The 121,896-nt window shown below is 41.6% G+C and overlaps 3 protein-coding genes across 6 annotated transcripts in view; 2 read left to right on the top strand and 1 right to left on the bottom strand.

Annotated features, from left to right (window-relative positions):
- Positions 1 to 484: 484 nt before the first annotated feature.
- On the bottom strand, positions 485 to 34,847 carry itgb3b (integrin beta 3b). Of its 2 annotated transcripts, XR_011516903.1 has the most exons (16): positions 34,678 to 34,847; positions 33,890 to 33,975; positions 33,294 to 33,486; positions 32,947 to 33,199; positions 22,310 to 22,472; positions 21,997 to 22,158; positions 21,812 to 21,907; positions 16,991 to 17,080; positions 16,520 to 16,654; positions 15,334 to 15,778; positions 6,876 to 7,098; positions 6,672 to 6,772; positions 4,881 to 5,000; positions 2,353 to 2,519; positions 1,651 to 1,832; positions 485 to 601 (listed from the first exon to the last, which is right to left on the bottom strand). XR_011516903.1 is itself a non-coding variant. In XM_015963119.3 (15 exons), the coding sequence occupies exons 1-15, from the start codon at positions 34,748 to 34,750 to the stop codon at positions 1,764 to 1,766; spliced, it is 2,376 nt and encodes a 791-aa protein (XP_015818605.1). In that variant the 5' UTR covers positions 34,751 to 34,847; the 3' UTR covers positions 1,389 to 1,763. The 2 variants fall into 2 exon arrangements, 1 of the variants encoding a protein (XP_015818605.1); XM_015963119.3 differs by lacking the exon at positions 485 to 601 and having other exon boundaries at positions 1,389 to 1,832.
- A 2,982-nt stretch (positions 34,848 to 37,829) lies between these two features.
- Positions 37,830 to 60,784, top strand: cpn1 (carboxypeptidase N, polypeptide 1). The gene is made up of 9 exons (XM_015963120.3): positions 37,830 to 38,216; positions 41,535 to 41,731; positions 44,999 to 45,154; positions 52,974 to 53,150; positions 53,270 to 53,381; positions 56,874 to 57,013; positions 59,712 to 59,811; positions 60,228 to 60,346; positions 60,554 to 60,784. The coding sequence occupies exons 1-9, from the start codon at positions 37,982 to 37,984 to the stop codon at positions 60,662 to 60,664; spliced, it is 1,347 nt and encodes a 448-aa protein (XP_015818606.1). The 5' UTR covers positions 37,830 to 37,981; the 3' UTR covers positions 60,665 to 60,784.
- Positions 60,785 to 71,409: 10,625 nt separating this feature from the next.
- The window catches only part of dnmbp (dynamin binding protein), a 62,284-nt gene continuing 11,797 nt past the window's right edge, over positions 71,410 to 121,896 (top strand). For 2 of the 3 annotated variants that reach the window (XM_015963117.3, XM_015963115.3), the window contains exons 1-4: positions 71,410 to 71,615; positions 90,759 to 90,913; positions 99,433 to 99,555; positions 103,593 to 105,791. In XM_015963117.3, the coding sequence (XP_015818603.3) occupies positions 90,769 to 90,913; positions 99,433 to 99,555; positions 103,593 to 105,791 (2,467 nt within the window). In that variant the 5' untranslated portion in view covers positions 71,410 to 71,615; positions 90,759 to 90,768. Of the gene's footprint in view, positions 71,616 to 90,758; positions 90,914 to 99,432; positions 99,556 to 103,592; positions 105,792 to 112,605; positions 114,500 to 121,896 lie in introns of those variants that run through there. The other variant, XM_015963118.3, reaches the window with a different exon arrangement.

Here is a 121,896-nt window from a genome sequence, read left to right as displayed (position 1 = left end):
GGAGATGGGAGCATCAAGGCTCTAAGCCCCTTCTTGTTTGCTTTGGTGAGGGACAAACTGATAGATGATAGAGAAAAGTCTCCGAGAACTATGATGTTTTCAGATGACAGAGATCTGCTGTGTGAGCACAGGAGGAAAAGCCAGAGAAGTGGAGATATGTACTGGAAAAGAGGAACTAAGGCAGAATATGTGTGTGTAAATGAGAGGGATACAAGTGGAACGGTGATGGAGAGGACATTATGGACTTGGGGTCTGCGGTACAAAGAGACCTAAATAGAGGGAGGAAAAGTGTGAAGCAGGTTGGAGTTGGTGGAGAACCGTGTTTCAGGTGTAGAAGACACTAGTAAGACTTGCCATGTTGTCTGGTTTAGAGACCTTGTTCATGAGGACAGAAGTGGAGGTTGTAGCTCAAGAGGTTGAGGTTCTCTTTAGGAGTGACAAGGATGGATAGGATCAGGAATGAGTCTATCAGAGGGACAGCTCATGCTAGATGTTCTGGAGACAAAAGTCAGAGGCAACAGACTGAGATGTTTGGATGTGTCCAGAGGAGAAACAGTGACAACGTAGAAGGCTGCTGAGGTTGATGCCACCAGGCAGAAGGCTGAAAGGAAGACCAACAAGGAGATTTAGGGATGTGGTATTTTTAAATAAAAATCCCTAAAGTATTAGATGGTGAATGTCTGTCTTATTCGAACAGTGTTTTTTCAAAGGAGTATTTCATTTGTTTAGGTGCAGCAGAAGACGTCATCAGTACTGAGCCCACTAGCTGCCTTGTTCTCTAAAGTTAAACGGATGCTCCAGCAGAGGTCGCTGTTTGTGTGAGTTTGCACAAAACAGCTGAACTGAAAGCATTTCTGTACACAGGCATTAGGAATAGAATAGGATCCTCAATCCAAATTAGAATGATTAGATGTTATTTTTTGACCAATGAGGACGTCTCTGGACATTTAAAATGGAATAAACTTTTTTTTTTGCTTGTGCTTTTATTCTGAGATGATTTTCCCCCCTCCTAAAGGCAAATCTAAACACCAAAGAGGGGAAAATACAGAATTTCTCAAAATTCCAGTAAACTAATTATTACATCAGAATGAAATGACATAAAACAGAAATATTTTGTTGGGACAATGAATGAAAATCCAAAGTGCCTCTTATGGTTGTCTGACTGGACGAAAATGCTCTTGCTGCTTGCATTTGTGAAGAGAATCATAATAGAATCATAAAAATCAAATCAAATAAGATAAAAAAATGGAAAAAAAATTTTTGCAAAAAAGTATTCCAAAAAATTTAAATAAATACATTTGAACAGGAAAAAACTTTGAAATGAATTGATCTTTCTGCACTTTGTCTAAAATTCATAAACCATAAATCCCACAAAGAAAGTAACCAAGTTTTGTGTCTGCTCCTCATCATTATTTATTTTACCTATTTTATACGTTCACATAGGTAATTTCTGTAAAAATGTCATTCTCTAAAACAGAGTTGCAAATCTTACAGTGATGTATTCATCATGTTTAGACAAAACAAGTTTTTATTCTGGCTGGATCAACACAACAAATCTTTACAAATCACACAAACCAATAACCTTTTTAAGTGTAGTACGGGTGAGTGACCCTGATATTCATGGGAAAACATTTCTACATATTTACACACCATTCATATTGTTTTGACAGTAGAAGCCTGCACATGATTTGTGGCATTCTCCCAAAGGACGGTAAGTTCCTTATTTCCTGCTCTGCTCGTCGTCTTGGTTTAGTAGCATAGCATCAGTCTTTTCCTCTGTAGGTAATGTTTGTGAAGGTAGACGTGGCTCCCTTGTAAAGAGGGTTGTGTCCCTGTTATTAAAACGTAAATTAAGACGTGTCAATGTGAGGTTCAAAAACACGACAAGGGTTTGAAAAAGGGAAAGAATAAAACAACAAAAAGCATGGTACAAATATAAATAATATATTTTCTGACCTGTGAATAACACCACATTGTTTCTAGAACATATTCTTGAGGTTTGAGACCAACAGGTTTTGTGTGTTTTTGAAGCTCAAAAGTTAGCGTTGGCTAATTTAAACCCAACCCTTCCTCTGGTTGCCTTTTGTTCTCCTGGGAGTAACAGCATGTGACTAAATGATAATAAAACAATCCTGAAAAAACTGTAAGCTAAAGCTGCATGTGTGGCCTTTTACACTTGTGTGTGTGTGTGTGTGTGTGTGTGTGTGTGTGTGTGTGTGTGTGTGTGTGTGTGTGTGTGTGTGTATGTAAAGAGGGAGGCTTTGAAGGTAGAAATGTGTAAAACTGACTCAATCATTATTAAATTGACCCAATTTCACACACAGCAGCTACATTTGTGCTTAATTCACCCACCGTGTCCCACTTGGCCCGAGCTCGCTCTTCCTCAAATTTGGCGAATTCCCGTCTGTCGTGAATGGTGACCAGCAGTTTCCAGATCAGGAGAGCAGCCAGGCCAAGGAACAGGACAGCTCCTGCCACTGAAAGAAGCACCACTAAAATGTCTGGCCCCTTCGGACAGTCTGGACGGGGGGTGGAAGAGATAAAAGCATGAGTAGAAAGTTTGTTTCCTGCCTGTGCCACCAAAACAAGCAGACGTAAAGCCTGTGGGTGAACTAAACGTGCCCTTTAGACAGGTGGTTATAGGCTCTGTTTAATGATGATCCATAATGTAAGCTACAGATCAAACATAGAGGAAGGACTACAGTGGAAATAACTGGCATCTTACAGCCAACCCACAAATCTCCCCTTCACTCATTATGGTCTGGAAAAAAATGCACTAGGAATCTGATTCGCAGAGTTTCAAAACTGGCCCGCATTGACATGAAAACATTCCTTCATCAGAACCGAGGAACACATGACTTGTTGCACTACCCTCTGTTTTTCCTATCACTAGATGTTCCACAGAACTTGTTCTAAAGTTATCTGCAGAATACGTCGCTGCGTCTTCAAGTGGGAAGTCAAAAGTGCTGCTGAATCGTTTTTGTATGTCATGCCTACATTCACGTTTGGGGCAGCAGCAGCTCAGGAGGTAGCACGGGTTGTCCAGTAATTGGAAAGTTGCAGGTTTGATTCCGGCTCCCACCAGAGAATGCTGCTGTTGTGTCTTTGGGCAAGACACTTAACCCTCCCTGCCTGCTGGTGGTGGTCGCATGGACCAGTGGCGCCTGTTCTTGGAAAGCCTTGCCTCTGTCAGTGAGCCCTAGGGCAGCTGTGTCTACAATGTAGCTCATCACCACCAGGGTGTAAATGTGTGAATGAGTCACTCTAGTGCAGCGGTACTCCGTAGGTGGCCCTGAACCACGCGCGCAACGATTGTGAAAGTTGTCCCTTTCTGTATAAAAGACACCTTTCCACACCTTCAACCACTCCAGCCTCCACCATGGCCAAGACCGGAGAGCTTTCTAAGGGCAGTGTTGCACACCTGCACAAGACTGGGATGAGCCAATCAGCAGTGAACAAGCAGTTTCTGCCTCGACCGATGGCCTCGACCTGGGGCTCCATGCAAGATCTCACCCACAGAAAACCTTGTACAGACCATTTACTGCTGCAGCTTGAATCACATTTTTGCTAATTTTATGACAATTTTTGTTCTTCTAAGCAGACACGAGTTAATTTACATATAAAATATATTTGCCAACTCTTTTAGAGACGTACCAAAAACTCTTCTGGTGAATGAAATCAGCCGGTATCAACCCTGATGGGCTGATCTCAAACTCCGGGAGCACAGCATTGTCAAGCAGCAATGAAAATCCTGACATCTTTGTGTCTGAACTCACCATCCATCATTCAGCACTAGTTCACGTTAGGAACAACAGGTGGACCTTTTTACTTCCAGAATCACGATTAACAAGTCAATGCAATTTAAAATAATTTGGTTAATTATATTTGATTATTACAATTAGCAGGTGTACAAGTATCAGCCCTAAAAACTACAATCATTGCATCTCTAGCCTTTAGTTTTTTATCATTTGTTTTTTCTGGTGAACTTGGAGTTATGTTAACGCATTTCACCGCTGATGGTCTTTGAGCACGTGGCCTCATGTGCTGTCTGCATTTCTACAGCAAAGTCAAGAGACAACAGGAGTGAACTTTTACAACCAACATCAAAGCCCCTTCCCTCTTCCGCTCTCCCTCATGTAACTCAGCTTTATTTCACGTTTTTAGCCAATTGTCTTTGACCCCTGAGCCGCCACATTTCTGTTTTATACAGAAATCATGCTATATTCATACTTAAAGACCATTTTTAATTAAGGTTCCCCTTGCTTTCCTTCAGCTGTTGCTGTCCTGACGTTCTCCTGAGGATATGTAGCATCAGCACGTTCCAGCACTGATGTTTACAGCCCTCTTTGACACAGCGGGGTGTACCTATGTTCAAGGCTAATTGTGAAGGTGCTTCTCTGTGTAAATTAAACACACACGCTCAGTAAAGCTGTAGTTTAAAGGGCAGACTTTCTCTGCAGGCTGCAGTGGTCGTTAAAAGCTTTTTTACCGCACGCGTTCTCTGTATGGCCGAGTAAATTAAGAGCAGGCATCAAGGAAGGGATGGCTGGAAAGAAACTGAAATCTGCTAAAACCTTGATGATAATATTCATAATAATAACGCTGTACAGCGGTTCTCTTCATCTCTCATATAAAGCATTCAAAAGCAACAGATCAAGCGTAAATGCGTATTGACTTGAAACATTTTAGCTTCATGTAAACAAAGATGTTAGCCACAAAATAGAACTGACTGCAAATTAGTCACAAGATTAAGAAAAGAGAAAAACAACACAGGAAAATAAACATTTCTAAATGATGTATAAAAGCACTCTCAATACCACTGGTTTACGTCTAGACTACAATCTGCACAGAAAACTTCCGTCAGTGTGTGTTGTTCTTACCCGGCTCTTTGATAACAAAAAGGATGGATTTGCCACTGGCGTCCTCATAGTACTGGAAACGCACCACACAGTCATTTTCATCCTTGTAAGAGCAGTTCACTGCGTTTGTGTCATGGAGTACTGTGTGAAAAATAATTCAAAAAATGTTTTTAGTAAGTTTTAGTTTGTACTGTGGACAAGACCACAAGTTGCTCCCACAAGTTGTCTTTGTATCTTTTTGGGATACGTGAGCAAATGTATCAACTATTGCAGCATTGCTGCACCATTTTCTCTTAATCGTAGACCATGCATCATTTTGTGAGAGTCCTGTGAAATGTCATGTTCCATGTCCCTAGTGTGTTCCCATGCACATTTCTTAGTGTTTTTTTCCCCTGTGCGTCTTAGTTTGCATTTTTCCCACAGCCCTTTAATTATTCTAGCTTATTTTCCCAGTTTGCTTTAATCTCCTTGTATTTCTGTTTTATTCTCCTTATCATCTCCCAGTTACTCAGGCTACATTCACACTGCAGCCAAAAGCACATCAAACCCAAGTTGCAATCTCTGCAGGTGGTAATACAGAGTAGGCCACTTCAGTTGTCAGGACACCGGGAGCTCCCGATGGCAAGTCCACCACTGGTGAGAACGTAGCCTTAATTTTGTGTTTCAATTTCTCTTCATTGGACTGACCCATTCTTTCTACTGGATGTGAAAGGGGTGCGAAATGGCTGCGGAACGTACTACATGGCAATTAGCCATTACAATGGACAGGGGCAGGACAGTGTAAAACATCCGGAAACTTTCAAAATAAAAGTTTCGTGCAGCGTGTCATTTCCTGTGAAACACCCGTAGGCGATGTAAACAGAACAGACATATCGTCTTCGTCAGATGATGTATCGGGTGCTGTACCTCGTTGTATGATGGGATAACTGAGTGTATAATCACTGTGTGTCGTGAGCTCATAAACCATGCTACACTCGTGTTGTATTAAGGGCTGCCATGCCAGGTCATACTAGTACAAGAAGCAAAAAACTTGATAACGACGTAAGATTTTTTTGGTTTCCTGCTTGGATGAGAGCTTCTGGACAGAAAATAGGAAAACTAACAAAGAGATGCCTATGTCGCAGCTGTCTGAAGGAAGGACATAAACTTTCGAAACTGCACCTCCCCACATGTGTGATTGCTTGCAGCATTTTCATAAAGGAAGGTAAAACAGTTGTTTTGTGTAAGCCATCTAACTGACTGTCCGTTTTTGGGCCATTTAAAGTTGGTATCTCCCAAACATGAGGGGTAGCTGAACACAGAGGTGGGTAGTAATTTACTCAGAAAATCCTTTCTTCTGCTTAAAATGTATTATGTTATTTATTTATATATATACATATATATTTTTTGTAATTAAAATGCCATTATTTGTACACGATGTTACTCAGTACTACTCATGGCCAGTTTTTACTTTTAATTGATAAGTATGCTTACTCAAGAGATATGTTTTTGGCAGTAATGAACGTTTGAGCTCCATTTGTGTCATTTGAGGTCGTAGGGATCTACGTTGCCAATTGTAGACAGTTTCTGAAAATACCGATCCCTAGGACTTCTGAAATCACGTGTGGTGTTGCAGTTATCCCGTGATTTTGTGACCTCATGGGATCAGCTGTGTGGAACGCTTTTGCTCCCATTTTGCGTCAGAATTCATTATCAACAGTAAACATGTACAAGTAACATGTACAAAATAGTAAAAGTCACAGTAGGTGTTATTTAAACTTTAATATAAGCTCTAACATTTAAAGTTTTTCCCAGCTGCAGCTTGTGTCTCACCTAGTTCATCCACAAGCAGAATCTCATCCTTACAGATCCGACCGCAGATGTTCTCGCTATACAGCTTGCCCCTCTTGAAGTGTTTACACTCCACGCACTCCCTACCAGAACAATAAATGATAACACACAATCACTTTATCTTAAATAAAACAACAACTTGATCCAACAATTTTGCATGGATGTTTGTGCTTTTTGCAGCCTCACTTCTTCATGGTGCAGGCATCCGGACAGGTGGGGCACTTGTCACATGTGGCTCCATAGGCCCCCAGCTGAGTGCACTCACACACCCCACAAACACACTGGCCTCTGCCGCTGCACAGGAGGCCCAGGCTGGACATGCAGGTGTCGGTCCGTTTGGAGCAGTTACAGTTCTCACCCTGCCAGTCTGGTGCACACTGACAGAAGCCACAGTTACAAACACCGTGACCTGAGAGGGAAGAAGTTTAGATTAACACTCGGATGAACAGGCTTTGCTTCAGCTCCCACATTTGGCATGTCGAGGTTAAATAAAGAGGGAAAATATGACCGTATACGTTCTCCAGACTGTGGTTAAATGTGGCAACAAGGAATTGTAATGATGAGGAATGTGATCTAAATGACTAAATGTTTGTTTTAAACAGTTTAACCAAGAGTGTTTGACTCACTTCACAAATTAAACCTTATTGCAGACTCTGTTGAGTAGCATCCTGTCTGTCTTTGTCTGATCAATGCATCATAACTACGTTTGCTGCAGTCCAGTCTAACTAACTATGGAGCTCTTCATTCAGGTACAAGTGCTTTTGATCTCAACTTAATTAATAGAAAACATTCTTTAAGTTGAACGTAATTGATTGTAATTATTTGTTCTCACTTTAAATACAACTATACCTATAAATCATTTGTTAATATTATATAAATAGATTGTTGACTAGTTAGCAAATAACATAAAATTATTGCAACAGTCCTAAGAAACTGAAGAAGGCTCATTATTTGGCAAGAATCAAAACTTTATTAATCTTTTCATTAAATTCTTTATTACTATTTATCTTTAGTTTATAATACATTTAAAACTTCATTCAAAAATGAATATCAATGGATTATTTGAAAAGATAGTTTTATTGTAAAATGGTGCCTATTATTCTTAGGATTTTGTGTGTTTAAGGCAAAAATTTCAGTCTAACACAAGTAAAAAAAAAGTAATCGGTTGTGGTCAAATACAAGAAAAAGTACTGCTTGGGTGTGAGCACTTAGAAAATACAGAACTAAAGAAGAAAGGTTCATACCACTCTGAAAAAGCAACATCCAGCTAACTCCTCTTAGCATCAACTGTGTCAAGAAAATCACAATTAATGTGAATTTAAAGTCACAAAACAGCACCATTTCACAACTTGAAACGTAAATGATTAAATATAGCTTTTACACAATAGTAGGTCATGAGCCTCTAATGGTTAGGTGGGGCTGAAGTAACCATGTCTGTGTTCGTTTTTACACCAACTAAAATCATGCTAAAATCAAAAAAGGGAGGGCTCTCATCCACCTGAACACTCAACACAGGCACCCCACAGGGACATGTGCTCAGCACCCTCCTCTACATCTTCTACATCAGTGTTTGCCAACCCTGGTCCTCAAGGCACACTGTTCTGTATGTTTTGCATGTTTCTCTTTTAAACACGAGTGTTTCCCTGCTGCCACACAGCTTACTTAAATGAATGAGTGATGAACGGGCATCTGCAGCACTTGGTGTCCTTCTGAGGAGGCAATGCAAATCTGGTGAGCTGAAGCAGAGACATGGAAAACATGAAGGTCAGTGTGCCCTGAGGACCAGGGTTGGGAAACACTATTCTACACCCCCGAATGCAGACCAGCCCACAGCAGCAAATCATGAATAACATGACAGTAGTAGTAGGGATCCTGCAGGTCTCTGCATGGTGCTCTAACAAGCCAAGTCTGACAAAGGAGATCTTCCTGGACTTCATAAAACACAGAGGAGAACAATTACCCATCTCCTTCCAGAACAATATCTACTCATCCTGCAACCTCAGCCAAACACAGACCATCATCAGAGACAACACCCATCCTGCCCACCTCCTGTTTGACCTGCTGCCCTCTGGCAGGCACTAAAGGCACATTAGAAAAAGGTAAAGTTTCGGGTGGTGGTCTGAGGGACTGGTGGCGCATGTGCTCGGCAGCCTCACTTCTGTCAGTGAGCCCCAGGGCAGCTGTGGCTACATTGTAACTCATCACCATCAGTGTGTGAATGTGTGTTTGTGTGAATGGATGAATGATACACTGTTGTGTAAAGTGCTTTGGAGTCCTCTGACTCTGAAAGGCGCTTTACAAGTGCGGGTCACATTATCATTTCTTCCCCAAGCTGCACTAAACACTCCATATGTAATTCAATTAAATTCAATAATACTTTATTAATCCCAGAGGGAAACTAGAGTTTCAGTACACACAATTCTGAGATCAGACATACCTACATACACACACATGACAAGAATTGGTGACTGTGGTCATTCGCAACCCGAGTCGCGCTACCATGATAGATCAAGAGGGTTTATATGAGGACAGAGTCAGGGGGAAGGGAAAAAAAAGGCACTTCAGAGTTACCCTCAACAGAGAGGGCAGCTTTGCTATGCAAAAAAACACCTCAGACAGAAATGTTCACAGACTTCAGACATTACACAACATAAGTGTCCACTAGGTGGGGAGGTGGGGTTGGGACTCTCCTCACTTCAGTGCGTGCAGCCGCAAAGCAGCGCGTTTCACCTCCGTTTGGACAGGGGAGGGAGACAATGGGTTAGAGAGCACAGTGACTCCTAGATACGGTTCCACGGCCTTCACCTGTCACAGTCCCGCCCAGGCTGGGATAAGGAGAAAAGTTACCATAGTGACAGCCGCATTCCACATTTCTTCTGAGGGGGGAGTTTTTACTTCAGCCTCACAGGCTCCAAGGGCACCAGATTCAGATAAGAACTTGTTTTGGGACAGACAGAGATAATTTCCTCTCTGCCTTGAAGTTCTGTTGGTCATCAACCCCTCTAGATCCAATAATGGCGTAGTTAATCTATCCCAATCCATGCTGATCCGTCCACAACTCTGTCCTTTATGGAATCCACCTTCTGGGTTAGAGCCTGAATCTCAGCCAAAGTTCCAAGCTTACGACTCATCTCGACAATTATATGAGTTTGTGCGTTCACAGCGCGATGCATTCCATCCCTGAGCTCCAGGATTGAGCCAATATTCCTTGAAAGCTCGTTAATTTTCCGGTAAGCCAGGTAACCGCTCAGGCCAAACAGCAGGAATCCTGACACCAAAACCATGAATATCCAGACATCTTCAGAATCCTCTACAGACAGTTGAGAGAGGCATACCAGGTTCCACTGTTTCCAGGAGTCCATGATATACCCAGCTGGCTCTGTCCCAGAGGGACATCCGGGAGCCCCTTCTCCCGTTCTCATTGCTGAAAAAATTTTGTCAATCGCGTTGAGAGACCAACTGACCAGGTCCTTTCAAAAAATTTCCAGTTTCCAGAAAAAAAATGCAGAAAGCACAGAGCACAAGACAGGACAAAGAGCCTTGGGATAAAAGAGGGAGGATGAGGAGAAAAAAGCGTCTGTACTCTCCAGAACCGGAAGAAGAGAATTATAGAGTAATAATGTAAGCACAATGCCTTCCCTTTCAGAGGCCAGCAGCGTTTAATGTTGTGTTTTTTTATTCTACATTTCTTATCAATTTTACTTACATATTAGGACCATCACCTCTAAGTACCACCTTGCACTTTCATTGTGCCAACAGCATGTCCTGTTGTACTAAAACAGGGCAGCTTTCTAACTTCTAAGCTCATGTTATGACTAAAACACTTAGTGGTTTTATATTTGTGACTCTCTAGACTTGTGGTTAAAAACAGTGGAAATCAGAAGCGCTGACTAATGTTCCTGAAACTGCTGACCGTTAAAACCTGCTCTGAGGTGCTTCTTTTTTAGCTGCATGATTAAGGTAAAGCTGTGCACATCACTGGCTTGTTGTTACTCAGTACAACCATGAGTGACAGTGCAGAAAACTTGAGGTCTAGAGCCAGAGAAGATAATGCTCAGACCAACAATGACACAGGAAGCTGTTGGACGGACCAACTGGAGGAAAGATGTCATTACCATCTGACCTCAGGCTTTTAATTACACCAGTCTGTGGCAGGAAAAGAATGGCCATGGGTGACATGAGTATTTGAGGACCAAAGAAAGGCGGGTTCTGCTCAAATTCCCAGAACATTTTCAATCTCTTCTCTGACCAAACATGGATTTATTTTTAGCCTCAATACACCACATTCACCAGTGAGTAAGCTGAGAGGTATTTTCATGTTACTCCGTGGACTTTGGGGAGTACGGCTAAACATTTCTGAGTGAAAGGGGGAATGGAGAGGCACGGTGCATGAGATCCGATGATGTAATGATGCATTAGACAAAAGTGTGAGCCAAATCTTTGCATCATACATTTAAGCTTTGTTCATCTGTCTTTGTCTCCTGTTCTATATTTAATCTTAACCAAAGATTGTTGGCATTTAGGAAAACAGTCATGTTAGATCACTCTCATGTCTGTTCTTTAAATACAGAATGAATCTGGAGTTGATTAGTTTAACCCACATAACAAATTAAAGCTAAGGAAAAACAACAAAACTAAATACATTACAAATTATAACTAGGAGCTAAAGATTTAACTTGACTATTTCCATAGGTTGCTAAAACTTCTTCCTGTTATATAGCATCATTTCCAAATGGATGATGTCAATTTTGATCTTATTTCATTACTGAACCAAAGCAAGAACCATTATTATTACAGCAAATGACACTTATAAGCAAAAAACCTTAATTTTAGGTTTTCAAATCTAAAGCAAACACAATCAACCCAAAGTGAAGCGTGTATATGGGGCCAATATGTGAATGGAAAATTCCAACTTTACTATGTCTGTTGTGCTAACAGGCTCAGCTGATTGTTACATTACATCACATCTGTGACCGTGGTGAAGGATTTTAAAAACCTGAGTCTATTCAGTGGATGAGCTATTTGGAAATGTGCTGAAAAACAAGGATCAAAGAGAGAACAAGTAAATGATCATAGCACGTTTGACTAAGTTTGGCTTAGTGTGATGTAGAGGGGCGGAGACAACTAGCCTGGCCTGCCAGACTCGTGCTTTAATTCTACACAGAGAACAATGCTTCCCATGAGGCAGCATGGGGCTAGCTGGTCAGGCTATGGAGACAAGAACACACATTTATGTAAAAAAATTCTTGATGCTCTGCTCCATAAGAATTGGTGATTTTCAAGTACAACACACCAAAAGGTTTTAAACTTGCTCTAATTTTGTTGTATTTTGTTTCAAGGAAGCCAGATTTTCTCATACTATTTAAAAAGTTGTAATCATCTACAGATTGATGATCTTTCAAAGTCTTTTCCTTTTGACTTTAGATTGTTTTTGGCAGTTCTGTTAACAGAATTAAAACAAAGGTTAAAAATAAGAGGTCAGGTGACAGATTTGAAGAAATAATGAATTATGCATGAAAGTCCTGAAACGGGACCTGAGATCCTCTATGGCTGGTTTTCAGTTAACTCTTTGGGAATGTTAGTGCCTAAAATACTATGATGTGTAATGTGATTATGACTAAGTTATATTTGGGGCACAACTTGTGTCTTTGTGAATTTATCAAATTCAAAGATGACTTTTCGCTTCAGTGTCTGTTGTGTTGAACCAAGACCAGCTCATCTCTTTAGTTTAGGAGCCCCTTTTATGCCTGGATTTCTGATAAAGCAAGAGTTAAATGACTGAAGTAAGAGAAGAATACCAACAATAGCCACTACTAGTTGGAAAACCAGCAATTAGGAACCTTTTTGAATATTAGTTTATTTTGCTGGCTCATCTTGTCTTTAGGTTTTTTTTACTCTTTACTCTTAGGTCATGTTAGTTTCCTCCCTGATTAGTTAATTGCTTTCACCTGGTTCTCTCTCCACACACCTGCAGCCTTCTGCCTCCCATTATGCCCCAGTGTATTTAAGCCCTGTCTGTGTCTCATTGTCTTGTCGGTCCATTGTTTTGTGTCAGTGTTGTTTTGTGCTCTAGGTGAGCTTTCGTTCTCCTGATGATCAGGACTTGGTTTTTTTGACTTCCTGCCCTTTTGGATTTTTGGTTCATCATCCTAATAAAAATGATTTTACTTTTAAACTGCTCCTGCCTCGTGTCATCTGGTGTTGTCTGCATCTTGGGTCCTAACCTCCTCCGAACCTGCAACGTGACAATGACGGAGTTTGTCCGACGGCCAACATTGATTGTTCCAGAGTGTTGGAGCCGTCACTAAGTAGGTCCAATCACCCCTTGTTTTACATTTAGTGCGTGGAACAGTAAGTCTTTTCCAGCTGATCAAAGTCCCCATGATGGGGCATTTCTATTTCGCAAAGCAGCAAAGTAGGGAGGAGCACTGCCATGCAAGACTTTAAAAGCATAAATGAGGATTTTGAAATTGGCCTGCTAATGCACCTGATGCCAGTGCAAAGTCGCCAGGACAGGTGTGATGTGTGTTAAAAACCTTGCCACAGAGTTCTGAACAATTTGCTGCCTCGCAACATAGGTCTGGGTCACTCCAGCGTACAGCGAATTACAAAAATCCAGTCTCTGTCATGTGCGCTCAAGACAACAGTGATTTAATCCTAGAAAGTCGACGTAACTGGAAGAAACGCAATCTTCAAACAGTGTTTATTTGCTCATCCATTTGAAGAACTGAATCCAATTTTACCCCAAGGTCAGTGACAACTGTCTTCTCATTCGGGGCTAACAATGCAAGGTCATAGTAGTGGTTCATCAAACTCTTCTCACTAGGTTTAAAAACTAATTAGGGTTCAGGAAATGTAAAGACATCCAGGAACTGACATCTACCAAAAACTCTAAATGCATTTGGATTGATTACATTGAACGCAGCTGCAGCGGGAAATAGACCTGGCAGTCATATGCATAAAGTTAAAATTTTATGCCGTGTTTGTGGAAAACTTACTCTAATGACTGTAGGTACACAGCCAACAAGATTGGGCCAAGAATGGAGCCTTGTGGTACCCCCATTTAAGGTTCCTGCTGGAGGTTGAACACTATCCCACAATGACCCTAAAACTCCTGTCGATAGGATCCTACCCACGGCGAGGCTGACTCTGTGAGGCCAACCCACTGCTCCAGCTGATTTAGTAAGGGAGAAAGCCAGAAGTGTTATATATGACATCATCAACTCCTGGCAGAAAAATAATCAGTTTTTGCTCAGTGATGTCAATCTCCCAAAAACCTGATCTTTCATTTCTAACTGTACTTAAAATTTCAGAAGAAACAACCTGATTTTCTCTCTCACACACAAACATGTGGTGAACACACAATGGCATATGTTTCTTGTGAAAGGAGCCCATGTCCTGTGCAAATGAAGAGTTGTTATTACATGTAATTCTTTCCAGATGAGGAGGGTGGTAAGTCAGCACAGTTTAAAGGTCCGAAAGCCTCAACGTTACCATAAACACGTTGTCTGGATCCACCAGGTTTATAAACAATATTCACCATGGTCAGTGGGTATGATGGAAATGTTTGTGTTGCACTAATAGAAAGCATAGAAGTTAGAAGGTGCAGAACATGTGATAAACAATGGGTGTTGCTGAAAGACACAAACATTTGTTTACATCCTGTGATTTCATCAAAGCGGAGGATAAAGATGCTTGTCTGGTTGGTTCCTGCTCTTTGGAGCAGATCAGACCTAGCATCAGGAGGAGGGCCTCATCTGTACCGGGTTTTCTCGCAATGTGACTGAAATAACTTCAGATTCAAAGACAACCAGGGACATTCTCACTGGCATGTGGAAAATTTTTCCAACATAGTGGATCATTTCTATCATCAAAGAAGTGCACTCATATAAGCAGGTCAATATTAAGTAATGTAATGGTCTGAAAAAAAAGTGTCATTTGACTTAAATGTAGATTTTTAAAAAGCAATAAGTAGAAATTTATTTCACTACATAAAGCTGGGAATTGATTTCCCCCTTTTTTTTTAAAGATGTTTCGAATTTTGAGGATTTTTATTCATTCAAAATTTCAGCTTATGAATATTCAAAATTTCATTACATTTATTTTTAATGGTGACCCAAGCCATTTATTATTTAAGAAACCTTTAAAGTAGGTAGTTTTTTTAAAGCACGTTTCAAGACAAAAAAACATCAAAGTGTTAAACTCTAAAACAAGTTAAACAAGAGCAAAGAAGGCCAAACTAACTAATTCTATTATGAAAATATAGTTTTGAGTTTTGAGCTGTTATTTAGGGATGTTGCTCACCATGGGGGTGTTGAGAGCTGGCGACTTCTCGGATTTTAACAGTGAATTTAAAACTGACAGTTTTACATTTGACCTCAAACCTTCACTCAGATTTTCTGTCTTTTTGGACAAGACAAAGAAAATGAATCCCAACAGAATTATCCATTTTTAGCTTCATGAGCGTAACACTGGCTGCATAGTGGTGCAGGTGCACCAAATAAAGTGATTTTAATTAGACCATGATGCCTAAACTTTCTTCTTTTGTGGTTTAAACAGAAGCAGATTCATATTTTAGTATTTCTGAAGACTAAATAGATAAAAATACATTTTGTTCAAGTTTAAGGAAATGTGCAGCTCATACCTGAGCACAGTTCTCCTTTGTAGTGCAGGCAATTGAAGTCATCACACTCACACAGCTTGCCCCACACCTTTCCAAAGTCACTGCTGTGACACACACACTGGCCACACACACAGTCCCCACGGCCGCTGCAGATGGCAGACTGGGATCCTCCAGCTCCTGCGGGTCCACTGCAGCGGTCCTGCTCGGTGGGATTATAGTCACCCTCTGCACACTCGCAGTACGGGCCCAACCGATCCGGGTGGCACAGACAGATCCCACACTCATAGGTGCCGTTGCCATGGCTACATTTGGGACTGTTCAGCTGGGTTTTGGTCTGACACTTGCAGTCACACTCAAATGTGACAGTAATAGAGAGAGAGTCTTTGAAGCCAACTGGTTTTATGACGAAGGTTTTCTTCTTTTGTTTGGGGCAACCACGAGCACGCGCCTCCACACTGAAGGAGACCTGCAGGAGAGGAATCCAGATGAAAACGTTCAGATCCTGCTTTAAGACTGAAGTTTGCTTAATTGCTACTTATTTGTCCTTCTTATCAAGTTATTATCAGAGGAAGCATTCCTCTGCCTCCAAGTGCACTCGATGGGATTGTTCAGTCAGCATTGCACCCATTTCTGGAAAATGTCCAAAAGTGGGCAGGTACTAGCATGGAGAGAGACCCAAATATGGAAATAATAAGAGGAGCCTAGCCAGAGAGGGGGAAATGTGCAGAGGTTAGACAATATCACCTAGACTGGAGAAAACCAGCAGAGAGACGCTGAGATACAAAAACAACACAAAAGGAAAACTTTCACAATAAGAAAATGGAAAATAACCCATCTTTTTGACACCACGTGGAAAAGGAAAAAATAAAACTTTTAGACATTTAAATAGCAACAATGAGGGAAACGGAAAAATCAAGCAGACCATGCTTCCTAAACTTAAAGCAAAAATAGAAAACGGAACATGTTTATCTTTGCTCATACGGACAGGATTATAGCTCACAAGTGTGTACAGATTATTAAAGTAAAATCTGTGAAGTGAATTATGCAGCTGGACACTTTTTAGAAGCAAATAGACTTTGTCTTACAAATAAAAGTAGGAACACGATTTGAAATCACCAGGAGATTCTGACATACTGACCACTCGAGATACAAATCCAGTACATTAAATTGGCCTTGTAAATGCGCAGAGAAGTCCATGTTAACAAACCGTGTCCCCTATTTTGAGCCCAGAGCAGGATTTGAGGCCTGGGATGAGCTCGCCATTCAGGCAGGTGGCGTTAAAGGACAAAGACAGCTCCTCAGGGACACCGAGAAGCTCCAGCTCCACCTTCGACCGGATTTTCTAAAAGCACAAACACCACACTGATACAGCTATAACAGGTGACTTTACAACACCACATTTCTATGAGATATAAATGCTTCAATCTTAAATTTAGGTTTAGGTGTCTCTCAGCAGGAGAAACACCACATGTGTGTGTGATGTCCCTAATTTGATTATATATCAAAAGAAAAGCATACTTTTGGACAGCTTCACTCTTCAGACATTTTGGTGTTTCTGCAAACACTCTGGCTGAACGCGCGTGACTCAGACACTCTGGGAGTATGTGTCAACAAACATCGTCTAGCCAGAGATGAATGTGTGTGTAAAAGTGTGCGCGCGAGTGTGTGTTGTGCTTACAGCGTAGGCTTTTAGGATAAGTTGAATAACATTTCCAGAGTCGTTGGACAGCCGCCCCACTGTGGTGCCAGGTATCAGCTCACTGTAGTTCTACAGAACACAAACACAGTCAAACATCAACACATTTGTCTTCAAACACAGGGTTATGGAACACCCGCCAGGTATAAAACACGTTAAAATAGCACTAAATCATAATTTAAATTGTGTTCAGTTTTTTTATTGCAGCACAAACGTGACATGTTTTTGTTAGGATGCTTTCTTGCCAAAACATTTTTGTTGTGTTTGAAATAAATTAACACTCAGTGTTCAGTCACATGATGTAAAAGAGGAAATCCTGTTGGTTATAATAACTTTTATGGTTTGTCAAAACCTCATGTTCACGTGAAAACGTGCACATACTTTGCACAGTTTTGTTCAGTTTGCACTGCCCAAATGGACAGGAAATGAGAAATGTGTTTTACATTTATTGTCGTCGTCGTCTTTCTCCGCTTATCCGGGTCCGGGTCGCGGGGGCAGCATCTCAACTAGGGAGCTCCAGACCGTCCTCTCCCCGGCCACCTCCACCAGCTCCTCCGGCAGGACCCCAAGGCGTTCCCGGACCAGATTGGAGATGTGACCTCTCCAACGTGTCCTGGGATGACCCTGGGGCCTCCTGCCGGCAGGACATGCCCGAAACACCTCCCCAGGGAGGCGTCCAGGACGCATCCTGACCAGATGCCCAAACCACCTCAACTGACTCCTTTCGATCCAGAGGAGCAGCGGTTCTACTCCGAGTCCCTCCCGAATGTCCAAGCTCCTCACCCTCTCTCTAAAGCTGAGCCCGGCCACCCTACAGAGGAAACTCATTTCGGCCGCTTTCTTTCGGTCAATACATCACAAATAATTATACATGCACTAAAAATGGCCTACTGTTATATTTTTAGCTAATAAACGCATTTAGATATTTTGCTTTTCAGCTGCAGAGTTACTTACTGTGAGACTGAGCCATCATTACTGAGGAAGACCAGAGCCATCCTCAGAATCACGCTCCTTCTCATAAACCAAGAGCAAAATCATGCACACCCCACAAAGGAGGATATTTACGTCTTCATTGGTAATCCTCTCCAGAAAAATCCAGACATTTTTCTCTTGTTATAATTGGCACACATAAACTGTCCAAGCTCACACACTTTAGTTTTAATTGTTAGAAGAGTAGTAAAGATATTTTGAGACGCATGTGTGGAGTTGAATGAGAGCACGACATAAGTGTTTGTGGTCTTTGGAGGCAGAAAGCTCAAAATTTTAAATTCTTTTTAAGGGTTTGTTAAAAAGTTGTCATCCCATGTTGTAGTAGTACCAGAAACAGGTAAACAGGTGAAAAATCAACCCAGCGCCCAAGACTGCACAAATCCTGACACGTCTGCCAATCCTAAACCTGCATGTGACCAAAACACAGATGGGCTTAAACATCTTAGCTTGACAAAACAGAAAAACATCTCACAAAACGAGAGGAATCCCACTGCTGCCACCATTTGTTAAGATAAAACCTGACAGAAAAACTTTAAAGAAGCTTCAGAAATGCTGTAGTTTATAGGAAATAACAAGCGAAACACTTTAGCTTTTTTTCTGAAATATTCAGACTGTTGAGGAGTTAATAATTTTTTTTATTTTCTGCATTATTTTACTGACTTGTTGCCACTTTAACAGGTTGGGAAATGTTCTTCAAACTGGTTTTCTTTGGCCTTGAACGACCTTTTATATTCATTTTTACCCTAAGTTTAAACATTTGCTTTATCAACTTTGCACACTTTTCTATCGAACAGATATTTTAAATATTCATTTTAGCTGTTAGTGTTTTATCCAATCACTCAAAGGGATGTAAGAATACACTGATACAGTGAAAAATCGTGATATTTTGTGTTATGATACTGAATCAATATTTAAAGGCAGGCGATTGAACTTTTAATTGAAAATGTACATTCAAACGTTTATTGTATTGCTTCATGCAGTGCAACTCAAACTCTGACTGCTGGGTGGTGGCCCATTTTACTGCCTTCATACTGACTGAACGAGATCTCCCAATAACACTGGATGTGTCTCGGAAGTGTCTGGCCCGGGAAGTACATTTAAATTTACCAATTTCACACAGGTGGTCCTGCAAGGTCACCAAATGACCGGAGAACTGCAGAACTACACGTGATTTCTGTATTTCACGCAATAGCAAGCATAAAGAAACACGGCAGCATGAATCTAAAAAAGTCTGTGGTTTATTCTCTGCCCTGTTTACCTGTAGAGGTTTCACAAGTAATGACGTGCTTTTTTAAAAATGCTATTTTAGTAGCTGAAAATCCACATGGGACTTTTAAATAGAAAGCTTCCAGATGTTTTACAGTACTTTTATGTTTGACTTCCTGTCCGGCCTGATCTGAACTGCTGAGCCTGATGCATTTTGGAAGCGTAGTAAAAAATAGACTCGGATAATCACAAATGTCGTGTACCTACGTTTCTGACAAGACTCCAAAACGCAACACTTCACGGCCAGTGGAAACGCATCCATCTACTATAATGGCAGCTAATTGCTGCGTACTGCGTTTTACAGACATTAGTTGATGCTTAAGCATCAGGTGGACAAGCCTGGTCAGGCTTAAAAATCACAAATTTCATCTGGCTTTCAGTATCGCAATATAAGCTTTTGTGTGGTTACCCCTTTATTCTGATTTCCATAATGTTGCAATATTTTTGCCCAAACTTTGACTGATTCTACAAAACAAGCTAGGCTTTGAACACAAACATGGTCACAGAACACTCACCCCTCCCCTCATGTAACTTTCCTGGTTCCACATGCGCCGGAACCGCAAGCCCACATTGCCAGGGGAAATGAGATAGAGCCGTTTTCTAGGTCTAAATGTCTCTTGTTGTCTGTGACTTCAAATTAAGTTTATCTTTTTGGGACTCTGGTAGTTTGCCCTGAAGTTGAAGTGGTAGCAGCCAGCTATTTCTCCTTTTCTGATATTGTTCAGCGGAGAATAAGTCTCACTCTGGTTTCACATTGAAAGCATCAGCAGAGCGGAATAGCAGCGGAACGTCACAACTTAAAAAATAATCCATTATAGTTTATGGACTGTTTCAAACCAGCAGCAATGCAGCGATTTCCAGGCGTGTCCCAGAAGCTGCTCGCCGTGCTGTGCCGCTAAAGGTAGGATTGGGTTCTACGTATATTTGCAACGAGCCGCTTCAGGGATGCGCTAAAGTCTCTTTCCGGAGTATTTCTCTTATCCGATGGCACCATCTAGTGGCTGACAAGCATATCACACAAAAAGTCAGTCGCTCCATTTTTTTAAGATGGAAACTTCACGTTTCTTGTTTATAAATGTGCTTCTGTAGCCGACTAACAGAGCTAAAACACGTTGTTTTACAAGTATTGTTCTCATGTCATGCTGTGTTCTCATATATTTATATTTTAAAGACTTACTTGTCCATGAAAAGTTCATCAACTCTGCATCAGCCGAGGTATTCCTTAAATTTGAAGCATGTAAGCGGCAGTCTAACGTTATTGGTTAGTTCTGGTTAGCGCTCAGTTTCCTATTGCACGGAGCTCTGCGGGACAGGGGGTGTGCTTAGTATTGCTTACATTATATCACAGTACATGATAAGATAATCACTTTTACGGATTTCTGAAAAATCATACATCATTTCTGAAAAGAGAAAACTCCGGAAAGCCACTTTTACATCAACAGTTAACATAGGGCTAGACAGGAAATCACACATTGTTACAGTGTAAAATCCCAGGTAATTTTCAAAATAACAGTACTGTAGCAATGCAATTCCTTATACATGATGCTTACGTGTGACCCAACGGCTCATTTACTCCCAGCATTGTTCCAGAAGTGCAGCTGTGTGTTTTTATGGCTTTAATCCTGGCAGTGGAGAGGAACAACATCATATTTGACATCAAACAGCGATATCAAACGTGATTTCCTTCTTTTTGGTTTAACTGGCAGTTGGCATAAACAAACCTTGATCTGAAGTCTCGAGGGACCATGTGATCTTGTGAGTTCAGCAATGAACACAACGAGGAAGCCATGCCGCTGCCAAGACTCTCCCGGTGTCAAAAAGACCACGTTGAAGTTCACGAGTTCCCTGCCGCTGTTCGCCGCCGATGCTTCCGTGAAACCGAGGTCACGCCACTGGTGTTCTGTTGCTAAATACGTGAGTGTGTAACGAGTGGAGGACCCAGGGAAGTGCAGAGGTTCTGTGAGACAATCGATGGTCCAATAGTTGCTTTCGGTCCGAAACGTGTTATTGGTGGAGGTTTTAAGACAAATGCAAGATAACCACTTCATTAAAAAAAATCTTTTAAATCTCCACACTGTGTTTTTAACTATCCTACGTTAGAACGTTGTTAATAGGTAGGAAAATAAGTTTTCTTTTCCAAATTTGCCATTGTAGCTTTAAAGGTGTGTATTTTGAGAGAACCAAGTCAATAACTTTCAGTTGTTGAACTGTGTTCAAAAAGAGGGATGTTTGAGTTTCTGTTTAACCTCCAGAACAACAGCCAAGAGTTTCTATTTTTAACCCAAAAGGTTTGTTTGTTAAACCAAACTCTGTTTCGGGGTGGCCAATCCTGGTCCTGGAGGGCCGGTGTCCAGCAGGTTTTAATTTTTAACCCTGCCAAAAGTGAACCTGACAACCTGACTTCAACACCTGAATTCACAGGTGACTCAACCACTGACTCAAGTGTGTTGGAGCAGAAAAACCACAAAACCTGCTGGATACTGGCCCTCCAGGACCAGGATTGGGCACCCCTGCTCTATACGTAAATGAGAAAATCATTGAACTGACCTGGTAGAGGGGAACCACAGAGTTGGTGACAGCAAAGATCAGGTTGATGTTGTTCTCCGACATCTTCTCTGTGATCAGAGCCAGAGATGGGTAGTCCTGAGGGTCAAATTGGACCATGTGGTACAGTCAAAAGAAAATAAAACGCCCTTTGTAGACGTGCATGTTCAGATAAGGGTCACACTGACCATGGTGGTGGACATTCTGTACATATTTTCTGAGTTGAGGTGGCACTGGCCGTCATTGGGCTGAACAATTCCAGCCAGTCGACCGTCCAGAGCCATGTGAGTTTTGGCATCAGAGGTGAAAATCAGGAGGTGGGATGCTCCGGGACGCCAGCCGATCTGCTCCTGATTTATGTAAAAAAACAAATCAAACAAAAGTTACATTCATTCTTTCATGTCTTTTTATGTAACCACAAAGCATTTATGGGTATGACACAAGCAGAGAAGAATGCAATATAAAGCCAAGTGTTGGGTGAGACAATAGCCATCTCTCCACCTTGCACACAGCAGCCTGGATGATGGCGTCAAAACCCCCCTCTGGGGCGTCTCGGTTCCTGGACACCATCTGCTTCTTCACCTCCTCTGTGAAGCGACCCACTTCCTCCGTCAGAGACAGAACGTGTTTGTAGCCAAACTGAGGCAGACAGGTGGTGTTAATGCTGTCAAGTAAAGAGAAATTAGCCGCTTAATTCAGATCAGCGTTACCCCAGGGCCTTTAAAAGTGATGTCCTGTTCTATTGCTATCTCCAAGCTGAGCTGGTCTGTTGGATTCATTGGTGTCGGTGGAGAGCTTTACCGACCAGAGTTTTACTTCCTGTTTCATTTTGTAGAGTTGCTTCCCTTTAGTGATGCTCTAAGAACTTCTATACTCTGATTAAGACTCTTGTTATTCATATGTGATTTCTGTATTTATTACCAGAATCTTGTCATCTTCCTTTGTTCTCCTGGACTTAGTTCAGCTCTAAATCAGCTTCATTATGAAATTCAATTTATTGTCCCCGGGGAGCAGAGTGTACAACACACACACACACACACGCGCGCGCACACACACACACACACACACACACACACACACACACACACACACACACACACACACACACATGTGTCTTTCCATCATAATGAGGACCCTCCATTGACTTCCATTCATTTTTGTGATTTCACCAAGCCTAACCCATACCCCAACCCTAAATATAACCAACGCTGATCTATTCCTAACCTTAATCTTAACTAAAACTTAATTCACACTTTACCTCTAACACGTATAGTAAGCTTCTGGTATGCTTCTAAAAAAGTGATGACCAAAAAAATTTCCTCACTTTGTAGAGAAAATGGTCCAAATGGTCCTCAGTATGTAGTATGTACAAGAACACACACACACACACACACACACACACACACACACACACACACACACACACACACACACACACACACACACACACACACACACACACACACACACACCAATAAACTCTTAAAAGAACAACAAAGAAAGACAACAGTGTTTTCAAAACTAAAAGAGGAATGTGGTCTAGATATTCTTCATGATCTTTAGACTCTTAAAGGCCTGGAACTTTCCTATCTCCAACCTTTAAACATTTAAAACTCTTGTAAAGACCCACTCTGACTCGCTAGGATTCAACCAGATTAGATTAGACTATTTGATACTATTCTTTATGTTAAATTGTCCAATGATAGAATGTCTCTTGCTTTGAAGGTCCATGCTTTACTAACATGACCCCTCATATTGTGTGGTATATTTTTACCATTTGTTTCACTGTTTTTACTTTTCAGACACTGAACAAACACCATTGCAGGGCAAATAAATAAATAAAAAATAACAACCCAGTAATTTGTGAAATCCAACACTGAGATAGTACTTTAGTTTTATTTTAAACTTTATTTGTAATTCCAAACACATTGTTTAAGACAATAAAAAGTGAGGACCATGGTGAGGACAGCCTCACCCAGCCCGATCCTGACAGACAAAATCACTTCCTGTTGATTGTTGTGGTCACATTCTGCCCACATGCTAGGCCATATATGATCACCAGTTGAGAATAAGCTGCACTTGTTCTTCACCAGACGTTTGTCTCGCAAGAACAAAGTGGAAGAGATAAAAACTGAGACATTTGTTGTAAGAATTAGCTACAATTTGCCAAAAGAAGAGCAGAATCCACTGGCAGAAGTTTAACTGATGAAACTCAATGGCTTCTGCAAGGCGACTAAAGTCACTGTAGTATATAATCGCAGCTGCAGTGGTCTATTTTACGGGCATATTAGATATGTGTTTGCTTTAATAAAGGTTGTTTAAAGGCACACTTGGAAGTCTTGCTTGCTTTATTTTCCTCTAGTGTCAGTTTGTAGAACCAAAAGTGAAACTTATTTCCTCGCTGTGCATTTGTCTTTTTAACACCTTAATCTAACAGCTGAAATGCCTTCCCAGTCTTCATTAGTTTCTACAGGAATGGTTCATCACTAAATCTAACATATGAGCTGTGTTCATAAGCAATGCAGGAAATGTGCTCCACCAGGTCAGCTTTATTTTTTCTAAGTCCAACAGGTGGCAGCCTGCCACTCTGAAGTTGCAAGTGTGGTATTCTGGCCACAGAGGGCGGTGGGGGTTTGAGTGGCATTTCGTTAACCTGGTAAAGGGTTATTTTAGCATATACTAGCTCAAGAAAATGATTAAAAAATATGAAAAATTTGGGTAGTATGCCTTTAAGAGGGGCTTCTGCACTGACTTAACCTCTTCCTCTTCATACTTTACATGGCCAAACTGAAATTCTTCACTTGCGTTATCTTTAATTCAAGCATTCCTCTTTTGTCTGACTCTGTTTATACAGAATGTAAATGTCCCCTGAGACATTTAGCCAAACATAACAACTCAAAGCCCGGGTGATATACGGTGCAGCAGCTTGTTTTTAGACTCCTACTCTAGAGAATGATTCACAGCAGCTGACCGCGCACTTGTTGGAGCCGCCGTGAGCCTTTAACAACCGCTCTGCCTCCGTCTGTGCTGCTTCCAAGCTATATTGTGATTAAAGATGTCCTTACAGAGTAACGTCACCTGCAAGGTGAAGCTACTTTCCACACGCAGACATAAACAGCTACTGAAGACAATCCTGATGGGGACAAATCAGTCTGGATTCTGTTTAGGTACATGTGTAGAAACAGTTCACATGGATACTTCTGTTTTTCTTTAGTATTTCACTTTCAGCATTCTTCATATGAATTTTTTTAGCCTAAATTATTTTTGCTAGTAAGGAATCAGATTCTAACGGTTCAGGTCACATGACAGACTGTTTAAAGACAAGTCAAACAACAAGTCACAAAGAGTTGTTCCTATTTCCTTTGTTAAATCTATGAAAAACACCATAATATTTTTGTTTGGTTATAAAATTGTGTTTTGCAGTATTCATACCCCATTGAACACAGCTTGACACCTTGCAACCCCATACTTGTTTTTATTGAGATTTTCTGTGATAGACCAACACAAAGTAGCACATAACTGCTAAGTGGAACAGAACTGATGCATGGTTTTAGAAATTTGATCCGGCAAATAAAATCTGAAGTGTGGCGTGTTTTTATTAAGCCCCCTGTGCTTTGTGGAGCTACCTGCTGCAAGTCTTTTAGGGTATGTCTCTACCAGCTTTGCACTTTTGAGACAGAAAATGTTGCCCGATTGTTGCTGCAAACTAGCTCAAGCTCATCCAGACTGGATGGAGATAGTCTGTGAACAGTAATTTTCTAGTCTTGCCACAGATGCTCAGTGGGATTAGGTCTAGACTTTGACTGGGCCTTTGTAACACGAGTATTCTTTGATCCTGTGTTAGATGGCGCCCCTGGGTGTGGCAGCCTCGTTACAGCAGCTCTGCTCATTCTGAGCTTCTTTTTCCCTTTTCTTCTCTCCCGTATCTTTTTTTTTATGTTTTATTATTAATATTAGATTCGATAATCATGCTATTCCATCTGGAGCCGGCTCTGGTGGTTTTTTTGAGCTTTTCTTTACTTTTTTTATCTGTGCTGGGGGAAGAGGAGCAGAGATCCCTTGTCTACAGCAGGGATCAGCTGTTAGCGTTGCGTTCAACAGCGGCACTGCCAGTGGATAGACTCGAAATCCCCGGCGAGCTGAGGAGGAAGAGACGAGGATGTCGTGCTGGGAAGGAGCGCCGTCGCCCGAGAAGGAGACGTTATCGATCATCTCTTCCTTCTGTAATTATTGGAAATGTAAGATCTCTGCCCAATAAGATGGATGAGCTCTCATCGCTAACCCGATCACAGAGGGAGTACCGGCAGTGCAGCATTATGATGCTAACGGAGTCGTGGCTAACACCGCTAATCCCGGATGCGTGCGTGACACTACAGGGATTTCAGATGCTGCGTGCGGACAGAACAAGTGAAAGTGGTAAGAGGAAAGGTGGGGGACTAACGGTGTTTGTGAATGACAGCTGGTGTAATCCTGGGCATATCACAGTGAAAGAACATCATTGCAGCAGAGACATTGAGGTGCTAGCAGTTAGCATGCGTCCGTACTATCTGCCCCGGGAATTCTCGCATGTTATCGCGATAACAGTGTATGTCCCCCCCTCAGCTAATGCCGAGGCAGCCTGTGAGTCTCTTCACTCTGTGGTTAGCAGACTGCAAACGCAATCCCCGAGAGCCTTCTTTATAATATCTGGGGACTTTAATCATGCCTCACTGGACTCTACGTTGCCCACCTTCACCCAGTATGTGACCTGCCCGACCAGGGAAAATAAAACACTGGACCTACTGTATGCCAATGCTGAAAAGGCATATAGTTCATCACCTTTCCCTCCTCTGGGCAGATCTGATCACAACTTGGTGTATCTTGCTCCTGTGTATGAGCCCTTGGTGCGAAGGGAGCCACCAGCTACCCGTACAATACAGAGATGTTCGGAGGAGAGTGAGGGGGTCCTTAAGGATTGTTTTGATACAACTGTATGGGGGGTGTTCTGTGAAGATCATGGAGATGACATCGACAGCCTCACTGCATGCATTACAGATTATATTAATTTCTGTGTGGATAGCATTATCCCTATCAGGACTGTACGGTGTTTCTCTAATAACAAACCCTGGATTACTCCTGAAATAAAAAAAGCCCTCAAGCAGAAGAAGCGGGCCTTCAAACTCAGGGACAAGGAGGAGTTGAAAAGAGTGCAGAGAGAACTGAGGAGACTGATTAGGAATGGGAAAGACACCTACAGGCAGAGGATGGAGAACCAGCTTCAGCAAAGCAATGTGAGTGAAGTCTGGAGAGGCCTTAGAACCATCTCAGGTCATAAACATCAGAACTCTCTGCCTGTGAGGGATGTGAGGTGGGCAAATGAACTGAATCAATTCTTTAATAGATTTGACTCGGCTACGAGGCAGACCTCAACGTCGGCTGCTGACTCTCCCACCCTCTCTACCACTGTTTTACCTCTGACCTCTCACCCCTCCTCACCTTCAGTAACAGTATCTAGTACACACTTTACGCAAGGTCCTGGCTGGTCCCTCTCTACCACACAGGTGAGGGGGGAAATGAGGAGGATAAATGGCAGGAAGGCAGCGGGTCCAGATGGTATCAGCGCATGGGTGGTCAGGTCCTGCGCGGACCAACTGTGTGAGGTAATCGGGCACATTTTCAACCTGAGCCTGAGGCTGGGAAGAGTCCCAAAGCTCTGGAAAACATCTTGTGTAGTTCCGGTGCCAAAAACTTCACGCCCCAAGGATTTTAACAGCTACAGGCCGGTGGCTCTAACATCCCATCTTATGAAGACTCTGGAGCGGTTGGTTCTGGTTTGGCTTCGGCGCCTAGTGGGCTCTTCACTGGACCCGCTCCAGTTTGCCTATCAAACTGGCATTGGTGCTGATGATGCGGTCATCCACCTCCTGCATCGCTCGCTCGCTCACCTGGAGACTGTTGGGAGTACTGTGAGGATCATGTTTTTTGATTTCTCCAGTGCCTTCAATACCATTCTTCCCTCGGTTCTGAAGGACAAACTGGTGAACGTTGGAGTGGATCATCACTTCGCTACCTGGATTCTGGACTACCTTTCTGACCGACCACAGTATGTGAGGGCTCAGGGCTGTGTGTCGGAGAGTGTCATCTGCAGCACGGGGGCCCCCCAGGGAACGGTTCTGGCTCCGTTCCTTTTTACCATCTATACTGCGGACTTCTCCTATAACTCAAATCAGTGCTTCTTGCAGAAGTTCTCGGATGACTCTGCGATTGTGGGTCTCATCAAGGATGGGGATGACAAGGAGTACAGGAGACTGACTCAGGACTTTGTGGACTGGTGCCAGCTGAACTATCTACAGATTAATGCCAGCAAAACTAAGGAGCTGGTGATAGACTTTCGTAGGCATACGCATTCCTCGCTTCAACCACTGAGCATACAGGGCATGGACATTGAGACTGTGGACAGTTACAGGTACCTTGGGGTCCATCTGAACAATAAACTGGACTGGACTCATAATTCAGATGCCCTGTATAGAAAAGGGCAGAGTAGGCTGTACCTATTACGGAGACTGAGGTCATTTGGAGTAGTGGGCCCTCTCCTGAAGACCTTTTATGACTCTGTTGTGGCCTCGGCCATCTTTTATGGTGTGGTCTGCTGGGGCAGCAGCATCTCTGCGGGGGATAGGAAGAGGCTGAACAGACTGATCCGCAGGGCCAGTTCTGTTCTAGGATGCCCCCTGGGCCCTGTGGAGGTGGTGAGTGACAGGAGAATGACAGCTAAACTGTCATCCATGTTGGATAATATCTCTCATCCCATGCAGGTGACTTTGACAGCTATGAGCAGCTCTTTTAGTGGGAGACTGCGGCACCCAAGGTGTGGGACAGAGAGATTCCGTAGGTCTTTCCTCCCCACTGCTGTCAGACTTTACAACAAATCTGTCGGTTGAAGTGTACTCTGTATTTCTAGCTGTATCTAGTATGGTTATTATTTATTACTTTTTAACCCATTCTTAAGGTATAAACTGTCTATTGTATTGAATTTATTTTATCTCATTGCGGTCGGTTTTATTGTATTGTATTTTAATGTTTTTCTCCCTCTTCAGCATAACTTTAACTTTTACTTTGCTTGGCTGTAAACGAAACAAATTTCCCACTTGTGGGACTAATAAAGGTCATCTTATCTTATTTCCATTGTAGCTCTTGAAGTAGTTTTAGGTCATTGTCTAGTTGGAAGGGGAATCTCCTTCCCAGTCTCAAATCCTTTGCAGCAAACAGGTTGTCTTCCAGGATTGCCCTAATTGATTCATCTTCCCATTAATTCTGACCAGCTTCCTTGTTCCTGCTGAAGTAAAGTATGCCCACACCATGATGCTGCCACCACCGTGTTGCACAGATGGTGTGTTCAGGGTGAAGAGCTGTGTAACTTCTCCAGCCACACGTGGAGCTTCGGTCTAGTCCAGGGGTCGGCAACCTGTTCCCATCAAAGAGCAATTATTACCCGTTTCCCACAGTAAAGAAAACACTGGGAGCCACAGCAGCCGCGGCGTTGTGGGCGGGGCCTACCCTCAGACAGCAGAGAGCTGCTCACAACAGGTGACAGCAGCCAGTACCGGTCGCTCGTGTACGTCAAAGTTATCTTTCATAAGATGATAATCAATAAAACGATTTATATAAAGTGGATCCAGAAGTTGTAGCCCGTCTCTGTCTACAATATTTTGATAATTTTCACCCTGTTGGTGGTTTTACTGAGCAGGTGCCACTTTTGTCATACGTTTCTTTTTAAAACATGTTTAGACTGTTCAGAATACAAATCCAGGCTCTGTCACATTTGATTGTTGTAATTAAACTTTGCAGGTGGGGAAGGTCAGAAAAGGATCCGATCAATTTGTTTTCCCCTCATTTACAGTGACGGAGATAACGGCGCAGTGCGCCTGGCTCTGGTGTTAATCAAGTTAAATTATATCTCTTTGCAACAATTTTCACAAGAAAACAAAACAGTTAAAAGCAGGGCTTGTGTTGTGTTGACCGGACAGTTCCCATATTTGACCGTTTATTTTGACGGAGAAAGAATAGAAAGAATGACCCCGACGCATGCAGACGAACTGACACTTTATTCGTTACGCACATCGCAGATGTAGCTAAATCACTCAAGAAATGATTCCCATTTGAATATCTGAGCTGGACACTGCTCAGCGCAGCTCACTGTCAGCGTGTACTACATAAGGTCCACAGCGAGCTGAAGATGTGGAGAGGGGCTTGGAGCACGTCGCAGAACCAGAGCGCATGCGGGAAGATTCCTCCGACTGAAGCGAGACTTGTCACTTGGAAAATGTTCCCTGATTATGAAACTTTGGCTGAATAGCGTTTGTTCCTGTCTCCAATGTGGCGACACATCCAGGAGCCGTCTGAGGAGAATCCCAGAATCTCACATCCTCTTCAGCTCAGAAAGTGCCTATGATTACGCACAAGCCTGACCCGTCAACCCGGGTTGGAACTGTTCAGGTTTACGCAGACAATCTTTACATTTAGAATTGGCATACAGATGTAAAATTAATGCAGTAAAATATAAAGCATCCATTTGTTATTTTACAAGCACAGAGAGCCTCATCAGATGGATGGAAGAGCCGCGGGTTGCCGACCCCCGGTCTAGTCTGACCAGAGCACCTTCTTGCAGATGTCTGCTGTGTCCCCCACACAGCTCCTAAACAGGACTTTTTATGTCTTTCTGTCAAAAGTAGTTTTCTGCTCCCCACTCTTCAATGTAGGCCAGATTGCCCCGTGGACAGATTATCACACCTGAGCTGTGGATATGTGCAGCTCCTCCAGAGTGACCAAGGGTCCTTGGAAGCTTCTCTGACCAGAGCTCTCGTGGCTCGGTCTGTCAGTAAAGGTGGGCGGCCATGTCTTTGTAGGTTTGCAGTTGTAGCATATTATAACCTAGCCCTGCTTTAATCTGATCTAAAACTTCATCCCTGACCTGTCTGGTGAGTCTTTATGATGCTGTGTGTTCAATATTGTTCTCTAACAAACCACTGAGGCCTTTACACAATAGGTGTGAATACAAATGAACACCACACTTTCAGATTTGTATTTGCTTGAATTTTTGAAAACCATGCATCAGTTTCTATGAACTTCATAATGATGTGCTACATTGTGTTGGTCTATCTGTGATAATCTCAGTAAAGACATTTAAGTTTGTGGTTGTAGGGTGTCGAAATGTAAGAAAGGCTATGATTACTTTAGCACTAACAGTGTGGTTGACACAGAGATGAGGACATGAGGTATTCAGTCCTGTTTCTTAAAGAGCAAGTCACCCCCAAATCAACATTTTTTGGCTGATAAACGATATAAATGAGTGTTGAATCGTGCTGTAGACATGTGTAGTCAATAATTTTGCACTTTAGAGCATTTTAGTTAAAATAAAAATTTTCTGCCTAAAACTGTCAGTGTTGTGCCGTCGTCAGGTTAAAAACTCTACACTGCATTTGAATTTAAACCCACCATCGCTATCGGCTAAGAGGTACACTATGACGTTGGCTGGAACATTATGATGTCACAATGTCATTGTGAACCTGTGTGTGTGTGTGTGTGTGTGTGTGTGTATTTGTTAGCGGCTCCGCCCTCTCGGTCTGCGAGGCAACAGCATTATTTGCATTTTTCAAACAGGAAGTGGGAGTGGGGTAAGACTCTGGTAGGGGGTGACTTGCTCTTTAAAGACACAACTTTCAGATATATATCATCTGCTTTAGAGGTCGTGTTTTAGTTCTGAACATGTCTTCTGTTGCCCTCCTCTTGTCCAGCCTAAGCACGCACTGCTGCATAAAGCACTGATAGGCTCAAGTCAAAGACCTGAACAGGAAGAGTGAAAATGCAGCCAATTTCTAAGAATAACCCTTGAAATGTCTACAGAAAACCTGAAGAACTTTCGATCAAGGCTTAGACACACAGGGTCTGCCTGCTTATGGTTAAAGGGATACTACGCAACTTTTTCATATTTTTAAATCACTTTCTTGATCCATTGGGTGCTAAAATGACCTTTTACTGGGTTAATGAAAGGCCACCTAGCATCAATGTGGATTTGGGTGAAGGTTTTTTCCCACAATCCATTGCTGCTTGAGAATATTGAGAAGGCGGAGCAAAAGCTCAAGTGCCTTTTTTGAAAATATGTATTTTCAAATGAAAGAAGTTTATTTTAGAAAAATTAATAATATTTATTCATGCTCTGAATGTTTTAGATGAAGATTTAATGTGGACAGCAATTAATGTAAATCAAATCAAATAATTGTTTGTTTGTTTGTTTGTTTGTTTGTTTGTTTGAAAGTTGTTAATAAAGATTTTTTGTAAAAAGTAAAATCTCGACCAGAATCCTGGCATGAGACGCGTTCCATGACGCAATGCTCTCTGTACCAATTCGGCTAATTTTTGCACACCTGTGTGCCACGCACTCGAAGCCTTACTGCACACCTCCTCCAAGTACACGTCACAGAAGATCGTAGGGCACAGTGCGAGTGTTGAGATTGGGTCTTGGGAAAAAATGGAGCTGCAAATGCTGAAATGTCACTCAGACCCCATCACCCCTGTGGCCAGAATACCACACTTGCAAATTCAGAGTGGCGGGCCACCACCTGTTGGACTTTGAAAAAATTGAACTGACATGGTGGACCGGACTCTGCTTCCAGCATGTTTTAGATCATGAACACAGCTGATTTGTTTAATTTAGTGATGAATCGCTCCTGTAGACACTCATGAAGGCTGGGGAGACATGTCAGCTGTTAGATTAAGGCGTTAAAAAGACAAACGTACAAGGAGGAGATAAAGTTTGCTTTCGGTTCTACAAACGGACGCTAAAAGCAAGCCAAAACCACCTTGTCTCCCTTTAACATAAAAGCATTACATGCGGTGAAAAAATTACATATTTTTTTTATATTTGAGGAAATGTATAAACTCTAAATTGTAAATAAAGTTTAAAGCAGCTTTTAATGTTAGAACGTTTTCCTGCTATGTTCTACTTGATTGTGAATGAATTGTGAAATCAAAATGATGTCACTGAAGACCCACCTGACAGATTTGAACAAAGCTCAAAAGTAAACATTTAATCTTATATTTTCTATTTTGGATGTTGAGGTTATGTTGTGGCTGAGGACAGCACATGCACAGCTTTGTACCTGTAGCAGGGGTTCCTCACAGCCTCCTTAGGTGAGATGTACATGTAAGGGGAGAGCGGCTTGTCCACAAAGGCACCGAAGCCCATGCGTAGGTTGCTGGTTGTGCGGCTCATGGCCTCAGCCAGGCCTCTGCCCAGCGTCCTTAGTCGGAACAAGTCATCGTTCATGGAGTAGGAAAGATCCATGAGGTAGTACAGGTCAACGGGGTAGTCTTCCACCTGGCGCACCTTCACCGTGAAGCGCTTGGCATCATCTGGAACATGTCATTTTCTTAGCTTTATTGATTCAAATGTCTTCTGAATTAGTTGCAGCAAACTTGCTGGTTTATGTTTTATTCATGGACCCACCTGGCCTGAGAGTGATGTGCAGCTTTTGGGGTTTTATCTGGGTAACATCTTGTGTGGCGCCTGCTGCCTTGTTGCTAAGCGGCCGGTCCTCTATCACCTGTAGTTTGCTGGTCGGAGACTCCAGAGATGGCGAAGCACAACCGGCTGCCAGCAGGTTTTTCTTTAGATCACAGCGAGATGAGCCAGAGAAGTCCTGACAGGGGTGGAAAAGGTTTCACAGAAAAACAAGTCCAGCTTGTAGATTCATCAAAACCTTTAATGGTTTAAATCTGAATTACAAAATACTGAGGAACAAATCAGACATTGAGCTTAACACTTTAATCTCTCGGGTTGGTTTTCCTGAGTTTAACAACATTACATCATTGCTTTTATAGGTTTGAATCAAAAAACATGACTTTATCCTCAGGAAATCAGTCACAGGATGTGATTTACGTAGCAGCTAATCTAAATCTGGAAAACTTTTTTAACTGTAGAAAAGAAGTTAAACTTTAAACACTTAGAATAGATCGTTTCTGGCTGATAAGATGGTCTGTGTCAGTTTGGCCAGAAAAAAAGTTCATTACTTATAAAGTGAAGCAATAAAAACGAACACTCACCTCTTGGACGCACCAGGCACAGCTGGGGTGCACGGCCAGACACTGTTTACACGTGCTGGCTCCTCTGGAGGTGCACACGTTGGAGCCTGAAACAATGAAAAGAAGAAGAATCAATCCTCCAGATCAGTTGTCTTTGAGAGAGGAAAGCCTGTTAGTGTCTTTTACTAATGTAGCGGTGTCCTTTAACTATCATTACAAATGTTTAAAATAATGCTATGCTGTCAAATGACAACAGATCCTTTTTTTCTTAAAAAAAGAGAAAAAGTTGTGCAAAATTAGCTCTTCAACTCTAATTTCACTGTTTGACACAGATCTGTAAAGGATACTCTAATGCATATAAGCTGTTTATTATATAAATACCTATATTTCTGATTGAAATTAGGTATATTTTTTTAAATTAGGATTGCACTTCTCCTGTAAAGCACACCAGCATATGTTTTAGTTAGAGGTAGTGTGTTGAATAAACCAAATCATTAGAAGTGGTGAAACAGCGGAGTTGAACGTGTAAGAAAAGGAAAAATAAAATCAGACAGCTGTCAAAAGATACTATCCTGCTTCTGAGAAGGTTAGTTTTAATATTGGGTTGATGCAAAGGAAAAATGAAATTAAATATGTGACTGAAACATCTTCAAGCGAGCATCTACCTCATTCTTCAAAAACAAGAACTCTGCAAAATGACTAAAAAGACCCCCCCCCCACACACACACACACACACATTAAAGGTAAAACCATCCCAGTGTGAGGTGTTTAGTTTAGTCACAAACTCTTGACATAAGTTAAAGACTCACCGCTTGCTGCTGCTGTCCCTGCAAGAATCAAACTGCACATGCATAACAGTCTCTGTGCCTGGAAAGCTCCCATCCTGCTGAGAGGATGCAGCCTGCCACTGAGCTGCTGTGGTGTGAGCAACACAAGGAAGGAATAACAGGAGGAAAAAAAGCATCTGTAATTCAAAAAGTCCAAATAGAGTCAAATGTCTAAAAGCCGCCCATCTACTCTCCGCCTGCAGCTGCATATTCATCCAGTTAATCGGTGGGTGGAGGAAGTTCTGTGTTTAACCCTGTGGAGATGGAGAGCAGCAGGGCGGAGCACCGTCATATAAAATAGTGAACAAAATAAAATAGTGCTTGATGCTCATTCCTTTTTAAAGTAAGTATTTCGAGTCATAAAAAAAATTCAGGTATGTAAAAAAAGTTAAAAAGGAGTAACATAAACCATGATGAAAAACTTATGAAGGTTTTTAGAAGAACTACACTGACCTCTAGTGGGCAGCAGCTGTAATGACATTATAATGACCAAATCTATTAAAGCGGCAGGGTTTACTCCTAAAGTTTTATATCAATGTTAAAACTCTCCAAAGGAAATAAACAAATCTATAAATAAATTCAGATTATGAAAATAAACAAACATTAACAGTTTACCTATTAATACAGTTGATCACCCTCTTGATAAAGTTTTCTTGCACTAATTGGATAAATGTCAGCAGGATTCCTCACTATTAGTTTATCAATAAACAGTAAGAACCACTGACTTGGTATGTTAAATAACAATATATATGGTTTTTTTTATTAGTGAAACAATGGAGGCTTCATTTTCTTCAAGACTGTAGAACAATTTGTAAATTTTCAAACTGTACTACGGAAGAGGATTAGGGCCACTAAAAAGACAAGAAAAGAAAGAAAATCTGACTTTAATCTCCGAATTCTAACTTTTTCTCTGGATTCTGATTTTATTTATAAAATTCTGATATGTTTTTTTGTAAATTGGACATGTTTCTAAGAATTCTGACTTTAATCTCAGAATTCTGACTTTTTTTAGGATTATCCTGAAAGTTTGTTTTCTGAGAAAAAAGTCAGAATTCTGAAAAATAAGTCACAATTTTTAGACTAAAGTCAGAACTCTAAGAAAAAAACCAAAATTCTTTCTTTGCTTTTTCTTTTCCAGTGGCCCTAATCCTCTTTCGTACACCTAACTGGCACCCACATGTTTTTTCCTTTTAATTTCTGATAAAATGCATATTTATGAAACAATCGGATTTTCTTGAACAAATAACAGAATGCATTCATTGCAAAATATCAGCTAACCCTGACTGACCTTTAGTCAGAAGCACATTGATCTGACAAATGTAATTTACAGATAATCTGAGGTTTGTGGAGGATGCAGTGAAATGCTTCTTTGTCCTCAGTTACACTACCATTTACAGCCACTAGAAGGCGTTTTGTAAAGGCTTGAGAGAACTCGTGAAAATAGCTGTATCATATGTATTCCTTCCCAGGTCTTGAAGTAATTTTTATTAGTATGAAGTATTATTAACTTAAACCAGAGTGAAGATGAATTAGTGAATTAGTGAATGTCTGATTGTGTGGGGTGGAAGTGGTGAAGTAAAAATGAGTGCTCCAGAGTTCTAGGAGGGAAACGGTTATCTCCCATCTCACCACCAGATCCCTCCACAGAGTTTCTGTCTGTCAGACCGCTGGAGCACAGCTGCCTTCTCTCTAGTGAACCACCACAACCCCCAGAACATTTTTCTAGGTAGATGAATCCATCTTCCCCTGTTGTGTTGACTAAAAAATAAAGAGATTGTTGGCAAACAGTGCAACTATTCAAGACTGACTAAATCAGAAAACCAGACCCGTGACCCTAACTCATCTACCTCTGACAGTGAAAAATGCCTGAGCTATTATCTGCTCAATAAAATGCTGCAGAAAACCTGATTTAACTGCAGGCTTGTGTGCTTCATCCAGTAGAGCTGGCAATGCAGCGAGATGTGAGTGGAACCAATGATTGGAGCAGAGTGCTGAATCAAACCATATGGACACAACAAAAACAGACAGACACAATGCAGCGAGAGCTGGACCCAATTTATTTAGCCTTGTTTATCAGAAAAAATGTGCAAATGGGACGGAGCGGTTTAGCCTTAGAAATGGGAGACAGGAGAGTTTATAAATGTATCTCTTTTGACTAAACTTGAACACAACATTATTTTTCAAGTCTTTATTCTATCTCCTTTCTTCACATTCATTGTATTTTATCTTCTGTACAATTTTTCTGGCCAAGTTTCAGTTTTCCTCTTGGAACACATGTCCCTGTTTCTCCAGTTTTCCTTGTAAACCCCTACATGCAGTTGCACAACATTTTCTGAGGTAAAACTCTCTTTGTCTCCAACAAGTTAGACTGAAAGCACCCTTTGCACACTCACTTTATCGTTCTGTGCGTGCATGTGTGTATGTGCTGCATATGAATTTGCATCAACCTACAACCTGTAGAAGTTTAACTGCAGCATTTTTGTCCTCAAAAGATATAGGCGCATGTGTGTGGATAATTTACCTGACTGTGTGTGTGTGTGTGTGTGTGTGTGCATGCATTTTGCAGAAACTGATCTCCAAAACCAGTCCAAAGGTGGAGAAAGAGCTTTTTTGCATTGATTCATCTGAAGCGAGTGCGCACACACACACACACACACACACACACACACACACACACACACACACACACACACACACACACACACACACACACACACACACAGCAGACACAGGGGCAGTGTGTTGACTCAAGAGTTAATGAATGGATGATTGAGGGCTGCAGGAGTTGAGGGAGGGGGGCGGCGCTGTGGAAACAGCCCCTCTTTCCCAGGAAAGCAGCATATAACTTGAGTTAGAAACAAAGAACTTGGTAGAAAACCAGAGTCTCACAGGCAGAATTAAAATTTAGATTGTGTGTGCAGAGCCTGGAGGTATTTTTTTAAATGATGAGGGGGTGATTACTTAAAGGAGAAGCATTTGAAAAGCTATTAAAGCAAATAGCATGTACTTGTCAAAGACTCAAAGGGAAAGAAAGCGAGAGAGAAGCAGCTGTTGGAGGAGGAGAGTGAAACAAAGACGGAGCAGGGGGCTGTCCTTACTTGCTCTTCACTGCTAGAACTGTATGTGCGAAGAGGCAGTGGGAGAACAGGAGCTGGAGTGGGAACAAGGGAGGAAAAGAGCAGTGAGCAGCATGTTTGGCATGTAAAGGGACGTCTGACATTGTCTCTGAGTGAGTTCTTGGTCTGTTTGTTTGTTTCCTGTGCTGCACACTCTTGGTTGTGGGGCGATGCTGCAGAGGTGGACTCTTCTCTGGCTCTTTGCTCTCCTGCTCGGGGTGATGGGACTCCCAGTGTCAGGCTCCGACTTCCAGCATCACCGATACGAGGACATGGTGCAAGCCCTGCTGGCAGTGCAAAACGAGTGCCCGTACATCACTCGCATCTACAGCATCGGGCGTAGCGTGAACGGCAGACACCTCTACGTGCTGGAGTTCAGTGATAACCCGGGTATCCACGAAGCATGTGAGTACCACCTGATTCCTCGTCTGGCTCTGCAACATGAAAGCATTTTTTCCCCATCTTAATGAGAAGTGTTATAAATAAATGTGCATACCATCAGTGATGGGGATTAGTGAGATAAACATCAAAAGGATTTCCCAAGCACAGGCTGTTTGTTTGGTCTTAGGGGTGAGAACATAGCTGGCAGGAGATTGATCAATCTGCGGGGATCCTGGTTTGGTACCAAAAAGATGGAATTCAAGCTTTCACATTCGTCCTCATGAAGCCAACTGAGAACACTGAAGAGAAAAACAGGGAGTCATTCCAACACCTCTCTGAAAAACACCAGTAAGCTGTGGAGAACCCCAAGTGAAAAAGAAAATGCAAGAAGTGAAAGAATTGTTAAAACATCTGTGTTTCATCTTCATTTTCTTTTGCCATCCAACCACTAACAACACACTGGTTGTAATTCAAAGCTGAGCAGATGACTAATAGGTTCACTTTGAGTCACTAGCACTTTAACCCTACAGCCTTGCTTGTTTTTCCTCCCTCTCCTCACCACTGAATCAGCTTCTCCTGGGTTCATTCTGACAATTGGTTGCAAATTGAGAACCATCACCTCATTATGCCTCATTTTGCTGTGGGTAATTGGTCGTATCGTATGAGATCTAGGAGATTTGATCCCTTCTGGGACCTTCTTCAGCAGCTGGCTGAAAAATAACCTGACAACTGCAAAGAATGTTTTTTTGGCTGCAGCTGAGCTTGCATTTTTTCTTCATTCTGTTAGCACACGTACGGGCTTCCTTAAGTAGAATACGAGGATGTGTGCCTGTTCTGTTGCAAGGTGACAAGGGTGAAAAACAGGAACTGTAGACTTCATGGAGGGAAGTTACCCAGGGTCTTGTGCAGGTCAAGCCTCTTTGCACCCATATGGAAATTCATATCACTGTGTGTGTGTGTGTGTGTGTGTGTGTGTGTGTGTGTGTGTGTGTGTGTGTGTGTGTGTGTGTGTGTGTGTGTGTGTGTCTGTTTGAGCTCCATGTTCAAGCCAGCACTGTTTTCTTAACTTGAGATCATTTAGCCCTGCAGGTAAAGAGAAAGAGGTGCCTATGGAGCCTGATGCAATCAAAGAAAGGGGTTAATGGATTTGGACACTCGTTTTTTCCATTCCCTTTTATCCCAGGAGCACCTCCACTCCTACCCCCTCTTTAAAAACCCAAACAACTCCAAAAATGATGTTCCACCACAAAACCACTGTCAGTAGGTAATCTGTCTTCTAGTTCCAGAGCTTGGAGGTCTCAGTCCCAGCAGCACTGCAGCAATGATTAATAAAGGGGCTCTTGGGAAGGAGGAGGGGTGGACTCTAACTAGAGGGTAAAGTTTCCAGATATTAACAAGAGGACCGAATTACCTTGTCCTAAAACAATCATTTACTCCCCTTTGTCAGAACCTTGAGTGTCGTTATCGAGACATCCTGTGTAGCATGTGTAAACATTAAACAATCACACTCTTGCAGCTAAACACTCACAATGGTCGCTGGTTTCACCTCAGACACAATGACATGTTTAAAACACTGTAAGATGTGTCAAATGTTTGAGAAATTCCCTTGAATCGCTTGAAGCAGAATAACTTAAGGTTGTGAACATTGTATGAAAAATTGATGCAGCATCAATATTACAACAGTGGCTAATGCTAAATCATTAAATATATGTCATCTTAATAAGTCAGTTGCTGTTCATGCATTTTCTGACTGAACGGCCTCACTCATTTTGTCTTTGGGCATCACAGCTCTTGTTCAAAGAGCCAGGTGAATGCCTTTAACGGTAACAACTCAGCAGTGTAGCTAGACGACGGATCAAATTTAAACTGATCAGCAACTAAAGAACTCAGAAAATGTGCACAAATCTGTTGTTTAAAGGAGCCATATTATGGCTTTTTTCTTAAGTTCAATAGTTGAAACACATTCAATACAAAACACATTCATGAAGTTCTTTGCACTAAATCCATTTCAGTACCTTCCAGAATGAGCCGTTTCAGGGCTCTGCCACTTTAAAAACACAAACTGTTGCTGGCCACGCCCACCCATACCCCACTTGGGCTGCTTTACATTGAGAAGCACTGATATCCACAAAGGGTCAGAGAATGTGCGTAGTGGTTCTATTTTAGTTTCCCCATTTGTGACATCACAACCGGGGATGTCTCATTTTAGGCATTTAATTCCTAAAACTAAACACTGACAGCAAATGGATGAACAGGGTTTTCCGGAATACATTTTTGCGTAATATGTTCCCTCTAAAGGGATAGTACTTTCAAGTGGGTTTCTTTGAAAAGGGTCTGAACAATGAAAAGTCTACCCATAGAATGTGCTTAGAAAGTTTGAAAAGAGATTCAACCACCTTAAAACCAACTCAAATCTGGAAAATTAAATGCCAGCTTGTGCAAACATGTACCCCAAGTGAATTTATCACTACATGTTTTTTTTTACATGGAATTTATGTGTGTGTGTTTTTTTAACAGTAGAAATAAGTTTATTGGCTATTGCACAATAAGCAGTAGCACTGATGACTTCCGTAAAAGCAAAGCTTCCTAAAAAGATTGAACTTTCCACCTCATAAGGTTCTTTAGAATATATTATCACATGTTCACACACTCTTTGTGACTTCCTGTTAATCTCCACATAAGGAGGGATAGTTTAAGAGTTTTTTTTTTAAATATTCACTCGGCCAGTTTGGCCCGTAACTCTCTGTTGTCCAAAAGAAGGCTCCATCCCATTTTTAAAGGGTTTTATTGTGCAAGTCACCTTAGGGCAGGGGTAGGGAACCCTGTTCCTGGACAGCCACTATCCACCACGTTTTAGAGGTTTCTCTGCATCAACACGTATGATTTTAATAATCAGGTGATTAGCCGGCTTCTGCAGAGCGTGATGAGCTGCTGAACAGGTGAATGTACTCTGTTGAAGCAGGGAAACAACTAAAACATGCTGGATAGTGGCTTTCCAGAACCAGCATTCCCTACCCTTGCTTTTGGGAACTGCTGCCTGTTTCTGTCAGGAATTTTTAAAAATGTTGCCAGAAAAAAACAAAAAATGTGAAGAATGCAAAATAGCATTTGCACAGCTGTCAGTTTTCTTGTGATTAGAGTTGTTTTCAAACACTGACAGTGGAATCGCTCTGACTATGACAAGTTGTTAGCTTGTTGATCCAATCAGAACGTTTCCCCAAACTGAGGCCACTCAAAAGGGAATGAAAAACACAACGTTTTAGAAGTGTGTGAGTTTAAGGAGTGCAGGGATTATTTTGGCTGCTTTTAAACTTTCATCCTTCCTTTCACTTCTACCTCCAGTGGAGCCTGAGTTCAAGTATGTGGGCAACATGCACGGCAACGAGGTGCTTGGCCGTGAACTCCTCATTAAGTTCTCCCAGTTCCTCTGTGAAGAGTATCGGGCCGGAAACCAGCGAATCATGAGGCTGATCCATGATACACGCATTCACATCCTGCCCTCCATGAACCCTGATGGCTACGAAGTGGCAGCCAGACAGGTAACGTAAACTCCTGACATTCTTGTGAGCTTTTTCTTTTTTTTTTTTTTTTTTTACAAGCGCCAACAGCGAATCTGAGAAGGTCTCCCTCAGGGACACTACTGACTGCTTTTCTTCTGCAATCAACCTAGCAAAAAAAAAAAAAAAAAAAGAAAGAAAATCCAGATTTCCTTGTTATTGCCAGCAGAATACGGTATGATTGTTCAAGTTCCCATGTGAAACTAAACACCTGCATGTAAGATCAGAGCAGAACATAGCTTATTTGACTCCACGGAGAAACATGTTTAGATTTGAATAGTTAGAACAAAACAGCTTCAAAATAGTTTGTGTCTGAATCAAATCCTGATTTGAGCTGTGAAGCCACAAATCAAATGCATTCTACTGTAACACAAACACACACACACACACACACACACACACACACACACACACACACACACACACACACACACACACACACACACACACACACACACACACACACACACACACACACACACACACACACACACACACACACACTTTCAGTGCATTTGAGACTGATTATACGTCCTGAAGCCAACCGCCAGTAGCACAAACACACGCAGTCCCTGTCCTCGCCACTCAGGGATGAATCCTGCACTGTAATTTGCTGCTCGACAGATGTTTTGGAGCTGCAGCATCTGGACAACAATGGCATTGCTGTTTTGTTTTCCAGCAGCTTGGATGGCATGGTGTTGGTTCAGTCTTATAATTTTGCTTTTGAGGAAAGGAACAAAACAAGCAAAACAGTCTTCGCACAAAAGTGGCCATATATTCTATGAGGTCAGTCCATTTCAGTGGATTTACACAGCTCTATGGAGCTTAAGTTGGTTTCTGTTACGGCCAGAGGGTAATTCATCATGTTTCACTACCTTACACATCTCTAATCTACCCTTCAAACATGGATTAGATTATTCTATATTAATAGCTGTATCCTTAAAACTCAGATTATTATTAGTGAAACCTTTACTTACTTTTGCGAATGTTCAATAAAGGCCCATTTCAACACTTTGAATAACCCAGAGCACCAGGACCTGAGTACTAGATGAGAGGCATTCAACATCAACTGAGCAGACATTGCTGTCATGTGGAAGGCCTCGAAAGGACAGGAACTTTAAAAAGTTTTTCAAAGTTGGGCAACATAAGAACAGTAAACTACTTTTGAACTTTAAAGCTGGAGTTTGTAGCAGAGGATCTTCAAGGAGAGGAGGCTCCCATCCTGCGAACCCCTCCCCTTCTGGTTGGAACTTAAAGCCACGCCTCCTAAAATGCACACAAATAGTCTTGTAGCGCTAACGAACAAACAATGTTGTTGATATCTTCCTGCATTGACACACCTGATTCAAACCAACACATTCTCACACCTGAAGCGGATAAAACTGACGATGGGTGACCAAGCATTTGTTTCCGACGCATTGGGACACGACGCGCGGTGCCAGAGCGTCGGTTTCCGAAGCACGCGGGAAAACGCATATTTCACCGACATTTAATCAATGACCTCTTGCTACTTAACCTTCCCCTCACCCCCATCCTAACCTTAACCCTGTTTCTCATTCTAAACTTCTCGTTAACCGTGTTTGAGATGGACGATACAACTAGAAACAATCACCAGAATGATGTCATTGAATCAGACATGGAGAAAAACAAAGGGAAAATGGCTGCAAGTTCAGCAAACTACAAATCTTCCTTCAGGAGGAAAGAACCACCATAAAGCTGGCCGGTAGCAGCTACGCTACGCTACGAGAGAGGGGATTATGTGTTGACGTCATATACGCGACATGCCCACGTCTGATTTGCAGTCATGCTAATTACAAACTCTTACAAGCTCAAAAATCTCAAATTACGTGACTGGCGTAGTCAAAACTGGGCTGCATGGTGGCGCAGTGGTTAGCACTGTTGCCTCGCAGCACGAAGGTTGCAGGTTCGAAACTCGGCTCGGCTGCGGCCTTTCTGCGTGGAGTTGCGTGTTCTCCCCATGCATGCGTGGGTTTCCTCCGGGTACTCCGGTTTCCCCCACAGATCACAACATGCCCTATAGGTTATAATTGTAAGTCGCTTTGGGTAAAAGCGTCTCCCAAATAAATAAACATAAACATAAAACACACTTCATTACTTTTAATTTAAATATGAGTACAACATATGTGCGATCCAGGGCGTAAGGCAAAGCAGATTAGAAAATAGCTGTTTTAGTCACGTAGACACATTCATTTGTTCGTTCTTCCGGGGACCCATGAGCCGACTGGAAAGGGAAGAGACTTAGGCTCCCTATTGTGTTTATGTATTGCAGAGATTTTTTAGGACAGACACTTCTTCATGCAGTCACCACCTCCACCCACTTCTCTCGTAGTTTTCACAATTAAAAGGTTTTCTGCATATCTTTCCCTCAGTCACATTTTTTTATGTTTGTATCATTGAACTCTTTCCGCGAGACGTTCAATCTGCTCTGTGTCTGACGCTCGATTTGTTCGGCATTTTTTAAATTTTTCTGAGGGGGAATTGCAGTGCTTTTGACGAAGCTTAAGGAAGTGGCATCCTGACCAGTCACAGGCTCGAGGTTGCTTTTGACGGAAAGCTAGAAAAGTGGGCTCTACTCCATCCATCCAGCCTGTTGGAGAGCCCTTTCAACAACGGATAACGGCGATGTGTGTCTCCACACCTCCGCAGATGGAGAAGAATAAACTGGGCTTTAGGGGAAATACAAACTATGAAAGATTACCAACTTTTTATTGTAGAACAAGGTCAGATGGTCACCTGTAAGCTGTTTTTAAATTACTTCAAACTTTTTAAACTACATTCCCAAGCTTTAAAAAACATTCCAGTAATATGTCCTGCTAAAGTAAAATTAGGGACCTTCACGATCAATTGGCTTTGTGTGGAGATCCAGCTATACTAACAGCTCACAATAAAACCAAATGCCTTGCTCAGAGTTCCTCAAGGGCCACGTCCAACATGTTTTAGTTGCTTCACTGCTCCAACAATTACACTTTCTTAGAAAGAATAAGGTCGGTAGGATGCTTTTAAAGATTAAAACAAAGATCCAAACATTCTATCTGATGTAGTAAAAAAGAATGAGAAGAAACAACTGACTGCAGTTGACCTCTGCAGGTTTGGGACATCATCCAATTGTTTTTTCCTCTTCTGCTTCCAAGCAAAACGAAGCCTACAAATTCCTTCCCTTCCAAGCCAAAATTCAATCATTCATGGAATATCTTGGGATAGACTACTCAGCATTTTGTATGTCAACAGGGTCCAGAGCTGAATGGCTATCTGGTTGGACGAGGGAATGCCAGGGAGATTGATCTGAACCGGAACTTTCCAGACCTGAATGCACTCATGTACTACTACGAGAAAAACAACGGACGTAACCACCACCTTCCTCTGCCGGACAACTGGGAACATCAGGTCAGTTCTCCTGCAAGGAGTCCTGCTAAACTCTGCTTCTGTATCTGTGAGTCTCTGTGCAATTATATAAATAAATTAAATGTTACAAATATGGAAGAATTTCAGTAAGATGGATGAGTGTTCTTGTGTAAGTGTGCAGAGTAACGAGTGACTTGATGATTAATCTTGGCCTCGGCTTTGCTAACGTAAAACAAGTTTGTGAGATTTGCCCGGGATCAGAGTCCCCTCCCAGCACTTTAATCTGAACAAAGGGAATCTGTCCAGAAATGTAAACACTATAGGATATCTGTTACATGTTGTGAGCTTTCATGATAAATCCTTTTGTTTGCTTGTCTTACTATAAAATCTGTAAATGCACAATGCAGGAAAAAACTGCTGACTCACTATTTTCAGCCCAGAAAACTGTCACCCACCCAAACAATGCAAAAATGCCTGTCTGCGCCTGTGTGTGTGTGTGCAGAATAAGGATAGAAAGTATTCACTGGATGAATATAGCAGAAAAAGCTTTAAAGCCACCTCTTTCATGTCGTTACATATAAAGCTCATATTAAATGTTTCACTTCAGCTAAACATTTTTGTCTTTCTGTCAGTCGTATGAGAAGCCGAGCTGACCTAACGTCTGTGTCGGAGCATCCGAGCTGTTTGCAGACGCCTCATATCTGCAGTGATTTACTACATACTCCAACAAGATCACATTTTTAATTTTTCAGCGGTGATAAACCACAGCCTTTTCTTACCATGAGGTTTTCTAAAACCCTCTCAGGGTATAAACTGACTTTTCACAAGAAACTACAGTTCAAGTTTGGAGACAAACGGCTTTGTTCTGAGTGATTAAATGGCCTTTAAAGTTTGCTTGCTTGCATATTTTAGGTCACTGAGGTGTAAAATGAACAAAAAGGGAATTTTAAAAGCATGTGCTGTCAAACGTATGCCAGAAATCTGCCAAAAGGCACATTTCAAGTATTAAGGTCAGATCCTTGGAGATATATTGACTTTATCTTTACCAGGCATGGAAAGAGCTGCTTTTCAGTATTAACTCTGTTCAGCGTTTTTCCAAATTTGCCTACATAGATGAATGTGTTTGCAAATTTAAGGTAACATACAATAAAACTCCACAAATGAGTGTCCAAATTAGTTATTTAAATCGCTGCAATGAAAAGTAGCTGCTCAGAAGTATGCAAGAACCAACAATGTCTCCAGGTTTGACCGTCTTACATTTTGATTCTGAACAGGACAAAGAGTGGTTCTGTTAGGGAAAACATACATAAATCTACATTTTCAAACTGCGGCTGAACCCATTGAACTGAGATCTAAGTTAGCCTGGCTTCACCAGACAGAAAAAGCTAAACTATGTCTGGAACTTGTCAGTTCATTTCCATTTTGAAAGGCCAAGACATGTCGAGTACACCTAAAACCAGCCAACAGGATACGTGAACATTCAGAAAATAATTGCACATGTGGACAGAATCAAACTACAGTTGGTAAAAAAAAAAAAACAAGTAAAGGGATTGGTTGATTATCTGGCCACCACTTATACCGGTACATGTTTTTTCAAAGTGGCAGTGTGCAGTTTCCTGCCTGCAGGGGGCAGTACATACATTTAAGGGTAGTTTCACACCATATCGCCATGATGACTGTCACTAGTTTAAAAAATAACATTATAGTAAATGTTACCTGTGAAGCAGAAAAATGCAAGATTGGCGTGACTCCTCAGACTTTGATGGTCCTTCAGTTAATTCCATCGAGAGAATGCAATGCCGATGCTAGTATTCTGGCGCTGTAGTTTCCGTTTCTGCTCGGCGTCCTGTGCCTGCCAGTGACGTCACCAAACTACAGCAATACCACTCATCCAAAATATATTACATCTCTTTTTTGAATCTGTTTGTTCACATATGTTTTGGAAAGAGACAGCAGTTTTGTTTTAAATTCTTGTTTTTTAATGCCTAAATGTTTTTCAACATCGTAACGTAACTTCCGTAAGTTGTACGTTCAGCCAATCATCTAGTGTGACGTCATCGACAGGCGCAGGACTCCAAGCCGGCCAGATGGAAACATGGCATCCCGCGAAGACGCTAGACCTGCGCCCTATGTACATTAGACCTTTTTCAAGGGTAATTGGTACAAAGCCGCCTATATTTCTCAACAGCTAGACATCATTTTATTCATGTTCAACAATGTTTCAATGGATATTTCCAGAGATTAAAGGTAGGGTTGGGCATCGAGCATTGATTGGAACCGAGACTAACTGTCAGTTTTTCCCTAGTCAGATCCTAGTTTTGATTCCCAAGCTGTCGACCAGAAGAGGAATCCTCGGCAAATCTCTGTGAAAAAAAAACAACGTGATCTGCAAAGTCTGATCAACGCTTTTCAGAACCGATCACACCAGCGAGTGTCAGTGAGTGTTAGGGCTGGGCAATAAATCAAAAATGTATCATTATCAAAATTTCTGACTCTCATCGAGATGTCAATAAATTTGATGATAAAAAATGAAAAGATGTTTGCAGCTTGGCAACGTTCATGTCCCTTTAAGAAACTGTACCTCTCCCGGATGACCGAGCTTCTCACCCAATATCAAAAGGAGAGCCCAACCACCCTGCAGAGAAAACTCATTTCAGCCGCTTGTATCTGCAATCTCATTCTTTCAGTCACTACCAAAAGCTTGTGACCACAGGTGAGGGTAGGAACGTAGATCAACCAGTAAATTGAGAGCTTCACCTTTTGGCTCAGCTCTCTCTTCACCACGACAGATTGGTACAATGCCTCCATCACTGCAGATGCAGCATCAATCCGCCTGTCCCTCACTCGTGAACAAGTCCCCGAGACACTTAAACTCCTCCACTTGAGGCAGGACCTCATCCCTGACCTGGAGAAGGCATTCTACCCTTTTCCAACTCAAGACCCTGGTCTCGGATTTAGAGGAGCTGATTCTCATCCCAGCTGCTTCACACTCAGCTGAGAAGTGTTTCAATGAGAGCCGGAGATCACGTTCTGATGAAGCCAACAGGATCACATCATCTGCAAAAAGCAGAGACTCAATCATTAGGCCACCAAAATAGATCCCTTCAACACCTTGGCTGCACCTAGAAATACTGTCCAAAGGCATTTTAAAGAACATTAAAGATGCACTTTAAGGAACTCTGGGCGGATCTCGTCCACCCCCGGAGCCTTGCCACCAAGGAGCTTTTTGACCACCTCAGTGACCTCGGCACCAGAGATTGGAGATCCCAACCCAAAGTCCTTGAACTCTGCTTCCTCACTGGAAGTGGTGGGATTGGGGAGGTCTTCGAAGTATTCCAACCTTCTGATCCACAACGTCTCGAGTAGAGGTCAGCAGCACACCATCCCTACTATAAACAGTGTTGGTAGCACACTGCTTTCCCCTCCTGAGGTGCAGGATGGTGGACCAGAATCTCCTCAAAGTGGTATGGAAGACCTACTCTATGGTTTCATCAAACTCCTCCCACGCCCGGGTTTTTGCGTCTGTGAGCACCACATTCCACTTGGCCTGCCAGTATCAGCTGCCTCCGCAGTCCCACAGGCCAAATAGACCTGATAGGACTCTTTCTTCAGTTTGAGGCATCCCTTGCCGTTGGTGTCCACCATCAGGTTTGGTGACTGTCACCACAACAGGCACCGACTACCCTGCGGCCACAGCTCTGACACTGGACGCTTGGAACATGGTCCACTTGGACTTAATGTCCACTGCCTTTTGGAAGTTCTGTCGGAGGTGGGAATTGAAACTTCTTCTGACAGGAGAATCTGACAGACGTTCCCAGCAGATGTTAAAGCAAAAGTGGAATTTATAAGCAAACATATTTGCATTTACATGTATGTGATCCACCCACTTTTTTTATTAGGCACAGCTGAAAACTCCGCTGCTGCAGTTAATATTTAGTTTTTATCATCTTTTGTTTGGAAAAGTTAAAAAATTACATCTTTACTTCGAGAGACACGACTGTGATGCTATTTATTCATGCAGGTCGGGACTCGACTCTCAGCCCCTGATAACATGAAGACTCATGATCCTCTATGTTACATTTAGTGATATAGGCTCATTCTCTAGAGTGTGTTTGATGGAAAAGGATTCACTTTGGACACTTTTACAAAAACAACAAAGACCCTTTTATTTAAATCTGCTTTTACCAAAAAATTTTATTATCTTATTTTTAACTCAAAATTGCTTCATTTGTTTTATGGTATTTTATAATTTTATGACTTAGTTTTTATCAGTATGATTTTAAAACATTATTATTATTATTATTATTATTATTATTATTATTACTTTATCTATGTGAAGCACTTTTTGATTATCTGTCTGTGATGAGTGCTATATAAATAACATTTACTTACTTACCTACTTTTTCTTCACCAAAATACTGATTTCTGCTCTAAAAATGGTACAAAAAGAGCAATTTAATGAATATTCAGTCAGGTCAGTTAATTTAAGTTTTGAAATTAGTTATTCAATTTAAAGAGACAATGTGTAATTTTTACCATTAATCTCTGGAAATATCCATCAATATGTAGTTGAATATTTATGAAACGATGCCCAGTTGTTGAAAAATATTGGTGGCTTCGTAACATATCAGTGGTGGGCAGTCAGGGCCAGCAAAGCCTTCTCTGCTGGCCTAAACGTACTCAAAAACGTAAATGTATTTTTTTTCCTTTGGTAAATATTTTTAAATAAAAAAAATGTTCACTGGTCTATTTTCTTTATATCCTATTATACCCACTTGGCTGCGCTGCTTCCAGTGTTAAAATACCAAGGCTGGGTGTTATCCAATCAGATTTAAGCTAGCTTGTGTTTTCAGGCAGATTAAGTCTGCCCTAGGCCTTCAGAATCAATCGAGAAGCCCACTGTCCGCTGTAAGTGAACAGAGACGAGCCAGTTGCGATAGCCAATCAGCTCACGAGTCAGCTTGGCCCGGGCCAGCTAGCTGGCCTCACGCAAAAGTTGACATGAACGCATCCTGTGATTGGATAAGCAGTAGTTAGAACTTTTCTAGCGGCATGAAGCAAAATATCTAAACTAAACACAGAGATTTGTATCTATAGGCAGCTATCGGTGTATTTTTGAACACATGATGGCTGAAAGAGGAGAAGGGACGGACTTGGTTGCAGATTAACTTGCCACACCATTTTCCAGACGGACCTTTCAAGAAAAAATGGATCTTGTGAGAACAGGTTGTCCGACTCCAATGCTAGCTGGCTTGTCCCAGCAGGGGAAAGGATTTGTTCGTCATTTTCAGGCAAGCAACTATGAACGGCACCCATGGCAAACAGCTTCAGAGAACCGCTGCAGGTTATTCTGCTGGGAACGCCTGTTGCTCGCATCAGATGGATTTGGTAGCATTAAAGCGCGTTAAAACGTACGCCAGAAACATGACCGGACAGACACGTCTTTCAGCCTTAGCCTCCATGTCCATAGAAAAGGATCCACTCATGGACCTGAAGCGCACAGATGAACTGTACAGAGCCATTGAGGTTTTCCTGAGGAAGGAAAGAAGGATGGATTTTATTTTCAAATGAGCTTGAGAGGAGGAGATCCATGCTCGACATTTATGTTGGTGAGTAGAAAGTATTTTTTAATGTTTTGTCATTTCATTTTGTTAATAATAAATGGTAACGAAATAAAATGTCTAAATGAAATTATTCTATGTGTTCTGTTTCTATGCAATTTATATTGTGTATGACGTGGTGTGTGCAGCTGCGCCAACATGTTCAATTGTTTCGCGGTGCAATTTTCTCCAAAACAAATGCAAATAATGTGTTTGCTTTACTTATTTATTTTTTTGTCTCATCTCTTAAACCCGTCTTTCATTTTTGAGATTTGACAGTATCCGTGGTCTTAGCTTCCTACTCTCAATTGGGAATGCGAGTTTGATTTTAAAGGCTCCGGAAATGACGTCTTGCCCAGCCACTGGTGTGTGTGTGTGTGTGTGTGTGTGTGTGTGTGTGTGTGTGTGTGTGTGTGTGTGTGTGTGTGAGAGAGGTTTCTCCAGCTGTGATGTCCTATTGATGGTATTTTAAGGTGTGTTAATTTAGATTGGACTGAATAGGAAATCACTGAAGGCCCAGGGGTGGAATGCACCGCCCGCCACTGTAACATATAACCATAAAAATTGTGTCTAAAACATATGCAAGTGGGTCTAAGGGTGTTTCTCAATGTCAAGAACCTCGCCTTGATGCCATTGGTCCCACTGTAGTTGCCTAGGAGATACGTGATCATGAATCGCCAAGGCGTGTTCCAGTCAGTTCCAATGTTCATGTGCTACTGAGGTATCAGTTATTTGTTTATCAATCGTTTAGCTAATTAATCAAGGATACATGCAAGGTGCCTTGCTGCTCTCTCTTGGTCAAACATTTCCCAGATTGCAGCACAGTATTTTCAAAAGGATGGATGAGGTGTCTGATGAGGTTTTTATCAAAAACTAACTCAATACAACAAATTCTTTTACACCCAGATTTCACAATTTCTCTCAGATACAAAGAACAGTTTTTACAACATCTAGCTTCCATCACAACATCTCACATCCACCACACCACATCTCATCATTCATATCTTGTCATGTATAAAATTTTAGTTTAGGGAAAATAATTTAATTCATTTTAAAACTGGTACACCTGACTCTGTCTGAATTAATACGAAGTGTGTTTATGGTCCCAAAAGAAGCAAAGAACCCTAGAATCTGCTGATTAAACATTCAAAGATCAATCCGATTGATATTTCATATTTAAATGGAATCATTAATATGTATTAAATGCTACAGACTATGAATCCCTGTAGCATGTTGATAGTTTTTAATTCAGCAGTTATTTCCAGTGTAATTCACAGACATCTTAAGTCCTGCTTGGTTACAGCTGCTGTGTTCAGGGTCAATGAGCTCTGATCAGCAGACTGTGTTTATTGTCCTACATACTTTTCTCAAGGAGACGCAGAACGTCTCGTCTCCAAACACAAGGTAGGATTCAGACGTGCGTGGATTGTTAGCGCTGACAGTGAAAATAAATAGCAGCCCAGCGTGGAATTTCAAGGCTTAAGACTTACGTGCTCTAGAGAGACCATCTGGTAAAAGCTGAAGCTGTGCAGAATTACATGAATAAATTAACAAAAATGGCAGTTTTGTGTTGCTTTAATTTGCATGCTGCATATTTTCTGTAGAGATGGCAACTGTGTATTCATCATGGAGAAATATTTGCTCAATTTTAAACACTAGATATGAATAGAATCTCTTACAGGAGAAACATATAATGTTCTTTTGAAATCGGATCGATCACTCTTAGTTTCACATGCAGGCTGAGCATGTTGAGGTGTTGTCTCTTAAACCAATTTCCTGCATCAGGTGCCAAAAGAAACTAGACGGGGAAACTCTCGAGTTAGAAAAAGCCACACAGATGTATATCACACTGTAAATTAGCATTCGTGAACTCACCCTTTTTGTCCCATGATGGGGAAGGCTGTTGTTGGTTTACTGTCCAGGAGAGAGCAGAGCACGTCTCGCCTAGTAGAAGCATTACTGTTAGCCAATTAGAGGTGAGGTGTCCAAATATCAGGAATAATTATGGGTAAGACTCTGAATGCTGAAGTTTGCTGACCCTCTTCTCAGGCTAACTTCTACTTCCTGAAACAGGAGTATCAGAGTTTTTTTCCACAGAAGGACTCACAAGGTGTTCACTTATTCTATCACAGCAGATGTATTGAAATAACAAGTGTATGCCCAATTTAAATACAGCTAAGTATTTCAGTAAATGCCAATAAGAGGATTGAGAGTGTGATTAAACCTTAATTTTATTTTCTTTCTAACTAAATACTCTGCAGGTTGAACCAGAGACTTTAGCGGTCATCAAATGGATGCAAAACTACAACTTTGTCCTGTCTGCCAACCTCCATGGTGGAGCCGTAGTGGCCAATTATCCCTTCGACAAGTCGCGAGACCCCCGCATCCGAGGACGGACCATGTATTCAGCAACTCCAGACGACAAGATCTTCAGGCAGGTGTGGGGCCCATTAAAAATTCCTTCCAGATGGCTAACATCTGATGTCATGGCTATCTGTGGTGTGTTTATGTAAACATGTGGATGAGTGGACCCATATGCATCTGTGTGTGATGACAGTTGGCAAGGACGTACTCATACGCTCACGGCTGGATGCACAAAGGCTGGAACTGTGGAGACTACTTTAATGAGGGGATCACCAATGGGGCCAGCTGGTACTCCTTGTCTAGAGGTATGCAAAACTCCCTCATAGTTGTCTTTACTTTGGTTTTGTTTAGGCCAGTTATAGGACATCGCTTTAATAGAAACTAAAGCACCTGATCTGACCCTTAAATAGTGTAATAGTAGAGATGCGTGTTGGCAAGAATCTGGAGATGATATATAGTTTAGCCTGTGGCGATGTATTGCACTGCTCCTTTCTTCGTTTTTATTATATATATATATAAAAAAGTATGTATCCTAAATATTTAACTTAAATTTTACAAACGCAAACATTTCAGAAAAATACATTTCAGTTACTTAAAATGTTACTTCAAATTTTATTTTAAAATGTTTTTTTTGTTTAATTCACCTGTTGATGTGTTCACAAAAAACTATATGGAGATAAAAACGTTTTTAAAATGGTGAACAGTAGAAACATATGTATTTTTTATTCTGATTATTTCTTTACTCATTAATTGTGTTACTTTCATTTTGTTTTACAATTATGTCTTCAATAAATAAGATCAATTGGGGGCGCCATTGGGGTGCGGAAAGTGTTCAAAACCCTGTCAATTTTTCACTCTTTGTTATATTGCAGCCATTTGCTGAAATAAAAAAAATATTCAAATTTTCCTCAACACAGCACCACATGTTGACAGAAACACAGAATTTTTTTAATTTCTGCAGAGTTATTAAAAAGACAAACTGAACTATCACATGCTTCTAAGTATTCAGACCATTTGCTGTGACGCTCATATTTAACTCAGGTGCTTTCCATTTCTTCTGATACTCTTTGAGATGGTCCTACCTACACCTTCATTGTAGTCCAGCTGTGTTTGATTATACTGATTGGACTTGATTAGGAAAGCTACACACCTGTCTATATAAGACCTTACAGCTCACAATCCATGTTGGAGGTCATGTTATATTACAATGCCAGAAATATCAGGCGGAAAGGAGGACGATGGTTCACACTCTTGGTCAGCTGAACGTGAGACTGGATCTTGTTCATTTATTGAGACAAAATTCAAGGAGTGACTGTTTTCAGATTTTATTTCGGTTTTTGAGAGATAAGGGTGTTTGGGAGACTTTGAGGTTTTTTTTTTTTCTCTTTCCCTGTTTGGGTTTGTTTTGAGGCTGCTGTTCCAGACCATACTCCACACTAGTTGGTGGCGGTAATGCACCATTGGTTGTTTGCCAACCGCCATTAAACCTCCAAAAGAAGAAGAAGAATCCATGTTGGAGCAAATGAGAATCATGAGGTCAAAGGACCTGCCTGAAGAGTTCAGAGACAGTCAGTATTTCTCCCTTCAGAAAAATAAAAAATTACCCAGAGGGATGTAGTTACTGTTTACAATTTGTGAGCCTATAAAGTTGCAGAGTCTGCTATGAGCTAACGCTGCAGCGCAGGCATTAGTAATTCGACACTGGCATGCAAAAAGCTCCAGAGTCGCTCAAGGAATCAAACCCTGTAAACAGGAGCAACCAAGAAGCCATGACATGTTTTTGTTTTACTCCAATATCAGAGCTCTCAAGTTGAAAGATAAGTTGAGGGAGATTTCTGAAGGAACAAAATATTGTCTTTGCTTCGGCCGCTAAAGCCCCTCTACCTCGCTCTCTTTTCCCAACTGTTTATGTTTATATTTTATTTACATCTGCCTTGCTACAAATAACCACAAATAATAACTACCTAATCCAGGGGTCGGCAACATTTTCCCATCAAAGAGCCATTATTACCTGTTCCCCACAGTAAAGAAAACACTGGGAGCCACAGCAGAGAGCTGCTTTAACCAACAGGTGGCAGCAGCCATACTGGTCGCTCGTGTACGTCAAATTTATCTTTCAGCAGAAGATAATCAATAAAACAATTTGTATACAAAGGATCCAGAAGTTGTAGCCCGTCTCTGCCTACAATATTTTGATACTGTTCACCCTGTTAGTGGTTTTACTAAGCAGGTGCCACTTTTGTCACACTTGTTTCTTTTTAAAACAAGTTTAAACTGTTCAGAATACAAATCCAGGCTCTGTCTCGTTTGATTGTTGTAATTAAACTTTGTAGGTGGAGAAAAGGATCCGACCAGTTTGTTTTTCCCTCGTTTGATAAAGGCACGGTGCTGGTGTTAATCAAGTTTAATTTTATCCCTTTGCAACAATTTTCACAAGAAAACAAAACAGTTAAATGGCAGGTTTTGTATTGACCAGAAAGTTCCAGTATTTGACCGTTTATTTTGATGGAGAAAAAATAGAAAGATTTACCCCGACGCATGCAGATGAACTGACATTTTATTTTTTAGGCACATCGCAGATGTAGCTAAATCACTCAAGAAAAGATTCCCATCTGAACATCTAAGCTGGACACTGCTCAGCACGTTCATAAGGTGCACAGCGAGCTGAAGATGTGAAGAGGGGCTTGGAGCGCGTCGCAGAACCAGAACCATGCAGGAAGATTCCTCCCATTGAAGCGAGTGTTTTCCAAACCCTGTCCCCCAGAGAGACTTGTCACTTAGAAAATGTTCCCTGATAATGAAACTTCGGTTGAATAGCGCTTGGTCATGTCTCCAATGTGGCAACACATCCATGAGCCTGTCTGAGGAAAAAGTCCAGAATCTCACATCCTCTTCAGCTCAGAAAGCGCCTATAGAGACATTTGATAACGCACAAGCGGGTGACCTGTCAACCCGGGATATCCTCACTGCTTTGTTAAGTCACAGTATGTTCCCTAACAAATCTAGAACTGAAGTTATGCTTGAATCAACAAAAAGTCACCAGTAAATAATTAAAATCTTTGTTTCCATCATTTCTTGCACTGTTGTCTTTCTTGAAGTTGTTTTGGGTATAAAATTCCTTCAGCTTCAGCAAGAAAGTTAAACTTCTCATTTTCTCATGTCTGGTTTGAATAAAGAGAAAATATTTTCATATTTTCCTGAATATTGAAAGTGATGTTTTGCCTAAGAATAAAAAAAAATGTCAAAAATCATCAAACTGTCAGGGCTTAAATGCAATTTGAGCCAGGATAACTCATAGCTGAAACAATACCCTCTTCTTTCATGTGTTAGTTGAGGTCTTGGATGTTTTTCTTCCAATGTTAAAACGTAAAGCTGCAGAGCTTTTCGTTTGAGTCATACAAGCTTTTGAATTCTTTGAAATGGATGCAAACAGCCATGGTCTCATTTAGCAGGAGCCCGTTGTGTTTATTTTAACAAGTGGTCTTGCTCCAAGAGTGGTGTTACGGTCTGTGAGGTCACATTTGAGCCGACCCTCCAAACGCTGCCTTTGTGCGTACTAGCCTTGATGAAAAATAGAACCTATTTGCAAAGGTAGAATGGCTTCATTTGGATAATAAAATCAAAGATTTGGATCAATTATAAAGATTTGCCAGTCAAAATAAAAACAAATAATGAAAATATACTCTCAAAGCAAAAAAGGGAGCCACTTAAACCGTTTTTTAGATATTCTTACTGAAATTCAACATTACAGTATACAAATAAAGACTATTATGTGTTTATCTCTGTGCACATTGTAGGCATGCAAGACTTCAACTACCTGTACACCAACTGCTTTGAGATCACTCTGGAGCTGAGCTGTGATAAGTTTCCTCCTGAATCATCGCTGCCCCGAGAATGGCTCGGCAACCGAGAAGCACTGGTTTCATACCTGGAACAGGTCAGAACACACAACTAACGCATTTTATGATCTGGATTTCGTAACAAAGTTGGTTTTCATTTGAATAAAAAATGCTTTTAACTACAATAGGCATAAAAAAATGGCCTTTTATAAACATTAAATGTGCTTTCACTGTATTAAAATTCAAAAAATTTAAACTAAAAGTCTCTAAACATGAAGTAGAAATGCATATATTTCCCACAGAGCTGTTAATATGAACTGAAGTACGAAATCCCTGCAGTCTAAAAGTAATTAATAAGGTTTCATGCTTTGGAAAGTTGGGCCCGAAATGTAATTCATGACCTGCTGTCAGGGCCAGATTAACACTTTGTTGTACCCTGGGCAACAATATTAAAGGGCCCCATCATCATGACCCCAGGATCACCATAACATGGTCACAGAATATTGTACTGTAACATGCAGTAAATATACTCAATACTTGAATGCCTGACATCACGTAACCCGCTCAGGGTAACCTTTGACCCACCTCGTGTGGACTGACCAATGAGGAGAGGGTCTTAACTTGAGGCTCTCTCTTCATTGGTCAGTCTGCATGAGACTGACTCTCAACGCTCTCAACTGACATTCAAAGTCATAGGCAGCAAAGCGTCTCTGTGCAGCGCAAAAGCCCGGGTGGACAGTTTGTTTAATATGGGGTGACCATAAAAGCAGCTGAAAACTCACTTGTTCAAGCTGGCTTTTGTACGATCTTCTTCATCACTCTCTCTTTATTCTGCTCTCCCCACCTATTACACCTTACTCAGGATCCACTGATTTCCCTCTTTCCTAGTCACTCTCTCTTTCTTAACATTTTTTAAAATCACAATTGTCAATTTTTTGCTCATTTTAAATATATTTTAACCATTTTCTAATTTTTTTAAATATTTTTACATTTTTTGTTTTTGTGAAGCGCCTCGTGATTTGAGAGGCGCTACAGAAATGATATTTTCTTCTTCTTCTTCTTCTTTTTCTTCTTCTTCTTTTTCTTCTTCTTCTTCTTCTTCTTCTTCTTCTTCTTCTTCTTCTTCTTCTTCTTCTTCTTCTTCTTCTTCTTCTTTCCATTTTCAAAAAAGAGGACAGGGGATCTGTGCCTATGACGTCACACTATGGCAACGCCACACAAACCATGTTGGGACCCATTTTTTTGTAAGAACTAAATTAATATCAGATTCTGCCAATAAAAGGGCTCTAAAACAATTCATATTTAAATATTTTGCAAATTAATTGCAAAATCTCATTGTTCTGCTTTAGTGCTGCAACAAGGTTATATTAATAAGAAATTATTTTACCTTTTGTTTGACTACAGCATTGGTAAGCTTCCTGTGCACGATTATTAAGGATGCTTGTTTCAGCTGTGAGATTAGACGATAGGATCAATGAGAAAAATAAGTTGTCAGACACTCCATGGAAACTTTCAGAGAATCCACAAATAGAGGCTTTCAAATAGTTTTGTTACTTTTTGCAAGTTTAGAAAAAAAGCAGATGAGACAGCATGTCTGATAATTTAGTTTTTCATCTGATAATATGACAACATGTCAGTAATGTCTGAGTTTTTTTTTTAAAACACTGTATGACTAATACTCCTGGAGAGGGTATGAATTACACAGAGGCTTCTGGGGAGCCCATTTTTTGGGGGGGGGGGGGGGGGGGGGTTCTGTTTTGCCTTGGCCCCCAAAATGCCTTGAAATGGCCCTGGGTGTGTGACTGAGTGTTGAAGGTGATCTGAATTGTATCAGGTGTATAAATATGACATGTGTATAACTTATTGTTTTTTACAGGTAGAAACACATAGTGGAGATAAATCTACCTACATTTTACTTTTCAACACTTTGTTTTGTTTTCTTGTTTTTATTTAACTATTTCCTGTCCTGTCTGTCTCTCATCTTCCTGCATCTCCTCTAAACTCTCCAGAAAATCTGCTGCCTGGATTCTTACTTTTTCACCTCATCAGTTACTTTTGAGCAGATCAAAGGGATCTCCTGACCGCAAAGCGGAGAGCGCGTTTCGATGCTGCGTCTGTGAGGTGAAATCACCGCAGCACAGGTGATGAGCTCCGCAGTAGCAGAGCGCTTCAAGCACAAATAAGACAGAAAATAGAGAACATGCGGACATGAACGATCGTGTGTTAATTATAGTTTTTTGGTTGGGCCACTTTGAGAATGGACCGTGCGCTGGACGCAGCTGCCTGGAGCGCTGCGCACCAACGATCATCGCTCTGCCACTCTCTGCTCAAAAGAGTCCATGAATGATGTAATATAGGAAGAAAACTTTTTTCCGGCTCCCCTGGATGTGTAGGATATCCAGCTCCCCCATAATTCGATCCCTGCTCCTGGATGAAAAACCGGACATTTTCATCAAAAGACGAACCCCCCCAGACGCCCGGACAGAGAGTGAAAAGTGGGCATGTCCTGGGAAAATAGGACGTATGATCACCCTACAGTATTTTGCTCGTGCCCTTGCTGCCCTGGGCCTAGGCCCTTTAGAGTTCATGGACCCCTGGGCTATTGCCTAGTTGCCCATTTTGTTAATCCGGCCTTGTCTGCTATGTTGATTTTATTGGAGCACATCAATAAACAGCAATATCTGCTATTTAATCTATCAACACAAATATGTTTGCCCCTTCAAACTCTGGTCATTTGTTAAAGCACACTATTGTGTAGAGTAATAGTTTGAATACTTATAGAATCATTTTTTTCAGGTGCATCACGGGTTAAAAGGCATGGTGTATGATGAGAACAACAACCCCATCAGTAAAGCTGAGATCTCGGTGGCTGGGATCAACCATGATGTCACCAGTGGTAAGACCTGCCTCTACGTTTCCTGCTGTTTATGATTTACTCAATGAAAAAAGCTGATTAAATTTGTAGTAAATAATGATATGAATGCATTATGGTTGCAATAGAAGTGCCTTTGATCCATGCTCTCTACTGTCCCCTATTGGTGAAAATGTGTAAGTACGCTTTAAAAGGAAATTGAACACTTGAGATCAATTTGGAGACACCGGGAGACATTTACTGAAATATTAGTGCAGCTCTACTGTTCACCTAATGATAAAACAACAATAGCATGTAAATGTGTTGATCCAAGGCTCATTTCCTTATGTTTAACTTCTGATGAGCTGATGATTTTTGAAGATAAATGCACTGTTTTGCACCAGAAAGAGATCTAAAAAAGTGAAATTATAATACAAATTAATTTTATAATTTACCTCCAGGAAATGATGGTGACTATTTCAGACTCCTGCTCCCAGGCACGTACACAGTGAAAGCCTCGGCTCCAGGTTACCACCCATCCACCAGCACCGTGACGGTGGGACCAGCTGAGGCCATACAGGTTTGTCTTCTGTTGTTGTTCAGGCTGAGACAAGAGCATAAAACAGCAATTATAATGAATTAGTTTTATTTTTAACACAAAAGAAGATTTTAACTGAAGTAAAGACGCTTTTGGATCAAAACCTGAGGTGTGAAATTAATGTTTGTGTGCATGGGTAAAACCTCCAATAGGTTTTCATACATTTATTTGTAATTTGTTTCCTGGCAGCTTCACTTTTACCTGAAAAAAGCTCCTAAACAAAGCCACAAAATGAAGCCTCACCACGGCAAGAAGAACCTTTCCTCTCACAAGAATCCACTCAAACTGGGCCCAAGATGAGACATCTCTCTCTCTCTCTCTCTCTCTCTCACACACACACACACACACACACACACACACACACACACACACACACACACACACACACACACACACACACACACACACACACACACACACTCTGAAGGTCTAGTAAACACACTCCTACAACTGATCCGTATAAATGATGTATGTTTATCATGTACCTCTGTAGTTTTGGGGTAATGTGTGTTAAAAACTGTTGATTATGAGTTGTGTGACTGTAATAAGGATTTTTGCCAGCCTTGTGTATTTATGTAGCAGTGTTGATATGTATGGTATGAACACAAATGACCTATATGTGTACAAAGACCTTCTCGTTTGTTTTGATTTCAACAATTTGATGAGAAATGTAAAAGGAATTAAAAGGACATTTTTACAATTTTTACTATTCGTTTTTCCTTTCTTTTCATGTATTTTAGGAACTCAAGATGACAAAGTTTTACTAATCAGTCAATCAATCAATCAAGTTTATTCAGAGTGCTTTACACAGTCAAAGAGGCAACCAAAGTGCTTCACAGTAAGAAATAAAATCACTAAAATCAAATTTCCAAAATAGCAATAATATACCTATATAAACAGAATAAAACAAAAGACCTCAATAAGAGCATAAATCAAAAGTGTGGGGACCCCTAGAGATAAACCCGATGGCAAAGAAACGTCTTGTTTTAAAGAGTGACTGGTCTGTGGTGTTATGTAAGTCAGGAGGTAGATTGTTCCACAGCTTTGGGGCTGCTACAGCAAAAGAGCGATTCTCCCGCTGTTTGAATCTTGACTTGGGTACATCCAGGAACAGCTTGTTATTCTACTGTGTGTACATAATGATAAAATGTCAAAGATGTGGGAGGGAACAGTGCCGTGAAAGTACATGGATGTTTTATCCAAGGTAACGGCAGTCGAGGAATGGTTTGACCCGAGCTCATAGTCTTATTTGGAAGAAGTCGGCTTTGACGATCTGTTTATCAAACTTCCTTCCACTGTCAAAGATGGCACCTGTTCCTCACCTGCTGTCTGAAATTAGTGGCAAGAACTAAAGTTTCACAGGGGGTGCTTGGCAGATTAGCAGTAGGAAACAAAATACACCCAGCCTTTTTGTTCTTAATGAGACATATAATAAAACAGACAGGCAGATTGGGGCAGCGTCTACAGTGATGCGGACACAGAACCCGTCTGTTGTGGCGAAGAAGGAGTTGAGCCAGAAAGCAAGGCTCTCGATTTACCAGTCGATCTACCGCCCAGTCCTCACCTATTGTCATGAGCTTAGGGTAATGACTGAAAGAGCAAGATCGCAGATACAAGCGGCCAAAATGAATTTACTCCGTGGAGTGGCTGGGCTCAGCCTTAGGGATAGGGTGAGGAGCCTGGACCTGTATGTTTTACTAACGAAAACACACATCTTACCGTCACGTTTCGAGAGAATGACATTCAGCTGCTGTTGGAGACAAATAAATATGGCACTTTTCTGTATTCTGTTTATTTCCTTAAGTCTCAGCCTGGCTGGTCACCACTGGAGAGGAGTATCTTCCCAGACTCACACTAAACATTTTACCTCAGGGCCTCCTGATCTAACAGAAAAACCTGTAGCTCCATCCTCACTCTGCTCTCCACATTTCTCATCATCTCTGGAAGCCACCTCCCACAACACTGTGATGTTACATATAATTTGTTTTTCAGGCTAAATGAAACCAAGTCATCTGCCATCAGACTGATTGTTGCAGCTACAAATGACTAACATGAAGCCTTGCAGGTCTGGTAAAGGTCAGTTGTTTTTAATCATCATGTAATCTTCATTACAGCCTTTGAGTTTTAACATCATCTATGTTTTTGTTTCATAGCTTATTGCTACACCTCACTGTTAAAAGCTTGTTTTCAATTCAAGCGCGTTTAAATATTTATGGGCATGAACAAAAACAGGAAATATATCAATTGAGATTTAATTAATATAACAACTAACTGTTTAGAGCAGGAAGGAGCCATTCAAAGGCACATTCTTCTGGGAGTTCCTGATCCTGACGACACTACCAGAGGAGACCCAGCTGTTGACACCAGAGGATCACCTACGACCAAGAGAACAGCTGGTAGCAGTAAATAATAAAATCAGGGCAGTTTTAGTGGGATGTTTGATTGTAACATAAATTAACACATTACAGAATTTTCTCATGGGGTATTTTTATAACTTTCTCTACAGCAGACAGTAACTTTAGCCCAGGGTAGGTGGCCGTGTCCTAGAAAGCTGCTATCCAGCACGGTTCAGTGGTTTTCCTGCTTTAACAGGTTAGATTAGCTGTTAAGCAGCTCAGCTACTTGCTGCTGATTAAAATCAGGTGTGTTGAAGCAGATAAACCTCTAAATCATGCTGGATAATAGCTCTCTAAGGCCGTGGGGCCGAACCATCAACATACATATATGGACAATGGGTTTCCATAGGCTCCAATAACACGTTTTGGAAGAGAAATGGGAGGTGGCTACTGTGTCAGGTTCCGTCAAGCCCAGACAATTCCACAGAAGGGAAGAGAGGTGGAGCTGAGGGTGGGGCTGTAAGGCTGGGATCAACTGACGACACCCGGTCGAACTAGCTACAAGCTAACCTGAAGCTAATGCGGAGGTGGGAGCTAAGCTAAAGGAGGTAGCAACCTAGCTACAACCGGAATTAACTGTGCACAGCACCAGAGCTTCTGAGTCAGAGATACGCCGGGCTGACCGCTGGGTAAAACCGGGTGGAACACAGAGGTCTCCCGAGAGCTCCACAAGCCGGCAGCCGCACAGCAGACAAGCGCCGCTGTGATCTGAGATGCGCAGAGCTGCCGCTGGGGAGAACTGGGTGGAAAGGTTTCAATCCCAGAGCTCCACAAGCCGGCAGCCCGCACAGCATACAGAAGCCGCGATCAGACAGAGATGCGCCGAGCTGCGGGGAGGGGAGAAACGGGTGGAAAACATCGGTCTCCCGAGAGCTCCACAAGCCGACAGTCGGAACCCAGCTCCACCAACATGTTTTATTTAACCCATTTTCTAAAGTGCAGCATTATGTTAAATGCACTGGGTTTTACCCTATTACATTTAAGTTTCATGGTTAAACAGTACATGTTAAAATCTAAGCTCAGCTCGGCAGTGACCTAAAATACATAAATATAATTTTACTTATCGAAAAAAATGGAGTGTAGACTCCTTGGACGCTCTATTAGTGTAATTAATGCCACAGCAAGTAATTTTGTCCAACAATTGCACAAAAAATATCCAAAAAAGAATACACAAACGTTACAAGTAATGGTCTAAGTTGAGAGACTGAAAATGACTGAACAGTTTTAAGGTGAGGCCGAGGCTCAGACTGAGGCCTTTCTCCGGAGCTAGTTCTGTGGTCATGTGGGTCTGATGCTCATTAATTATACAGAATTTTAGGCTTTTAATACACTTAAACAGAAGAGTGAGAAAAAAATTCACCCCCCTCAGAGTTGTCATGATTCATGACACTAGATAATTTAAACAAAAAACATGTTTTGGTACCAGGCTGTAAACATGTTTATTTCTGCTGTGAAACTGGTATTTTTAACATGGGAGTCAATGAGGATTTGCTCGCTTCTGATGCCAGCCCCCAACGGATGAGGGTGGAACTGCAATTTATTTCATTTCTGCGTTTGCTTCAATTTTTGACCCGCATTGTGGGGGCTTTGGCCGAACCCTGCAGCTAATCTAATGCTATGCCTAACGGCTACCTGCCATTCAGAGCTGGTTCTGTTGGGTCAGCTCCAGTAGTTTCAGGAAACTCAAAAGCTCAAAACAATAAGCCTCAGGCCTGCTTGGTCCCGTTCTTCTCGAGTGTCTGGGTAAGGATGGGGAGAAACTTCCTCCACTTCTAATGACTGCTCAGAGTGAAAAAAGCTAGCTTTGTCTCGTTACCCATCCGTCTTTGTCACTGCTGCGGCTCCGCCCTCTCAGTCCACCAGGCAACGCCTACTAATGTTGCATTTTTCAAAATTGATATGTGGTTGGAAAAGGACTCTGACCCCGGCTTTCCACAGGAGCCGTCAGCAGCACGTTACTGCAGCAGCACGTTATAGCTGCTGATAGGAACCGCTGTGGTCAACAGAACCTTTTCCACTGGAGCCGTCAGCAGCCGTCAGCAGCGTGAGTCGTCCGCGTCTCAGGAGCAGCATGTCGCGGCCTTTACGCGCCGGTTCTATTTTCTACGCGCGACGCCTCTGAAACGGGTCAAGTTCGACATTTTTGGGGAAGGAAAGACAGGAAATCGGACGAGGAAATGGAGAGAAGCTCCCGAGATTTTCAGAATAAAGAACGTACTGCCTTCCGGTTGCTTTACTTTAAAAAACAGTTACTAAATGTGCGGCCCCGTGAGAAGTTATCACCTAACTAGCGGTCTCCTTTGTTTTTCAGGTCCGTATTGGCGATTATAAAATGGACAGAACATAAAACACAAACCATGTTGTAGTTTTCCCCTGCTTGTTGTTGTGTTTACTGACGAAGTCACTCGTGTGACTTCGTGCTCTATCGGTGACAGCTGCTCCCCTGCTGCTTCGCGTCTCGTGGGAAGGGCCAAGCAGCAGCTTACGCGAGCAAGACGTGCTGCTGCAGTAACGTGCTGCTGACGGCTCCCGTGGAAACCCGGGGTGAGGCAGGCTTGACCAGCCCTTTAAAAATTTTCAAACAGAAGTAGGCCTGTCATTAAACAATGTTGGATTTGGACCCTGGTCTTTATTTGAGCTTGCAAACAGTCAACGTTGCATGGTTGAGCAGATCATGTCTATTTTGCAGAGATGGGAATTGTGGCTTCAATAAGTCATCTCCATGTCATGTTTTTGTTCTGTTCAGCAACTGAACCAGGTTCATTCACTGTGCTGATTGAAATCACCTGGTTTTTTGGCTGAACCGAACGAAAAGCCGACATGGAGATGACTTGTTGCCACAATTCCCCATCTCTATTTTGGGTCCAGACCACATGTGACCTGTTACATATTACCTTCTTCAGGAAGGGGAAACCAGGGAGACAAGAAGGAACTTGTGTAAAGAAAAACAAATGTATTAAAACATTAGAAGATAAAAACCAAGGACTGAAAATCCTAACAGCAATACAACCAACACAGCCCATGAAACTCAAGAGAGTCCAATGTTAGTACAGAATAAAGCAAGAGGCTAAGGCTCTGATCTTTTAACTGGCACCAACAAAAGAAAACATATCAGACCTAAGTGTCCAACAGGATGGTACAAAAGAAAGAAAGATGTGGGATGGATTAACTAAAAGACTCAGGGTTATTTCCAAAACCTAAAGAAGCTTTCACCTTCCACAAAAGACTCTCAAACTCAAACAGTGGCCACTGTTGTCCTTTCACTATGAGTAATTACTAAACCCAATAAGAGACTTATTAAAAGCTAAGGAATTCTTTTCTTTCAAGATGTTTAAACTTCTAAACCCTGAAACCAGCCCAAAGGGAGTCTACTTGGTTACAAGTAGCTCCTAGAGCGAAAGTTCCTCCAGACTTTTATCCTTTCCAGATCCAGAGAAAATGATTAGTCCAGTTGCTTCCACCTGAAGAACCGTGGAGGGATCCAGTAGTGATGAGGCTGCCAGTGCTCATTGTGGTTTCCATGGTTACTGAACAACAGCATGGAGGCAGCCATGTTGTACCTGGGTCCGGTGTTGTCACTCCAAAAGAAAACAATGCAATGGGAAGAAAACTACCAAAACAGGGGGCAAAACGCAGAGTAAACAGTAATAATAATACGACCAACCATGGTAAAACCCAGGGGTCGTAACATGACCCCCTAATAGGTCCTTGCACAGTGGGCATAAATGTAGACAAGTGAATAAAAAATGTCATTTATTTTCACTTTGAGGCAGGCATGTCCAAAGTGCCGCCCTCAGTGATTTTGTGAGGCACTAGTTGCATTTATAGAATGGTACATCTTTTCTCTCCAGCTGGTTGTTCATGTAGAGTGATACTTTGGACATGTTTTATGGAGTGTCCATAGAAAAAAACTCACCATAAAATCATTATTATTTATATTTTTAAAAACCCCAGTTGTGCGGCCCACGAGGACTATTAACTTGATGAGTTAGGCTCTCATTTGGAAAAGTTTAACAATCCAGAGGCATTTTAGTGCCACGTTCAGTAGATGTCAGTGTTGAACAGGAAAAAAAATCTCTGCTTTTCATTGCTGTCCAGTTCTGTTGCAGAGATGTAATGATTCTTTATTCAGGTAAGTAAATAAATAAAGTCAACCCGATTATTCAGTAAGACAATTATTGTCAAATCTAATGAAATATATCATGTGTTTGGTCAATCAAAATGTGGTGTTTAATATCTTCATCTAGTTGTTTGATGTTATAGGGATCATCTTTTGCTTTCTGCAGATTCACAGGCTAAAATAGACACATTTGGTTAAAAAATGCACAGCCTTTTCTCAGGGTTTATTTGCATAAATGTAGCTTTGCATTTTATATATATATATATATATATATATATATATATATATATATATATATGTGTGTGTGTGTGTGTGTGTGTGTGTGTGTGTGTGTGTGTGTGTACATATTTTTGGCATGCATTTTGTCATGGTTTCCAAATCCACATGGATGCAGTGTTCTCCTTTTCTTCTGTGAAGATTCTCTTTATATGGAAATGACTTAAAACCTTTAAATTAAAATAACATATGTGCTACTTCTATATTTAGTTGCTATTTTTTCACAAAATCAGGACTGAGTATTTGTTTCCAGGAGAAGGCAGAAAAGATGAAGAATAACTTGTTTAATGTTGCTTTTTTATTTCAAATTAAAAAAGGTATTGAAGTTACAAAGTGCAACTTATAAACAAATAGACCCATTAGAGCATGTTTTTATTGACCATATTTGTTTAAAGGGGACATATAATAACGTTTTTCTCAAATTATAATAGTTCTGTGGTCCACACAACATGTTCTTGAAACTCAAAAGTGTCACATAAAGCAATTTCAGCAGTTTTATTCTTCATAGTTTCAGTACCTTCCAGAATGAGTCGTTTCAGTACTCACTTTAACAAAACAAGCTGGAGCTGGCCACACTTCAGCTGCAGCTCTCTCTTGCAACAAAGAGATGGTTCTATAATTTCCCTGTTAGTGACATCACAAGCGGGGATTTTGTGAAATGACTTGCTTAAGGCACATAATTCCTGAAACAAAACAGATGGATGTTTTTTTCCCCCTTTGAAGTGTTTATAGAGGAGGTAGAAACTCACATGACAGCACAAAAGGAAGCAAAAGTTGAGTTTTACACAATATGTCCCTTTTAAAATATAAAATTCTTGTTCACCTTGTTCAGTTTTTTTATGTTCTTGTAACTAGTGGAAATGAAGTTTTCAGAAAATTACAATTTAAAACTTTTATTTTCTTCTTTATTATTTAGAAAACTTCAAATCACCGGTGGTTTTGTCTGACAAACTCTAACAGCGACACACAATTTACAGGCGCTCTCATGTTCCCTGACTGTGAATGGGTCTTTCAAACTAAGAGACTCATACAAATGATTTCCCAGGGTGTTTTTTCAGTCCTTCACAGCCACTAAAGAAGATAAATAATTCCTTTTTAACAAACAGGAAAAGGAAATGTACAGAATGCTGGAACATCTAAGAAAATCTGAGTGCCAAGCACAAAAATGTTGTGATAGTACAGACACTGCAATATGAAAGTTTGCATTAAATGAAGCTAACTCTGAGTGAGGTCATCGTAAGACAAATCTACTGTTTCTGTGAAACTGACTCAGAAAAATCAGTCGTGACGTCCGTCATGCTTCAAGTCCTCGTTTCTGCCCACTCAGACAGATTTCATCACATTTGGTTTTTCTCAGAGGAGGAACAATACATTTAGTGTATGACAGCTGATGTATTCTCTGTGTCAGGAGCACTAAAGTGATGCTCAGCTGGCAGCATTATGAAAGAAAACAATAGACCCACATAATGCTGTCGGATGAAAGTGGTCACTGTTAGAGGAGACAAAGACGGCATTCCACTCAGATCTGGACTGTTCCCAGCTTTAATATGTATGAGACGTGTGTGTGTGTGTGTGTGTGTGTGTGTGTGTGTGTGTGTGTGTGTGTGTGTGTGTGTGTGTGTGTGTGTGTGTGTGTGTGTGTGTGTGTGTGTGTGTGTGTGTGTGTGTGTGTGTGTGTGTGTGTGTGTGATTGAGAGAGAGGTCATGCTTGTGTATACTTGGCTGAATGTGGCGTCAATGAAGCCCACTAGTAGTCTGACAGGCTGGCATGTCCCACACCTTCCTGACCCACATTCATTGACCCAAAGAAAGAGTTGTGTGACTCGTGAAAATGAGGTTTACTGGAAAGCAATTTAAAAGTCACTGAATCATTAAAGGGGATATACAGTGCAAAACTCCCATTTTGAATCCTTTTGTGCTACTATGTGTCTCTACTGCATCTAGAAATACTACTAACATGAAAAATCTGTTTTCTGTCAGTGTTTGGTTTTGGGAATTATGTGCCTAAAAGAAGTGGTTTCAAAAAGCATCAGTTTATAACATCACAAATTGTGAAATTGGAATAGAACCACCTCTCACCTAGAGGACAAAGCTGCTGCTGACATAGCCCTGAAAAAACTCATTCTGGAAGGTACTGAAAATGTCAAGATCAAAGCAGCATCAATTTATGTGAGAAAGATTTTGTAAAAAACAATTAATAATAAAACCCCCTCCATAAACATAATTTGCGTAGACATAAAAAGTTTGATCTTTCTATGTTTTATAGATATATTATGGCTTTTAAAACAAGTCATATGTCCCTTTTAAAACATCGACACATTCACTGGAGGAGTGAGTTTTATCTAAGCCTGTTGTCATGTGTTTGTGTGACCTCTGCTGTATCTTTTTCCTTCCCCTTGTCTGTTCTTAAAGTCAAAAGCATCCCCCTGCCTTTATTTCCTGCTATTGTTCTGCTCATATACACAATCACATATGAGGAAGCTGTCATTACTGCAGACACAGCAAAGTCAGGCCTTCAGCCTTTCACACCACAGCACACAGCAAGCAGTAGTCAGGAAAGGTTTACTAAACATATAATTCGTCATATAGAAGCTGTAATTAAGGTCTTCTAAAAGCTGATTTTACTGTCTCTGTGATTCTAAACGACAGCGCTTAAGGGTGAAGCCATAAAACAGTATCAGGGGAAACCAGCTATTTTTACGTCTGTGCTGCTGAAACTTGTTTTAGCAGAAAACGCTCAAATATCCGCTAAATCTACAGGCTTTAATTACTCACCATGACACTAAATAAAAGAAAAACATTACCGTCACATGTTCCAAACATAGATGATGTTACTTCTTGTAACTCCTGGGAACATCGTCTGGTGTGGCTGGAGCGGGCAGTCCCAAAAAAATGAGCTAACAAAGAATATTTTCAGGTTCCCTTTGGTTTAATTCTGCTACAGTTTCCACAATCCTTAAGTAATTTCCTTCTTGAAAAATAAGAATATTGATAACAGAAGTTTAAAACACCTAAAATTAAAATATGTGTAAGAAATTAGTAAACATTCATTGTGAATTATTAGGAATACAATTTTATTATTAACAGTATAGTATGGTATTAAAACACAAGTTCATTTTCAGTGTAATGATGATAAACTATCTATCTATCTATCTATCTATCTATCTATCTATCTATCTATCTATCTATCTATCTATCTATCTATCTATCTATCTATCTATCATCATCCATCCATCCATCCATCTCATCTCATCTCATCTCATCTCATCTCATCTCATCTCATCTCTCTCTCTCTCTCTCTCTCTCTCTCTCTCTCTCTCTCTCTCTCTCTCTCTCTCTCTCTCTCTCTCTCTCTCTCTCTCTCTCTCTCTCTCTCTCTCTCTACATATATACCGAAGACTTTGACAATTATGTGTAACTAAAGAAATGTACAAAAATCTCAACAAATCATGTGCTAGTTTATTGTTTTTGAGAAAATAATTTGCAGGTTTTATTTTGAAAACCTTTAAAAGTTTTCTTTGAACATTGGTGGCTTTTCAATGAAATTTCTGTCTGTTTTCAGACATGTTCATTTTTGTTTGTTAAGCTCCAAAAATCTGACCTATGAACCGTTCAGACACAAATAGGTCTTAATGGGTTTTTGCTTTTTAACCTCACTGTCACTAACATCCAGTTACACAGACACGATTCAATTAAATTTCTTGATGTGAATCTAAACACCAAAAGTAACAATTTGAAAAACAATAATTGATCTGATAATTTAATTTAATTGCTTAAAACTTGACAAGCTGCCTTTAACAGGCCTTGTTTAAGATATTTAATAGATTCTTACCTTTTTACTATGACCTCCAGATATGGTCCATCTGCTATCTGTCATCTTTTCCAATTTCGTCAGTCGTGTACAAGTGTCGTAAAAAATGAGTGAAAGGAGAACGAAAACATCTGAAGACAATTTTTGACAGACCCCCAAAAGAGTTATCAGTGACAGTCCCACTGAAACCTTTACTTTAATTTAGAAACAAAAATAATTCCTGTTTTATTCAGGAACATAACAATACAAACACACGCGCTTTTTCCTTTTTTCATAAATTTGGTTCGTTTGGAATCAGTTTTCATGTGATTTAAGTCAGGCATCTGCAGGGACACCCCCCAGTGGGAAAAGTGGGAGGCGTTGTTCTATGAAGGCACGAAGAGACGCAGAACAGCCCAGCGCGGCTTCTCCCATGTCTACCGTGATGACAGCTGAGCGTACAGAGACCTCCATGCACCCGGGACAGTCGTGGCACTTCCTAGCGTCAACATGCCGCCTTTAAGATCCCGCAGGGCATCTGGGAACCCTCGGGACGCGTAGCTACCTAAAAGTTGTGTCGCTGAAAAAGGAAACGCCACCAACACTTCACCAGGTTGAAGAAGTTGGATATCTAGTCTGACGAACTCAGATTTTCAACATACTTTACAGGTAAGAAAAACGCAAGAAAACCAAATCCTTTGACTTTTTCACCATTCTTGCTTAATAAAAATCCCATAATTTGATGTAAAATGCTCATCTGCGTGAATATAACCAGTTTACAACACAAATATTCCCAGCTTCTGTCTGGAGGACCTGCGTGCGGTCACGTTGCGCTTTGCTTTCTGTTGGGCTGATTTATGATCTCAACGCTGTTGCAGGCAGTTGTTTTCTACTTTAGACGTTATTTATTCTTCAGGGTCCTCAGTGTGAATACATTACTGAGGTGAATGGGTTAGAGTGCTGCAGACCGAGTAATCCTCCCTGCTGTGTGTCAGCTGTGGCTTCTGCTGTCAGTTGTTCCACCATGTAGACACACACACACACACACACACACACACACACACACACACACACACACACACACACACACACACACACACACACACACACAACCTCCAACCAACCTGCCTTAATTAAAATCTCAGTTTTAGGATGTTTTTTGTGCTTCTGAGAGTAAACTGATGACATTGCAGCTCCACATAATGAGGTGGTGTAAATAGATTTGTGTCCTCCAATGGACACAGGGATTATTCTTGTCCACTACAAACACTTGGGGGCATTATTCCAGTCTTACATTAACATTATTTATGGGATAAACTTCAAGTGCAGATGACCTCCTGACCAGTCTCTGGATAAATGGTGTTTACATCAGACTGGGCAGCAATCTCTTTTTGAATTGAATCCATTTGAACCCTACTGATAACCTGAATGTATGTCTTGTGTAATTACACCCACATCCAAAGCTGATTTAACATCAGTTTTCCATTACAGCACAACTTCTTCAGAAATGCTAAGATATTCCTGCTTGATATGACCACTGGATGCATGTGGAGTGCTACATTTAACCTCTACTGGTGATATCTTGTCTTGTAATTAGACGTACGCATGGTGGCAGTTTTAAGGTTCTTCAAACAGCGTTGCATGAACTGTCCTTAAGTTTTGGAGACTGGATCTGATTTTAGGCTTTAAATCATTTTAATCTATAACATCTTATAGCAGTTTCTTTAATAAGCCATTTAACTGCTGTCAGTTTTACAACATTCAGCTGAAAATGTCATTCCTGCTATGTTTATGGTTTTATATCATAATTCATTTCTAGGTAATTACTTTATGTTGATACTGAAACAGGTTTTGAGATGGAAACTGTCATGGCTCCCATGTACATAGACACCCCATGGACTGGCGCTGCCTATTGGAACTGGCATAGCAACGGGCTGCCATGTTGGATGGGGACAGCAGCTCAAGAGGGAGAGCAGGTTGTCCAGTAATCAGAAGGTTGCAGATTTGATCCTGGCTCTGATCAGAGAATGCTGCTGTTGTGTCCTTGGGCAAGACAGTTAACCCGCCTTGCCTGATGAGGGTGGTCAGAGGGACAGATGGCGCCAGGAAAGTTTATCCAACTAAAAATAACAAATTTTATTTATGCTTATTTACACAATCAGCTATAGCATGGTAGTTAAAATATAAATATTATTAAATAAAATAAAATAATAAAAAAAAAAAAGATCCCAACAGGTAGGTTTGAAAAGTCAATAGAAGTCCCACGTGATCTGTTTTCAATAGTGCGCCTGTTGCAGCTTTAGGCTGCACAAAAACCAGGCAGAGTTGCTCACTCAACTTTGCCTCCAGGTTTGGAGAGTGAGGAATCCATCCAACATGGCGGTGACGATGTTACGCTCATAGACATGAATACATAGACGTCCCTTTGGGGCAATGGAGAGCGTAACCTTGCACTATGGAAAACAGATCACGTTGGATTGGATTACTTTAGACTTTTCTAGCCTACCTGCTAGGATTTTATGTTTTAATTAATTTATTTTCATTTATTAGATTTCTGTTTTAATTATGCCATACTATATATCTGATTTTGTGAAAAAGCATTATAAAATGTGTTTCTTTAGTTGGGTAAGCAGCACCTTCCTCCGTAGAAATAAATGCACTGGGGGCAAATAGAGACTCATCCAAGATGACACTACGACAGCTTCAACAGGCAGTGCCAGTCTACAGGGCGTCTACGTATATGTCTGTGGTTAAGCTCTCCAGCACCCAATGGAGCGTCTACGTATTCATGTCACATAGCCCTCTGACTAGCCCTTTTGCATTTGCTTTGCAATACTTTTGTGCGTTGCCTGTGTGTTAGAAAATACTTAATTCTGTGTATTTGCTGTTTGTGTGTACAAAAATTGAACAAACTCAATTTGGTTAATTTACATGTATGCATCAACCAATTAACAACATGTTAAAACAGCTAAGTAAACTAATTTAACCCTCCCACTGTCCTAATGGGTGTGACCCCGTGAGGAAAGTTGACCATTGAGCAGGGTTGATGGTTTATCCCTTGAGGTCCACATGGCAGGGGTGAGGTGGTGCTCACTCCTCAACCCTACCACATGGACCCAAGGGATAAACCATCAACCCTGCTCAATGGTCAACTTTCCTTGCGGGGTCACACCTATTAGGACAGTGGTAGGGTCAAGGGAAACAACTGTTTAGTCCAGTAGTGATGCAGTTCAATGCATTTTATTTTAATTTAGCAAAGAAAAAAAATTACTTTGTAATTTTAGTGCTTATAACATATTTCGTTAAACAGCTGAGGTTTAGTTGTTGATCAAGCTTACATGGTATTCCATAAATAGTTTAAACAACAAAGGTCATTTGTGTGCAGTGAATTCTGTTTTGAAAAAGTTAAATCCTACAAAATTTGATTTAATGTCATCACATTTTGTATAAATAGTGTGTATTTTGGGACATGTTTTATATCATGCATGTACTTCTTACCTATATGACTGGCTCTGCAGAACAGAAACACCTGTTAGTATCAAACCAATGCTGCGTTTCGAGTGGATGATTTCGAATAGTTCATTCTGCAGTCTGCAGGGAAGCCTCCAGCTTCCCTCTGCAGCAGCATCTGTGTTACGCAACACTGATGACTGATGCAAGCTTAGCTGTTTTTCTTTTTATTGCAACCAGCAATCTATATCTCAAATCAATTAAGTTCTTTTTTTTGCATGCAAACACACATATTTTTCATCTGAGTCTCACTTGGAGGCAGCCATTTCTGTTCTAAGCATCTTTTTCTCCTGTTGCCCTCATCTAGTGTATGAAAAGTAACATTTTGAATGAACAAGCATTCTTTACACTGAATTATTAAACACCAGCAGCAGGGTTGTATATCTTTTAACACATGGTAACAAAGTAATTTGAGACGTAACATGCGAGAGTTCAACATATAGCCGATTATTACTCTGCTGTAGTGTTTAAAACTACCATAGCTCTGCATCAAATGATGCTTCGAAAAAATTAATCTAATGGCTTTTAAACCGTGTTATGTAATCTGTTTTCACCTAAAAGAGGAGATATTTTCCCAAAATGACAGCAGCAGTCCTTAAAAGCATTAGTCAGCTTGGCACAGCAGGCGGGATATGGCAGAAAAATTATCTGTGAGTTAAATATTGCACAATTCTCTGCTTAAGTGATGCAAAAACATGAAGTGAAGCATCCACACACACACACACACACACACACACACACACACACACACACACACACACACACACACACACACACACACACACACAAACAAACATAACACACAGAGATAATTTATTTTAGATTTGGAGAACTGTTTGAAATAATGCGGACTTGTTACAGTGACACAGACATTTTTTGGCCCCTAAGGGGATTATTTTTAAGTTTAATAGCAAAATGAAAGGTGGCATTGAGAGTTAGCTTCTGACGATCCATTTCAGAGGAATCCAGCAGATCTTTATTTAAATATATAAAGCTATAAATGTTGACACCTGCAACTTATTTTCTGATTCAGTTTAAATTGATCTTAATCATAAATATATTTCTCACCAACAAAGCTCAAGGTTGTTCAAGTTTTTCAGCTCAATGATGAGAAATATGTTTGCTCATCCACATCTATCTTTGTTTAGCTGAACCTTAAGCCTTCCCACATTGGTGCTGGCTTGGATTTGAATTCTTTAAGGACTGGAACAGTAACATTTTAGAAGAACTTTGTTGAATTTCTGAACAGATCTTAAAAACTAGCATGCTAGCTTATTGACTTGGCAATCTCTCACTGATGTTCTCGGCCCAAAGAGCTCTGTTCTAAGGTGGGTTTCATCAGAGCGAACGCACATTTCACTGTGGAAGAGCTGATGAGGTTTCTACAGTCATGATGTGATCCCATGTGAGACATTTGTTTTGCAACAGAACATGTGTGAATGATTAGCGCTGAGTTGTGTTCTGAGGGTGCGGCATATCCTTGGGCACCTCTGGGGTCCTCTTAGGGAAAACCTTCTTCCATCCAAACAAATCCTTGTTTCCATAACAACACTGCCTTGGCCCTCTCGGACAAATATCTGAGCTGTTCTGTTCACTGTGGAAATGTTTATGCAAAAAGTCAGTTCCACCCTGTGTGTGTGTGTGTGTGTGTGTGTGTGTGTGTGTGTGTGTGTGTGTGTGTGTGTGTGTGTGTGTGTGTGTGTGTGTGTGTGTGTGTGTGTGTGTGTGTGTGTGTGTGTGTGTGTGTGTCATTGATGTTACATGCTTTGAATAAGACAAAGGCACAAATAAAAGGTAGGAAACTTTAGGAGCACATTAAAATCATCAGGATGAGGAGAATGGAAAATAGATATTCCCTTGTTGAATGTTTGTGTGACATGCTGGAATTCAAACTGAATGAAAATGTGAAGACAGAGGTGGATTTTAATGGGTCTGAGTAAAAAAGAAAGTATTTCCAGCCTTTTTAAACAAACCCACCCAGGGTTTTTCCTACATTCAGCACCAACTCACAATTTCCTGTAAAGTCAGTTGAACACACTGAACACACTGTTTCACGCCATCCTAAATGTTTTTACCTGACGCAAATGATGCACTGCTTTTAAACTTGTATATAAACAGTTTTTTTCTGCCTACTTTTATCCCTGCCTCTGTTTGTGCTTTGAGTGGTATTCACACATCTCTGCACCACATATTTCTGCGGAGTTTGGCGTCTTTAAGGGTTTGACTCCGCTTGCCAGATGTGTTCTTTTCATCCATTTGGCTGAGGTTGAGCAGCGCTGCCTCATCTAAATAAAATGCATCATAAATGAGGCTGTTTTCCTCAGGCCTTTTTTATCGATTCTAATAAAGGAATGGTGGATGATCGTGCCTCTGAAGTCTCTGGCTTGTGTCTAAACTAGATCATTACATTTTATTTAGATGAGTTCAAATGACAAGTCCGATAATCCAGGACTGCAGAATTTAGATTTTTGTGAGGTGAAATCATAACTTCAAATAATCTCAAATTAGTTCTTCTTTTGAAAAGAAGCTGTAAAAACAGAGATGGACTGGATTTAAAATGTTGTCTAGTAAAAAACATGATCTTGCATACAAAAGCTGCTAAACACAAGTAGCTATGGTAATAATTTTTCATAAACATGATAATAAACAGACCAATGTAGTATCTTAGTGTTAATAATTGGGGATTAGACAGTGTTATTAGTCATCTGCAACATCTGTAAGGTTTACAGTTAATAGACCTAATTATTTAGCATCAATGTCAGTAAAGACACTTGGGCGCTTAATTATGTTTTGGTTAACCCGTCTCTTTCTGAACACACAGATTGATATCTAAATCGGTCATGTCGACCAGCCTCATTGCATTCCTGTGGTTCAGACTCCGTAAACATCAGGGTCATAAAACCCACATGACATGAGCACTGACAGCCATAGCAGCCCCCACCACACACACACACACACACACACACACACACACACACACACACACACACACACCACCCACCCTCGCCTTTCACATCTACTGAAAGACTGGATAGGCAAGAGATATGCGACAGGTTTTAATATCCAGAAGTGACCTGTTGTTGTCCGTGTGATTGTGTTACGTTGTTTTTGAGATGAATGTGTTTCAGTGGGCTCAGCGTTCTGGATGGATGAGTGTTCCATCAGCGCTACATTACACAGCACCAGTTCCCAGTAAACAATGCTGTCAAAAGTCATCAGAGTTCATTCAGCGCGCTCCAGAGGATTCCCTCAGTGTGTGTCTCTCTGTCTGGCTGTCTGTCTCTGGAGCTCTCTCTCTCTCTCTCTCTCTCTCTCTCTTGCTCTCTCTCTCTCTCGCTCTCTATCTCGCTCTCTCTCGCTCTCTATCTCTCTCTATCTCTCTCTCTGTCTCTCTCTCTCTCTCTCTCTCTCTCGTGTTTTGTTAACCCCTCTTCCTCGGGTTGTAGTGAGCTAGTGTTCGTTTCCAGCAGTCATAGGTGGGGGACACGCTCTGGACAGGTCACCAGTCCATCACAGGGACAAGCAGAGGAAAAACAACCACACACCTGAGCACAGTTTAAGCTAACATGCATGATTTTGGTCTGTGAGAGGAAACCAGAGTATTAATGTGACCCACACCCCCGTGAGTGGCCGTGTACTTGTCTTAATACGTTTAGGTGGACAAATTTGAACTTTTTACCTGCAGTGTGGACATTTCCACATTGTGGGGATGTTGGGCTGGTCCACACAATGACAAAATACCCTTAAACGTTGTTTTAGAGGTATGGTGTGAATTACAGAGGTGTGTGTGTGTGTGTGTGTGTGTGTGTGTGTGTGTGTGTGTGTGTGTGTGTGTGTGTGTGTGTGTGTGTGTGTGTGTGTGTATTGACAGGCACAGAGGTTGGCAGGCAGACAGAATATGATGCAGCAGCTTTATTGTTGGCATTAGACTGTTAAATAAAAGATGCCGCCAGTCAGCAGGTTTCTCTACCTTCTCTTCTTCATCACACTCAGTAACATTCTTCTATCACTCTTGCAACTGTAAACATTATAAATTGTAAAATAGTAATAGTAGTGTTCTATAGGATTCTCTTTATCTAATTCAAATAAAAAGACAAGCACCAGGGACTGAAAACACGTGTTTTAGGGGCCAGTAAGATTACAGCAGATGTAAATGGCTCAATATTGCATTTGATAAAATAGTTTAGTGAATCTCGGCAGGATGCAAAGAAAAAAAAGCATCAAACTTATATGGCGCTTTTTAGGACACTCAAAGACGCTTGGGTACCAAAATCCTTCCTGTAGATGAATCTGGAGAGGCGATTGGCTATTATCGTTATTAGAAAAATCTGTCATTTACTATAAAATGTATTTATGCAATTCCAAAATAAAAAAGGTCAAACTAAACAAACATATAGCTTCTTGGTGGATGTGACTTGGTTGAATGAGCAACAAACACTGGGATAAAAATAAAACTGATTTGTTCATTTCAAATCCAGTAGCTGGACTTTTCATAAAACAACCGTGTGCATACGTTCTAATCGTGTCAAACTAAAACGGGCTTGAACTAATCCAAGGGCCTTCAAACAGGAGCGGTTCATCAAACTGAGTGATGTTTTTACTGACAACACATGTGCTTTTCTGTTGTTTTATTGCCAAGTTTAAATACTTCTGTATTTTGTTATTTGAACAGAACTTGGATAAGATTTCCGTTGCCAACATATTTGATATTATTTTTCAGAAGTCGTTCCACTTAAGCGAGCTGAAATAACTTAGATTTTTCTACCTTTTTAAATGACTGTAGTTAACCTTTGTAAGTGTTTACTAAATGAGACCCTAAAATGAATTAGTAAAATTAGCCAAGTACACCCTTTTACTAAAGAGTGATAATGTTTCAGGGTCATGTCCCCGATCAGACAGCCGTTGTTCTGTCGTCATCAGCAGTGATATATCTTTGTATTGTGTACATCCAGGTGTGTGTGTGTGTGTGTGTGTACTTGTCTTTGTATGTTTAAGTGGACACAGTTTGACTTTTACACTTTAGAAATGGGCGATTTGGCCTAAAATCTGTATCATGATACATTTTGAAGCACATGCGGTAATATATATATATTGGGGTATTTTTTATAACTTTCTCTGCAGCAGACAGTAACTTTAGCCCAGGGTAGGTGGCCTAGAGAGCTGCTATGACACGTTTCAGTGGTTTTCCTCCTTTAATGGGTTAGATTTGCTGTTCAGCAGCTCAGCTATTTGCTGCTGATTAAAATCAGGTGTGTTGAAGCAGATAAACCTCTAAAACATGCGGGATAATAGCTCTAAGGCCGTGGGGCCGAACCCTGCTGCTAATCTGATGCTATGCTAACGGCTACTTACCAGTCAGAGCTGGTTCTGTTGGGTCGGCTTAGGCGGTTTCAGGTAACCGGTGTAGCAGTAAACCCCGGTAAAAAAAGTAGACAGTAATAATAACCGTCTTGTTTTAAAAAAAAAATTATTTCGGTGGATTACCGTGGCTGCGGTGTAGGCGCGGTGACCCTTACCAGCCACCGTATCATCTGCTGAAGTTGCCGGCGGCACATGCACACTTTGTTGTTTACGACCAAAACTTTCTTTAAGCTAAAGCTGAAATAATGGCCAGAGGAGACAGCAGCACTCGGGACATTTATAATCCCTCAAAGAAGACAAAGTCGGAAGTATGGGCATTTTTTAGATATTTGAAGAATGCCGAGGGACAGCTGATAAAGACGGCTATCCTGTTTAAAGCACGAGCAGAAAAAGTGTCTGTGAAAGGCAGCAACGCTACGTGGCCATCATAATGCAGGCATTGTCTCACGACTCCGCCATCTCCTAGTTTGAATAAAAAACTATTAAATCAAAAGACACATAACATTTGTCATTTCGTCATCATATCCAACACAAGGAAGCCGCATATGTTCAGATCCCCGCCCATTAATATCTGGACGCCAACCTCCGATTAGTGTCTCTGACTCCCAAACTCACCTCAAGTTGTCCATTCGTCTTTTCCGAGTACCAGAACTTCCGACCCGGTCCCAACGTGTCCGTTCCAAAATCCTTCTACTCAAGTGTCCTCTCTTCCCGCAGCCTGCCGTCTCTCCCAACACTCTCCAGCGCTCGTCCGCTAGCCAGTGGCTAAATCAGCGTTGTTTACTTTATCTCCTCAACACTCTACTAACAGCGATGTGGTTCTCCACGCGTTACAGAGACACTCCGACTCAGAGGGCTCCTCCTCAAACATTACCTTTAGACTTTGGTCTCCTTTTGCTGGTAATCTGTGGGAGTTTACGTGCAACGTACACAGCGTCTCTCCGGCTCTAGGCATGGCTAACTAGCAGCTCGTGATGCCCATCTCCACCATGCCAGCCGTGAGCCACGATTAGCTGGTGGATAAGTCAACATCATTTATTTGACCTCCACAGCGTATCCCCGGCTCACCAACCCTCCTTCACCAGCCGTGGCTAACGAGCAGCCAGTGATCGCGCCATAGATTGTAGCGGCAGCCAGTTTGTTTACATCAAGTGCACCATGATCCTCGTGAAACCGGTGTTGTGGGAAATTATGTTCCCCTGAAATATTCTGTTTCCCTTAGGCCACATGTGTCAAGACACAAGGCCCGCTGATCAGATGTGGCCCGCTACATCATTTTATGTGGCCTGCGAGAAATTCAAGTGTCTCAAAATAGGTCTATGCTGCTTCAAAGTGTGCATTGGCTATAAACTACATTTTTCATAATGAATGGTGATTGTGTTAGAAGTGCAGTGACAGTATTTTTCCACTAGGTCACAGTGTATCCACATTCTTGTTTAATTAATGCAACAAGAGAAAATAACTATCCACACATTTACAGTCATTAGCATCCATGCTGCTAGCATCAGCGTCTGCAGTGTTACCTCCTCTGTCTCGGACAAACTGAGAACACTCCTCTTAAGCTTGGTTTATGCTTGACACATTCACTTTCCGCGCGGTGATGCGGCTCGCGGGTGGAACGCGCTTCACAACTCGCAGCGTTTATGGTTCATGCGGCTTGTCTCTGCGGTGAGCCAATATTCTCCCAAACTGAACGGGGCAGCATGGAGCTCTACGGCATGCCTCCAACACTACACCATAGTAGAAGTAGAAATTACTGTTTACAACGTGGCATTCCAGCATTTTTAACAGCGTCCTCGTCTTTTCCGAAAGTGCGAGCTATTTCTCTCCAAGAATTATTAACAACATGTTGATCACGGTGATCTCTGAGAGCTGAATCATACAAATGTCTGTATTTACGAACCTCTGCCATACTAGTTCTTGCCGGTCCGCCATGTTTTTCCGTGTCCGACCGTCCGCGTGGTTAGAAATTTTCCTAGGTGCACGTTGTGGAAATTTTGGGCCGTGCGGTGGCACGGTGGAGGGGCGTGGTTGTTAAAATGACGCAATTTTGCCGCGCGGACCTCGCAGACGCGTCAAGCATAAACCAACCTTTACTCAGCGAGTTTACTCAGAAATTAGCCGACTTTGAAGCCCAGCAACCCTATTTTAACAGCTCAATATTTTAACAGCTCAATAATCTGCTGCTGACAGAGAAAGCGCACCAACCAACTTCCAAACTGAGATGATTTAGCTCCAGTCAGTCTGACTCTAGCTGCTGTAGTTTTTATCTTTCCTCCCCAACACTCTGACCAACAGCGTGGTCCAGATGTTCTCCATGTTCAGCAGCACAAACCTGTGTGAGAAACTGTTGTGTGTGATGAAGATGAACAGAACAACACAGCTCCTGCCTAAGCTCAGAGCCCAACCCCACAGGTGCAGGTGTCTGGCTGGAACAGGTGAGCATCACAGTTCAGAGTGGAGCAAACTGGGCTTGGATTATTTAGATTTTTATGCACTTTTTCTGCTCCAAAGCATGAAGTTAATAGGTGAGATGTTGCATTTTCATTTAAGAGAATTACTATGTTTTATTTATGCTGTTGTCCTGTGCTAAAAGATTTCACCTACTTTAAAACAGGAACTGGAAAGATTACTGATAGAAGAATAGAATAGAAATAGAATAGAAAATCCCTTTATTGTCCCTCAGTGGGGAAAGCTTGGTGTCACAGCAGCAATTACATTCATTACAGGAGCAGAAGAGGAGAGTAAATAATAAGAATAAGCATAAAAACATGAAATAGAAGTACTTAAAAGATTCAAAAGTTTAAAAAATAAAAAGAAAGCTTTATAGATACACATTTTAAGGAATACATTTTTTAAAAATGAGACATAACTAATGACTACCACTGATGTGTGCTTTATTTAAAAATCGATTTGCTCGTGTGTGTTTCCAAAGAAAAAGGTTCAGCCATACAGATCTGTAGGTGAAGGAGTGGGTTTGTCCCGCGGCTTTGTCCCACTTTTTCATTTCGGCCCAGTGTGAATTTGAGTTTGACACGCCTGCCTTAGGCAATCAAGAGCAAATATTTCCAAATTCACAGAACTTATAGTCAATTATGAGGACTAAACTACCTCAAATAAAAGATGGTTAAACTGAGTGAGATCACATCTTTTTACATAACTTTCAAAAATGATAAATAAGTTTGCTGCAAAAGAGTGAACAAGAATGTTTTACTGTATCTTTTTTTATTGTTTTTAGGAGGAAATATAGATAAAAAATCACAAGCATAACATTATTACATTACATTACATAATTTTCCCATAAAAGTTTATCACAAATGTTGTGAAAATAGCCTGAAATGCGATCTTCCGACACGGGGGAACAGACTAATTCAGGGGAACTCAATTTCTCACAACACCTGACCTCCTGGCTGACGTCACCCCTCCACCGTGTGTGAATCGTGACCGCTTCAAGATCTAACAGAACTAGCTTGCTTCCTTCAGGACTGGTAGGTTGACAAACAGTCATAATTATAAATGCTTTTTTAAAGAGGCCGATTAGCTTGTTTTAAGCTTTGTGTGGGTTAGGCTACACAGGTTGGAAATTGATTATACAGACAAACTCACGAGTGAGCCACCGTGGCTGCAATACTTTCTCTGGACTGCATGGCGCTAAAGAGTCACATTTTTCATCATGATTTCAATGGATTTCTCACATGGGGCCTTTAAGTAAAAAGTGTTGGAGTAGTGCTGCTCTTGAGTGCATAAGTCTACTCTACCCAGCCCCGCCTATGGATCGGGGCGGCCAAACTGTTTCCCTCAGTGGGACAAAATAAAAATCTTCTGTATCTCCCACTCCTATTTATTATGTCATGATGTGTTGTTGGTCATTTCAGGGTATTACATGTACTAATTATAGTGCCAGAAATGTGTTTTATTTTCTTCAGCTAAATAAACCTAGCCAGGCCAGCCAGCCCCATGCTTCCTCATGGGAAGTTCTCTGTGTAGAATTAAACAGAGGGCGAGTCTGGCAGGCCAGGCCAAAATAAACCCTCTATATCAGGAAAATATTGTCCTCAGTTTGTGTCCTTCTAGTGAGATTTACAGATTTGGGAAAATGTCATCAGGCAGTAATCCTTGTTAAATTCATAATGCGGAGAGAGACCAGCTCTCATCTAACCATAACCACTTAATCACCAAAATTTATGTTTTGCACAAATATAACTTATGACATTACTCTGTGTGGAACAATTTTTATGTTCTTTATAGGGTTATGGTTAGGGTAAGGGTTAGGAGACACATTTTTTTTAAGTGGATGGTAACAAATTTGTGGCTGGGTGGAGGCGAAACATATCTCGAGGGGGAACAGATATTGACTAAACACTGGCACGGGCTTCAGATGCAGGGCAAACAATTCTACCGACAGGGAAACAGATTTTACCAGGAACATCAGGGAAACAATTCTACCCTACAACACCGGTTCTGTCTTGATGTGCTGAGACTTCAGCTGCGTCTTCTCCTGATTCTGGTTAGGCTGGCAGATTCCATTCTTCGTGTTGCTCTGTTGAAGCTGTAACACTGTTTTACTCCTCGATGATGTCATCAGCAAGCGCCTCTATTAGCCGGTAGTGTATAATTTTATATCAGCCAAAATCATACCGGTTATACCATTTATACCGTGCATTATTAACCTGTAATGTGTGGACATTTCCACATTTTGGGGAAATTTAGCTGGTCCACACAGTGCAAAACACCCTAATACTTAGTTTTAGAGGTATGTTATGAATTAAATTTTAGTTGAGGTTAGGGTTAGGAATGTAACAGCATTAGTTAGGGTTTGGGTATGGGTTAGGCATAGTGGAGTCACTAAAATGAATGGAAGTCAGTGGAGGGTTCACACAAGTACACACACACACGTGTGTATGTGTGTGTATGTTTGTGTGTTGACTTTTCCGTCTGGCATAATCCTGCTACTTTCTCCAGCTCTGTGCCAAGTTGTGCACGCTTGTCCCATTCAGATGTTTTTTAAGGATTGTAACTTAATGTTGTGGTGTGTTTAAATTATTTAAACTGATGCATAATTACATTTTCCTGTCTATGGGCTAATGAACTCTATTCAGAGTCCCAGTGCTTATCAGAGAAGACCATGTGAATCATAACAGTAGAGACACACCTGCCAATAAGACGTTAGATGCGGTAATCTGTAAGATGCCCCTTGTACTTTAACATTTCATGGGTGTAACACTGAAATATTTTCTTAATGGAAATGTTTCCTACAGCCCAACCTGGAAAATAACCCTTTTCAAATCAAATTTAAACAAATAATTCTGCTGCTGTACATCAGAGTCATCTAAACATGTACTTCATCCCTCAGTAGAAGGAAAAGACAGATAGTCTTAAATCAGTAATTTAATTGGTTTTGATTAGTTTACAGTGGCAGGATCAATCTTCTGTATGTGAACAATGCAGGTATCTTCAGTTTGTCTGAGTATGATGTAACGGTCAGTGACCACGGAGGCTGTGACACACTGATGAACCCAGAAATAACATTAAGAATAAGAAGCTTGTCTGGCTGAGTGCAGATCTGTGGATTATCTCCAGGCAGGTTTCAGTGGTACAGTGATTCTTAGCAGATCCTGGTGCAGAAGTCAGGGGGGTTTAGTTTAGCTGTGGTGGTGGATGACAGCCTTTGATTAAAGCAATAAATGTTACTAAGTTTAGTTTGAATGCTTTGGCAGGAATGAAACAACACGGTATCCTGCAGCCTATATTCAAACACATTCTGATTCAGTTTAGGTTTTTGGTTTGTTTACTTCTATTTGGTTGGACTGAATGTGAGCCGTAAAATGAGTTTTTCTTCTTTTTTGTCAGATCTAAAGCATTTTTGGCAATTTAGAAAAAATGTGCAAAAGTAATAATTAAAAGCCATCTTAGTTCTATAGTTATCTTTTTTAATGGCCTTTGTTCCGAAATAAATAGTTTTCATCGCGGACTGATGTGCTAAATGCTAGCCTGAGTCCAGTCAAAACAAAATGCATTGCTGCCATCTTAAAGGCACACTGTACAACCCTTTAGAGGGTTAATGAAACATCTCTTAGGTCCCACCACCCCCGTGGCCAAAATACCACACTAGCAATTTCAGAGTATTAGGACTGCTCCCCTAAGTCACACATCTTGCATGAAGCAGTAACGTTTTAGGGCAATCTATGTTTACACCTCAGAACAGACTAGCTATTCCTGGTTAGAGTTTATTGTAACGTTTTTATCATGGTGAAGCCTCAGAAAAGACAAAGAAAACATTTTTCTGATTAAGTTATAAAAATAAAAATATCGTCTGGCCACACAAGGAGTCAAGCAAGAGTCAACATCAGGAGTTATCTGAATTTTGAGACCTCAGAGACGGATACAAATTCAAATACTGATCATTTTATTGCACTTGTAAGTACAACTATAATATGTTTTGGTTTGTGCATGTTTTAGCTTTCTGCGGGTTTGCAATTATTTCTAAATATGTTTGTCAGGTGGTAGCAATCACATCCTGTTCCGTCACACACCCAAAGACCCACATAAGCTTCTTCTTACCTGGCAAACACTCACTGATGCTTTTTCATCTCTGACTGTGGCCCTTGCATCCTCAGACACCATCATATCCTCAGCACGCCGCCCGGACCTTGGCATCTGCTGTGCAGCTGTCGGCACGTGTTGTTGCGCTTCCGGCTGCGGTTCCGTCAGCGAGCCGCTCATAACTTGTAGTGTATCTTGCCTGTCTGTGATCACCCACTACTCTAAATCAACGTTGAGGTTTGCCAACACGCTACAGCATTTCTCTGTGGTCACGTGATTCCTCCTCTCGTGATCTTGGTCTTTACCAGGAACTCTGTTCGTCAATAGTAAAGTGGCTAGCCAACATCCTAGCGCTGGAGTCTGCATTCAGCACGTTTCCTGTTTGTCGTGAAAACTGCTGATTTGTCTGATTTAGTGATAAACCATTCCTGTAGAAATGAATGAAAGCTGATGAGACATTTCAGCAGTCAGATTAAGGTGTTAAAAACACGTGCACACAGGAGAAGTCTCAGTTTTGGTGAATTAACGAGCAGGGGTATACAATTACTTCCTGGAGGGCCGGTATCCAGCACGTTTTAGTGGTTCCTCTGCTCCAACACACTTGTTTCAGTGGTTGAATCACCTGTGCAGCAGCTCATCAGGCTCTGCAGAAGCCTGTTAATCACCTGCTGATTGAAATCAGGTGTGTTGAAGCAGGGTTAAAACCAAAATGTGGTGGATACTGGCCCTCGAGCCCCAGAATTGCATACCCATGCTCTAGAGGGTGCTAAAAGCGAGCCAGAAACTCTGAAGGGTTCCTTTTAAACAGCTCCAGTCCCCCAAAGTTCACAGGAGTTTAACCAGAATTTCATTAATATCACTTTTCAATTATTTTTATAGTTGTTTAAATGTATTTTTCTGGTTCTAATGTAGAAACATGCAGCATTTCTGGTGCATTCAGGGGCCAGCTCAAGCTGGAATCTTGCTAGCTGTTAGCTTGTCGCATGTTCCTTTACTCATTATTACTTACGAGATGTTTCTTCAGGATCCATCACTCATTCAGTGCTTGGACCCAACAGGTTGAGTGAAAACATTACGGCCTCACACCGGCCCTACTACAATAATACATATCCAGATGGATATGTTCGCATTCACTACCTATGTTCCCCTCATAACGGGTCCCATTCAATCCATTGCCCTCTTGTCACCCTGGGCTCCTTATTATCTTATCACCCCTCATACATGAGCCGGTGATTTCATCAATGGATCTTTAAATTCATCCTGTTGTGGATGATCATTTTAGTGGGAACCCCACTCTTCTTTCTGGCTGCCTCAGCCTTCTAAGCCCTTAGGCTTAGGCTGAGCGACCGTCTCAAAGAAGAGAATTGTTGGATGTGCCCATTCGGTTTGAGCTAACCAGTGTGGTGTAAACTCATCCAGCTGCACATTATTCCAATAGCAGCTGGCTTAAGGGCTAAGACTAGACGAAATAGAACGTTGGTTACGTATTGTAACCCCAGATTCTATGTCTAGTCGCAGCCCTTAAGCCACTGGTCCCACTGGTTCTGATAGGACCAAGTGCCATCGGATTCGAACAGTGGAGTCGCTCCACTTATATACCCACGGGGGTGCCCACCATTGGTGGGCGTACATTTAAGCTCTTCATGATTGGCTGATGCTGAGATCACCCTTCCAATAGCAGCTAGCTTAAGGGCTGCAACTAGACTCATAGAATCTGGGGTTACAATACGTAACCAACGTTCCTGCTCAGGCCAGCAGTGCTGCTGTTTATAGAGAATGTTCTGAGAAGACTTTGCTGCATATAAAAGTAACGGAAGACATCAGAGGCCTAAAAAAGTAGTGTGAAGTTTAATTTGTGTCTGATGTGTAATTTAAAAACAGCAGATGTTTTTGTTTCAGCTGTCTGCATGAGTGGATCGTTGCATTGTGCAGCAGGACATAGACAGAGCTGTTTACACTGTCACAGTCTTAAGTAGGAGCACAGCTCAGTGTAGCTGAAGCTTTTGTCTTCAACACAAACACATGAATCTGTGTTTTACCCCTTCAATCTGCATCTGTTCACAGAAATCGTCTCATTTGCTTAGATGTGCCTCTCAGCGAGTTGGTTGAGTCATTATTTTTCACAGTTTCATAGAAATCATGCCTCACAGTATCATGTCTGAATGTGTTTAATGCAACAGGGTGCCTGAGATGCAACACCCGTTTATTAGCAGAATAGCAAGCATCGCTTTTTTTTATTAACTCGATTAACAAAATTTTGGTGCTTAACACTTTGATAAATGTTAAGTCCTTTTAAACACCAGACAGTTTGGGTGCATTTGAAGGAACCGTTTAGAAATGCTCACATAGTTAATCTTTGTATTTGCCCATCAGCTTTTGACATTAGTGCAGCTTTTAGTTCATGACATGCAACTGTGAATGGAGGTTTTGTAATAAACATACAACATTGTGTTGTGTGTGCAGCAGGAGTCAGCTGCATTATCCATTCATCCATTCATTTTCGGCCGTTTATCTTAGGTCGGGTTGCGGGGGCAGTAGCCTAAGCTGAGAGGCCCAAATTTCTCTCTCTCCAGCCACTTGGGCCAGCTTTCTCCGGGGGAACCCTAAGGTGTTCCCAGGCCATCCGAGAATCATAGTCCCTCCAGCGTGTCCTGGGTCTTCCTCTGAGTATTTTCCTAGTGAGACGTGCTCAGAAAACCTCACCAGGGAGGCATCCAGGAGGCTTCCTAACTAGAGGCCCAAGCCACCTCAGCTGGCTCCTCTCGATGTGGAGGAACAGCGTGTTTACTGCGAGCCCCCCCCCGGATGACTGTGCTTCTCAGCCTGTCTCTAAGGGAGAGCCCAGCCACCCTGTGGAGAAAACTCGTTTCAGCCGCTTGTATCCGCGATCTCGTTCTTTCAGTCACCACTCATGACTATAGGTGAGGGTAGGAACGTAGATTGACCGGTAAATTAAGAGCTTCGCCTTCTGGCTCAGCACTCTCTTCACCATGACAGGTAATTACGCCCACATCACTGCAGATGCAGCACCAATCCACCTATCGATCTTGTTCTCCACTTTTCTCTCACTCGTGAACAAGATCCTGAGATACTTGAACTCCTCCACTTGAGACAGGTCCTCATCCCTGACCTGGAGATGTCATTCTACCCTTTTCTGACTCAAGGCCACGGTCTCAGATTTAGAGGAGCTGATTCTCTTTAGAGTTATTTCACACTCTGCTGCGAACCGCTCCAACGAAACCTGGAGATCACATTCTGATGAAGCCAACAGGACCACATCATCTTAAAAAGCAGAGACCCGATCCTCAGGCCAACAAAACAGATCCCCCAACACCTTGGCTGCGCCTAGAAATCTTGTCCATAAAAGTTATGAACAGAACTGGTAACAAAAACAGCCGTGTCAGAGTCCAACTCTCACTTCAACTCAGAGCTGTCAGCTGCTAGCCTAGTGAACTAGACCAATTCTTGCTTTGCAAAGTTTACTAAATAATACATTTATTTAGTCTGGCTTGCCAGGCTAGTCAGCTGCATAATTTTTTTGTTAAACTGTTATTCCCTTACACTGCTGGTTTAAGTGTGGTTTATGTGCGTAGTCGTTCACACCCAGCCAAACATTTTGCAACTTTTCTTAGGCAAAAATAAAGCTGTGGATCATGTCCAGCACATGTTGATTCCAACAGAGATCTCATAATTGTGACAAACTGCAGCCCTCCTCTCTTGTCTCCTCTTCTTCATTCTGTCCAGCTTACTCTGAGAGGCGCTATACAAGTGCGGGTCATTTATCATTTATCATTTAATTGGCAGCCAAATACTCCAAAGAGTATAGAAGTTATTTAAGCAACACAGGCTTTGTTTTCCTGTAATTATTCACTAATCTATTTATTAAACTTCTTCAGTTGCTACAAAACCCCTAAAATGCTAGCTCCTGAATCTTATCATATCAGCTACAAAATGTGTACTGATTTGAGTAATGAATAAAAGAAAAAAATGTAGTGAATACATGGCTGAATTAATATGAATAATTGATCTAATGTTACTGTGAGAAACTTAAAGATATTCCCGTTCTTTGATGCTTGTTCCCTTGGAATAGAGGAGGACTGAGGAATGTAGGTTATCCATCTTAAGTAGAGCTCTTTTTTTCTTTCTCTTGTTATTCTCTGTCCCCTGCCTGTCCCACATTTCTCACGCTCTCTCTACTCTTCTAAACTGGTCGTATTTCACAAAGCTTTGCTCTCTCACGGACATCGGCTGATTTACATATCAGTGACTTAGAAAGGTACCCACTGGTTTTCTTATTAAACAAACAGAAGGCTTTCACCTGAACTTTGTCATGTTGCTGTTCTATGTTTTGTGTTTCCTTCAATAATGTTTCCTGTATCGCTCTGTTGCCCCCTGCAGGTGATGAGGAATGGAGCCAGGGTCGGTGGTGCGTGCTGTGTTCGAGTTCCTCCCCAGCGTCTCCGAGGAGCTCCCACTTTTTGCTGGTGATGTCATCGAGGTGATCAGTGTTGTGGATGAGTTCTGGTTGCTTGGTAACAAAGATGGGGTCACAGGTAATTATCATCAAGTTGCTGTTTGAAATCATTCCCATGAATTATTCTTATCAGTCTAGATGAGTTTCGGCTTAAGGAAGAGTAAGAGTTCCAGCTATAGCTACTTGTACCTGTAATAGAGTCTAGAATTAGCATCCTTGCATAATCCATTGATTATAGTCTGAGTTTGAAATGAGCAGATTTTTGACATTTAGCCAACCTCTTAATTAGTGCATGAAGAAAGTTTTGCAGTGCAGGAAGATTAATTTCTAGGGATGTAAAAAATAACGGTAAACTATTGTGATTTTTTTTGTGTTGTGATACTGAAACAATATTTAGAGCAGTGTATTGATTCCTTCATTAAGAAGTTACGTGCAAATATTTGCCACATTTCTTTTGTGTTGTGCAACTCTGACAGCTGCGTACCAACTTCATTCTGGTGGAAAACGAGCTCTCACGATAACACTGGATGTGTCTGGGAAGCGTCTGGCCTTGAAAACATTGTCTTTTGGTATTACATCTCTACCTCCATATTCTTGTCCTATTAATTTTCTATTTCAAGTCATAGAACAAAAATCACTGCATTTCCAACATTACTTATAATAATTTCTTGGGCATGAGTGCAGCATGGGTGCTTTCATGTTTTTTTGGCCCTTGAGAAGCAGAACCAAGATATCTCACCAGATTTAGCCAACAACCCATCCTTTCCACACATGTAAATACAGAAACCCGTTGATGTCCATACATTAGTTTAGGTGTAATAAGACAAACAAAAAGAAACAGAGGGAAAAAGTATTAAAGATGGTAACTGAAATGTGTTTATCACTTCATACACAAGTTTGTTGGATATTACAGCTTTAACTCATTCACTAGCAGCCATATCCTCATCAGAAAAGCCTGACTGCCAGCGTTTTTACTGTTTTTTGATGAGTCACAGAACATTGCGCTCTATGATGAAGTCAACGCCAAAACTATCAAGACAAAGAGTAGACTCACTTCTTACATCAGGAAGAATTTGCGTGTTTCTAGTGTTGTCTGTTCTTTCATAATCCGTTGTCTAATTGTGATCGGCAGAAGCTTTTCCATTTCGTGCCTCACTTTTTTCACAGCAGCGGCCCAAAATGATCTCCTAATTCATTGATTTTCTGCTTCCTGATCATGTGACGTGTGACAAACGTGGATGAAGATCAGCTCTAGACCCGTGATGTTTGTTCTCATGGTGCAGGGGCTCGTTCCGTCGCCTGCCCAGTAAAAAAAAATTATCATTGTAGTCGCATTGACGACTTTAGTCATCAATGGCAGCAAGTGGTTGAATTTAAAATGACTACATTAGTCGTCAATGGCAGTAAATGATTTAAGAGACCTCCTGTATGGAGAATCTAGTCCAGGGGTGTCAAACATGCGGGCCGGATTCGGCCCGCAAGCGGGTTAAATTCGGCCCGCGAGATGGTTGTGTAAACTTTATTTTCATACTTTACAATGTAGAGTGAAAATAAACTTATCTTTGTGAGCAAGTTTCCTCTGTAATGAGTATAAATGAAACAAAGCTGCACTCAAGGCTCACACAAGAACTTGAATCACATCCTGAAGGTGGCTGCCACTCAGGATGTGACTTCTGATATTGATGTGCTGGTGAAAGCTAAAAGATGTAAAGTAAAATGAGTCTAATATACTTTAAGTGCTGCATGAAACTGGGCTGGTGCCTATCTCCAGCGGTCAGTGGGCAATCAGGCGGTGTACACCCTGGACAGAGAGTCAGTCCATCGCAGGGCAACACAGAGACACACAGGACAAACAATCATGCACACACACACTCACACCTAAGGACAATTTGGACAGACCAATCAACCTAACAGTCATGTTTTTGGACTGTGGGAGGAAGCCGGAGTACCCGGAGAGAACCCACGCATACACAGGGAGAACATGCAAACTCCATGCAGAAAGATCCCAGGCCAGGAAGCGAATGCAGGACCTTCTTGCTGCAAGGCAACAGCTCTAACCACTGCACCACTGCGCAGGTGTGATTCTGGCTCATTTTCATTCATTTTGGCCTTGTTCTGACCTCTGGGCTTTTGTTCTCTCCATATGTTTTCTACAGGTTTCATTTCATATGATTGGCTGGGCCAATGTAGCACAATTATGTTCTTTCTATGAAATTGCGTTTTAGCATTTCCTTTGCTGTGTGTTTGTTGTCAAAGTCCTTCTAAACGGTCTACTATACTTTCTTCATGTGTGAAGTAACTGGACAATAGAATGCCCGTCACCTTAGGACCACTAATAACTGCTAAATTTTAAGGCTGAATAGTGTCTCCTAATGAGAGTTCTACCTGTCTAGTTAATCTTATTTTATCAGTTCCTCTTTTGAAATTTATCTCGACATCAAGACTCTATCGACGCATTTCTTAAATGCCTTACTTGTGATCCAGCATACCGGTACAGCCCCTGACCTTTTGAGTGGGCAGACCCGGCTCGCGCTTGTAGAGGCCTTACTTTCGTGGGGAACCAGACCGGACTACTCGACGTGGGTCTAGTACCGGGCTTACCTCTTGCTGGTTTGGACCCAGGGATTGTGCTGGCCAGGAGAAGTCTCTCCAGACGATCCAGTTTCTTTTTTTTTTTTTTTTTTTTTTTTTTTTTTTTTTTTTTACCGTGTCCTGTCTGGCTGTGAAGCAAGCAGAATTGATGTCTGAATGCTGGTGACAAGCCTTACAGATTTATTCTCAGGTGGAGCATCAAAGCGTTTGCTTTTAATGTCACGCCTGATACATAAAACTTTATTGTTATTGTTGTTGAATGCTTTGTAATTCCGACCAGACACGGAGACAGAGGTGAAATAGAAAGGAAGAGAAAAGGTGGAGAGAGAGGAGGGGGGGGGTCCACAAAAATAAACAATGAACAAGAGTCTGCTTCTAGACCTGCAGAAAAAGACAAAAAAAAAAACAAAAGGACACAAAAAAGGGACACAACAACAATACAACAAGATCTACCTATCACTGCGTCAACTTGATGAAAAAAAAAACAAAAAAAACAATATATATATATATATATATATATATATATACATATATATATATATATATACATATATATATATATATATATGTATATATATATATATATATATATATATATATATATATATATATAATCAACATTGCTTAACTGAAGAATCACGATAATAAATCACAATGCATTAAGTGCCCCCCATAGTCTTAAGACATGTGTTGAATGTGCCCAAGCCCATACTTTTGAGAGCACCATGTGAGCACCTGTGTGTGTACACGCGCTAGTTTATTTAAGGTTTCTCTATAGGAGCGTCCAACAGAGAGTGTGAGGGACCACAGATCCGCCCCCCAAAGATGCGCAGGAGACGGGGGGAGCTCCAAGTCCCAGAGATCCAGGCGCTGCCCCAGAATGCAGGAACCCCAAGGAGACTGCAACCAGAAAGGCCCCCGCCCCCCTCGAGAGGCACAGAGGATCGCCCCGGGGGGCACAACCAGCAGCCGGCAGAGTCCCTGGAGATATCAACGGCAAGCCCACAGGCCCGCCCGCAGCCTCCCACCCCCTAGCCGGCCGAGCCCGGGACCCAGCGACCCGGGACCCAGGGGTGACCACCCCCGCAGGGGACCCAGCAGAGCCCAGGGACCCAGACCCCACCAGACAGCCACCGGGATCTATCAGGCAGATGCCAAAATCTTAAACCCCCAGACCCGGTTGCCACGAACACTCAGGCAGACCATGGCACAAGCCCCCACACCAGGTGTGGCAGGGGGAGGGGGGACAAAGATCTATATCATCAAGAGAAGTTCCAGGAGAGGGGAGGACCCAAAGGCCCCACCTGACATATACAGTCATACACAAACACAGTCACACACTCCCTCCCTCATGCTCACACATGCACATACAACCCAAGACTTACAAAAATGCACGCCGGACACTCACTCATGCTCCCCATACACACCCTATTAACTCTGGTCCCGGTACTGCTGCACATGGGGTACAACCATCACCGGTAACCAGAGTTTGACCCTTTCTGCTGGGGTGCTGATGAGCAGGCTCCCCCGCCCAACGCCGAGCACAGCAACCCACCACCCCAGACCCCAACCAGACGGCCAGATCTCCCTCCTAGCCTCCAGCCCCAGGAAGCCTAGCAACAACAGAGGTGGCTAAGACCCCTAGTCTCCCTCCACCTGCTCCAATATAGTGTTGTGTGATCATGAGGTGTATTCCATGGCTGTGGTGAGTGGGCAGTGCGGGCATCATCCGACATATGCCAGCTGATGCCACCGCACCACCCCACTTACACCCTCAGCCATCAGTGTCTAAGTGCGGTTTAAAATTGGAAGTGGGCACCGGCACTCGGGAGGAGGCTGAAATATCCCCCTGCCAAATGCCGTTGAATGTGCTCACTCCCAAGGCCCTAAGTGTGTGTTTGTGTGGAATGTCGTCAGTGGAAGTGTATAAGGTGCAAATAAAATTGGGGGGCAGGTTGCCACAGGAATGTGGAAATGGGGTCCATACCCGCACTCCCTGACTTGCCCACCCCCCAAGGTCCCATGTGTATGTTTGTGTGATGATGTGAGGGAGCAGGAGGAGAGAAATATGTGGGGATGGGGAGGAATGGCTGGTTGGGCTTAGCCCTCCAGGGAGCCAGCTCCCCTACTGGCCCCAGTAGGCACCTCTGTTGTCAAACTGCCACCCAGAGCATGGAGACCCCAGCCCATCCTGCCAGGGCCCAAAGCAGCAGCATTACAGAGCCTCACGGAGTCCGAGGGCACCAACCCAGCCCCATCCCAGCAGAATATCTATGCCCACCCCCGCATTTGCACAACTTCCAGAATATATAAGACATGGGACATCCAGGTAAGGTTTGGTCCTCCCCGTCCTGGACCTCCCCCTCCCCTGTGATGGAACGGCAGTGGAGCCAAGGTCTACCTGATGCCCCCGAACCCGGGCCAGGCACTGCTGCGTGTTCCTGCCTTCTTCCCGGCAGCATACATGTCAGGACCCGACCCCCAAGGCCCCGCCCAGATCCCCACACGGGGCCGGCCACCCCCAAACCCCGAGCCCCCAGGCCCCCACCCAGACCCACCCAGGGGTATTGCAGCCGCCAGACAGTGACCCATGGCTGCCGCCAAGATCCCCCAAGGGGCCCCACTCACAACCGCCAGCAGTCCACCCCCCGAGGCAACCCAAGCACCTCCAGAGGGGGGCAACAGCCCCCCAGTCCCAGACACCCCCAGTGAACCCACCTCCAGGGAACATCCGGATACTCCAAACTCAGACCCCACACCCCCCCACCCACACCATCCCGCAGGACAACATCAATGGCCCCCCACCCTCGCTATGTGATGGAACCGATCAAAGGAGCCCAGAGAGATTCATCTGAAGTGGAAGCAGAGGCTATATCAAGTGCAATATGATCTAACAAAAGATTTCCATACTGGTTAATGCAGAGAGTTTCTCTATTTTTCCAATTCAAGAGGATAGTTTTCTTAGCGATGCACATGGCAGTCAGAACCACGTGAACCAAAGATGTTGCAATCGGGACATCGTGCAGCTGTCCCAGTAAACAAAGAGAGGGGGAAGTTGGGATATGACATTTCAGACATTTTGACAGATCCTCACATACTCTACCCCAAAATTCCTGGACAGGTGAGCAGGACTACAGTGCATGAATGTAATTGTCAGGAATGTTGTTTGTGCAGTGTGTACAGGTGTCAGACGACACAACCCCCATCTTGAACATCCGATGACCTGTGTAGTGTACTCTGTGTAGAATTTTGTACTGAATTAATTGTAAATTGGGGTGTCTGATCATTTTAAAAGTTTTTAAACAAGTTTGGGACCAGAAGCCCTGGTCAAAGCTAACTGATAGATCCACCTCCCACTTTTCAATAGGGATTGCAATTTTATCGTCTATTTTGGACAGTGTCTTATATACTTTAGACAGTAGTTAGACGATCCTGTTTCTAAACCCCACCAAACTGGTGGCAAGGGTATCGTAAAATTCTGATGCAGCGGAGCATGCAGCAGCTTCAGATCCAGAGATGCCGCACGAGCCTTGTTGATTCCAGCCGGCCTCTGGGGTCAGTACTTTTTCCATGTCATTAACACATGGATGTTGATGGGTGATTTGCTTGCTAGACGGGTTGTTGCCGATGTCTGGGAAGGATTTCATGTCAACAGAACATTTAGAAGTATATTTACTTAGGCGACATGTAAACTACTCACTGTAGATCTGATGAGGGGGAGTTCATAATAAAACAAATAATATTTATTTAGATTTCGTTGATGAAACACGATGTGCATCTTAAGATATGAGAGCTTCTGTCTGTTTCAGAGTCCTTCCTAGGGGAGTTGGGACAGTTGTGCCTCATTCTGCACTGCTAGCTAAGTAGAGCTGATGCTGTTAGCCCACATTTAAGTGTGACTTCATGCTGCAATTGAAGGGAATCCCACCCATGCTTATGTAATTTCCAGGTGTTGCAAAAAGCATTTGATTTTCATACCTGTGTTAGCTTTGCTCTTTGTCTTTCACCACGTTGTTTAATAGCTGTAACTATTTATGTTTTAATTTTCAAAACAGTTCAATCTCATGTCCTCAAAGACACCATGCACCTCCAACATTAAGAGCTGTTAAAGGTTGAATATGGAACATGAACACCAAAGCAACATCTAGTGTGTGGAGGTTGTAGCTGCAACAATAGAACAAGGTTTCCAGCCGTCGGGGTGGCAGGTTCGCAGCCAACGTGAAATTATTTATTTGGGTCCATCTGTTGTAGCTTCACCTAAACTCACTCTGGTTTTGTTTAATCATCGCTCCTCTTCTGAGAAGGATAACAACATCTTCTGGGCTCAGACGCAGCTTGACTTGTAGAGTCTGCCATTTTCCACAGTGCCAGCCTCGCTGTGCCAAGGGAACTGTTTGACAACCTGCAATGGTGCCCTCTGTTGGCTGGTAGATGTAAACATAAACCCAGGGTCGCACCTGTCAAAATAAACATTTCATTATTTTTAATTAAAATTATACCTCAAAAGGAAACACTGTACCGTCATTCTGCACACCTCTAGGAGGTATTATTTTTTTAATATAGCTTTTTATGAAATTGTTCCATATTCAACCTTTTAAAGGAAAGCTTTTCTCCTTGAGGAGGTTAAGCTGTAGTAGCTATTATCATTAGTCTTGGTCTGAATAATGCTGTGGATTATGTCTGCTGTGGTCCCCAGACTCTGGACCTCTCTCCCCCTGAGCCTGAGATCAGTGGACTCAGTGGTCTCCTTTAAAAAGCAGCTAAAACTCACCTGTTCAAGCTGGTTTTGGCATGATCTTCATCATCACCCTCTCCTTATTTTGTTCTTGTTTCATCTTTCCTGGGATCCATTTATTTACCTCTTTCCTATTCATTTTCTCGCTCCCTTTCCTTACATATTTTTTGTTCTTTTCTCCTTTTGAATATATTTTTAATCATTTTAAAATCTTTTTATACTTTAATTTTTTTTGTTTTTGTGAAATGCCTCGTGATTTTTATCTTTAGCTGCACTATTTAAAAGATTGTCTTCTTCTTCTTCTTCATCAGATATTTAATTAAAAATAACTTGTACCAATTTCTCATTTCAGTAGCACACACTTTAGTATCCATGCATTCTGAGTTGATTTCAAATGTGTATTTTGTTGATATGCTTTAAAATAATGAAATTAATGAATTCCTTCCGTCCATCATCTATGCTGGTGTTTGTCCCCATTGTCACTGAGCAAGATGCAGGGGACAGCCTGGCCAGGTCACCAGTCCTCTCAGGGACAAAACCCACTCATTCCCATTGAAGGACAATTTAGTGTCTCCAGTAAACCTAACGTGTTTTTGGCCTGTGAGAGGAAATCGGAGTGCCCTGAGAAAACCCATGCATGCATGAGGAGAACATTCACTCCACGCAGAAAGGCAGCTGCCGGGATTTAAACCCACAACCTCTTTCAGCGAGGAACTACTGCTTAGGCAGCAGTAGATCAGGAGGTGGGGTTGTCCAGTAATTGGAAGGTTGTAGGTGCGATCCTGGCTCCCACCAGAGAATTCTGCTGTTGCGTCCTTGGGCAAAACACTTAACTCACCTTGCCTGCTGTTGGTGGTCGGAGGGATCAATGGCGCCAGTGTTGGGTAGCCTCACCTCTGTCAGTGCGCCCCAGGGCAGCTGTGGCTGCATCATAGCTCATCCCCACCAGTGTGTTTATGTGTGTGTGAATGGGTGAATGACTGATTGTGATGTGAAATGTCTGGGGGTGGGGTGTGTGTGTGTGTGTGTGTGTTTGTGGGGGGGGGGGTGAAGAACCCTAAGAAAGTGCTATATAAATACAAGCCATTTACCATTTACTGGCTGCGCCACAATCCAGCTCCAATTAATAGGTTAGAATTAGAAATCAGAAGCTAGATAACCAAGAGGTCGTTCAGTCACATCTTGCAGAAACAGAAGTACTGCATTGTCCATGCATAGAGAACATTTTCTTTCATCTGACTGTTATTTATTTGTCTTTTTTATGGCTTAAGGTCAGTTTCCCAGCACCTTCGTGGAGGAGGTTACCATCCCCAGCACCAAGCCAGGAGACATACTCTACGTGTGCATCAATGACTTCAGCTCTGCTGAGTCTGGGACTCTGTCCCTAAAAAGAGGTACAGTTGTATTTTATACACAAAACTTTAACCAAAATAAATTATATATCATTAGCATGCTTTGGAGTGTTATCTAACCAAACTGAACACATTTGCTCTTCACACTAACAGCCTGTGTGTTCTCACTTAGCTTAACGCTACTTGTTGATGTTGCAGAGCTCAGGTAAACGTTTGTGCTGTTTCTGTGTCGTGTTGTGACCTGATTGTCAGATTTGACTGATGCCTTCTCTCCTTTGACGCAAAGTTAGCTGATCACAAACATTTAAATCACACAATGTTTCTCAAAATATTCTAAGCAGCATTTAACACTGTCAGAAAAAAATCACAGATTAAATCAGATTATTTTCATTTAAAATCTAGTCCGCACACAGTCTTGTGTTCAGAGTAAATATATAATGATGCACAGGGTTTAGACTTAATTTGCTCTTAAATTGTATTTGTGCTATGTATTATTGCAGTTAAAATGTTTAACTATAGCCAGACACTTCCAATGGCTTGTTTTTATCAAAACAGCTGAGAGGTGAGAAAAGGGTGGTTTTCTTCTACAGGAAGGAGATGAGTATTTAGAAATAATCCAACAGTTTTTATAAGATGAGAAACATTTCAATCCTGAAACAGATGAGCAAAGTCAAATCTGTTGTTGTTGTGTTTTAATAGTAGTGGAATAGTCGTCATATTTTCTGAGCTGTCTTTTATTTTAACTGCATTGATCAAATAATAATCACAAAAATTGGCAAAGATTTAGATTTCTGTGACCATGATGCTAATTAGAAATCAAGAGTGAATTACAACAATGTAAAATTAATTACTTTTGTTATTTTAATACCTTTCTAAATATGTGTATGCCTTTTGCTTGAACCTGGCTCATGAAATGCAAATATTTATTAGAATTGAATAGAATAGACTAGAATAGATTTTATTTATCCCACAGTGGGGAAATTCATTTGCTACAGCATACACAACATAGACTAGAGAAAAGGAAGAAGAAGAATAAAAAGATTACAGGAAAACACATAAAGACATAAGCTGTTGTTGTAAACTTCAACCAGTAAAAACAACAAATAGAAAGACAACACTGGTTTCCAAAACTATGCAGCACAGACATGCTAATCTACATCTAGTATTGCACAGTTATCGAACACATACTGAATATTGCGTTGATGCTATTGTGTACCAGGATAATGCCAGTACCAGTTAAACTGAGGAGTTGTACACAGAGGATGAATGGTCTACGGTAGCGTTGTGTTTTACATCTTGGATGTCTCAGGCTGGCTCTGAAGAAACTATTAGTGTTTATCTAATAATATACCTTTTCTTTGTTGATTTCAACCTGACCTGCTGCATTTCTACACACCCACTCGTGCCCTTCGTTCAGCTGCTCCTGATTGTTTCGAAGGTTCGCTATAAATATCGGGGTGAGCGTGCCTTCTCACACGCTGCCCCTAAACTCTGGAACTCTCTCCATGTGCGTAGCCTGGCCTGCCAGACTCCTCTGTTTAATTCTTAAACGGAGAAATTTCTCTGTGCAGAATTAAACTGAGGACAAGTCTGGCAGGCCAGGCTACCATGTGCGTCTATGGGCGTCAGGCACCTTCCCTATGTAGGTTTAAGTCTGCCCTCAAAACACGCTATTTTAGCCTGGCTTTTCCCACATGACTGTCTTCATACTTCAGTGTGACGCTTCTCTCTTAGCGGCAGCTTGTGACATTCTTCTGTACTTTTTAGCTCAGTTAGTTTGTACTTGTTTCTCTTTTATCTCTTTATCTTAGTGCTTTTACTTGTTTTATGGTTAGTTAACTTTTAATGTAATTTTATGCCCTGCTTTTATGTGTTGCTGTTATGTGTGTCATATGTTTTAGTTTATATTTTACTCTTATTCTGTCTTTGTTGTGTTTGAGCCTTTGGCTCTCCTGTACAGCACTTTGGTTAGCTGCCATGCTATTTTGAAATGTGCTTTGTAAATAAACTGGTATGGTATGGTATGGTATGGTATTTGAAGTGTATTACACATACATTTTAAAATACACCACACCCTCAGTTGATTGTTGGAACTGCTGTTAATCACACTATAAGTCAGTTACCAAAATCCACCACTAGATGTCCTCAGAGGCCAAGTTTACATTTTTAAAATTTGTGTTAATCTGTTTTTCTTCTCACCACCTGAAATTCCTCACATAAACACATTTGAATTTTTCTTCATCACACTTGTGCATGACTTATGTTTAAAGTAAGTTACATTTTCATACGTGTGTCTTTATTTTTTACTACAATAGCTGGTAGGTGTAGCTAATGTTGCAGTTGGAGTATTCAGGGGGTTCTTCATCTGGTAATATTTCAATCATTCTGACTGGTCATGTTAAAGCATGAAGACTTTAGATGAGTCACTGTCATAAGGCAAATAAAAAATATTTGAGTGCCCTAATTTCAAGTATTTATCACTCCTTAACAAGCTCATATCTAGTTTAAATAATGAATTCCAGAATTTCTGTGTTATTTTTCACTTATAATTCTTATTTACCATATCAGAGGATAGAGGGGACATTTTAATGATTGTCCATCCAGTTTTGTTTCCTATGGCTACATCGGCTCTATTCTAGTTTCGGTCCCAGACACAATGAGAGGTGGAGCTCCAGGTCTTTGGAATGTGACCCTTGTGATTTCTGGCTGACCAGACAACATTCCTGTAATCCTTCCTCTCCGGTAATGGTAGAACATAGTATTTAATGTTTTAAGAAAGTCAGTGACAAAGCTGAATCCTCATTAGCCTTACTAGAACCTTAGGTGAATGAAAATTTAGTTCAGGTATTTTTCCACAAAAATAAAATGTAAATAAAGCCAAATTAGCCAAAAAGAGATGAATGATTATGCCAGTGGTCCGCAAATGGCGGCCCGTGGGCCACGTCCGGCCCGCGAGCCCTTTCTTTGTGGCCCCCAAACCCTGTGCGCACCCCCCACCCCCACCCCCGATGGCCGACTGGGAGGTTTAGGATAGAGCTGAGGAAAATAATCAAATAATCAATGCATGAGATGCGGGCATAAATGGTTTTGCATCATAGAAGAGTACCATAATCAATTATAGTAGAATGTGTTTTGTTATTTTAACGGCGGCACCAGCGCAGCATCAAAATCAGTCAGAACGGTGTTCTCCACATTTACCGGGTAGGAAACTTTGATCTGCCTTTATGTGGTACTGCAGGGCTGAGCGCTGGAGTTACAACCTGAGACCGAACCCGAATCGAATCAGCCCGACCGGCTCTGTTGGATTTGGGCCGTGAATTATGTTCATTGAGCGGGTTGTCGCGAGGCACGCTCCGCTCGCTCGATCAGCGACTGAGACAGAGAGAGCGGGAGATTGTGTGCTCACACAAGAGAGAGGATCGGAGGACGCTCCTCTAAACACGCATTATTATTTTCATAATTTCATTATTGTTTCTCCTGGAAGCGCTCAGTCAGAGTGCTGTGATGTCGGAAGGTCCGGTCTTGGGGAGGGAGCGGGGTCAGTGATGCATGATCATCTGTATCTTTTATTTAGGGACATGGAGAAGTTAAAAGGAGAGAGAAATAGAAGATAGAAGTTCTTGTTCCACTTTATTCTTTTGTTTCATGATGATAAACTGATGTTAAATTCAACCTAAAGAGAAACTGGGAGGAAGCTTTGGTTCATTTTAAGTTACAGGAGATCTTGTTTCCTATCTGCTCCTTCAGAGACAGCATGGACATGAGAGTTACATGGTGAGGGTCACACAGGACAGGTTAGTGCAGTCACACAGCCGAGCTGGAGGGGGACATGTGCTATCCTTCTTTATATTGCAAGCTTGTGTGTTATGTGCATTACAGCCAGTGATCCAAACAGCAGCAGCCCCCCCCCCCCCCCCCCCCAAAGAATTTTAGGTTTAACTTTCTAAGCAAAAACACATTTTTAGTCCGTCTTTTGTGGGCGTCCAGCTCCCATCACAATGCTAGACATGACAATAGATCATTTATCTACAAGAAAACTGTACATAATAATTTGACTTCCCTTTTTCCTTCATCTGTAGGTGATGTGGTAGTGGGAGAGGCAGGAGAGTCCAAGGACCTCGGGGAAGCCTGGCAGCGTGGATGCAATGCCTGGGGAGTCCGTGGTCTCTTTCCTACTTCGTGTGTAAAGGAGCTGTTCCTCTCTGGCCGCTCCAGGCAGCTGTCTGAGCGTTCGGCTCAGGCCCAGGCTTTGGAGCTTCCGCCTTACGCTTTAGGCCAAGCCCGAGCACTTATGAGCCTTCATGCACAGCTCAATGAAGAGCTGGACTTTCGAGAGGGGGACCTGATCATCATCACAGGGCTGCCTGAGCCAGGCTGGTTCCAGGGAGAGCTGGATGACCGAAGAGGCATCTTCCCAGAGGGATTTGTGGAACTCCTGGCTCCTCTCCGGTCTCCTCAGGAGCCTTTTGACTGTCAGTATTTGAATCGTGACCCCCAGCAGTTAATCTACGAGGACTCTTATGATGCAGGAGAAGGGACCGAAGAGGAAGTTATGGAAGAAGGTGAAGTCTTTCTTGGAGAAGAAGAACAGAAGGAAGCTGCAGTAGAGGAAGAGTACGAGGATATGGATGGAATCTATGGAGTTGCACTTTATGAGTTTCGGGCCATGGAGCCAGGTGAGTTGGACTTTGATGTGGGAGATCGCATTCGTATTGTAAACACTCTGGAAGACGGCTGGTTGGAGGGGGTGCTGCGGGGGCAGCAAGGTATTTTTCCTCATCGTTTTGTTAAAATTGAGGATGATGGGCAGAAAACTACAGAGGAAAGTGTTGAACCTGAAGACAGAAAGGGGAATGGCTGTACTGAACAACACTCTGACCATGAATGTTCTAGCAGGTCAGAGAGGGATCCTGAATGGAAAGTACATGAGGACCATACTGTGTGGGATTTGGACTTCTTTGAGAGAACTGAAGAGCAAAGGTTGCAATATGAACATAAAAGTGGTGAGGGTCACGCTGATCAATGGGAACAGAGGTCTCTGCCTCCTAGACCTATCCGCCCATCTCATAGACCGCCTGAGAGACCTAGATCCACTCCTCCTGCAAGGCCAAGACTCCCACCTCGGCCCAGTCGGCCTGCAAATCGGCCCAGGCAACAAGCTGGTCTGAAATCCAGTGGAAATCAGTCCAACTATACCAATGGAAATGTTCAATCAATACAGCCTAGACGATCTCACAGTGTTTTTCTTCATGGCTCTCAGCCTGGTTGGTCAAAAGAAAAGACCTATTCCCAGAAACCATCAATAGAAAGGATCTCTCCTAGTAATAGGCCACCTAGTCTTGGCCAGGCTTTACTGAATGTTGTAGGCCACAAGCAAAGGCTAATTCGCCATGCTAGTGTTGGTGATGCCGATATGAGACAGAGAGTTGAAGCACAACCACGTTACCAGCAGAGGACTCGGGGAACTAATGGGATACTACCAACATCCATTACCTTAGAAGCCCTGGCAACATCAGCAAGTGACCTGGAAGCAAAGCTGTCTCAGCAGCTTTTTGAATTTGAGAAAAGCTTGACAACTTCTTGTAGTGACACTAATGAGAGTTCTGGTGTTTCGAAGGATGATTTATCCTCCACTGTCCTTAACCAGCAGACACACATCTCCCGCCACTTTTCTATACTTGAATACAGCGATGAAAATGATATAATTCGCGGGACTTCGCATTCTCCTGTACCCTATTCTAAGTGTTCATCTTTGGACAGGCGTAGAAACCTTCGCCCTCCACCTCCTCGTCCTCGAGACCTGCGCCCCCCTGCCCCGGCTTCATACAAACCAGCTCGTCCTGCTCCACGTCCCCCACCACGCTGTTCAAGACAAAATGCCACTCGTCCATCCTACAGCCACCACGCCAATAGCCCTATCTTCTACACTCCTGATGAACCGGCACCAGAAGCTCACTCAGAGGTTCAAGCTGAATCTGTTGACAACACGGCCACTCAGGAACATGAACTTCAGGGACAAGTAAATGCAGAAAAAGAGCTGGAAAAGGACATTGAGTTGGAAAGTGAGATACAGATGGAAGAGGAGGAAAGGTACCAACTGTTGCTACGGCTACAAGACGTGGAGCATGACATGGAGGAGTATGCACGAACAGCAGAGGAACTCAGAGTGATGCTACAGGAGGAGGAAGATGAGACGGCCCGTCTACAAGTCTTGGAGAATCTGGAGTTCTGTAACTACACACTAGAGACACTGGCCCTGGAGCAGCAGCAGTTGCAAGGTAAGGCTGTACACAAGGATTAGGAGTCACTGTTACCTGAATCTGCAGTTTTGAGTTTCATGTGTTGTCAAAAGACCAAAGTAGCTGAATTGGGAGCAGACACTCTAGAGCAAGGGGGGCAAACCAAAAACAAATAAGGTTTGCCTGAATTTGTGTCACAGTTTCTATTCTGCCTGCAGGTGAAATTGAGGCAAATGTATGAAAATGTAATAAAGAAAGAATCTAGAAATGGCTCAAGGGATATCCTCTTTCAGTTGCATTCCAAATCTCTCCAATATAAGCGCACTGAGGAAAAACACACATTCACTGCTAGGACATCCAAACATCAGTCCTGTTTTTACCTCTCTGAGGCCATATTTTACTTTATCTTGGGGGTGGGGGGGGGTGGGGGGGGGGGTAGAACCCTTAGAAGACACTACACAAATACAGACCATTTACCTTACATGCACATCAGAAAACTGAAGTATTGCACTAAAAAGACTCTCATAGTTTTTTTTAATGCACGTAAATGTGTTAGTCTGACTGAAGGCAGACTGGTTGTAATTGAGCTGAAGCACCCAGATAATGCGGTAGCAATCTGATTACATTCTGCATGTAAACGGGTTAGCCAAACTAAACCGGTAGGACGCTCGCATTCCGGAATTGACGACACCATGGAAGTGGTCTTCTTATAAGACCATCGTCACAAAACAACACGCATAACGCCACAAAACAGGAGAGCATGTATCAAATAAGCTGTGCCGCAGTGTTGTTGATGCCCATTCCTTCAGCCATTGTGCATATCCTGTTTCATTTCAGGCTGCTTCACTCCCACCAGCCTCTGTTTACTGTTTGTGTTGCTATAAGCTAACCGGAAGAATGCCGACATGAAAAGGCGCATGTCGCCACCTATTGTATCGGAGTGGAACAAACTTTATTTGAGAGGCCAGTTTTCTAGTCCGCATGTAAACTAGGATAAAGACTCCCAGTTTATTACAGTAAGCCTGGATCGACTTAGATGTCGTTCAGTGCACATGTAACTGCACTGATTGTTTTCTTACGTTCCTACTTTTACATCCAGACTGCACAATGATGCCAGCAAAAAAGGCAAAATTTTTCTTTTTCTTCTTTTTGTGCTTTTTATTGATGGTTGGTGAACTGAAAAAGCTATCTACTAGCTTTTATATTTGCTACCGGCACAGAAATAGCTAACAGCCGAAAACCGGGTAGACAGTGCCACCTAGTGAAACTACCAATGCTAAAAATCTGTGGTGTGATTTCTGGTCAGCAGAGGCCAGTGGTGTCCAATATGAAATGATGAGGTTTCTACCTCAAGAATCACTAAAACCACTTTAGCTTAAAGTGTTAAAAACACTTTAGTGTTGTTTTAATAAGAAAAGTTGCAGAAACTTCTTTATGATTGTGAATGACAAAGAAAGGACCATATCTCTAAGGGCTGCAACTGTTGGTGACTAGTTAGAGATACAGGATTGGGAGAAAATATCCACATTTTTTATTTTAAACCTCTCTTAGATGGCACAAACTTTGTACATTTTCATTTCACAGTCCGGTTCAGTGGACTCATAGGTCTCCTTCAAAAAGCAGCTGAAAACTCACCTGTTCAAGCTGGCTTTGGTGTGACCTTCATCACCACCCTTTCCTTATTCTGCTCTTTCTACTTATTCCGCCTTTCCCGGGATCCACTGATTTCCCTCTTTCCTAATCAATTTCTCTCTTCCTTTCCTTACATAATTGTTTTTTATTTCAATAAATTATCTCATTTTGAACATATTTTTGATCGTTTTTTGAAATCTTTTTTGTGTACTTTAATTTTATTTTTTGTTATCTGAAGTACCTTGTGATTTTTATCTTGAGGCGCTATATAAAATACTTTCTTTCTTTCTTTCTTTCTTTCTTTCTTTCTTTCTTTCTTTCTTTCTTTCTTTCTTTCTTTCTTTCTTTCAAAAATTAAAACTTCAAAAAAATTCTGAGCATATTTGCAAATGTGCAAATTTCCTTGTTGCAACTGAGGCAAAAGTGTCTTAAGTTTATGCGTTGTTGCAGTTTATGCAAATCTTTTTCACAGTTCTATCATTTCGAATGAGATAATCTTTCTGATCTAATCAACCTAGTTTTATAGCCCCCCCCCCCCCCCCCCCCCCAAAAAAAAGTTTTCTCAGTCATTTTACACTTTCTTGTCCAATGAAAACAAAGGGTCAGGAAATAAAGTGTTGTTTTAATAAGTTTCATTAGTAAGGATTCATTTGTCTGTTTTCAGTTATGTCAAGTATAGTTTCTAAAACTGTTACATTTAACTCCATGCTTGCAGTTTTCTCTCTTTGCACTAAAACGAGGTGGTGTGGATGCAAGTTTTTGGAGGGGCGGATATTCGTTTTCAAAAAACCCCGGCTACGTGTGGACTAGGCCTTAAAGGGACTTTACGGAGTTTTGAATTTTTATGCTCGCGATTGCCCCCTCAGGCCAAAAGCATAACGACAGCTTTAGTAGTAGGCTCGTGCACGAGGCGCACATGCTGTACGTGCACACTCCTGAAAATAACAGCTGAGACAGTCCCGCATGTGTGTGTGTGTGTGTGTGTGTGTGTGTGTGTGTGTGTGTGTGTGTGTGTGTGTGTCGGAGGACAGAGGACAGAATGTGCAGCTAATTAATTAAATAATTTGGTTCTGTACCTTTCTCTTCTGCTTGAAAAATCGTTCCAAAATGAAAGTTGAACCCACATCTTTTTTATCTGTGAATTCAATGCCGTTCGGCGAGTCTCAAATAAAAATTTGGGCATCTTACTGTAAAAAAATATACCATTAATGTAAAAAAGAAACTCTAAATAATCTTTGTTGATATCCAGAATCGAACCCGGGTGTCCTGCGCGAAAGTCCAACATCTTACTCGGTGAGCTACAGCGCCAGTGACATCAGCGACATCGTTTGTAACTGTAATATTTATATCCTTAATGACAGCTGAAACAACGTTCAAAGAATGGTTCGGAGCGAAAATGGCTATTTTGTTGCTAATTTGCAGGAAATATCTAGAAGAAAGTTCTACAGAAAGTAGCTAAGGGTCCTCAGAAATGTAGCTAGCTTTGTCACTAGGCGTTAGGAACAGCGACAAAGACTAAAGCTACTGATAGCAAATGCTACGGGCTATGGGCTCGACCCGAGCAGCTCTCTTTTTCTGTGATTTTACAGAAAAACAGGCAATCACAGTAAAAATGCCAGGGCTCATTCTACAGGACCAGGGCATTGCAGGAGAATGTATGAAGAAGAAATGTATTATTTCTATACATGGTTTGGCTGTCAAACTTCCATAATGCCCCTTTAAAGAGCAAGTCACCCCCAAAACAACATTTTTTTGCTGATAAACTGTTTAAAGGAGTTTATAATCATGCTGAAGACACGTGTAGTCAGTTATTTGGCACTTTAGTGCATCTTAATTAAATTTAAAATATTCTGCCTAAAACTGTCAGTGTTGCGCCATCTTCAGGTAAAAACTCTGCTCTGCATTTAAATTTATATCTGCCTTTGCTATTGGCTAAGAGGTACACTATGATGTTAGCTGATGCATTATGATGTCACATTGTTGTTGTGTGCCTGTGTGTGTGTGTGTGTGTGTGTGTGTGTGTGTGTGTGTGTGTGTGTGTGTGTGTTTGTTAGCGGCTCCGCCCTCTTGGTCTGCCAGGCAACAGCATTTTTTTTGCGTTTTTCAAACAGGAAGTGGGAGTGGAGCAAGACTCTGGTAGGGGGTGACATTCCCTTTAAGATTTGATGCATCTTAACATTTTTGACTGAAAAGTCTGTTAAAATGTTAGTTTTGTCATAAATAAACTTTCAGCCTAGTCACTGCAGATAAATGGGCTCTTTGTTAAGGTTTTGTTTCCAGTGTCACACTATTCTCTTAACGATTGGCTTTTGATCTTAAAACAGTAATGAATATGTTTTTTTACTTTGATGTGATTCAGATGACTGCTTTTTTTTAGTTTGTGTACACCATGAGTTTCAGTTTTTCAATATTTCCTGATAGAAGTTTGTGTTTTTCTCCAAATATGATTTTTGCAGTCTTTTAATTTCATGTGTTTTAAGTGTAAAAATAATTTATTTGTGTTGTTCCATCCAGTATGTCTGTTGTCCATGAATGATTCATACTGCTTTCTTTTGCCCAATAAATAGTGGATTTATTGTAATTTTGTAATGTTTTCCCAAACTTCTAAACGTGAATTAAATACAGAAAACTAATGCACATTATAAATGTGTTAATGTAAATAATCAGCTTCAAGACAGGGGTTGTATTGGTGCTCAGCAAGACTCAGGAAACCACATACCTGTCGATCTAGAACCATTCACACACCCATTCATACAGTAACAGGACAAACATTCTAGGTTCACACTGATAGATGTGGAAAATGACAAAGGTTTTGTCAGCATTTGTGATCAGTAGTGTCTGAAGTGGTAATTATTCACACTTAAGAGTAGCTTTCTTTTGTTTTTCACTTCTCACAGGATCTTTGTATGAAAATCACGTTTTTACACAGCTGCTGAAATGAATCGGCTAACATCCTCTTGTATGGGAGCATTTTTCCATGGTTTTAGAGGGTGTGTTTTTTTGTGCGACGTTTGAGACACAATGGCCGCTTATTGTTACAAGGCAGACAGTAACTTCAACACGGGGCGTTGCCTCGGCTTCACTTTCAGTACAAAGTCTGAGTAAATACTAAGGAGGTGTGATAAATATGATCAGAACTAAATCAGGAACAGACCCATTTATTCTGATCTGTTTGTTTTTTAAACAAATCATTTCAGTTTCCAGGTCAGTCCGATTGAATATCAATAAATACATCTGCTGGGATGTTGTTGATTGATGGATACAAATTGGAATATTAAATTTTTTTTTCTTTATAATTTTTTTTATAACAAATGACCAGTTAAGTACAGAATAATCACTGGTGTACCGTGTATTAGGGTTTTTATTTATACTGATAGACAAGAGATATGGGTAAATAAAATAATTGCTTTCAGTTTGATTTAATATCTATTTTACATTTGTGTTTTTTTAAATCTACAAGAATAAGCAAAATTTTAAATTATTTTATTTGTTATTTCTTTTTGTGTCACAAGCTTGAGAGCTTTTATTTGTATTTTTTAAGGTTCTAACTCTGGTGATAATCCAATCAAACTTGTTTAAATTAATCATTTGGAATGTAATTAAAAAGTTCATACATGTTAATTTCCTCACAGACAGCATTCTTCATTTGTGTTGCAGTATTTATGCCAGTCTGAAATGTGGTTATCTTTATTTTTCTCTCACAGTAGTTGAAGCTAATGTTCTTCCACTGTCCTTGTGTTTGTTTTTTCCTCATCGGTGCTCTTTGACCTACAGCCTTCTGTAATTCTTTAAACCATTCAAACGCCTCTCTCAATCTCTGTGACATCACAGCAGACTGTCTTTGGGATCCATTTCAGCCTCAAGTTTCTCCCGTCTGATAGATGCATGATTTATGTATAAAGTTGGCCATGTGACCTTATCTCTTTATCTTTTTGCGCCACTTTTTCTTGATAGAGTCTTGACCGGGTCTTGGAAAGCCTGATATGTGTGAGCAAACACGGCTGCTGAGAGGAATGTTTCATTTGACATTCCTGCTGCTGAAACACACATAAACACAGTTTCGGTCTTGTTCTTTTCTTGAAAGCTGAGATGTTGAACACTGATAATTAGGCAGTTTTGTGCAGGAATCTGTGCAAGTTTTTTTGCGTACTCTTAACACAATTTAATTATTGGTGCAGTTAATGGATTAAATGTGCTTATTTCTTTATTTTTGATTGGGTACCAGAAACTTGATAAACCCCAAGGTAATCTTGTTCCAGCCTCTAATTAAATGTTGTATTGCCCGATTTCAGTTAATTGGAACAGTGTGTGTGTGTGTGTGTGTGTGTGTGTGTGTGTGTGTGTGTGTGTGTGTGTGTTGATGTGAATTGTGTAAATCTAAGTGTATGCATGCCTTTCAAACTTGTCCTTTCTGTCCCTCCCTCTTTCATGCTTGGCTAAAAGGGGGTAGGTTATATTATACTCCAGCTTTATGAATAGGCTGGAAGTTTTTCTCACACTAAAAGATTGTGTCTCTTCCAAAAGTGGGGACAGTCTCCAACAATAGCTCATTGTGCAAACCAGCAGCTACTTTTTCCCTGGCTGCTCTGTCCTAATCAGGCTATGCACCCTCAAAAATCCCCACATATAAATTGGCTGCCTCTAAATATAATACACAACCTTTTATTAGATATTTAGCAAAAAATTTCAACTTCAGTGTCCCTTCTGCTCTAGTTTCCAGTTTAAAAAATGTCCAGACTTGTACATTAATGTCTGTAAATGATTGCTGGTCTTTGACATTCATACCAAAGTCAAAACGAGTGAGTCAGAAACAGTGATATGAAAGTAAGAATTGCTTGTATAAATGAGAGAAGGTCATTGGCTGAATCTAACAATAAACTGGGAAAAAATATAAATGAAAAGATATGGAAATATTCTCTGTCATTTATACCAGGTGTTTTAAACTCTCAAAGGCTGAAGTTTGCCTCTGTTCCAAAACAACTAGTATTTTGACAAGCTTCTTTTCCTGCAAACAGAAGTAGGAGTCAGTTAAAACAAAGGGAGGGACTGCTAGGCTAATCTTCCTCCCATGCGACTCCACTGAGCACAGGAGGCTCCTCCTTCAGTAACCCTACGGTCTTCTTCTCCTGCCATGATTGGCTCAAATGGCTTTAGGAAGGGTGTGATCCAGTTACACTGAGGGCTGGGAGGTGCTTGGGCCAGGCAGTCCTGTAGAGGCAACTGAAGAGGAGACAGAGGAAAACAAGTGGGAAATTTACAGACAATATGCCTGGCAGGTGGAGTCTCCGACAGCGCTTTGTTATGGAATGCTGGACTTTGGAAAGAGAGAATAAGCCACACTGAAGAGGAACCATCAGCCCCAGGTAGGCTGATTTAAATCGTAAGAGCCATGAAGAGCCCAGTAGTTTATGGCAACCCAGTCATGTTTGGTTCAGTGGACTGGAACCAAGCAACTCGTGTCCCACTGAGAAGAGGGAAAAGTGTGGAGGAGCTGGGAGATGCTGGATGGGCCAGAGAGAGGGAAAGACTGGCTCATCTGCAACAGATGCAACAGCTACATCAACTGCAGATTCAGCAGCAACAGGTTGGATATCTTGGATATGGAGTTGTTCCTCCAAACCAGATACAGAGACCAGTTTTATTAGCAAGTCCAGCTCCACCAGGCCCTGTTCCAGTGCATGGTGGAATGATGATGCCTGTAGGTGGTCCTGTGCCACCTCCAGGGCATGTGCCAGCTCAATGGTCAGGACAATGGGACAGTCAAGTCCAAGTCAGACAGGAAAATGTCTTCCAGCAGCCAAACTGGGACGTGAGACCTCCTGATCAAAATGTTTACTTCCATCCTCGCTCAGAGGATGGTCACCTGGACGTGAGGATTTCTGAATGGAAAGGGAAGCATTGCTTTTACCAAGGACCTGAGGACTTTAACCACCAAGAGTTCAACAGGGTGCCACAAGCTGGAGACAACCTTGACATCAGGTCTCAAGAGGACTATGGTAAACTGCATGAGGAAAGAAAAACCAGGGATGACTGGCATATAGATATTGACTCTGAGCGTTATGACCGTAGGCAGCACAAAGACTCAGAAGAGTGTGATCATAGAGACAAATACAGGGACAGGGGTCACTATGACAGAAAACACAGTGACCAGTACGATGAAAGATCAAAGGGGTATTATGACACAAGGAAACAACATAAACGTGATCTGAGAGAACATGACAGTTACAATAGTGAATACGAAGACTACCATGATCATAGAGACACATTCCCTCACAGACACAGGGACAGAGATCGCTACGAGGACCGCAGAGACCGAGACAGGAACCATTATGAGGACCGCAGAGACTGGGACAGGGATTACCATGAAGACCGTGATTGGGATTATTATGACTCTAAAGAAAGTCGTTTCATCAGAGAAAAAGATCATTGTCGGCAAAGAGAGGATGACCGATATTACGAGGAGCGAAAACCCAAAGACCATTATTATGACCGCTGTGCGGAAGATCGATATAAATGCAGGGAAAACAACTATAAACACAGGGACGAGTACAATAGAAGAGGCGAGGAAGTGCAGAGGAGCAGAGGAAGGGGCCAGTATGACTCTGAAGTTGATGAGCACTGGGAATGTAGGGAGAAGGACCAGAATTACAGATACAGGGATTCAAGAGACAACAGAAAAGAGGAATATTACAACCACAGAAGGAGGGACTATGATGAAAGAGATGACAATGATCGATTGAAAGTGGACCACTATGACGATAAATATGAGGATTGTTATGAGTCCAGCCCAAGAGACGGATACAGAGATTCAGTATCTGTGGACCCTGAATATGAGGAATATCCTACAAAAACTCACATGACACTCTGTGCAAAATGGGTTGAGCAGCAGAATAAGAACTTTGTTTTTGGGGAAATGCGCTCTGTTGATGATCCTGTTGTATACCAACAAGACAAAGATGAGCAGGAAAGGGGGTACGAGTCCCGTTCTGGAAGTTCAAAAAAGGGACGTGAGCCTGTGTACGTGGGCTCCCTAGACAGAAACAGCTTCTACAGGAAGACGGCGCCGAGCTCCTTGCAAAAGTCTCAGTTTGCCACTACCAGGAAACTAAAGCAAGGTAAACTCTACGTATATGGCCATGTGGGCGAAGATGTTTCACATCCTGCGTTTGTACAGTGTGTCAGGTTTTTGTGTGTGTGAGATAATTTGTTTGTTTTAATATTTATACGGGGACAGTACAGTAATTCAGATCATTTAAACTAGCTGAGGTCCTTGAAAACCAGAGGACACATGGTTTATTAACACTCCCAGCTCTAGTAAATGAATAGAATGAGGTAGGGAAGGTTTCCAGCCACACTGTTTTGTTGGGTGATGACCTTCAGATGCGCCCTTCTAATCAATCCTGGGGTGTTCAAAGTGCTGACTGGCCACACTGCCCTACGCTTTTAGAAGATGAGTGGTGTGTGTGTGTGTGTGTGTGTGTGTGTGTGTGTGTGTGTGTGTGTGTGTGTGTGTGTGTGTGTGTGTGTGTGTGTGTGTGTGTGTGTGTGTGTGTGTGTGTGTGTGTGTGTGTGTGTGTGTGTGTGTGGGGTGAGTATCACTTTTGTATAAAGTGAGCTGTCAGGTATTTGTGACTATGAAGGCACATGGAACCGGTTTTGTGGGTTCTTGGGATTTTGTTTTCTCTGTCATTCTCTCCTTCTATGGGTTTCCTTCTTACTGCCCTTCTCTAAATAAGTAAAGCTATGTGCACACAACTAGTTTGTTGAGTTCTTTCATGGCTGAGAGGACAGTGTTTATTGCCTTTTTCTGACAAACTTAAAAACTTTGAAACACTGAAAGGCAAGTTTCAGTTTTTCATGTGCAAATGTTGCCACCCTTTCCCACTTACATCTGCGCCTTAATGTTAAAATAAAAAGATAAGAGCACATCAAACTTTTCTTTTTGTTTTGGGCTATGTTCTTCCATCTGCATTGCGGGCTTTAGGATGTGTTGGAGTGGTACTGTTTCCCACAGAGTCATTTACCTTGAGAAGACAGAGTCAGAGGCTTAAGTTCTCCCATGCAAGATCTCAAAGTAGAAACTACATTAATGCTCATGTCTTATTGTCTTTTTATTGACATCCATCTCACATAAATGTGTTCAGACTCCAATAACTAAAGATCACATAACCAAATGACCAATTGAGTTTTTAAGATGCATTGTTTAGAATTTGGTATAATTTAGCAACAAGTTGCTAATTTTAAGTATTACTTTGATGTAGATTATCTAGAAAACGTGTCCAGGCTATTTGAAAATTATGTTGACTCAATATTGTTTTGTTTGCATTGGTATAAATACCTCATTTTACATCAGCTGGCAACATCATCAATATCTAATATGTTTTCAAAGCCAATACTGTCAAGTAAGAATAAGTCTGAAATTTGAAAACATCTTTATTTCTAAATCTGCTGGATTCTAAATTGTATTATTTCTGCATATCCTAATAATAGTGATGCACCGATGTGAAATTTTGTGCCAATATTGATATCCAGTATTAACCCTCTCAGGCTCAAAATAAGGCCTAGTCCACACGTAGCCGGGTTTTTTTAAAAACGAATATCCGCCCCTCCAAAAACTTGCATCCACACCACCTCGTTTAAGAAAAAAACTGTCCACACGTACCCGGATAAATACGTTGTTAAGGACATGCCAGACTTGTAGGCGGCAGTACTTCCCCCGTTCTTAACCTCGTCCTTCGTCTGTGGTCTTCCGCAAGGAGCAGTAATTCCGCTTGCAAAAACAAACAAGCAGAAAGCGCTTGGACAATTGATGAAGCGAGCACAGCTCTGAGGGCATCCATGCTGTCGGCTAGTGTAAACACAGGTCGCACACGTGATGTCAGCATTTTTTTGTCGCGGGAGGTGATGTTGCGGACCTTAAAACTCCGGTTTTGTCTGTCCACACGCAGACACCCAAAACAGAGAAAACGCAGATCTTCACTTTGGCCGGAGTTTTTAAAAAGATCCATTTTCGTGTGAAAACACTCCGTTTTCGTGTGGATGACAGGCCAAAACGTAGAAAAATATCTACGTTTTGGCAGATCCCCGGCTACGTGTGGACAGGGCCTTAGATTTGATAAAAGGATGAACAACTAAGTGCTTCAGGGGTACTTCTGAGTTAAAAATGCTCATGAAATACGTTTGTGGAGTAACCAGGTAGGTAGGTTTTAACGTTGCAAATCTGCAACGCCTGCCTCCAGAGGGTTAATATTGCTGCTATGGCTGATAACCTATATTTGCCGATACCGATATGTATATACAAACACTGACATTTATGCTACTGAAATCAGCAGAGTTATTATAGACAGAATATTATGCAAGCTAAAATTTTAAATGCCTTGCCTTATCTATAGAGTACAAACTAGATTTTATATTATGTCATTAAATACACACACCATACACACAATTACGCTTCTGACATGATTACCATCACCGTTACATTTATGCTTCTAATATGTTTACCATCACATGACTAAACAGTTACACATTATCACCCCCTCACACTCTGAACCAGATACACAAACGGAAACAACATGGAAAAATATCGGTTGTTAACATCAGCCCTGTTTTACTTGTCAGACCGATACAGATATTTTTTTAAATGACTAACATCGGCCGATATCTATAGTGATGCCGATATATCGTGCTGATATTGATAAAAAGGCCTCAGGCCGGTGAATACATTTTACTTAAATCAGTTTTTTTGGGGTTTAAACACTCAGAGCTGAGTTGGTAAATATTTCAACAGTAGTGATTCATTAAACCATCACAGGAAGAATGTGGAAGTTTCATGACTAGTTGTAAACTGATTGAAGAGCACTTCCCTGGATCACTTTATTGTGCCTGAAAAGAAGCAGGTGGCGCCCTACATCCCTTCCCCCAGTTACCTAGAAACTTACATGTGCACAGCCACACACACACAGTCTCCATCAGCACACAGCCTTCTCCAGAGTCTGAGTATTAATCCCTAGCGTCAGCAGGGTGAGTGGGGGTCTGTCTGGTGCCAGGCGGAGTCCAGCTCAGGTCTGACTCCTGCATTGCAACACAACACTGATACACTGTGGTGTGTGTGTGTGTGTGTGTGTGTGTGTGTGTGTGTGCTTGTGCGTGCGTGCATGCAGTTGCGCGTTGTACTAATGGGCCATTGGAGGTTTACTCGAGACCTGACGGCATCTTTCACCACACACACATGCACACGCGTGCATGCTTGCCTGTGCAGTGTGTTGCCATCCGTTAATCTTGTTAAACTGTTTCAGCTCGGTCAGGGGTTTGCTCTGAGACTGCAGGGCTAAAAACATTAGACCATCCTGTTGCTGTCCATATGGAGCTTACATTGTGATTCTGTGGCATGGAAGGGACATTTAAAGCTTTTAAAACATGCCATCAGGATAGACATTAGCTGTGTGCCTTTTTGCCGTTTGTTTCCTGTCAAAAGTTATATTTGAGTTGTCTGAAGCTATCGCAGGTTTAACTTTCTTAGCATTCTCACATGAGGTTTCATATCTTAATGAGGAGAAAGGTCAAAGTAAACGCTCAGCCATTGTCTGCACCATGTTTTAGTAGTTTTAAACATCTCATCCACAACCAAACATAAGTTCTTCCTTCTAGAAGTTTAGTTCAATTTGACTTAATAGTTGAGTCATTTGTGGAAAATAAGCATCAAATTAGATTGTATGTAAATGTGTTTACTTTTGAATGTTCAGCATATGCCATCTGCTGCATGGACGGGTTGAGCACCTGCGTATGAGTAATGTCATCATCCATGCCATGTTGTCCACTGTAATCCTTACTGTTGCCGTCATTAACGTGGGGAGGGTGAGTTAGGAGCTGAGACGGGAAGTCATCTGACCACACTGATTTAAAGGCTTTTCTTATCTCGCTGTGTGCAAAAAATATTTAATCTAATTATTGTCAGTATGACTCACTGATGATGAAACTTTGGTTTTTAAGACTTTCCTCATACCTTCAAACATCTCAAATCATTATTAATCAAAGGCCCGGTCCTCCTTAAAGGAACCTGCTGCTTTTCACGCCAGAGTTTTAGATCATGTTCATCTTACGTTGAAAACAGATGGAGTTTTAAATCTGACTCCATTCACAACATCTCATGTGGTCTGGTAGAATATTTGTGGTGAGAGTCTCAGCCATGTTAAGTTATTGTCTTTTAGACCATTATTAGTACATTAATTGGCTTCAGCAGCCACCAGTTGTAGATGTTCATCCAAAAACTGCTTTCTGAAAGTTTCCTTTCAGGAAATATGACGTCTCTCCTTTAGCTTAATATTGTTTTATTTGATGCACTCCACTTTGAACTGCACCAATCCAGCAACTGCTGCATTTTAATAACTAGTATTAAAGGTGAATACACCAATATTTGCACAAGAATAATTTTTGTTTTAAACTCTCAGTGACACACTTGGCACTATTGACCAATATCTTTGATTTAATTTATGTGTTAAGAACATCCAGATGCATTACAGTGAACATTATAATAAAATACATTTTTCTAGTGCAGAGAGGAGACAACCCATAGAAGCACTGATTTGATCTCATTTCAGAGAAAAATAGAACAGGTCAGATGCACCTAATAAATAAAATTACTAACAAACTCAGGAATCTGTTTCTTTGCTTCATTGTTCTGGTGCTGAAAATATCACTAATGCAGATCAAAGGACATACACTGATGAATGCACCTCTTATTTATTATTTGGAAATTAGTGAGTGTGGTTTACATCAATACATTATTTTAAATCTGAAATTGATATGGATTGATCAGAAGTTGATATGTGTATTGTTTATTTGAAAACTATTTACAGAGCAGCCTCAGAATTTAGATTAAATATTTTTGATCACAATAGTAAAGGAACTATTACGGAATAAGTTTTTCAATAAAATCAGAACATTAATATTTAAGTGCATGAATTAATACATCTGAACTCATGCAGTAGGAACTAGGAAATATGAAATACTCGAACCAGACACAACTTTTTCATTTTTATTTTATTTTAATTTGATTAAACTGATTTTTTCCCTAACGTTGTTGGCATTTTTCCCACACGCAGTTAAACAAAACAATGTTGATTAAGGTGTGTGTGTGTGAGAGAGAGAGAAAGAGAGAGAGACAGAGAATAATTTTAAAAACCTGACCCGAGCGGAGGCAGTGACCGACGCATGCACGAGCCGTTTTCAGCTCTGTCTTGTCAAATGCACCATGTATGTTACGAAAAAAGTAACTTTAAATATTCAACTGAAAAAGAGGCGAGCTGAAGAAAACCTAGGGAGTTCTGAAGAAACGTGAGCAACAGTGAAGCAAGCACAGAGAGATCCGTTACTGTCTGTGTGTGTGCGTGCGTGGATGCATGGGCCGGACTGAGCTCCCGGCTGCAGAGTTTTTTGTGTAGGGAGGGGCGGGTGCTCTATGTGACTGGCCAATCACAGAGCATGAAGAAAATCAGTTACCCAGTGAGGATTTTCCTTCAGCACGATTACAGATATTTACGAGTTTTACTCGTTTCTTGCACGTAATCATCAAAAATGCTTTATCCGTACCGGATACTAGTCTGAAACGAGTATCCGGCTCATCCCTAGCTGTAACCACCCTGCCCTGCCTCCTCCTCCTCCTTGCTGCCTGCCACAGGTGTTACACCAAATTCTGTGACCCATCACAATTTGTGACCCCAGAGGACAGTGTTGCATTTTGTTGTGCCTGTACATCCTGAATTGGCATAAAAGAAGAAGATGCTACGTTCAAACCGTAAACTAGGTAAGCTTTGAGGAAGTTGTGCGGCGGGGACCATGGTCACACAATATGATAGTGGCTATCACACAATGTGACCACCTGCATCTCAGTAATAATGCAGATGTCAGAGGTCAAATACACTTTTTTATAAACTACATCATCAGAGAAGTTACCAGAAACAATTTGTGTGATGTAAAAATCATTATAACTGAAGTTACAGTAAGGTCACACAATATGATAGTGGCTATCACACAATGTGACCACCTGCATCTCAGTAATAATGCAGATGTCAGAGGTCAAATACACTTTTTTATGAACTACATAATCAGAGAAGTTACCAGAAACAGTTTGTGTGATGTAAAAATCATTATAACTGAAGTTACAGTAAGGTCACACAATATGATAGTGGCTTTCACAGAATGTGGCCATTTGCATCTCAGTAATAATGCAGATGTCTTTAATTTTCACTAAAGATAATAACAGCAAAAGGTGCTTCATGATGTTTGTGTCATTTTATTTCCATTTTATCTCCACTAGTACATATGAGTGGCATTGGAGTGACAGAAAAAAAATGTAGCAACCAGATAATCTGCAGTGGTTTCTAATGAACTGAGGATACGGATCTCAACAATTTATTTCAATAAATGGAAGTTCTGAGCATTTTACCTGCGGACCTCGCATGTTGTAAAATCAATGTTTAACGTTAGCAAACATTACTTATCAAAGCCCTGGTTATCCCTGTATTTATTGTCCCGTTTGTTTGCTATAAACTTTAACAAACGTTCTTTTTAATATCCATGGTCTGCGCCGCACAACTTCCTCAAAGCTTACATAGTTTACAGTTTTAACGTAGCATCTTCTTCCTTTATGCCAATTCAGGATGCACAGACGCAAAAAAACGCAACACTGCCCCCGGGGGGTCACAAATTGTGATGGGTCGCAGAATTTGGTGTAACACCGGCTGTGATCACAAGCAACAAAATAGTAGTTCCCGCTGCTTCTTCGGGAAACAGCGCAAAAAAAAATTTGGCTGGGATTTCAGCCTATGTAAGGGAAACACTGAAATTGTTTTCTGATGTATTTATTAGTTTTTCCTGCACTAATTTTTCAAGGTGGGCCGCCTGAATGTTTATTTCTTCACAAAAACACTGCTGTATCACAGAACGCTGATGATATCGGCCATAGCTGTCACACCCTGTCCTGTCTCCCCTTATGGTTTAGTCTTGTCTCTGTTAATTGCTCCCACCTGCCTCTCGTTTTCCAATCACCCAAGTTCCCAACCCTCTTGTATTTAAACCCCTTCAGTTCTTTGTCTCGTGTTGGATTATTGTTTCTGTGTCAGCGTGTTCGTGATTAAAGCATTTAACCCGTTCATGTCTGATTGTAAACCTTCTTCACCCGAGCGTGGATCCTTCGCACTTCAGCACGTCTGACAGAATGATCCAACGCGTAAAATGATCCAGCGGGGAGATTCTCCCCTGGGAGTGCCTGCTCCAGTTCCTCTCTGCGGACCACCGGCCGGCTTCTCCTCGTCCAGCTTCGCCTTCATCTTGCCGCAGATGCCGTCACCGAGCTTCAGCCGCGGAGTTCCTCTCCACCCTTCCGGTGCCAGATGACAGTTGGACCGGGAGACGCTTCCGGATCGCTCCAGCTTCATGAGCACCAGACTGGCTGTGTGCTCCCCCAGAGCTGGCCCACGGCGTGGGGAAGGATGCCGGGCTCCACCGCAATCCT

This window comes from Nothobranchius furzeri, chromosome 16 (genome assembly GCF_043380555.1).
Source record: "Nothobranchius furzeri strain GRZ-AD chromosome 16, NfurGRZ-RIMD1, whole genome shotgun sequence".
Classification (NCBI taxonomy): Eukaryota; Metazoa; Chordata; class Actinopteri; order Cyprinodontiformes; family Nothobranchiidae; genus Nothobranchius; species Nothobranchius furzeri.
The sequence above is the reverse complement of the archived record's forward strand: the minus strand, read 5'-3'. Positions and strand labels throughout refer to the sequence as shown.

Bases quoted from the DNA above. Each gene is read 5' to 3' on its own strand.
- itgb3b (XM_015963119.3), bottom strand. From the start codon at position 34,750: ATGGGAGCTTTCCAGGCACAGAGACTGTTATGCATGTGCAGTTTGATT. The intron at 22,473-32,946 runs GTACAAAGCTGT...TTTACTTGACAG, and splicing joins GTGAGGAACCCCTGCTACAG to CATTAACACCACCTGTCTGC. The intron at 17,081-21,811 runs GTCAGTTCAATG...TGTGTTCTGTAG, and splicing joins CTGTGGTTCCCCTCTACCAG to AACTACAGTGAGCTGATACC.
- cpn1 (XM_015963120.3), top strand. From the start codon at position 37,982: ATGCTGCAGAGGTGGACTCTTCTCTGGCTCTTTGCTCTCCTGCTCGGG. The intron at 38,217-41,534 runs GTGAGTACCACC...TTCTACCTCCAG, and splicing joins CCCGGGTATCCACGAAGCAT to TGGAGCCTGAGTTCAAGTAT. The intron at 59,812-60,227 runs GTAAGACCTGCC...ATTTACCTCCAG, and splicing joins CAACCATGATGTCACCAGTG to GAAATGATGGTGACTATTTC.